Source organism: Monodon monoceros, unplaced genomic scaffold (assembly GCF_005190385.1).
Source record: "Monodon monoceros isolate NGI ecotype Baffin Bay Population unplaced genomic scaffold, NGI_Narwhal_1 Super_Scaffold_16, whole genome shotgun sequence".
NCBI classification, from domain to species: Eukaryota; Metazoa; Chordata; class Mammalia; order Artiodactyla; family Monodontidae; genus Monodon; species Monodon monoceros.
In genome coordinates, this window is record NW_021703772.1 from 20,815,158 (window position 1) to 20,958,609 (window position 143,452).

The 143,452-nt window shown below is 48.7% G+C and overlaps 2 protein-coding genes across 4 annotated transcripts; one reads left to right on the plus strand and one right to left on the minus strand.

The window, feature by feature from the left end:
• The first annotated feature begins 50,856 nt into the window (after positions 1 to 50,856).
• IGFBP5 (insulin like growth factor binding protein 5) lies at positions 50,857 to 72,392 on the plus strand. 3 transcript variants are annotated; one of them, XM_029224954.1, is made up of 5 exons: positions 50,857 to 51,992; positions 65,966 to 66,195; positions 66,498 to 66,617; positions 67,799 to 67,921; positions 68,041 to 72,392. In XM_029224954.1, the coding sequence occupies exons 1-5, from the start codon at positions 51,659 to 51,661 to the stop codon at positions 68,068 to 68,070; spliced, it is 837 nt and encodes a 278-aa protein (XP_029080787.1). In that variant the 5' UTR covers positions 50,857 to 51,658; the 3' UTR covers positions 68,071 to 72,392. The 3 variants fall into 3 exon arrangements, with proteins under 3 accessions (XP_029080787.1, XP_029080789.1, XP_029080790.1); XM_029224957.1 differs by lacking the exon at positions 50,857 to 51,992 and adding an exon at positions 59,764 to 60,208; XM_029224956.1 differs by having other exon boundaries at positions 67,799 to 72,390.
• A 6,582-nt stretch (positions 72,393 to 78,974) lies between these two features.
• Positions 78,975 to 105,397, minus strand: IGFBP2 (insulin like growth factor binding protein 2). Its single transcript, XM_029225282.1, has 4 exons — positions 104,858 to 105,397; positions 82,580 to 82,809; positions 81,701 to 81,841; positions 78,975 to 79,508 (listed from the first exon to the last, which is right to left on the minus strand). The coding sequence occupies exons 1-4, from the start codon at positions 105,282 to 105,284 to the stop codon at positions 79,344 to 79,346; spliced, it is 963 nt and encodes a 320-aa protein (XP_029081115.1). The 5' UTR covers positions 105,285 to 105,397; the 3' UTR covers positions 78,975 to 79,343.
• Positions 105,398 to 143,452: the final 38,055 nt, after the last annotated feature.

Below are 143,452 nucleotides of genomic sequence, written 5' to 3' on the forward strand. Positions count from 1 at the left end.
AGGGCAAAAAGAAACCCAGATGCAATAAGAAACGTTGTTTAAAGCCATGTGACCAGCTTTCAAGGTCCCCATGCAGCTCACCAAATTCATCCACCAACACAGACCTTCCACATTTCCACTCAGCCCAGCCCTCAAGAGCATGGCCTCTCTTAAGGGTTTCAAGAGAACTTTTCACAATCCAGATTAGGGATGTTTTTTTACACCCCCTTCCCATCGTTTCAGGGTACAACAGCTTCCTCTTTGGGTTCAGAGAGGGCAAGCAACTTGCAAAAAACGCACCCAGGCCTAATGGGCCCCCGGCCTCGGTCCCAGGGTCTCGGAGTCTCCCCAAGCTCCTGCTCGAGAGGTATCCAGAGAGCATCTTGGGGAAAGCTGCCTCCTTGGGGTCAGGGAGGAAGTAGAGGCAGCCGTCGGGTGGGAGCAAGAAAGTATCCAGAACAATCAGAAGAGAGGACGATGAATGTGTGCGTGGAAGGTGGGCAGGAAGGGGTAGATATTAGAGAAGAATAAGAAAAACGGCAAACCGAATACCTCATGTTCTGCTTCATCCATAAAGGTTTCTTTTGTGCAGCATGTATTAGACACATCTGCTCCTGTTCCTACAGGAGTGTAAAGTGCACCGCCCCTGACTCAGGGGCAAGCCATTCATTCAGTTGAACCTAATGAGCTTACTATGTGTCTGGCACCATGGTGGTAACTGGGGACACACAAATGAAAGATGTGGCCTTTGCAAGGCAGTACCTGTGTATGTCTGTGTGGCCAGCAAGCCCCTTTCCTCCGTGTCGTATGTGATGACTGCTTTCTGGGTGTCAGGGTTGGGTCCCCCTGGGGCATCCACGCTCCCTCGTCAGGGTGGCAGTAGGCCTAATAGCACAGGTGTAAGCGTGGACTCTGGGGCTGCACTGCTCACGTTCAGGAAGAGCCTCTGCTGCTTTCGAGCTGGGGGATCCCAGGCAAGTTCTTTATCTCCGTGCCCTAGCTTCCTCACCTGCAATAGAGCCGAGAGGAGGGCTGAATGAGTGAACATGTATAATGCTCTCCACAGAGTGTCAAGCACTCGATAAACATTAGCTGTTGTTATCATTGCAGCTGGCCGCACAAATTAACAAAAGTCACTGCCAAGCTTCAGGGAGCAGCGGCCAAGGCCACAGACCTGAGCAAAGCTAAATGTTTTTTACAAGAAACTAAACCATGAATCTGTCTTCCTTTTCTCGGGGCTCTAACCAGGTAAGTACAGGAAAATAAGCACTTATCACGTGTATAGGCCATGGGATAAATTGATTACGGGAATGGTGATTGGCTAGGAAGTGAGAATTTCAGATCTAAACATTCATATGAAAGGCCTGCACCTGCTCCCTGGCTCTCAGCCACCGCACGGCTGTGGGGTAGATGGCAGGTGAAGCAGGAAGGAAGTCACAGAGAAACTTCTGAGACTGTGCTGGGGCCCAGACCCAGGAAAGGCAGGGGTCCTAACACGAGGTCAGGGTAACTCCAGCCCCTTGAGAAAGGTGATGGGGGCCGGGGGGGTGGGTGGAGGACTGCTGAATATTTCACGACCTTGACACCACCCTCTCCTTTGTGTCTTTCCACCTGCCCTCCCCCATCCCAAGCCTCAGGGTGGGGTCAAAGACAGAGGGATTTGGAGAGCTGAACTCCAAGTCCCAGGAAAACTCCTTTCTCTATTCCCCAGGATTAGAAGATTAGGAGGAGAACAAAGGAGCAATTCACCAGTGGTTTCTGCAATTCTCCCACGTCCGACTCAGCAGCGCTGAGTTCCCACCATCTCAAGTGGCTGGAGAGAAGCTGGAGGCCAGCTGGCCGGCCTGAAACAGTGTCTGTACAGACGCCTCTCCCAGAGACACTCAATGCCTTCTGTGCACGTAGCCTGGGGTAGAAGGGAGTAAGTGTGTGTGTGTGCAGGTTGCTTAGGGAAAAATCAGAGGGGAGGGAGATAGGTACTGAACCAGAAAAGCTTCTATAGATCTTCTATTTGGAAAAATGCCTGGTTCCCACCCAGTTTTTTTAAAATCCAAAGACAGACAATGGCCAAGAAAGATGACACCTGAATGACTGATACACTCAACCCCACCTCCAACAGGTACATGCTCTGCAAAAGATACATTTTGAAACTTTTGGAAACTGAGAAAGAAAAAACTTCTCATAATTTCATCATGGATAGTATTGGGGGTATATTTCTTTCTGTTCTTTCCACTATATATCTTTTAAAATACATAACTATCATTCAATTCACATTTTCTTGTGTCCTGTGATGTCTTCGTGTTTCTAACATTATACCATAAGCAGTTTTCCATGTTGCAACACATTCTTTCCATCCAGCCTTCTTACAGCCCAATTTGAGGACTGGTTGTCGAAGGGGTCCAAGGTGGTTCACAAGGGGTCAGAGAAGACAGAAGGAGACCCTGGGGCTTGCATGTTTAAGCTCATGCAAGGCTACTTCCAAATACAATATGGAAGGCTCAGTCTTCTCAGTTGCTTTACAGCCCAAATAAAATAAGAGGAAAGCAATGAAAATTGAAGCTGTGAAGGAAATCATGCTAACTATTAAGATAATTATAGTCTAAAGTGGATTGAAATTCCCTGGATCTTTTTGTCCAGGGTGAATGGTGGTCACTCCTTTCTAGGCGCCAACAGAGGTACAAAATATGGCTCCTCTTACCAAAAGGTTTAGTATTTGGACGTTCTTAATGGATCCTTTCTTCAATTCCTATTTTCCTCTGTAAAAATAAATTCACATGCATTCTCACTTCCTAGAACCAAACCTTCCCACCTCCTAAACACCCACACCTTCTCCTCCTCATTTTCTCCAGACCGGGTATGCTCCACATAGGCGGCACTGAGGGAGTCCTAAAAACACTGCTTTTCCTCAGGAACTGGGGGTTTGTTGGCAAACATAACTTTCATGTTTAGCGAGGGCGACCATATCCTGTTTCACAAGTACTTAGCTTCTACCTTCTTATTCCTTAGTCAGAGATGCCAGAAAGGGGCTTGATTCAGGATCAGAGCAGGAGAAGTGTCTTGGTTAAACAAAAAAAGAGGTGTTTCTGGGCTTCCCTGGTGGTGCAGTGGTTGAGAGTCCGCCTGCCGATGCAAGGGACGCGGGTTCATGCCCTGGTCCGGGAAGATCTCACATGCCGCGGAGCAGCTGGGCCCGTGAGCCATGGCCGCTGAGCCTGTGCGTCCGGAGCCTGTGCTCCGCAGCGGGAGAGGCCACAACAGTGAGAGGCCCGCGTACCGCAAAAAAAAAAAAAAGAGGTGTTTCTTAGATGGGGCAGATGTTGCTTTGCGGAGGGGATAGCCATCAGAGAGATGAAGATCCTTGTGGAAGCAGGAGCAGGACAGAGCAGACAAACTCCCAGCCTTAGCTTGTAGGGTTAACACATCCTGCCACTCGACTCCCTGCTCTGGTCCATAGAGCAGGGAGGGGACACTAAGACCAAGATCTTCCTTACTCTCCAGTCCCCAGCGAGGTGTCAGCTGTCATCATCTGGGTCCAAAAAGACAAAAGACCCCAGTTCTGTGAGGTGCTCACGGAGCAAGCCACCAGTTGCTCTGGCACGGTTTTGCCATGATCCGCAGAGCTCAAGGAAGAATAAAAATAGGAGTGGTCACAGTCTGGAAGAAAAGAGGTTCTTCCTTCCGAGGCTAGTTGCCTAAAGGCCTGGGATGGGAAAAAGGAGAAGAATATTTTCATGCTTATGCAATTATCATCGGAGGTTTGGGAACCCACTGGTACCATTCACAATTTGTGCCCTCCCCCTACCTTCTTTGGAAGACCCATTCCTAAATTGGCTTCAGCCTTCGGTATCTGAGTTCTCAGGCCCCTCACCCAGCTGCTCACGGGGAAGTGCCCTCCTGACTAAGGATGAGCCAGGGGTGGGGATTGGGGGGAGGGGGGCGGCGAAGCAGCATAGAATCAGTCTCATAAAACTCAAGGCAAAGTTAATGAGAAAAACCAATGTCATCGCCAGCTCGCAGAGCCACGAAGAGTCCCATTTGGAAAAACGCTGTTGCGAGCCCTAAGTGGTTGGTAAGTGGGACACAGACACTGTGGGGAGAAGGAATTGGTGATTCTGTCAACCAAAATTTTTCAAGTCATAACATACCAATAGTTGGGGAAAAGAAAAAAACCTCAAAGCTCATCTCAAAGATTCCTCCTTCTGCAGATGAAGGCGTCCAGGTCAAGTCAGCCTAAACGGCCTCCCCAAAGTTTAGGCCAGAGTCAAGGTTGCAACCACAGTGTTTTGAATCCAGCCCTAGCGTTCTTCGTGCTATTCCATGTTCACATTCACACCACCAGCATGTAAACCCTCCCACCCTCTCCGACAAACAGCACCAAGATGCATCCCACTTTGGCGTGAGGATTATTTCCCATCAGGGCTGCCTTTATATGTACCGTATAGTCTGATGCCATGCAGCAGGTGGCAAAGTGTGTTGAGGGGCAGGACATCAAGTCTCTAGAGAAATTTTCAGGAAAGGGACAACTGGCCAAGAAATAAGGAAAGAAGAAACACCTCAAAACATTTGGAATGGGAAAGATTAAAAGCTTATAGTGATATTGGAGAAAAAGCAAAGAACGCTTCTGCTCCAGGCAGAGCCAAAGATGCAAGCACTTGTGTTCCATGCTTCCAAGTTTCCTTTTCTCTGCCTTCCTCCCTCCCGGACATCGAGCTCCTCTTCCTCATAAGCAACACTTCCTCTCAGGAAAGATGCTAATGAGTGCATCCACACTGAAGCAGAACTGACTGAACATTCTCTCAGGCAGATTCCATAAGATGTCAGGGCTAGATGGGACCGAGACTAACATTGCCTAGTCTGGAAAAAAATGTTTTTAATCTAGAAGCTAAATAATAGGTATCATCATCACCTACATTGTGGACCAAGAATTTAAATCTAAGCACTTATCAGCCTGTCTGGCATATAGCGAGACCTCAGCAGAGGACCGTAACTCAGGGGTTACCCCAACTCTGCATCCCTTCTCAAGAGAGCTTGGCCTAGTAGGTATTTGCAGGATCAGACATTATTTTGTGTATATATCCTTTCAGGATGCCCTGCCACAGGCTTCGCCTCTGGTCACCCTAAAGATTTGGAACCATATCTCTTCCAAGATGTCATTATCCATTCTCTACTAGAACTCAGGGCAAGTCTAGATGGGACAATACATCCCTCTCCTTTTTCTTGTCCACCACAAGACTAACACTCCATGTTGCAGTTATATGCACATCGCTTTGTTGAAGTAGGGAAAACTAAAAAGGAAATGGTCAATTTAGACTGGTCAGACTTTGAGTGAACTGTGAACACGGAGTCTATCTTTCAGCTCCCAAGGGAAGGCATCTGACATTTAGGCTTTCACAAGGAAGAGGTCATCTGTGCAGGTCCACCATATTGCACAATTCCTGGGAGCACCATTCACATAACAGTCTATGTAATGGCTCCGTTGTGCAAGGCCTGGCCTACTCAGCTGGAAAGACAGCTTTGCCTCACCCCTAAGTTGACCCCGCTGCATTCAGATCATTCACATGGCCTTAAACACCCACTTCTTCAAGTCTCTGTGTCCTAAATGCTACTGTCCTTCAGGAACCCTCCTCTTCTTTCTGTACAAAGAAGTGTCAGCTCTCTAAATCACTCCTACATTTTACTTCCCATGTATAGCTAGAGAGGCAGCCACGTGGTCAACATCAGTGGGGCGGTCATCACTGAGTCTCAAAGACCATAGGAGAGTGGGCTCCAGTCCCATAAGCAAGAGTGACTATGGATCCTCCAATTCTCCTACCAGGGAGAGCTGTCCCAAAGACAAACATTAAATGGAGGAGAGGAGAAAAAAGGTACAATTCAAACCATAACGAGTAAAATCTCTAGCTCTACCCTTATGGTCAATAAGTACCCATTATTGTGTGACAAGCATTTGCTTTCTTTGGGACTCTCTCCTGTGGACAGCCGTGCCCACAAAGTGGCTACACTGGGGTTTATGTGTTTCTACATCTAATCAAAAGACTTTAATAATAACCTGTATGATTCCCCAGGCAGCAGAACCTCTCTCTGATACATGCATTCTCAACTAGGGAATATATCATTGTGAAAACTAGTTCTTAGGGGGATTAAAAATATCTTAGACATTACAATGATTTGCAGCCTCCAAAGGGTCAGAGTACATGAACAGATTTAGAGTATACAGCCGAGGAGAGGAAATGATAAGGAAAACAATGCCTAAAAAGGCTACTTAGGGGAGTACTAATGAAAAAAGTTGGGAAACAATGCTCTAATAGAGGAGAAAAATGGGGATGAGGAAAAGTTGCCAGTTCTAACTGGTAAGTTAGTTATCATCGTCACCATCATAATTAAAAACATTTTGTATGCATGCCCTAAATTAACCCTCCTAGCAATCTTAAGGAGTAAGAACGATTAGAGTCAGTTAAGATGATGAAATAGCTTTAGAGGTATTGTCCAAGGCCACACAGCTAGTAACTGGCAAAGGCATGATTCCAACCCAGTTCTGCCTGACTCCAAAGTCCAAGGTCTCAACCATCCTAGAAAGCTGACTGCATCGTCAGCCCAGTAGAAGGAAGGCTGGCAACAGAGCAGCCCATCTTTAGATTCTACCATCTACTCCACCAACCCAAGTCTACCTCTAATACCACGGAGGACAGTTAAGCTCTGAGAAAGGAGACAGACAAGTCTGGGAAAACACTGGGTTGGGTTGAAGATGAGGAGGGAGGGAGATGGCCCCACTCTCCCCTGAGTTTGCCTCCTCTTCCTCTTCTTGAGAAACAGAGCCACTGGGATCAGGATTCTGGAACCTAGGACAAAGAGAGAAGTGAAAAGGGGGAGGGTGGCCCCTGCTGTGTGCTCAGCTACTACTGCTGAAACCCCAGTGTGGGGTTGCAGCCAAGCCCAGGGATGGGGTGACCTCTTTGCAAACAGAAATTCCCCAGGCAGAGCTTCTGCAAATATAAACACGGACTCACCACGTGACGGGTTCAACCAGTTCATGTAAACACCAAAAGGAGAAAAAAAATTCAAGGGGAAAAGTATGCTCCAACCAGACGAAGCAGGATATGTAGTTCTGTGACTCACCGAGGGGAAGGTCAAGAGCTAAAGGGCTCAGGACCCACTGGGCCTGCAGTAGGGCCACAGGTACTCTTGCAACCTGGGCACAGGGAGCCTTGGTTCCCCACAGTGTGGGAAATTCTTTGTCAGGGGCAGCGAAAGCGGGTGGCTTTTCCTGACTATCTGAAGCGCATTGGGTTAGACTTCCATGGAAAACAGAGAAGGTAGTCCTGAAGCAGAAGGACCTATAGGTAGATATCAGAAGGACTTCCCCATTGCCAGGTGCCTTGGTAGAAAGAAGGTGTCTCAAGAGGTCTATCTAAGCTTGGGAACAGCTGTCTGCTTGGAAGCAGGGGATGGATGGATGGAATAAACTCTGAACAGCACACCCTTCCTCCCTACCCCCACTCCCACAACACTGTTGTTTATGCTGGCAAAGAGGATGCTCTCCCGCACGGCCCCATGTTATCTATAAGAATGCCAGCAGAGTATCTGGTTTTTCTGCAGATAATCCACACTGCCCCTGTAAAACAGCCAGCTCTCCACAGCATTTGCAAATACCATACTCTCCCGGGCCAGAAGAGTTTTGACAACACTCCATCTCAGTCTTTCCAAGGCACCCATTATCCTAAAATAAACCAGCCAATGAGGAGGTTGGCAGATGGACGCCATGGACAATGGGGGACAGGATGCTCTATGCTAGTGTTGTGGTCTCCCCAGCATTTCCAGAAGAAAGCACAGAGCTCTGGAATGCCACCGTAGTCAGGGCAGTCAGAAGTCTCTAACTCTGGACTCATCCAAGAGGACAGTGGGTTCCACGCCAGGCCCTACCACTGTGTTGGGATTCATTCAAGCAGGCATAGCCTCCTATCACTCAGCAGGGGACCCAAGGGCCCACTGACCCTCCTGGGAACTGAAATCACACTGAAACCCATCTCGGCAAGGAATGAGGCAAGGACAAGGGGAAGGAGACCTGAGCAGGCATGGCCTGGAGGAGACTGGAAGGGGCTGGGAGGCAGTATAAAGAGAAAATAAGGACAGGTGGATTTCAGTGTTTTAACAGCAACACACCCTATGTATGCACCTTATTGTAACCATTTACTTTCATATTATCACATGTAGGCATGTAGGACTGTATATAGAGGCCAAATCAATAACAGATTAGTCTTATAACAACAGAAGATATTTGGGGCAACCCAGTCCCTAGCCCCACCGCTTCTTATCTGTACAACCTTGGGTAAGAAACAGGACTTTTCTGTATCTAAGTTTTAAAATGGGATTAATAATAGTACATATCTCATAGAGTAGTTATGAGAATTAAATGAGTTAATATTTGTGAAGCACTTAGAACAGAGCCTGGCACATAGCAAGCATTATTAGCATTTGTTAAACACACATAGACTCAAATGAATTTGCTTAGTATTTTATGCCTAACCATTCCTCACCCTATTTTTTTTCTTTCATTTATTTACTCAGTAAATATTTATTGGGTGCCTACTACATGTCAGCTTCTATGCTGATACTACAGCTGTAAAAATGAGCAAAAGTAACCGTGGCCTGCCCACTCTTGGGGCTCAGAGTCTAAATGTTACTCTTTGGATGAGCCTTTCCCCGCAGGCACCTCCAAATCCATGTCACGTTAAACCATCCCAGCCCAGATCACATCTTGCCTAGGGCCATACAGCTCTGAATGCAGGACCTGAAAAGGAAAATTGCTTGTGGTTTTATAGCTGTCCCAGCCTTGTGTACAGAAGAGAAAAGTGCTGGAGTAACCGGAATGAGCCCCAAAATTTGGAATGCAGTTGGCAAAACCCAAGCTGAGCTGAGGTGCCAGGCTCGGTAGATTACCTTCCTCAGTTCCCATTCCAGCTTCTAGCTGACCTTCCTGCCCAAGCAGTTAAGGTTTGGGATGTGACTTGGGATTTATTAATCATATACACTCATTCAAGACTTTGATTTGGAATCAAATTATGAAGGAAGAGAGGACAAGTATGGGATGTATATTTAACTGGAGCAGACTGGAGCAAAGGCAGGGGAGCAAGAGCAGCCAGCTGTGGCTATGCTGGCTTTCTGACCGCAGAAGAGGCAACAGGTTCCATGGGGGTACAATTCTGCAGTGTGGTTTGGGGAGTCATTCCTGGAAGCTCAGCCTAGAATCTTTTTCTTCAGCCCCCCACTTGGTCCATGATATATCTATACTTCTTAATAAATCCTTTCCAGCCTGTACTAGCTGGAGTAGATTCCACTTTCGGCAACTAGAAGTGGGAGAACCTATTTAGAACTGACCATCCCTGACAATGTAATTATGGTTGAACGAAGGCCTAAACCTAGTGAGAAAACTATATTCCCTAAGCTGCTGAGAAGGAAGACACCAGTTTCCCTAGCCTTTGGCTAGCACCAGCAGTAGGACCTGGCATGAAATTCAACAAATCCCTCCCAGGCATTTGTCTTTATAGTAAGCTTTCCCACTTACCAGGTAGAGAACAGTTTGGAAGGTTTTAGCTGCATAGGCCATGATGAAGTAGTAAAGGAAGAGACGGTATAACACGGCTTTCTCCCCCAGCCCTCAGTCATGCAGGACTTCTTTCTCTCAAACACACCAAGTGTAACCCTGCCCCAGGGCCTTTGCACTTGCTGTCTTATCTGCTGGGAAGTGACTTTCTATCACATTTCCCTCTTCTGTCTTCTTTGTAACACTTATCAATTATTTTATTGCTTTACTTGTTTGTGTGTTTATATCTGTTTCCCCCCATTAGAGCATAAGCTTTTGGAGGTCAGGAGTTCTGACTTGTTCACACTGAATTGCCAGACTATAGAACATGCTTGGCACCCAGTAGGGGCTACAAACAAATTTCTTGACTGACTAACTTGTTCCCTGACTCTCATTCCTCAAACCTACTTCCTAAAGGTCAGAGGCATTTGAGTCAACTAAAAAGGCCCAGCCTTTGGGGTATGAATTAAATCCCAAGTACATCTTGAGAACAAAAGTGGTTCATGGGTTAAAACCTGGAGGTCAACAGCAGGGAATCCTTCTCCCCTGAGAAATTAATAAGTTAAATCAGATGGAAGTAAATTTAATCTTCTCCTTCTCCCCTTGTTATCTTAATTGGTTTAATTTTGTGGCAACTTTTCAGGATTCTCACAACAGAAAGCAACTCATGTTGCTTTGGTAGCCCAGAAAGTAATTATCCTGTGGTTTTACTCTAATTCACTAACAGACACTCTCTTTGGCTTTAAGGACCCCTGAGAGTAAAAAAGAGAAAACTGAAGATTAGGAAATGCTTTTTTTTAAAGTTAAGAGCTATGATAAAATGATTAGGCATGACGATTATCTTTTTTTTAGTTAAAAAAGGAAGGTGAGTGATTTAGAGTACAACGTAAGACATGAATAAATAGACGCAAGCATTTAAACGCAACTGGGCATCTCATTCGCTGACCTTTATCCGGTTTCAAATATTGCTGAATGCAACCTTGGTTTTATTCCAGAATTGAGTAAATTAAACTCTTTTTGATTATCCTAACTTGGACATAAAGTCTCCCCAGGGCTTATCCCAAGTCTAGTGTGCTTTGTGTCTTCGTAGCAGTTTTTTATAACAAAAAAGTGCAAGGAGCTTCTATCCAGCTTTGATCTCTTTCTAACTAGAAAGACCTTGAGAATCCTACTTGCAGTTTATTAGAGAAAAGTCCAATTTGTCCTTTTGAGCCAGCAAGCTCTTTTCCTGCTTTCTTTCCCACTTTGCTGCCCACCGAAAAGAAAATAAAAATCAGACAAATGTTTTCCAGCTTTTGTACGAACTCACTTTGAAGTACCTGTAAATTTGCATATAGTCATTCCCACACTCCCAGGAAATATCTTCTGTGGCTAGAGAGAGTCCTGTTAAGAAAGGCATCAATGATTGCCCCTTGACACCGAGCTAATTTTAAACAGGCAAGAATGCTCTTTTCAAAGGTATGGGAACTAATTTCTCTACCATGTTTTCATCCCACCCATTTCACCCAACCTTATCTGCAAGATCCTTTGAAAGTCCTGAATAAAGTGACAAAATAGAGGCTAGTACAACTGCCAACAGAAGGAGAAAGTACTGGGGACAGTCACCCAGGTGCCACAAATGCTTCAGGTGCCTCTTGCCCCATCCATCCTTCTTTGTTCTCAGTTTGGTGGTATGGATACCCAGGGTAGAAAACGCTCTTCTGTCCCAGGGCTGTGAAGTTTAATCTACCCCCCGTCAGGCAGTGGAGCAAACTTTCCCAGCTGTCACCATGAGTCAGTTCACCCAAGCAGATGTCGACAGTTCGGTTTACAAAGAAGAGAGCTAGAGGGAGGAGTGGGGGCTAGGGAATATGGAAGGGAAAGGGATGTAGCTTCAAGGAGTCTGGCCCTCAAAGGACACACCAGGTCTATGATTTCCATGGCAACCCTATTTCTAATGTCTCTCACTCTGAGCTAGAACATCTATATGTGGTGAACCTTCAATGTTGCACAGCTTCAGTTCTCTGCTACCCCATCTTTCTCAGCCCCATTCTGCCTTCTAGGTGGTTCCTCGGGCTCAGAGAAAGATCTGAGGATCATCTAATATGGTGGTTTATAGATTATACAGAACAGTAAAGTGTCCTCCAAAGTTTAGGGCCAACAGGGGGGATGCCAACTCCTCATTTTCGAACTGTGACCTTGTGATTTATAATAAGAAATATATATATTTGGTCTTTGTCCATGTTTCTGGCACAGAGCTCCTAAAACCCTTGAAATTTCCTAAGGGATAAGAGCCATAAAGATGTCTTTTGTTACGTTAATGATGTGACTTTTGGAAAGCACCAAGGATGGGGACCGGTTGCCTGGAGAACCAACCACATGATTAGAGGGTTGGAACTTTTAGCCCCACCCCCTTGGCCTCAGGGGAATTGAGAAAGGCTGGAAGCTGAATCAATCACCAAAGGACAATGATGTAATCAATCACGCCTACATAAAGAAGCCTCCATATAAACCCAAAAGGACAGAGTTCAAAGAGCTTTGAGGTTGGTGAAAACGTATTGCTGCAGGGAGAGGATCGCATAGAAAGGGCATGGAAGCTCCAAGACATTTCCCCATACCTTGCCTTGTGTACCTTTTCCATCTGTCTGCTCCTGATATCTTTTTATAATCAACCAGTGATTTAGTAAGTAAGATGTTTGCCTGAGTTCTGTGAGCTGCTCTAGCAAATTAGTTGAACCTAAGGAGGAGCCACTGGAACCTCCAATCCATAGCCCATCAGTCAGAAGCACAGGCTCACTGACATCTGAAGTGGGAGCAGGGAGTGGGCGAAGGCGGACGGTTTTGTGGGATTGAGCCCTTAACCTGTGGGATGTGATGCTATCTCCAGGTAGTATCAGAATTTGGTTAATTGGTGGCATTGGAAAACACACACACACACACCAGAACTGGGTGTAGAATGATATTGGTATTATTGGTAAGTGCTATATCAGTTACGGGGCTTTCAGAGGTGAATAATGAAGAATCCAACTCAAACTGGAGCCAGCAGTATAGAGATTTATCTTCTTATGTCACTGGAAGAGCAGAGAGTGGCTTCATACAAGGTCACATCAGCAGCATTGTGACATCCTACCAGTGGCAATGGAGACAAAAAGCTTTCACATCCAACAAGAGAGAGCAATCTCTGCCCCAGACATGAAATATACATCTCTCCATGATCTAACCTGATTGGGCTGATCTGGGTCACTTACATAAGCAATAGCTATCACCAGATTAGATCACTGGTTTTCAAATTTTTCTACTTGAGACCCCTTTAATCTTCTAAAAATGGACACCAGAGAGCTTTCATTTAGGTGGATTATAGCTATTGATGTGTATTGTGTTATAAATTAATACAGGGAATTTTTTTAAGTATCTATTTGTCAATGTATTTTAAAGTAACAATAATAAACACATTACATGTTAACATAATTGTTATAAAAAATAACCATTCTTGTTAAAGTTTAGTGAGAAGTGTGGCAGTGTTCCACATTTTTGCAAATCTTTTTAATTTCTAGTTTAATAGAAGACAGCTGGGTTCTCATATCTGCTTCTGCATTCAATCGTTGCAATATCACATGACAGCCTCTGGAAAAATCCAGTGTATACTCATAAAGGAATGAGAGTGAAAAAGGCAAATAATGGCTTAGAATAAAAATAGTTCTGACCTCCCAGACCCCCTGGAAGGGTCTCATGGACACACTGAGAATTGCTGCCTTAGGCTCATCCGAATTGCCCTCTGAAGCAGGGGATAGAGTGGAAATCTGAACAAAACTGGATGCTGTTGGGAAAAAGGAAGGAGTCTGGGTTTCAGTAGCAATCAACAGTATCTCCATCACTGATACTGAAAACATACGAACAGCCAAAAACCACTGCCACCTACCATCTCCTACATCTCATTTTTTTCTAAGCATTTTGATATCAAAGACATGGGATGAACACAATTTCGAAATAAAGGATAGTAGTTTCGATTGAATACATAAAATTTTATGAAATACTGACTAAAATGATTGGACGTGGAAGGAAAGGGGAAAGACAACATAGAGATGGGCTCCAGCTTGAGGAGTAGGTGAAGAGGATGCCATTGACTGACACAGAGGACCAGACGGGGAGCAAGCCTGGGGCAGAAATTATGAATTCCACTTTGAACATGTTGACTGGGGCCTGGGAGAAAGCCAAGCACAGAGGTCAGGACTCAACGCAGAGATCTGGGGCTGAGGGAAAAGATATTAGGTAAGTGAATGATGACTGAAGGCTCTGTAATGAGGGAGGTGCCTGTGGGACCATACAGACAGGAGATGAGAGATGACCCAGGGAAAACCCTGTGGAGCCCCCATCTTTAAGGGTGGGTAGAAGAGGTAAGACAGACAGAGGAGAAGGAAGAGGAGTTGCTAGAAAGCTACAAAAACATGTTCCAATCCATAGTCTTGAGAGCATTCAGGAAGGGAATGATGATGGCAAAGCAGGTGTGTATAAGCCAGGTTCTAGAGGGCTGTGAGCGTGGGCACGGAAGCTGCCTTGCTGTCAGCCTTCATGGTTAGCCTCTTATTACTTCCAGTGCCTGCAGCCTCCAGCCTCCTCCCTATTAAAAAACAAAAACAGAAAAACAAGAAACCTGCATAAAAGAACCTCTAAAAATATTTTTAATGATCATATAATATTTTGCCCCATGGACGTGCCATCACGTAATAGGAAGTGCTCACAATATATTAGCAAGTGAAAAAAAAAAGCAAGACACCAAACAGTGTAAGAAGAAAGATTCCTGGGCTTCCCTGGTGGCGCAGTGGCTGAGAGTCCGCCTGCCGATGCAGGGGACACGGGTTCGTGTCCCGGTCCGGGAAGATCCCACATGCCGCGGAGCGGCTGGGCCCGTGAGCCATGGCCGCTGAGCCTGCGCGTCCGGAGCCTGTGCTCCGCAAAGGGAGAGGACACAACAGTGAGAGGCCCACGTATCGAAAAAAAAAAAAAGAAGAAAGATTCCTGTTCAGGGGGTCTACCTAGGCACATTGCTCTGAGTGTGTCCATGTGTGTAAATTGACCCACCCATGGCTAGATAAAGTGAAGCCCCGGGGGTGTGCTTGGTCAGGATTTGGCTCTTTGGTTCTGCTGAGCGCAGCTGCTAGCTTTGTAAGCTGATGAGATTTTGAGGCGGTGGTGGGAGGATTTAAGTGCCAGGTGGCTGGAGAGGCTGAGGATGAGTTTCTTGGGAAAGACAGAGAAGAGAGGATGGGACAATTTCCACCAGGATTAAAACTTTGGAGAAAGCTCACAGATGTTTAAAGCGCATGGGGAGAGGGAGAATTTGCTGCATGGTGCAATATAAACCTCTCCAACATCTCCCAAGAAATTCTAGAAGAATCTACATCACTCAGTAATGATTTAGGAGTTGGAATTGGATGAGTCCAGGGACTACAGGGATTGGCCTCCAGATAGCACAGAACAAGAACCACGGAGGCAGCCCAGGGAGGCTTAGTTATGTGTGTGTTACAAAACAATAACAACAATCATAATAATAATACTAACAATGATCATTTCTTGAGCACTTACTATATACCAGGCAGTGCTCTAAGCACTTTACAAGTATCAACTCACTAAATCTTCACAACAGCCTTATAGAGTAGCCACCACAATTATCCCCATTTTACAGATGAGGCAACTGAGACGGAAAAAGCTTAGTCATTTGCTAAGCATTTGTGCTAAGAACACAAAGCTAATAACTGGCTTAGCCCCTTGCTCAGAGATTTTGCTTTTAGCCTCTCAGTAAACTAAGCAATATGCCTGCTAGAAACTAGAAAAAAATCTCAACCACAGTTGTCTCTGGGTTATAAGAACATGGGTGATTTTTGTTTCCTTATTTAAGCATTTTCTATATGTTTCCATTTCTCTTCAGTGATCAGGAATGACTTTTATAATTATATGAAAATAAGAAAAAGATCTTCTTTCATCACCAACTACATCAGCATAAGTGAGACCTCTCTTTAGAAGGGTTTACATTTCAATGAGCAGCAAATTCCTAAAAGGAAGAAGAGAGATCTCTCATCAGCAAGCCGGCTGGGAATTGCGAGGAGGGAGGGGAAAATCTCTCGGACTCTGAAGTCACCTCACTGCCCACCAGCACCTGGATGTAACTATGCTTCAAAGAACAATCCCCAGAGAAAAGGGAATTGGGGGGATGGTAATCCCCAGATGTAAGCAAACCCTGTCGGGGGCCATGGCTGTAACTGAATCCTGTATTTGGGTGTGAGAGGAGGGGGATGCCAAGGGCCCTGAATCAGAAACTTGGCATCCGGGCCTGGCAGCCTGTGGACAGTTGCAGCTGAAAGAACATGTGAGCTCTGACTTGTCCATCTCCATAACCCCTCAGTTTAGCACGGTGTTACACGGTAAGGCTCAGTAAATGTTTAACAAATTAATTAATATGATTTTCATTTTCACCAATGACCTACAAAGAAGGGAAGAATGAAAGCCGCCCCCAGGGAGAACATTTGGGAGGACTTCTTAACTCTTAAGCATGTGAAACCAAAACATGGGGTCCAGAGAAAACGAATTTACCTCCCTGGAAATATTTCTCATCATGATAGACTTCCGTCAGCTTTGCAGGGCCATCAAAGGATGGCCACTGTGAACTTTGATGGCCCTAATGGCCTAGGCAGAGGCAGCATGCCCTAACTGAAAAACAAATAAGCAAATAACAAAACACCTCCAGGCCTGGGTTTGAGTCCCAGCTTACAGAGTTTGTAGAATCTGGGTGTTCGTTGGGACTTCAGGGATTTTCTCATCCCCCTCCCCTGTCCAAGGGCAAATCCTTCCCACCCTCTCGGCATCTGGCAACCGTCCAACCTCCATCTGACCACATCTCCCTGGTTCCCCAAAGAGCCTCTTCTATTAACGGACCCTTGGAAAGATACTAAGCAAACGTCTCTGGAAATGTCCATCCCATGAGGGACAGATGTCCTGAATTATCCTAGGACACAAAGCCTGGTTGATAACCAAGCCGTAACATTCACGAGACTCCACTCTGCCGTTGCTCACGTCCATTGGGGCTGCAGCCTCTCAATGGAATAACCCAAACCCACCGGCCGATGCTCTCCAGGATACTCGGTTCATGTCTTCAGTTTTCAAAAAAGACAAATCACTGCTAACTCTGAACTTGACTAACTGTCTGATCTTTCTTAGGCCTCCAATTCCTCATCTGGAAAATGAGAAAATCAGATCAGACGATCTCTCACTGAAATCTGATCTAAGGCTAACACTACGATCCTGTGATTACTCTTGCTGGTAAAGTGGCAGGTGGGAGGAGAGAGGGGACTCAGGATTTATGTGAGAGTCACACCTGAGCTCCGGGTAGAAATGGCCTTGGCAATGAGCAAAGGCTGAAAACATGAAAAGTGAGTGTATTCACACTGGAGAGCTGGATGGCTGCCCAAGGCTCCAAGTACACAGAATGAGGTCAGGAGCTCAAGCCTCCTGGATGGAATGACCCCGGCTGCCCAACAGCTGACGGGCTAAGGGAAAGGGTACCCAGAGCTCCCACTCAAGCTGCACCTTCAGAAGGCACACCTACCTAGCACAGCTCTGGGCCCGCAAGGGGCTTGGGGAGGCAGGGTCTATTCCAGGTGAGGCTTCCAAGATTTCTTAGCAGGGCTTGGGAAAGCACTGGGCAGGTCATTACTGAGGGAGGAAGAATGAGGTATATAAAGAGTGAGACAGCAGAGAAAGCAGGCAAAAGTAAGAATTTATATATATCCAGAGTCACAGTCCAGAGAACGCTAACCCACTGTATGGGTAAGATGGGGGTGGCACAAAGATACCCCACCATATTCCTCAGCCGGGTCCTAGCACAGCGCCGGGGCAGACAGGGTAGAGCCGGGGTGAGCATGGGCTCTGGCTGAGAGCGCCTGGCCCCCGTCCCACCCCTGATTCACGACTGTACTTGGATCCCGTAAGTAACCTCTGTAAGCTCAGTTTCCTCACCTGCATGATGGGGATGATAATAATCTGTAAAATGGGGATACAAGTAACCCACCTCCTAAGGTTCTCATGCATATTAGGGGAGATGATTTTAGGAAGCATTCAGTAAAGTGTCCAGAACCTATGACACACCCAGTACTGTTAGTAGTATCAGCAGTCATTGTTATCTTGTCATTAGACCAACCCCATCCCGACAGCGGCGCTACTGCTCACTCCTGAAGTTCTTGAGTTTGGAGGAGGTGACGGAAGGGAGGAAGCAGGAAGGAAAAATCATCCCCAGTGATGAACCAGAAGAAAGGGCCCTTTTTAAATCTGCCCTCTGCACACAGCTGTGCCCCAGGGCTCCTGGCAGGGGGTCTGCAGAGAGGCAGTCCATGTCCCACAGGTGATGTGGACCCCTGTCCGGTTCTACCAAGTGGTCAAGAGGCTGACCTCACAGGTAGCAAGCAGTCTGGGGCCTGAGGGAGAGCAAGTGGGTCACAGGGCTCAGTGGAGAGATGGGAGAAGAAATGTCCTACAATGATGGGAACAGGGAGAAACAGGAAAATCAGTGGCCAAAACCCAGTTCGGAAAGTCTGGCTGCCAGATAAAGTACAGGACGCCCAGTGAAAGCTGAATTTCAGAAAAACAAGGAATAATTTTATAGTACAAGTATGTCCAAATACTATGTGGGGCATACTTATACTTAAAAAAAAAAAAAAAAAACTGTTGCTTATCTAAAATTCAAACTTAACTAGACAGCCTGTGTTTGTTTTTTGTTTGTTTGTTTTAGTGGTACACGGGCCTCTCACTGTTGTGGCCTCTCCCGTTGCGGAGCACAGGCTCCAGACGCGCAGGCTCAGCGGCCATGGCTCACGGGCCCAGCCACTCCGCGGCATGTGGGATCTTCCCGGACCGGGACACGAACCCGTGTCCCCTGCATCGGCAGGCAGACTGCGCCACCAGGGGAGCCCCTGTGTTTGTATTTGTTAAATCTAGCAGCCTTGGCAAGAAGCACCGTGACAGCAGGCTGGAGAGGGTCCTGTGGGGTCCGGGGAGGGGAGGTGGAAGAGTGGGGTCAGGACAAGGGTACAGGGGGAGGTGATAGAGAACCCCATGCTTGGCTGTGAAAGGACAGAGACCGGTCAGGCAGAGGAAGGACACCACTGCAGGCCTCATGTGCAAAGGCCCAGAGCCTGGAACAGCACAGCATGTTCTAACAACTGATGGCATCCAGTGTCCCCAAGTGTCCCCCGGTGTCACCCAGTGCAGCACGAGGTGAGGAAAGCAGGGCGCCGGCACCCACCTCAGGGGATGCCTCATATTCAGAACATGTTTATGTAGAACTATTTTAGCATCTACAATGTGCCAGGCTCTCTTCTTGGGATACAGGAAGTGAACCAACAGACGAGCTCACCACTCTCGTGGTGCTACTTACATTCCAGCAGGAAGTGAGCGCATTTCAGAGGATAAACAAGTAAACAAGGCCATGAGAACCAGTGGCAGATCTAACTCCCATTCCCATAGTTACCTGGCTAACTCCAATTCACCTTTAGATTCTACCTTGAGCAAGCCTTTCCTGAAGCCTTTAGCCGGCGTTAGGACCCTCCTTTGTTTCCTCTGCACAGCATTGAGCACACCATATGGAATGAAGTGTTTACTTCTCTAAGCCACACACTAAACCATGGGTCCTTAAGGAAACGGCCCGCTATTAAGTCCATAGTACTTAGCGTGGTGATTGGTATCTGGTACATGCAAAAAAAAAAAAAGAAAGAAAGAAAGGCTCTGTTGAAGAAACTTGTAGGTTTTGTATATGAGGCATGGCTATGTACACCCTGGTAGAGAAGCCTAGTCAAAGTGAATTTATCGATGTGGAAATGGGGAAAGGATCAGGGACTTAAAATCAGATTTTTAAATTCTAGTATATTGATTGTATATTGGAGCCATGAGTGTGAATATTCTTGCCCAGGGAAAGTATATGCATTATGAAGTTAGATAAGTTTCTTTGGTTAGGAGAAAACAGAATTCACACTGGCAGACTCAAAGAAAAAAACAAACAAAAAACAAGCTGAACAACACAAACAAAAACAACTCACCTGGGGATCGGGGATTACTTTGGGGGCCAACATAGGTGGCTCACAAGAGCAGAGGAAAAGCTGGTGGCCAGGTTTAGAAAGGCTGGGTCCAGAGTAAGTCAGGGCACGTGTGGGGTAGGAAAGAAGCCCAGCCTGCCAGGAGCTCCTCTGGAATGGGCTCCACCAGTGTGGCTCATCCTACTTGCTCATCTCAACTAAGTCCCGGGAGAGAAAATCCCCTGCATAGCTTGGGGCATGGACCCACCTCTTGGTTAGACCAGGACAGGACTTTACTGAGATGAAGACTGCACCCATGGGTAATTCCACCATTTGAAATTAGGGTGGCGTTTACAGAAAAAAAAAAAAAAAAAAGAAAGAGAAAATGGATGCCGAGCAGCCAATACATACGTCCTCATCATCACTAAGCTTTACCAAACTGTCAGAATGCAAAGCACTGGAATGGGACGACATATGACGTCTCCTTCTATGGTAATTTCAAAAGAAAATCATATACAAACCTGTTCCTGAGATTATTTGAATGGAACATTGACTAGAAATAGGAGAATGAGCAAAGTAACATCTTTAGTTGTTCCCACATCTACAAGAATCAAAGTTTCAGGACAACCAAGGGAACGTGGAAGGGTTGGTATTGTCCATTAGTGTATTTTTTTTAAGTGAGAAAGTATGAAATCATACTTTCAATGGGGTGAGCTGTTGGAATAACCAACTTTAGGTTGGATGGGTAACGTCTAATTTATGTGCAGATGTGCCTTCAGTGTTGCAGGTGTTTACGTCAAGATAGACATCTAGATGTGTTGATAGGCTGCAGGCAAGTTGCCCTCCCTGTTGGAGCACCTGGGATTTACAGATTTGGAAGAGGCCTCCCCGTGCAAGCAACTGTCAAGAATGATGGATGCTGAAATCTCAGGCTGGAGGAAGGCATGAACCAGAGGCCTGGGCCCTGGGAACCTGTTGGAACTTAATTCCATTCTCTTTACCCTCAACTATCAAGGACTGATGACCCATGATTGGTGATCCCTTCCAAGTTGCCTAGAAGATATCGGAGCCAAGGCACCAGAAGAGTGATTGGAGAGGTAGTAGGAACAGCTTAAGAATTATTTGTGGGGAGCGGGGGCTAGAGGGTAAGGAGAGCAGAATGGTAATGGGAGGGGGAGATGATGGGGTAGAGACCCAGGGGAGGAGACCAAGAGGTGATTTTCCATATCAGTAAGAAATTAGTATGATTTGCCTCTGAAATTATTGTTTTGGACAAGAAATTCTATTCTCTAGCTCTAATACCAATCACCCTTCTCCTAATTTTTAAAGCTCAAGAGTCTTTTCATGACCTTCCCAAATTGCCCTGCCCAATTTATCTTTCTTTCTACTAGCCATTCTTCTGTTTCCTATTTAAAATCTGGAAGAGACTTGCATGTTAAGCCTTCAAGATGTTAAAGCCCGCAGACTTTAGAATAAATAGCAGCAATCCTTTTCATACATATCAGCCTGAGCAGATTGAAAAGCATTTTCTCTTACGCGCTCTCATTCAGTTGTCACATCAGCCCTCTGAAGCAGGTAAGGCTGGCATTATTTTTCTTCAAAGCCAAGAAAATAGTGATAGTGGGACTTCCCTGGAAGTCCAGCGGCTAAGACTCCACGCCTCCACTGAAGGGCTGTGGGTTCGATCCCTGGTCGGGGAACTAAGATTCCATATGCTGTCCGGTGTGGGAAAAAAAAAAAAAAAAACAGTGATAGTGAAATAAGGTTATGGGTTCAAGATGACGTACCTAGTAAGGAATCAAGTGGAGAGGTTAATCCCTATCTTTTTTTTCTTAGTTTTAGAAACAGCTTTCATACATGTATGTTTAAATACTATTTACAATTTTCACAGTGTGGTGGTCACATTCATTCACTGAAATAACACTGATCTTAAATCTGCGTGCAAGTAGCTCACATAGAATCATCATTTTTCCCCCAATTTTACTGAGGTATGATTAACAAAAAAGTTTAAGGTATACAATGTGGTGTTTTGATATAAGTAGACATTGTGTAATGATTACCACAATCAAGCTATTTAACATATCCATCCCTTCACATGTTAGCATTTGTGCATGTGTGTGTGTGTGTGTGTGTGTGTGGTGAGAATACTTAAGATCTATTCTGTTAGCAAATTTCAAATATACAATGCAATATTATTAACTATAGTCACCATGCTGTACATTAGATCCCCAGAACTTATTCATAACTGAAAGTTCATGCCCCTTGACCAATATCTCCCCCTTTCCCCTACCCCCAGCCCCTGGAAACCACCATTCTACTCTCTATCTCTCTAGGTCTACATTTTTAGATTCCACATATGAGTGATAATATGCACTCTTTGTCTTTCTGTGTCTGGCTTATTTCATTTAGCATAATGTTCTCTAAGTTCATCCACATTATTGCAAATGGCAGAAGTTCCTTCTTTTTTAAAGCTGAATAATATTCCATTGTAACTATACTCATTTTCTTTATCCATTCATCTCTTGACAGACACTTGTTGTTGTTTCCATACCTTGGCTATTGTGAACAACACCGCAGTGAACGTGGGAGTGCAGATATCCCTTCAAGATACTGATTTCATTCCTTTAGGTAGAAACCTAGAAGTGCGAATTCAGAGTTCTTTCCCTAATTCCACACTGCCTGAAATCTATGTTCTTCTCCACTCACCAGAGGGATGGATAATTTGCTCTGGACAAGAGGGAGAGAGGAGGAAACAGCAAGGCTACTTCTTGAGATGGGAGCTCATTTCGGATGCTTGTCTGGTGGGAAGATACTATGTGATCCACCCATTCTGAAACCATGCACAGAACCACTGATACATAACTGTGTTGATTTGTGGCTGCCTCTCCTTTGTTTTGGTAGCACTTGTAGTTTGGGTGGAGCATGACCCAACCTGAACTCCAAAATTGAGCCCTGATTGGTCTGAGCCAATCAGATAATTCCATCCAACTTATCATAAGAATTGGTCCACATTGCACAGCAAAGGAAATGATAAACAAAAGGAAAAGACAACCTACAGAATGGGAGAAAACATTTGTAAACAAAGGGACCAACAAGGGATTAATTTCCAAAATATACAAGCAGTTCATGCAGCTGAATATCAAAAAACAAACAACCCAATCAAAAAATGGGCAAAAGATCTAAATAGACGTTTCTCCAAATAAGACAAACAGATGGCCATAAAGCACATGAAAATATACACAACATTGTTAATCATTAGAGAAATGCAAATCACAACTACAATGAGGTTAAAAACTAACCATGCCATATTTTGGGCCTGCCTTCTGAGATGACCCACACTCTGTCTGTGGAGTGTGTTTCTCTCTAAAAAATCTACTTCTTACCTAAAAAATTAAATTAAATTTAGTTTAATTTAAAAAACAACACTGCAATGGGGTATGACCTCACACCAGTCAGAATGGCCATCATCAAAAAGTCTACAAACAATAATTGCTGGAGAGGGTGTGGAGAAAAGGGAACCCTCTTGCACTGTTGGTGGGAGTGTAAATTGGTACAACCAGTGTGGAGAACAGTATGGAGTTTCCTTAAAAAGCTAAAAATAGAGTTACCATATGATCCAGCAATCCCACTCCTGGGCATATATCTGGAGAAAAACCTGTAATTTGAAAAGATACATGCACCCCAATGTTCATTGCAGCACTATTTACAATAGTCAAGACATGGAAGCAACCTAAATGTTCATCGACAGATGAATGGATAAAGAAGATGTGGTACATATATACAAAGGAATATTACTCGGTCATAAAAAAGAGTGAAATAATGCCATTTGCAGCAACATGGATGGATAATCTAGAGATTATCATACTAAGTGAAGTAAGTCAGATAGAGAAAGAAAATACCATATGATATCACTTTCATGTGGAATCTAAACTATGACATAAATGAACTTATTTACAAAAGAGAAATAGACCCACAGACATAGCAAACAAAGTTATGGTTACCAAAGGGGAAAAAGGGGAGGGATAAATTCAGAGTTCGGGATTAGCAGATACACACTACAACATGTAAAATAGATAATCAACAAGGACCTACTGTATAGCACAGGAAGCTCCACTCAATATTCTGTAATAACCTATATAGAAAAAGAATCTGAAAAAGAATGGATATATGTATATGTATGGCTGAATCACTTTGCTGTACACCTGAAACTAACACAATATTGTAAATCCACTATACTCCAATATAAAACAAAAATTAAATTAAAAGAGAAAGAATTGGTCCATGAATGAGCAATAACCCAAATAAGCCAATCGGCTCATGGGATCCTTCTGGGAATCATAGTGATTAGTTCAAGTTGGCCCAATAAGACTAAGCACAGGGCCAAGACCAACCTCATGTGCATGTGACCTATACAGTCACACAGTGCTCTGCACCTACTAAGGTTCCATAATTGGTTTAATATTCTGGTTTTGCCTTCTTGAAATTCTCAATAATTGTTGAGCAAGATGCCCACATTTTCCTTCACACTGGGCCCCACAAATGATGTCACCAGTCCTGCACAGGACTCTACTTTATTGGTTGAGGGTGGACAAGAACAAGGAGTATGTAGCCACGGCTACTGTACACTGCCATCTTGCAACCATGAGAAAAGTAACCTGAAGACAAAGCCAACACTTAGAGGGCAGAACTGAGAGAACCACAGAGAGCTAGCACCCTGATTGAGTCATGCCTGAAGTCCACCACTCAGTTAGGCTTTTTGATTATGCAAGCTAAAACATCCCCTTCATGGTGAAGCAGATTTCAGGGAAATTCTCTGTTATTTGCAACTGAGCACATCGTATCTGATGCAATGATTAAAGACATTTGTCAATGCAATAACTTAGACACATAGAGCCACATCTCTAGGGCAGGAAAGGGTGACCTCAGCTACCTCCCGCACGTATTCTGCACCCCAGTTCCATCTTCTCTGTGACATCTGTCTTGCCCATTTGCTCCAGCCCCAAGGGGTGCCCCCCCAACACTCCCAAAGAAACTCAATCAAATTGACACCCATTTCTTGAACACTTGGCATAAGAGGTACCCAGCGCTGGGTTGGGCTGAACCATTTATGTTCTGTATAGTATCTGTTTCTATAAGAAGCATAACAACTAGCATTTAGAGCTGGACAGGGCCTAAGAGACTGAATCCAACACCCTTTCGTTTTCCAGATGGAAACAAAGCCCACAGGGAAAGTGACTTGTCCAAGGACACATAACAAGTCAGGCTGATCCAGGCCTCTGCCTCTGTCCCCTGACTCCCAGCTCTCTCCACCTACTCTGCCTCGGGAACCATCCAGGTGTCACTACGATACATTGACAATTGAATCTTTGGTCCTACTAGAGTTGGAGAAAGCACAGTAGCTCTGCCAGTCACAGAGAGTTTGATGTGCAAAACCCCTTCCACCTTCTCCATAGACTCCCTCAGGCATGTATCAGAATCTGCCCAGTGTCTCATCGTGATAAAAATTGTATTTTCTCCCTGTTGGAACTTAATCATTCATACTCTGCTATTAAATAATCTGGGTTCACAATGTGGATTCTTCCATTTACTAATTCTGTGATCTTAGGCAAGTCTTTCAATATTTCTATGATTCAGTTTTGTCCTTTCTAAAACAAGGTAATTGTTCTTACCTCAGAAGGGAGTAGTAAGGATGAAATCAGTTAATGAATACAAGACGCTCAGGACAGGCCTTGCACATAACAAGCGGTCAATAAATATTAGCTATTATTATTTGAATTAATATAATAATACTCTCCCTCACGATACTGTCCATGTTTATCTTGTATTGACATTATCCTGTATTGTATTAACTCTCAAGTTGATGTTTAGTTTTTTGTGGATACATGCTTTATCCTCTCCCAAAAGCTCCTTCATGACAGAGAGCTGTCATAATTGATTGCTATCTTCTGTGATACCCAGGACAGGCTCTGCATTCAGCGAGTACTCACCAAAGAATTGTTGACTCAGTGGATCCACCTCCACCAGCAGATGGGATGCAAGAATTTCTCTTCTGTCAGCTTTAGAAAAGTCTAGCTTTCTCTTTTGCAAGATGGAGGATCTAACAAATTAACTTTAAAAATTGGCCAGTTAAGGGAAGGTTCCGGGGTTCTTTGACGTGATGGAGACAAAATAGCTGTTCTTTGTGCCAGCTGGAAACAAGACCCAAAAGAATGGGGCTCACTACAGCGGAAGAGATTTGAGTTGGGTATCAAGCACTTCCTCACTCTACTGGGGCTTAGATACACTTTCAAAGAAGGTCGTGATATTTTCCTTTCTGAAGATTTTTAGAGAAGGTGGATACTGTTTGATTTCTAGGATGGCTGGGTGAGGTCCCACTGGGGTTAAGTAGACAGATATCTAAGTGTTCTTTTGAAGGCTTTGGGTGGACAGAGCAAAGACAGCAGAGCCTTGGGACCCAAGTCCTAGAAGTCAAGGCCTGCACATCCCGGCAGATCCCACTGGAGCATCATGCCAGTCACAGAGGCTGTGCCAGGGCTACCTCTTTCTCTCCAGGTTGTGCCGGGGGAATAGTTTGGGGGCAAAAGAGGTGGGAATGAGCTGAGGAATTAATGATGTAATTTCCCTCCAGCAACCTGAGCTCCTTGGGAGAAAGGTGTGGTATTATTATTATGAATCAAAATTTCTTCTCTTTAAATCCCTTCTTCACTTAATACTCTAAACAAAATGAACCATTTCTAGGAAAAGGGAGTAGGAGCCTTGAGAAATGGTTTTCCAATAGAGTGGAGTGTTTCAGACCCTTTCAACCAGTTTTCCCAGACTTCTTTTTTTTTCCTCTCAGGATCAAATGTCGCCAACTGACCAGACACTATTCTGTCTAAACAGGAAATTCCCTATCCCTGAGCTCAATCTTCTCCTCCCTTCTCCCCTTATTATATTTACCCTTTGACCTGAACATAATATAAATATTTAATCTCATTTATTACCTGAAAATTATCTGTATTTATTCTGTTTATTTAGTGACAGTTACTTGAAAACAAAACAAAAACTATCAGATTTGTTCAAACAAACAGTGTGTCTGATTTTTCCACTAAGGTAATCTCTTTTGGTGTTTAATTTAGATAATTGACTAGTCACTCCCCAAACACACCATGGATTTTCCCAGCCTCCTTGCTTTTGGCCTTTCCTCACGTTCTCCCACATACATCTTTTCTCTGTCTGGCAAAATCCGATTCATCTTTCAAACCCTATTTCAAACACCCGCTTCTCTGTGAAGACTTCCCTGATCGCCCCGCCCCCATCTGCTGCTGGACCAGCGCTCCCTTCCCTGTCTTCCAAGAGTGCCTTGGGTGTACCTGCATCCTTGGTCTTACCACAACATGGGATTCCCTGGGACCTACTAGGAGGTTTTAGAGGATTCCAGAATCATACTCCCTGACTTCAAGTACAGACTCTACAACTTTCTAGTTTTGAGACCTAAGGCAAGTGTCTTAGCTTTTTGATGGGCCAGGGAGCCCATCTTATTAGGTTTTACTTGATAAGCCCTCGGCTTCTAGGAGATGCTATTCAGTCCTTGGGGGGTGGTTACAGATAAAGAAGAAAAGGGAACTGACTGGAAGAATAAACATGGAGATGGGGGAAACTAGAGGGAAGAAGGGGGAAAAGAGGAAGGATTTTTCTAGAGGGAAGAACGTCATTTGGGAGTGGTTGAGACCCCAAACATCTAATCCTTGAGTTGGTATCCCACACCCCAACCCAGCAGCCGCCATGGCCTATGGTTTGGGGTGCAGGTTCCTCTGTGTTCCTGTACACCAGCGAGGCCTGGGCTGCAGCTGGAGAGCAAGAAAAGGACGAGGCATGGGCAGGCAGGTTCCCTCGGTCTGTCCTGGCACAGCTCATGAAGCCTGCCTCTCAGGCAGGACCTCAGTTTGCGTCTATCCTTCCTCCTCCCGTACCAAGCCACATCCACTTAGCCTGGGACTGGGAGTAGCCCGAGGTCGGATAACTTGGGATCAACTTATTATTTTAACACCCACGTCAGAGCATGCCAGTCCCTTGCTCCCAGGGCCCCATGGCTGCCCCAGTCACTCAGGAGACAATCCAAGGTCCTTAACATGTGGCTTGGCCCCTGCCTACTTCTTTGCACTCTGCCCCCATCTGTCCTTGCTTCTTCTTAAATACACCAAACAGGTTCCCTCCAAAGGTCTCTGCACTTGCTGTTCCTTTTCTGAGGATCCACTCCTTGAGAGACATGCCTGGCCTTTCCCCTCCTTTCTTCATGTCTCTGCTCAAATGTCACCTCTTAGGAAACGCCTCCCATGACCACCTTACCTAAGGCAGGCCCCCATCAGTCACCTCCCACTCGCCCCGCTGCACTTACCTTCCCCACCCCCATCTATCTGACATTACATCTGCTCCCCAGTCACTCACTGCTTCCTTTGGCTTTTGTCTGACTCCCCCTGTGTATATGCTCCATGACTGCAGAAACCGTACTGTGTTTACCACCATGTCATCAAAGTCTGGCATGTAATAGGTGCTCAGGAAACAGCTGTTGAGTGGATGACAGAATGAAGTATTCCAACCACCTTATTCGCAGTGAGGAACCCAGGGCCCAGAGCTGGAAGAACTTGTTCAAGGTCATATGTGCTGGCTCGTGTGTGGCAGATCCTGAGTCAGCCGTGTCTCCTGGCCCCCAGATGGAGGCCACTGTGATCTGGGGAATGGCCCCCTCACTCACACACACCCCCAGAGTGGACTCTGAAAGGGAGACTTAGCCCCAGACAGCCCGGTGCTCAAGGTTGCTTTCTGGCTGCACTTGAGTCTCTTCACATCTCTTACACCAAGTAAGTTCTGACTCCAAACAAAAAGGTGCTTAAAAAAAACAGGTCGGGCTTCCCTGGTGGCGCAGTGGTTGAGAGTCCGCCTGCCGATGCAGGGGACACGGTTCATGCCCCGGTCCAGGAGGATCCCACATGCCACGGAGCGGCTGGGCGCATGAGCCATGTGCTGAGCCTGTGCGTCCGGAGCCTGTGCTCCTCAACGGGAGAGGCCACAGCAGTGAGAGGCCCGCGTACCACAAAAAAAAAAAAAAAAAATGTCAAGGGACTTCCCTGGTGGTCCACCAGGTAAGACTAAGTGCTCCCAATGCCCAGGTTCGATCCCTGGTCAGGGAACTAGATCCCACATGCATGCCACAACTAAGAAGTCCACGTGCTGCAACTAAAAGATCCCACATGCCGCAACGAAGATCCCATGTGCCACAACTAAGACCCGGTGCAGCCAAACTAAATAAATAAATATTATAAGAAAAGAAAAGAAAAGAAAAGAAAGAAAAATGACTCTACTATTAAAAAAATACAAAACCAAACCAGGTCCTGGTGATTACAGGCTGGGGGTGACCAGTCCTGGATTATGTCCACAGAAGCCAAGACAAGAGTCCACTGGGTTTGGTTAGAGTGTGGTTAGAGGGCAGAATGAAGCCAGAAGAAGAACAGTTGGAACCGGAATGGGTGCCCAGGACAGGGTGAAACATTGTGAGAACCCTGGAGAGACAGGAGAAAGCCACAGCTATCCATTTATCCATTTATGTGACATTCAGGCAATCATTCAGCAGACACTCGCTGAGTGCCCACTGGAGTATCTCAGGATATCTAAGGACTCTGCATGGGTGGGACAACCTGTGAGTCCTCACAGGCCCACGGAACCTAACCCTGTATGAGTTGTCCTCAAAGAGTCTCTTTGTAGAACAGCTCAGGGGATGAGAAGTCCCCAACAAAGAACTTGACACCATCTTCCACCTCTTTGCTCTGGCTCAGTGACTCAGATGACAATGACATCCACACCAGATTCATGGATGCTGGACCATCTGGACCCTCCGTGGCTCATTTCGTCCATCCCCCTGCCCCTAAAAATAAACAGTACTTTCTTAGACCCAGGCAAGGATAGGTCACTCTTAGAGATTCCCCAGCAGAATTAATCCCACACCTCCTTTGCTCAGCATTGTGTAAGTACTCCCAGCCTTTCCATCATAAAGCTTCTGGAATCTGCCCTCATACCTTTCTGCCAGAGCTTTCCAAGTTCTAGTTTTAAAGTCAGTCTCAGTCATCACAGATGATTCTCCAGACACCAGACCCCTTTTTGCACCATTTACTAAAGAATACATTACAAAATTAATCAGTCAGCCAACAAATATGTGTTGAGTAGCAATGATACGCAAAAATCTCTGGTAGGTTTAGGGAAAGGCAGAGGAAAGAGCAGTGGGTCTGGAGACAGAGATTAAATTGGAATCACAGCTCTGATACTTGTCCCCACGAGGACAAATCCTCTTCCCCCTGTGGAGTTTATCATCTGTGAAATGGGGTGAGCAGTTTCTGCTCTCTCTATCACCCTGGGTTGTTGTGGGACTCAATAAAGATTATCATAGGCAGGGGCTTTATAAACTGTAAAATTCCATAGACACGTGAGTCAGATGCAATACTGTGTAGTGGAAAAACACTGAACTTACAGCCACAGGGCTGAGTGGGCCCGACTCTGTCAGTACCGATTCCATCACTTACTTCCCCTGGGACTTTGGGCAGTTCATTTCACCTCAGTTTCCTTCTCTGTAAAAATGGCTTGTTGCGCAAATAGAGACACTGCACGTAAAGAGCATCCCTCATTGGCTCCTAGTATCTCACAGATCCTCAGTCTGGATTTGTTCATTCCTTTGCAACTGATGCGGGGAGAGCAGTACAAGCCAGTAACCAAGAAGAGATTGTAGAAGTGAACACCTTGGTCCAAGCAGGCCTGAAGGGGCAGCCTGAGGATCAATGAAAAATGAGACCAGAAGGGCTGTGATATAAGGGAGATGGGGAGGCGAAATGCCAGACTAAGGAGTTTAGGCTTGAGACAACCGTTTATGGGCATGAGGGAGCCATGGGTGGTTTTAGAGCAGTAGGATAATAGATGAACACTCTTTCTGCTCTTTTTGGGAAGTGGCTCAGGAATGGGGAATACCCTGGAATTGTTGGGTTCTTCACTCCAGGGTTAGGCGCTAACCAGCTGGAAAGGAACACAGGCTTCAGAGGATCAAGGTCTGACCAGCACCTCCTTTGCATAGCTAGAGCTCAGAGCAAAACCTGCCCACCTTTCTAGAACTTGGGCCTTGTATTAGTCATAAATAGCTGTGTAACAAATTTCTTCAAGAACTAGTGGCTAAAAAAAAAAGTTTATTTTCTCATAGTTTCTGAGAATATCCTAGCTGGGAGGTTTGAACTCTGGGTCTCTCATGAAGTTGCAGTCAAGATGTCAGCTGGGGCTGTGGTCATCTGAGGGCCTGATAGGGGCTGGGGTTTCCACTTCCAAGGTGGCTCAGGAATGTGGCAGCCAACTTGGTGCAGGCTGGTGGCGGGGGGCTTCAGTTACTCACCATATGGACCTCTTCACGGGGCTGCTTGAGAGCACTCGTGGCATGATGTCTAGTTCCCCAGCGCGAGTGTCCAAGAGAGAGCATGGCTACAATGACTTTGATGCCCTAACCTCAGAAGACACACACTCTCACTTTCATGGGGGTCTCTTTCATCCTGGTACAATGTGGGAGGGGTCTACATAAGGGAACGAGCAAGGACCAATGGGGGCTTTCTTAGGGAGCTGGCTCCGATACCCAGGAGAGTGGGATGTGGAAGAGAATGATCTTGGAACCAAACGGACCTGAGTTCAAATCTCAGGTCCTTGACTTACTCCCTGTGTGACCTCGTGCAAGTCACTGAAATCTCAGGCTTTAGTTTCATCACTGTAAAATGAGAATAAAAATAATAGCACCAGCATCAGAAAGGGTTATGAGGAGTTAGCAAGGTGCTCCTCACAGAGCTTCTGGTCCAGCTCCAAGCCCAGAGTCCGTGTTGTGTAAGTGGGAGTTTTGTTTACTGGTATAATGCACAGGCAGGTAGGAGGACTGTTCTAGAAGCACAAACCATCCGTGCAGTAGACTGAATAATGCCCCACCCCCCCCAGGGATGTCCATGTCCTTATCCCTGCATCTTGTGAATACATTCCCTTATATGGCAAAGGGGATTTTATAGATAGAAGCCAATAAACTTGAGATGCGGAGATTGTCCTGACTTATCTGAGAGGACTCAAAATGCAATCACAAGGGTCCTGAAAAGAGGCAGACTTCACTTGCCCCTCTTGGACCCTGGCCACCCTCCCTCCTCCTCCACTGCTCCCCCTCAAGACCTTTGCAAAGTCAGCCCCCAAATCACTGTGGAGAGAAACCTGCTTCAACCAAGTTCTTGCCAGCATCTCCAGGCCAGCGCTGAGGAAAAGGCTTCTTGGCCATGACACTAGAAAGTTTCCAACCCTTCACAAACCCCCTCCAGGCAGGGAATTAAAAGAAGAAGAGAAGAAGGAGGACAGAGAAGAAGGAGGAACCATCTGAGAATTAAGCTTTCCCCAAACACTTGAGCAAGTCTTAAACAAAGAGAGTGGCGTGGACATATATACACTCCCAAACGTAAAATAGACAGCTAGTGGGAATCAGCCGCATAGCACGGGGAGATCAGCTCGGTGCTTTGTGACCACCTAGAGGGGTGGGATAGGGAGGGTGGGAGGGAGATGCAAGAGGGAGGAGATATGGGAACATACGTATATGTATAACTGATTCACTTTGTTATAAAGCAGAAACTAACACACCATTGTAAAGCAATTATACTCCAATAAAGATGTAAAAAAATTAAATTAAATTAAATTAAAAACGTCCTGAGGACGGGAGCCCAACAAGTTCTAACTCACCGAGAGCTCTTCCCCTCCAGCTGCACCAACTAATTACAAGAGAAAGGGTTAAAGGGAAGTTTTGAGCTTTTCGTGACAGCAGTTTTCTCTTTCTACTCTCCTGTCTTTCTCCTCCACATCTCCCTTCTCCATTCTGTCTCCCTTGCTTCCTCTGTCTCTCATTCCTGGCAGCAGGTTCCTGCAGGTAGGTAGGAGCTGGCTGGGCCCACTAAGCACAGACTCAGGTGTTGGAAGGAACTACCAGAGGTCACAGAATCAGATCCCAGCGTCTACACAAAATCACTGCTCCCCCATCAGCATCTTCCAGAAAAAGGTTAGCAAACAGCCTGGACTTCTCCTGCTCAAGACAGCATTTAAAGGTAATAATTTCTCCTTGTACAAGTAATGCATACTCACACAAAAGGTACAAAGAAGACACTTGAGATCATCCATTATCCCAACAACCAGAGATAACACACTATCAATATTCTGATGTACAGTAAATCCTTGACATTCCCAAGGATTGTATCTCAAGATGTTCATGAATCTCCAGAGTTAAGAAAGTGGAAATGTTAGGGGCAACCAACCTCTAGGGGCTTTACAAAGAGATTATAACTCCATGGAAGCAACCTAAGTGTCCATTAACAGATGACTGAATAAAGAAGATGTGGTATATATATAGGAATACTACTCAGCCATAAAAAAGAATGAAATTTTGCCATTCGCAACAATATGGATGGACTTGGAGGGTATTATGCTTATTGAAATACGTCAGAAAAAGACAAATACCATATAATATCATTTATATGTGGAATCGAAAAAACACAACAAACTAGTGAATATAACAAAAGAGAAGCAAACTCACAGATAGAGAGAACAAACTAGTAGTTACCAGTGGGGAGAGGGAAGAGGGGAGGGGCAGAATAGGGGTAGGGATTAAGAGGTACAAATTATTATGTATAAAATTAGCTACAAGGATATATTGTACAACACAGGGAATATAGCCAATATTTTCTAAAACTATAAATGGAGTACAAGCTTTAAAAATTGTGAATCACTAGGTTGTACACCTGTAACTTACATAGTATTCTACATTAACTATACTTCAATTTTAGAAAAAAGGAAAAGAGAAAAAAATGTATTTACAATAAAGATCTAACAATATTTCTAAAAAAGAGAGGGACTTCCCTGGTGGTGCAGTGGTTAAGAATCCACCTGCCAATGCAGGGAACACGAGTCCGAGCCCTGGTCCGGGAAGATCCCACATGCTGCGGAGCAACTAAGCCCGTGCGCCACAACTACTAAAGCCCCCGCGCCTAGAGCCTGTGCTCCACAACAAGAGAAGTCACTGCAATAAGAAGCCCACACACCGCAACAAAGAGTAGCCCCCGCTCGCCGCAACTAGAGAGAGCCCGCACGCAACAACGAAGACCCAACACAGCCAAAAAATAGATAAATAAACAAACAAATACATAAATAACATCAAAATAAAGAGAGAGATTCTAACTCCGTATCTAATCTATAGCATCATAAGCTTAAGGAAGGGATGTCCTGGTTTGAAGCTGAGGGATGGATGAAGTGCCACCTACTTTACAGACGAGGAAATTGAAGCCAAAGGGATATATCAGTTTGTCTGTGACCCTCAGCTAAATGGGAGTCAAAGATGCAGCACAGAAGGGAAATGCTTTGGCAGTGTCTACAGAGAACGGGCTGGTGCACACGTTGGCCAGGAACGTGAAGGCGCAGGGAAGCCAGTAGGAATCCTGATTTCCCACTTGCACAAACAGGTTGAGTCTCCAGCTTGATCAAACCCAAGTTTTCCAGGATTTGCAGCCGGGCATATTGTCTGGATCTGGAGAATGAGAAACCAGCGAGGCTGAACATCCTCCTAATTGGCCGATGGCCACTCACTGAGACAAGGTGTGTGTGTGCTCCCAGGTATCAGACCTGGGACTGGTGTATCCCCACAGAAGGTCGCCAAGAAGGAGAGGAGCTCACCTGGATGTCACAGGAACACTTGGTTCGAAAGTGTGTGTCCTACCCAGGCAAGCAGGGAGAGCTTGCCAGAGCTGGAAAGTTAGGACCAGCCTGCCTCCCACCCCTGCCCTGCACTTAACACTGCTTAACCCTGGTCAAGTCCTCTGACAACTAGCATCAAGTAGTGTCAAATCTGCCTTGAACAGAAAGATCCAGACACCCCAGACTGGCAGTTGAGCTTACACCTCCATTCCAGGGCAACCAGAGAACTCTGGGCAAGGCTTTGGAGTTTGTTGCAACCTGTAAATCTGCCTGTCCCTCCCGTCCTCCTCCAGGATTTAGCCTGGGGCTAAAAGCCCTCACTTGCCACTCCCTTTGCACCACCAGGAGCCAGCTGTGTAGAGTCTTCCATTCCTAGACCTGCCGGGACTGATTCATCTGCTGCCAGATTTCCCTGAGCCCCGGCCCAGAACCTGTTCTCCCCGCACCCACAAAGCCCTCTCTGGATGCCCCTCTCTCTTGCGCAGGAACCTCTAAGAGTCGATTTATTTTTCCCCAACCACGCCTAAACTCCTACAGCTTCTGTCTTCATATTTTATCTCCTCAGTGGTCATCAAAGAGAAGAAAGAGGAGTGTAATGAGAAAAATCCTAAATAATAATTTAAAAAACTAATAATAAAAAGAAGGGGGAAAGTTCTACATTATACTCTTAGAATTTTAGCTAGCTCATTCTTCCAAATGACTTAATGGGACTATTTAATTTAGGAAGGTCAATCGCTCAAATTTTAGGAGGGCCTTTGGAATTCTCCAAGGATCTCTAAGGTCTTGGGAAATGTTTGCAAATAAAAAATAATTTTGGAATCAATATCTCTGACCTAGATATTTTTTCCTCCTAAGATACAGACACACTTTTACACATACACCGTTCCTATTTGCTTTGGTACCCATGCCTCCTACATGCAAACATATGCACATATTACCTTCTCACAAACTTGGAGTCACCAGGGACTGTGCTCACCCCAGGCAGAGTTGTCAGATAAATATAAAAATATAGGGCACCCAGTTAAATTTGAATTTTAGATAAACAACGGATAAATTTTAACTATGTCTCAAATATTGCATGGAATATACTTATACTGAATGTGTTCACTGTTATTTAAATTCCAATTTAACTGGCCATTCTATACTCTGTCTGGCATCCCTAACCCTAAGGCATCTAGCACTAGATGCCCCACAGAAGTACTCTCACCTAGCCCCACATAGACACTCTACCATGAACATGAACCTTGATCCATTGTGAATTTTCAGACAGTCATGGAAAATAACCAGGGCTGAGGCTCTAGAGAGAAGCAGGCTATTTTCAAGCCCTTCACCCATTTGCCTTACTCCTGATCTCACTCAGGAATCTGGCCAGTAATTAAAGGTGGGGGGGTAGGGGTGCACAAACTCACCAAACGTCAAAGACCTTTGGTATCCCAAAAGGTTATTAGCTCACTCATTCTAATTTTTCCCTCCACGACAGTGCTGGTTTGGACTAAGAAAAGGCTGAAAGTATTAGCTCATATGAAGAGTTTAATTCCCAGGTACTAGAGAAAATCAAAGAAGCAGCTTAGCTGGTTTCTAAGGTAACATCCCAGAGACATCCATGACAGCGATGGTGCTGTCTTAGCAGATCTGGTGTCAAAGGACTAGAGGTGTGCTTTGTGCCTGTTACGCACGTCCCCCAACCCTGTGCTCCATGAGACTACCACGGCCATGGAGACGGAGTCTCGGGACATCTCTAAGTCCCTTCCCCGCTCATTCCCTGGAGAGCTGTGTATCCTCCAAGTTGGTGAGCTCTCTCCAAGTGGATAAAAGCAAAGATCTCCCAAGTCCCTGGTAGGGTTCCTTGAAACATCTCTGTTGGAGATAAGTCTCCCTTATTGGGCACATGTAGACAGAATCCCTCATGTTTTTGATTCCCCCTAAAATGAGCTCTGCCCGAGGCTCAGGATTGTAGCTGGAAGTTTGGCAGTGAGCCTGAGATAGTGGGAAAGGAGGCATTCTACCCAGGTTTCCAAAGCTGATGTGCTTCAAAGACCCCTACTGTCAACCAGACTTCCTCTGAGCTTCTATGTCCAGGTTGGTAGAATGGGTTCACTTAACCAGCCAGGTATTGTCAGGAGGATCAAAGAAATGCTGTCTGTGAATATATGATGAATTTTCAGAGGCACAGCATCAAGATCTGAAATAGCAAGCATCTTTCAAGGGTAATATATGGTTTAAGACTTTCAAAACAGGTTTTGTATCTCCAGGATCTCTCTGCTGAGAAACTCCAACACTTTTGGATGCAGAAAAGAAGATCTCCAGTGTCCCGGAACCCAAACAATTTGGGGAAAAATAGGTAGCGCTACAAGGATCCCAGAGGGAATAAAAAGAATTATGAAAGAAGAGTCCAAACTTCAGCAAAAGGACCAATGTTTAGCACAACAAGAGTTTCCTAAGAGTGAAAATTTTCTATGTATGAAAATTGACAGGATGATGAACTCTTATCACACAAACTCTTGTAGAGTCAACATTCCATAAAGACACACAATCCCAACAGTCTTCAAGGTTGGAGAAGAAGAGGACTTCCGTGACAGCCCAGCACCACCCCAAATCAGAAAATCCATGAAGATGTTTTAATAAAAGCTCTTTGGGGATATATATACACTCCCAGATGTAAAACCAATAGCTAGTGGGAAGCAGCCGCATAGCACAGGGAGATCAGCTCAGTGCTTTGTGACCACCTAGAGGGGTGGGATAGGGAGGGTGGGAGGGAGACGCAAGAGGGAGGGGGTATGGGGATATATGTATAAGTATGGCTGATTCACTCTGTTATAAAGCAGAAACTAACACACCATTGTAAAGCAATTATACTCCAATAAAGATGTTTAAAAAAATAAAACTAAAAATAAATTAAAATTTTAAAAAAAGCTCTTTTGGTTGCAAAAAGCCAAAACCCTCTCCAACTAGTCAAGGGAAGAAAGTGGTTGTTGAAAGGGTAGAAGGAATGTCATGGGATTGTGAGGACAATCATAAGACCGTGGAACAAGAAAACCGAAAGCCTTTGTGAATCAGGGCCATTTGCCGCCGAGTATGTGTTCATTCATCTTGTCGTCCTATTACCTCAGTCTCCTAAGGCTTCTCAGCTCCCATGACCACCACCAACTGGTCCTTCCTTCTGTGCTTTTCATTCACATTTATGAAAGGGAGAATCTAATTGGCCCAGCCTCACCCATGGGTGAGCCATGACAGGGTCAGGTATCTTCCCTGGAGCCAGTCACTCTGATTGGCAGAGAGGGTTCAAGGCATTGAGCTTGGCTATGAGCAGGGGCAGGGCAATCATCATTAAGCCTAATAAAAAGGGAAAGAGGAATACATTGAGAAGGGAAGGCATCTTTAAAAGATGTGTGCACTAGTGTGTGTCCACCACCCACAATGAGTATGAAGGTCAAAGCCCATCCATTTAGTGAACAGAGTACTAAGAATTTTACATATGTTTTCCTGTTTAGTATTCCCATCCTGCACAGTGGGCTTATTTCCATTTTATAGGTTAGGAAAGCTAAAGCAGAGCTACAGAAAGGTAACTCACCAGGGTCACTCAGCTGAATGCTTCAACTCAGGTCTGTATGACTCCTAACCAGTATGCTTTCAGGTGCAGCAGCCACCGAATAAGGTTCTCCCTCTCTAAATGGAGTCAAATTAAATGCACACAGTAAAAGGCAATCTACTCCCCAAAGCACCCTAAATGAAGAAGAATGAGAAGGGAGGAAGGCCAGAGGAAGGAGAAATGGATTTGCTTTTCCTGAGTAAATGGGAAGGATGAAATGGTAGAAATGTGGAAGAAGTCTGGCCCATCTGAGGACTCTGGGCAGGGGTTGGGGGCAGAGAAAATGAAATCCAAGGTCATAGAAAAGTGTTCACTTTAAAGGAGTGATTTTTTTCTGTTTTTGTTTTTCTTTGTCCCTGTACCAGAAGTGCCTATTAAAAAAAAAAAAAAATCCCTGCCGTTGCTCCAGCAACAGACAGAACCAGGGCCCTGCAAGGCCTTTGCCAGGTCAAGAGCTTTTTCTACTACCCCGATCCTCAACATTTCCATTGTCAAGATGAGGGGTAGAGGCTTGCCGAGACATGCCACTCAGAAGATGCAGCAGAAACGCAGACCTCCCTTGAGTCAGAAAGTAAGCTAAAGAGAGGCGTGGGGGGTGAGGGGCACTGTGGCTCGGCCCAGTCATACTTGAAGACAGTGACAGAAGTGGAGCCCAAAATCACATCCTGAAGCTGGTCCACAGAGAAAGTAAGAGGACAGGGAACAGAGAGAAATGATCACAGCTAAAACACACACACACACACACACACACACACACACACACACACCCCTAAAGACCCAGAAATAGACACAATCACACACTCACACAGCAACAGAGACCAGAGAGGGAGAAACACTGCCTTGTTTATTCTTGTGAAAGGCCTCTGGATTTCTCAGTGAAATCCCGACTTGGGTCTTTTCCTCATTTTCCAGCTGGACTGAATGGTGAAATGCCTGGCATGAGAGGTGGTGTGAGCCAGCCGCAGATCCAAGCTCCATCCCTCTGCCCCTTGCTCTGCTCTTTGCCAGACCACACAGCCTCCCTCCCCCTCCTGCCAAGCATGGCTTAGCTCACTGTCCAGGTAACACACTTCAAAGACTTGGGGGTGAGATGGGCCAGACTCAGGAAGGGAGCAGATTCCACTCCCAGCCCAAACACTCCTCGTCAGTTTTCTTGAATGTCTTCCCTTCCTCTCATATCCCTGACACTTTGAATAACCCCTGCAAGTTAGAACTGGAAAACCCAATTTTTCACCAGGGCTGTCATCCTCTTTTGCACTGAGGGGCTGTGCAGCTTTATTATTGTGGGGTTGACCAGACGTCAGCCAATGCTGAAGCACAGCCTGGCAATAACAGTCTGTATGTTCTTCCCTGGAGTTGATGCTCCCTATGGCAATCAGAAATAAAAGGAGGTACTTAAGTGACCAGAAGCCATAGGACATCTATCAAGGTGTGTGTACTATAGGGATACCCCTGAGTATGGGTCTTATGGCTCCCAGGCTGGCTGCCTACATTTCATAAGATATTTCCTTTAGGCTACTTTGTATTCAGTATATGTGTCTGATCTCACAGAAAACTGTAAAGATTTCTGCAATCAAGAAACACACTCATCTTTGTGTCCCTGATAACACAAAATGAAAGACAGTGCCTGGTGCTAAAGTGCTCTCATTAAACGTCTGTTGACTTGAGTTCATATGCTGGTATCCTCCTCGGACTTTTTTGAAACACTACAGAACTTGAGAAGCTTGAAGACAACTGAATATTTCTTCCTCTCTTAAGTCCATTCTCTCTTGACAATTAGATCTATACATGAGATTTAGCACTGCTCCAAGGACTCAGAGTCCTATTATTGTACTGGTGGGGAACCTGAGGACAAAAATGGCATTGACCTGTCAAGCACTGGGGTAGGCAGTATTCTAAAATGACCCCCAGTGACCCACACTCTTCTATAATCCCTTTCCCTTGGATGTTGGTGGGACATGTAACTTGCTTTTAACCACTAGAACATCATGATAGAATATCAAATCCTGTGATTATGTTACCTTATATGGCAAAGATGAAGAGACTTTGCAGATTCAATTAATTTGCAGTTGACTTCGAGTCAATCAAAAGGTAGATTTTCCTGGGTAGGCCAGACCTAATGATGTGGCTTTTAAAAGAGGCTCTAGATGTTCCCTGAAATTTGAAACTCAAACCAGCAGAGGTTCTCTCTCTCTCTCTCTCTCTCTCTCTCTCTCTCTCTCTCTCTCTCGCTCTCGCTCTCGCTCTCGCTCTCTCTCTCCTGGAACAGATAACTTTTGGTGTGGGTAGAGAGGTTTCCCTTCTGGGTAAGCAGGCAGTCACTTCCTCCTATGAGTTTCCCAGGAGTCCTCTCTCCCACCCAGTCCATCGCAGCTGTTTCAAACGCTCACGTCTCTCCACATGTCCCAATCTCCTCCCACCTTCACATGATGACCAGTTCTTGATTTCCTTCACCAAGTTCAAGTCAAACAGGTGCCCTCCATCACTTCCTCCCAGCACCATCTCTCTGCCTTCCTGGGAAACAGTAATAACTAGGTTCCTGGCAATAACTTGAGTTCTCCTCCTAAGCTAGCTCAGAACGAGGTGCTCTTCTCTGCCCAGTGCTTTCCCTTCTGGGCATTCATGTTCATACTGCCACATTTTTGTGGATGACCCCCAGATCTCTCTCACCAGCTCTGCTCTTTCCGGATCTGCTCTCTTCTCTGTGCTCAGGGCAGCTTCACTGGAGGTACCCTCTCCACCTCATTCTCCACCTTTATTCAGTGCTTCCTCTGCCCAGATCATCTGTTTCCCCCACCATCCTCTCAGATGTCCAAACTCTGGAAGCTCAAAGTCAGTTATCCTCCACTGACCCACTTTCCTCAAACATTATTTTATTGGGCATCAATTTCCTCCTCTATAATTTAGAAGGAAATCATCTATCTCCCTACTTATTATTTGAAAATGTTTGGGTGAATTTTCAGGGTTCAAGAAGAAAGAAGCTCCAGGACTTTCCTGGTGGTGTAGTGGTTAAGAATCCTCCTGCCAGTGCAGGGGACAGGGGTCCAGGAAGATCCCACATGCCGTGAAGCAACTAAGCCTGAGCGCCACAACTACTGAGCCTGAGCTCTAGAGCTCGCGAGCCACAACTACTGATCCCACGCGCCACAACTACTGAATCCTGCATGCCTAGAGCCCGTGCTCCACAACAAAGAGAAGCCACCACAATGGGAAGCCCACGCACCACAACAAAGAGTAGCCCCGCTCACCACAACTAGAGAAAGCCTGCGCACAGCAACGAAGACCCAATGCAGCCAAAAATAAATAAATAAATAAATTTATTTTAAAAAAGAAAAGAAAGAGGCTCCATAAACAGAATTGTGAACCTGAAGCTGAAGGGTTATGTTTTCCATATGTTTTAAAATTCAGTCAGTGGAAATGGACGAAGTGAAGAGAGCTGTGTATAGGGGGCAGGATGGCCACAGAATAATGGTTGTTTCCGGCTGAAGGATGGACTCGTGAGGATTTGTTATACTATTCTGTCTAGTTTTATGTATGCTTGTCTCCACAATAAAAATAAAAAGGGTTTTGTAATAAAGTTAAATATCCAATTAAATCTTTGAGGAAAAAAAAAAAAAGGTCAGAGTAGGGTGGGGCAATGCTGTTTTCATAGTCCCAAATGGTAACAATAGTCTGAAAGTGAATTGTAACATCCCCTCTTGAACCCATGTTTCTCCCCAGTCCCCACCCAGCCTGCATCCTGTGACTTACCAGGGCTATGTACATTTGTGACATCTGTTCTACAGCTGTGAGAAAATAGCTAAGTAGATGGATAGATACGTATACGCATAGATGGTGCCAGTCGATCAGTAAATTATTAGTGTGTTTTTAGTTTTCAGACACTTCTTTTTAGCCCATGACAACTCACCTCTGGGTCTATAGAATACAGAGCATTGTCTCCCCATACTTGACACACCAGCTCCTGCCTGAGTTCAAGATTTATAGAACTCCTGGTTTTCATACCAGGGAACCATCTGACACGGGTGGTCACATCTTTGGGGCCTGCGCTGGTGGTTTGTGGAACAGGGAGTCATTGCACCAGACAAATGAAGCATGCATCTTTCTGAAGACCAAGTAAAGCCCCTGTACCTTTCTGGCCTGTGGCTCCTGGTGTAGACATTGACTTTCAACCTCTAGAGCCAATATTGACCTCACTGGCTCCTTCCCAGACTCTCAGGGTAGAGTTGGGTCTCCTTCATTCCCAAGTCTTAGACCTGGCCAACATCAAGTCCCAGGAAGTGCTCCGAGTGGACTCTAGCTGGCTCCAACACAGGCACCTGCACCCCCCCTCCCCCACCAGCACCCCAACTGCCCTTTGCCATCTGGCTGGGTTTCTAACTGGCTGCAGAGAGCAAGTGATTAGGGAGGATTTAATAACTACCAACAAAAAGGAAATTAAATTTTGTTTGGTTCCATTTCTTTTGCCTTTAATACTTTGGCAATCGAGAAAAGATAACTAGAGAGAGAGTCTGGGCTAACTGAGAAATCCAAAAAAGAAAAAAAATGGGAAAGAAACAGACATTATTTATTTATCCACAAACCTTCACTGAGTGTCTGCTATGCACCCATCGCTGTTCTAGGCACCCGGCAACACGATGGTGAACACAACAGCCCAATCGCCTGTTCTTGGGGTACTTTCTAGACAGAAACAGGCCAGGAAAGACAATGAGAATAAAAATGAAGATCTGAAAATTCTGACTATAAAACTACACCATGAAAAGGTGATTGAAGAAGGCATTGTGAATAGTAATAACTACCACTGGAGTGTTTACTCTGTGTTGTAGATGGAATTGTGTCCCCACAAAATTCACATGTTGAAGTCCTCACCCCCAGAATGTGCCCTTATTTGGAAGTAGGGTCTCTGCAGACATAATTAGTTAAGATGAGGTCATACTGCAGTAGAATGGGCCCCTAATCGACTATGACTGGTGTCCTTATAAAAAGGGAAGTTTTGAACACAGACACACACTCAGGGAAACAGCACGTGAAGATCAGAGTTATGCCGCCATAAACCGAGGAACTCCCAGAAGCTAAGAGAGAGGCTTGGAACAGATCCTTCCCTAGAGTTTTCCAGATAGCATGGCCCTGCCAACACCTTGATCTCAGACTTCTCTCCAAACTTGAGACATGAAATTTCTGTTGTTTAAGCCTCTCTGTTTGTGGTACTTTGTTACAGCAGCCCTAGCAAATTAATACACAGTGTAATAGGTGCTGTGCCAAGCGATTTACATAGATTGTCTCATGTAACCCTCACAACAACCACTGATAGGTACTATAGCCCATTTTACAGAATAAATGGAACCACAGTAAGGTCAAGTAACTTGCCCAAGGTTGAGCTGCTTTAATGTAAAAGGACAGAAGTATTCAAAGCTTGGGGCTCAGGGAAACCTGCCCTCCACACCCGTAATCTACCCTAATTCGGTAAATCCTACCTCTCCACTCGGCCTTTCAATCCTTGCTCCAAACAGATGTTGTCTCTTCGGTTGGCTTATGGTTAAGATGCCCCCACTTCATGTTTGGTGGTCGAATTGGTGCCTTTACCTGTTCTAAGGCTATACAAGCAGAATGACCTAGTGAGTCGTGATGTTTACGCTGTATGTAGTGACTCATTTACCAACAAACTGGTAGTCAACCCCCCTCACTTCAGGCCCTCTCTGTGTGTGACCTCCAATATATACCACACACACACACACTCACACACACACACACACACACACACACACACTCAGACCAGCCATAATAGTACAGGTTGTTCATGTTGTTTTTTTAAATTTGTTTTTCTCCAAAGCTCATCACCCAGTTGTGTAAGTTCCTTACCTCAGCCTTGCATCCAGCACTACAAGACATTTTCCATTTTCAAAGGTATAGGATTCATGTAATTTCATTGTGATTGTCATTTGCTAATGAGCTAAAAAGCAGTTGTGGATTTGATCCTGAGACAATGCATAGGAGCTGAGTGAAGGCTGGGTGTCCTGATGCTATGTTATAAAAGTGAAGGTTTTGCAGTACTGTTTTGTTTTGCAAGTGACTTAAGGGGTTTTCATGGGTAATTTTGATTATCCTTAGTTTTTGTACGTCAAGCTGACTTTAACCACTATATAGGCCATGACTCCACTGTAGCTTAAAAACAAAAATAGTGAGAGAGTTAAATCATCAAATAGGACATTGAGCCTGTGTATGCCAAGCTCAAAAACCCTGCACCGTAACAGTTAAACCATAATCACAACGTGAGTAGTGATTTATTTCCAGCAAAACATCAACCAAACATCAAACAACACACTAAATTAATGTTGTCATTTTGGATTTTGTTGGGTTTGTAGTTTTGACTGAGTTTACTTACATATTTGTTGGATTTTACAGTGAGATAAGCGTATAGAGCTTATACCTTTATATGTTTGTACATGTTTAGGTTACACTACAATTAACATATTTTAAGTCCAACAATAGGAGTATACTGGAATTTACTGGAATTTTTAAAGAGTTCATAAATTACTCAATTTGAGACACAAAGCGTTGACCAGACTAGAATATAAAGGTACAAAGTAGAAACACATCAACATGGATAGTAAAACAATCAGAATGATGAAGAGATAAAACTCATTGTTTAGGAAGATGTTGGAATAATTAGGGGGTGGTAAATGTTTTTCATTCAAAAATAATTTATTCAGTGCCCTCTCTGCTAGGAACTGTACTAGGGGCTTATGGCTAAGAGGTAGGGAAGGAAGAAGGAAAAGCAGAAATAAGATATCAAGATGAGGGACTTCCCTGGTGGCGCAGTGGTTAAGAATCCACCTGCCATTGCAGGGAACATGGGTTCGATCCCTGGTCCAAGAAGATCCCACATGCCTCAGAGCCACTAAGCCCATGCGCCACAACTGCTGAGACCGTGCACCACAACTACTGAAGCCCACGTGCGTAGAGCCCGTGCACCGCAACAAAGAGTATCCCCCACTCGCCACAACTAGAGAAAGCCCACATGCAGCAATGAAGACCCTGCGCAGCCAAAAATAAACTAAATAAATTTATTTATAAATTATTCAAAAGATGTCAAGATGAGTAAGACCTCAGGTCCTCCAAGACATTCAGTCTAATGGGACGATAGGGGTACAACAGGTAATATTAATTAAGCACTAGTGAGGTTCACATAGACTGTCTCACTGAAGGCTCACGACAACCCTAGGGGATGAGCAATATTATTCCTCCATTTTACTGATGACACAGAGGACCTCATGGGATAAATGGTGCTACTCAGCTAGATGCCCTTAGGAAATTACACATGGGAGTCAGGGAAACCTTCCAAATGAGGTGTGATTTCATCCGTGTCTTTAATGATGACTGGGATTTCACCAGTCAGCACAGAGGGGGAAAGGCATTCTTGTCAGAATAGACAGTTTGGGGACTTCCCTAGTGGCGCAGTGGTTAAGAATCTGCCTGCCAATGCAGGGTACATGGGTTCAATCCCTGGTCTGGGAAGATCCCACATGCCGTGGAGCAGCTAAGCCCATGCACCACAACTACTGAGCCCACATACCACAGCTACTGAGCCCATGTGCCACAACTACTGAAGCCCACACACGTAGAGCCCGTGCTCTGCAACAAGAGAAGCCACTGCAATGAGAAGTCTGCGCACCATGACGAAGAGTAGCCTCTGCTCACCATAACTAGAGAAAACCTGCGTGCAGCAATGAAGACCCAACGCAGCCAAAATTTAATTAATTTTTTTTTTTTTAAAAAGAACAGACAATTTGTGCAAAGCCATGGGGACATGGAAAAGCATGATTTCTCTAAGTAACGGAACAAAGGTGTAGATTGGCCCAGCTGAGAACACGGCCAGAGTTAGCTGCCCTGAAGGGGTTCACGCCCATCCTTCAACCCTGGTAATGGATCAAGCCATGTCACTGGACCGATCCTTCCCACGCTAGTAGAAATGCAGTGCTTCCCGGTGGTTTGGTAACCAGGCTCAACTCTTCCAAACAGGGCCACCGCATACAGCTGTGCACATCGTGCACTGCATGATAAGAGCCCCATCTCAGTGGCACAAGCCACACAGCAGACATCACAGATATATACACTCATGACGGTTTCCTGGAAGGGGTAGTAAAGTTTCTTTTTTCTAATAAAATCTGTATGTTATAACAATTTTCTGACAAATAGAAGTAAGGTATCTTAGGGAGGGGCATCTCTTCCTAATTCATATAAATGTGTCCTATGAGCTAATGGTGGTAAGCTAGCTCTTACTGCTTTTCCCTCTTGCACTGTGTTGAAACCTATTCCAACTGCACACCATGATCTTATTTGGCCTTTTCATGACTCAAGTGCATTACAACAAACCTGCTTCAAGCAGGTAACGCTTTCTATTTCCTCTTATCCCATGTGATTCCAGCTTCCCTACCTGGTCCATCGCTATCCCTCCTAGATTTGGATCTATCCACACTGTCTTCTGACTCACAACAGATCACTTTTCCTGGTTAATCTCATTTTTTCCAGAACTCAAACACAGCCCTGGGCCTGCCTGTTGTCGGAACATAAGAGGTCCCATGACCCAAAAAGACAGGAGGCCTCCAACCAGAAACTGTATTCATGGAGCCCTCCCTATTCTGCCATATATTTCTGGAATGGCTCCAGAAGCCTCCTAAACATGAATTCTTAAAACTATCAATTTATATATTGCTCACATAGAAATATAAATCATTCTGAGCTGTAGTTGGCTCCAACTCCTTCAAAAGTCAGCCTTGGGTCTATTTAGACGCTAGTTAAAGGGCCACCATAGCAAGCCCTGCTACAAAATGAGCTCTAAAGGGGCACATGGGTTCACCCTCAAAATCGTTCTAACTCTGTTCTATAAGAAACTTCCTAAAAAGCCTAGAAAAACATTGTGCAGAAAGGATACAAAGCTATTTCAGGAGGATGGCTACCTCTGCAGAGGGAAGACAGGCATGGGCTGCAGCGGGAGGTGGGCTGTTCTCTGTAACATTGTTATTTCTTTTTAACAAAACCTCAAACAAGATGGTGAAATCTTAGTGTGGTAAATGTGTGTGGTGGGTAGAGGATATCTGTTGCATTATCTCCTGCTTTTAATGTTTGAAATATACCATAATTAACATTTTAAAATGTAAAAAAAAAAAAAAAGGACATTTTTATGCACTTTGGCTGAAGACCATATTATAATTATTCACCAGAGAAGCTTTAGGGCATCCTTTGATGAACCCCAAGTAATCAAGTTCTGACCTGGCCCTTCCTAGGCTCCGAGGGAAAGGATCATGCATATAGCCGCAGGGGGGACTTGGAGGGTCTCCCATCTCCAGCTGGACTGGTGCTGTCACAGCAAAGGGCAGTGCCAAGGCCGGGACGGTGCACAGTGCACCCAGTGGGCGTCGAAGTGGCCGGCCGTCCGTGCTTTTGCTTCCCACGTCCCCCCACCCCCACTGTCAGACTTTCACCAGTCTTCTTTTCCCTTCTCTAAAGGAGGCGTGTTTTAAATGATGTATCTATTCTGCCACCTAGCCTTCAGCCGCGTCACTACAACAAAGCTGCCTTAAAAGGCTCTTCTGCACAGACCTCAATCTTGCTGGATTTCCCTAATCTTGGCTGGGGGACCTGAGCGATTGGGTACTTTATTTCTTAAGGGTCACCGTTCCTTAGATTTGGGCCAGGGTGAGATGGTAGCATTAGAATGCTCAATGTGAAAGGGCATTTTCCTTTGGGAAAGGGATTGGTCAATCTCAAAAGGGCTTTATAATGGAATAATAACTCACTGTGGGGAACAGTTTAGGCAAATCTGTCTAGAACAGTGGGGATAGCCATTCATAGGAGTGAATGAAGGCAAGACCCTTAGCTGACATTCTTCCTCTCTAACCAGAGGAATCCATGATATCTTATGTCTCAATAAAAGCCTCGCTTTCTCACATCAGGCATCATCCTGGCCTCAAAAACCACTTAGAAACTCATGGAAAATGACCAGAGGAAAGGACTCACGCTTTATAAAACACAAATGCTATGTACCCTTGGAAAAGTTGTCCATATAAAAGCACAAATCTTTTACTGGGTTGCATTTCTTGAAATATGTAGTTAATCTGTTAAAGGAATGGAAAAGGGTGATCTCTGGGGAATTGGACACAAGTGGGTGATATTTAACTTCTTACTCCTCCAAGAAAGATGTGGTTGAAAGGCATCAAAGCCGGAATATGCCAGAGTTAGGAAGCAGAGTTGGGAAACTTGTGGCAGAGAAAGAGGGAAGGGACCCCGGCCTCTGACGTTTGAATGTGGCAGGCATAAGTGAGCCACCCCCCAGCCCCCAAACTAAATTCACTGATGCAAACTACTTTTTTTCCGGAAGCAACCTTCTAAAGGTGACTGTGAACAGATCTGGGGCTTCAGAACAGAGGGAAGGGGGAAATGGAATAAAGAAAGGCTCCTAGGCATCCTCCATAATCCAACATCCTGAAACAGACCTTCCCACTCTGCTGTCAGACGTTAATTATGGGCTCTTAGGGGCAAACCCATCTAGCCAGGAGCCCATCTTTGGACCGAATTACCATAGACAATCCCAGGCTACTGAGCGTTCTTCCTCTCTTAAGCCCTCGCAGGGAGCCTACCTGAGCTCCCATCAGCCAACTCTCAACCCCTTATGACATAAGTCCGTCTCTAAGTGGAAATACAGACGGTCACTTAATGTCTACAGACTTACAGAGTACCCCCTCTCCCCGGCTCCCTGCCGCCAGACCCCATGGACCAGCTCTGGCTTCCTTTCTCTCTACCCTTTTCGTCTTCTCTATGAATCATCCCCCTCTCCCTTTTACCCGTCTTCACACATTTTATTTTCCAGCCACTGGAAGTCGGCTAGACAAAAAGACGTGTCACTGAGGCCGTCTCCCTCAGAATAGAGGGTGGCTGGAACTAGGCAACTCATGTTTCTCTGGAAGGAGCGCCACAATCTCCCCATTCATCTGAAATGTTACCACTGTGCCTTAGCCGGCTCTGCTGCGGAGTGGCTGCAGAAATAGGATCAGGGGCCGGAACACACACGCCACGCTGTCCGCACTTGACACAAAGGGGAAAGTAATACGTGATCTCCCTCACTCTTCAAATATTCCAAGCAGAGTTTTGAATATTAATTTTGTGCCTACCTTACCGAGCCTCAGACACAGAGGAGAAGCAATGTTAACGAGCCTTGCTTTTTTTTTTTTTTTATCATTACACACAGCTCCTCGTCTCTCAGCCAACACCTAAAGCCCCTCTGGCAATACGAACAAAAGCACAACTTTAAACTTTTGCCTTGGCTTTTAAACGTGCCTTTCGGCAAGTAGATAAGTGGGAAGAGAGATCAGGATCTGGGGGTGTTAACAGCATAGAGCGAGATGCTTCTGAACCAAACTGGCAAGAGAAATATTTTCTTCAAAGCAGCCCTACAGAAGGAATTCTTATCATAGATGAGGGTGCAGTCTAGTGGCAAACTTCATGAAATGCAGCCCCTTCTCCAAAGGGAAGTTAGAGCACTTCCAGAGAGACGAAGAGAAATGTAAAGGGGTGACAGTCCCACCGCAAGTTCCCCCAAGTGGGGCAGCAAGTGCTGCCCAGCTCTCTCTGATCTGGCTCTGAAGTCTACAACCCACCCATGCCAAGTGCAGGAGGAAACGACAAGCCCCACCTTCATTCTTTGAAGACTTCAGCTCTCTTTCATTTTACTTAGGAAAGAAGGGTCCTTAGGGTCCCCATAGATCACATGAGGTTCCAAAAGGGATAACAGTGTTCCTGGTCGGGATCGGCAAGTCCTGTGGTGATGTCAGCTCCGATTCCTGGGCTGTGCCTGCTGGCACCAGTGTCCCTCATAACAGGGGGTCCCTATGGTTTGTCACCCAGTCCCTCCAGGGATGCGGCCCTGACCAATGGAAATACCCCTTTCAAAGAACCTGGAGGGGAAGGATGACTCCGCTCTGCCTACCTTCCCTCTGACAACCCCACACCAGGACACTTCAGGCCTCCAGGCAAGATTTTCAGACCTAGCTTTCCTCCACAGTGCCAGTCTCTGTAACTCACTGCTGCCTACAATGCTGCTGCTATGAACGTCCCTTCGAGCAAGTACACACACACACACACACACACACACACACAGCTTCCCTGGGCTAACAGTGTAACTGAAGGAAAGTGGCCACTTCTTCACCCTATGACCAAAGACAGTCACTCCACCAGCAACAGAAACACTACATTAAATCCCCTTCCCCAGATTTTTAGGGGGGAAATTCAGTTTTTCTTTTCTTTCTTTTTCTTTTCAGTCACCACCCATCACTGGCCACCCTACACTAACGCCCACCCCAATACATACATGCGAGAGAGAGACAGACAGAGACAGAGACAGAGACAGAGCGCGCGCGCGCGCGCGCACACACACACACACACACACACACACACACACACACACACCTTACTTGGTCACTCAAAAACCAGCAGACAGCCATTTCCCAAAGCTAAGGAAGGATTTCTTGGGCACTGTATATATCCAGTTGGCTAATAAGAAAATACTTCTCCCTCCAGCCTGGGCCTTGGCTAGTTAAGGGGTGGGAGGGACCGGGAGACGGGTTACTCCGTATTGTATCCACCGTGCTGCGAAGAACTCTCCTTCACTCGCCCCCCGCCTCCTGCCCGCTCTGGGCAGCCGGAGCCCCGTCCCCCGCGGCCCTTTCTCCACTCCGGGAGAGGAGGGCGCTGTTCGGGCGGCGAAGGGGAGCCCCCGTGTGTCTAGAAGGCCTCTCCCCACCCCCACCCCGTGTGAGTTTGTACTCCTTGGCATCCTTGCCTGGGTTGGGTGTTGGGGAGCTCAAATTGCAGCTACAAACTGGCTGGCAGCCAGGGGCCGTCTATTTAAAAGCGCCTGCTCGGCCGGAGCCCGTAGTCTCTTTGGAAACTTCTGCCGGGGAAAAAGAGCTAGGAAAGAGCTGCAAAGCGGTGTGGGTTTTTTCCTTTTTTTTTTGTTTCTTTTCTTTTTTTTCCTCCTTTTCATCACCCCCTCCTCCGTTTGCACCCTGCTTCGGGCTTCACGCAGAACCTGCGAATTTCGAAGAGGTGCTGGCAGAGTGGGAGAAAAGAGGTGTTAGGGGCTTGGATTTGGTCTTTTTTTTTTTTCTCTCTCTCTATTTCCACATTTTCCCCCCACCCTCGCGGCTGCAGCCTCCGCCTTTTACCTGTTCCGAGGCAGCCGCGCGCCGCTGGCAGCTGAGGGTTAGAAAGGAGCCGGGTGTACTTTGAGATTTTAAACAAAAATTTTGAAGACGAATCTATTTTTCTCCCCCCGCACCCCCTCCTCCACAGCCTCCGATCTCATTATTCCGGTGGTGATTTTGGGGTGAATAATTTTTGGCCCCCGCCCCGCAATTCTGACCAGGTCAGGCTTGGGGAGGGGTTGTTCCTCCCGCCTCCGATCCCTCTGCGTGCACCTGGCGCTGCTCTTTTTTCCCCTACCTGTTGCAAGTCCGTAATCTTTGCAACTGAGACTTGCTTGCAGGCACCCCAGCACTCCATCGCTCCCTACATTTTGCAGTTGTCTGGCGGAGGCCACCTGCTCTACCTACTAGAAATTTTCAAAAGAAAAAACAATTCTCCGCGCGCCCTCTTGGCCCCCTTCTCCCTTCATTCTCGCGCTCCTGCCCTGCCCCAGGTAAAGGGGGAGACTCGGAGAAGATGGTGCTCACCGCGGTCCTCCTGCTTCTGGCCGCCTGTGCGGGACCGGCCCAGGGCCTGGGCTCCTTCGTGCACTGTGAGCCCTGCGACGAGAAAGCCCTCTCCATGTGCCCCCCCAGCCCCCTGGGCTGTGAGCTGGTCAAGGAGCCGGGCTGCGGCTGCTGCATGACCTGCGCCCTGGCCGAGGGGCAGTCGTGCGGCGTCTATACTGAGCGCTGCGCCCAGGGGCTGCGCTGCCTCCCCCGGCAGGACGAGGAGAAGCCGCTGCATGCCCTGCTGCACGGCCGCGGGGTTTGCCTCAACGAAAAGAGCTACCGCGAGCAAGCCAAGATCGGTGAGCACGCTCAGTGTGCCAGGCAGCTATGCGGCGCACGGGCGGGGGACACGGCACAGGCTGGCCCGGCGCGCCCTGCCCAGCAAGTGGCTTAGAGCCTGGGTGCAGCCCGGGAGGAGGGCGGGGAGGGTCCTTGCCCCTCGGGATTGGAACCCTGGCCGATCCTGCTACCCGGGTTACTGTCTAGCCGAGGCTCTCCCTGTTTTCGCTTCTTTTCCTCGCTCCTGCCCACACCTCCTCCACCCCACCCCTCCCCCCTCGACTAAACACTGACTCTAAGATCCTATTCAGTCTCCAGGTCCAAATCCCCAGGTACTCAATCTCCAGTCCGAAAATGTACACCTTACATTATTAACTCCCTCTCCACCACCCCCATCTACCCAATATGTTGTGGGGTGGGTTTGTTGGGGTTTTTTTTTTTCCTGAACTTGAAAAAAAATAATGTCTTTTGTCAAAATATTGCTTTAACTGGGGACCTGGAGAGAGAGAGGCGTCACCGGTCTTCTGTGGTAATTCCACCTTTGTCCTTCCCAGCTCCCTACCCACCCCCCCAGTCCCTCCTTGACGTTTCTATTCTCCTACCCCACCAGACACACACGCACACTCACATGCTCACATAACACACGCACGCACGCACCCTTGGTAGCTAATGCCTTTTGGGTGGGGACTTCGATGCCCCTCCCACGTGCACACCCATTGCTCTTGACTCGATCGGATTGACCGTGGTCAATTATACAACATACTGAAATGCAAAATACCGTTTTTCCTCCCTGGAAGGGAAAGATTACTTTAGCCAAGCTCAGAGGCGGCGGGAAGGTGGTGAGGCGGTAAGTGGGGGAGGGCGGGAGTGATGGAAAGGGATAAGAAGGAAGGGTTTGGTGTTCCAGGGCTGGTGTTTGTCCCCGAATCTAACTCCTTTTCCCGTGCCCCAATTCAGATTTTACCTAGGAAGAAAGGTGGATACAGGGTTGGGAAGCCAGAAGAGGCATGAAATTCAGACATCACAGCTTCCCCGCCAGTGCTAATCGCCCACTCTCCCGCGTTGCCCCTCAAGCTCTCAAACCAGATCACAAGTGGGCGTGGTGTAAATGGAAGAGGGGCCCTGGAAACGCAGAATGCAAAATCAAGGAGGCGGAGACGGAAAAGCCAGGCTCCCGGAGCCTCCCCTCCGCCTCCAAGTAGCCCCGCCTTCGGGTTGCCCCGCCCCCAAAGTCTCAGTGCCAGGAGTCTCGGGTTTAAAAGGTTGACAGAGCTCTACTTTTCAATCAGAACAGTTCTGCGCCCCTTAGACTGGGTTTCCTTTTGGAAAGTTACTTGATCTTAAATTTTTAGCAAAAGTTTAATGAACTCTACACAAGAGTCTGGGTTCTGAGACGTCGTTATCGGTCCTCTCCCAAAGGGGTTCAGACTTAGCTAAATAATGTTTATTCTGTGTAGTATTTTATTACTGGGACAATGCTCTTCTTACCTCCTATCCCCTTCCATTACGAGCACCCCAACGTGAGTTTTCTTAACTGCACACTACAGACACTGTCATGTAAGAAAGGAGTGCGTTGGCGCTTAAGAAGAGGCAGGAGACCTTTCCTCGGTTCGACCCGGATGCCCACAAACCCTGCAGGTTTTGCCTGTCGCAGGAGGCCGTCCCTCCAGCTTTGCAAGAGGTAGTCTTTCTCCAGACTGCAGCCTGCAAAAAGGGAGAGAGAGCAACGTGCAGGCCCCGGAGGCCCCAGAGGCCGGTTTGTGAAGTTATTTTTATTAAGAGCCACTTTTCAAAGGCGGTCCCCCTCGCCTTCATCTTGTGGGATGTGGATTTGGAAAAGCTTAGCACGGGGTGGGGGGTGGGGTATGAATCGATTTCCTGGCTTGGAAGCGAGCGCTCTGGGTAACAATCCGGTCACATCGAAAGCATGCAAGCTATCGCTCAGCCGCATTCTGGCCCCATTTTTATTTGCCCAACCGTATGGTTGGTGTGATGTGGTTGGTGTGGAGGGTTCCCGCGCGCGCAGCTGCTGGGAGAGCAAATGGGCGCATCCAACTTTCCAGTTCAACCCAACACACGCTCACACACACACACACACACACACACACACACACATGCTTTTGTCCCAAGCAAGATGCCTTTTAGACTTCTCTGCAGCCCCTTCCTCAGCCCCCACCTTCAAGGTGCCTCTGGACCAACAAGGAGCAGCCTTCCTCCCCGTCCCGCATCCCCATTCCCATCCCTCTAGAAGACTCCACCCGCCTAAAGCAGGTGCCTAACCCACTGTAGTCGCTGGATGGCTGCCCTTGACCGGTGGCCGGAGTTGACGCCTTCCTCCCGGATGGATGGGATGGGAGTGGGCTCTCCTGGCTAGAGCTTTTCAGCCCGAAAAACACTGGGTGGGTCCCCCAAAAGTTGGAGATGGTGCAGCGACGGTACTTAAAGAGAGCTCAACGAACAGAGAGAGCGAGGAGAGTGTCAGCTCCTTTAGGCAAAATTACTGCCCCCCGACACTCCACCACCACTCCTCCCTACCGATACCAGCAGTGCGAACTTGGATTTGCCCCAGATTTAGATACAGACATAGATGATAATATACATATGCACATACATCAAAAATATATGGAGAGAGAGAGATTTAGGGGGTTTTTCCAACCAAAAAAAAAGTGCATTTCTAGTATCAGAAATGGGGAGCTGAGGAGAGCGAGATGGCAGGCAGCCAAAGCTTCTGGGAGGAAGAGCGGAGGGCGGGAGGGGACTGGTGTTTTGCTAGGCGCGTTGCTTAGCAACTGGAGAGGGCGTCCGCCCGCGAGCCTGGTGCCGGGAGCGCTCCGGGCCCTGCATTTTATTCTGGCCAGTTCAGGGGCAAAGATAGATATAGAAACAGAGGGCAATGTGAGGGAGGGCTAGAGGGAGGCGGGAGACAGGAGTTATTTATTGGACCGAGCTCAATAAATATGGGTGAGCTGGGTCGAGTCAAGGAAGGACCGAGCTTTGCTCTGAGCATTGTTTGGAGAAGGAGCCTTGCGGCTTTACTGGCGCACATACTTGCCCGGGTCTGGAAGATCTCTCTTGTGCCTGTGAGATATTAAGTTTGGGATACAGGGAGAAGTGGGTTCTGGGTTTCAGTTCTGTCATTTAGAAATAAGAGAGGAAGAACAGAAAATATGTTTCTGGGAAAGAAAGAAAAATCACCTAAATAAAAATGAATTCCGCCTTTGCTTTTTTGAGGGGTTTGGCCCTCCATCACCCTGGCTTCCACTCCCAGCCTGGTCCAAATGCCATGTTGAAATCAAGTTCCAGAGTTAGGTTTATTGGCCAAATTTTTGTCTGGGTTGAACAAGATCACGGAAAACTGAAGGAGACAGATTCCTTTCCCACCCGTATCCCCTCCCTTTGAAACAAGTCTTTAAGAGGCTGGCTGTGCCCTGAGCCAACCAAAATGGGAGCTGGGAAGACGAGAGAGGGTGCTTTTAACTTGATTTTTCTTGCCTTCCCCCTCCCCTCCCTTCCCCCTCTTTCTGCTTTGTCAGTTCAGACTGGAAGAGCAAGCACAGTTGGCCACAGTGAGAGCTCATTTTCTTTCCACTTCTCCCCCACCCTCCCCACCTCCACCCTGACCCCTTTCTTATCCCTCCCTCCCATCCCACCCCCTTCTCCATCCCCCAACTCCAAGGCCTTCCCCTGAGGGCTTCAGTTTTAACTTGGAGCAGCTGTGCGTTAGTCCTGGGGCTTGGATTGGATTTGAGCAGGCAGGTGGGCTTGCAGCTGCAGAGGGGGGGACCAGCCTGACCTAGGAGCCAGAGGTCACCATGAGGGTTACAGCAAAGGGCATGGGAGCAGGAATCCCAGCAGAAACCCTGGTCCCCTTAATGGGGAAGGGGGGGTGGTGGGGTAAGGGGGAAGGTGCTAACAGGAAAAGAAAGTGATTTTTGTTATCTAAAGTTTTTACTTTGTACCTGAGCAGTGTCTTTGAAACTCAGTTATTTAATGTATGGAAAATAAAATTTTGGAGAAGGGCCACCACACTCCAGGTCTATTGCCTCCAGAAATTGGAAGAACACCGTAAACAGACCAGGTACCAATGAGGTCCCACCGGAAGCAGCAGTGAAGAGGGAGGAGGCTGTTTGGTGAGGTTTTGTTTGAGATTTTGTTTTGCATTTTTACTATGGTAGGTCCAAAAGTTGCAACCCCCAGAGACCATCCTTCAAGTGTAATCTGGACATATGTTTTCCAAAACAATAAGATTTATTACATATCTGCAGGAAGAAATAAGCAAATTAAAAAAGCCAGTTCTAAGCTTCTGGTCCCCTCTCCCCATATCCACAGAGTCCCCCATTCTTGTTTCAAGCTCCAATTCTTGCCATGATATCTGTTATGATGTCTTTTTTTTTTTTCCCCCTTCTTAAATATAAATCCAGAGAAGTGACTGGAAATCTCTATGAGAGGCAAAGTAGCCTTTCCTGCCTGGCCACTCAGCTTAGCTAGGTCCGAGAGCCTCTCCGGGAATTGTCTGGGTGTTGGCCAAAGAATGCTACAGCTGGAAGGAACCCGCAGTCATCATGGCATCATGGCAGTCAAGGCCCTCATTTTACAGATGAGGACTCTGAGGCCCTAAGTGCAAGTCACTAGCCCAGAATTAGGCGCAGGGTTAGAGGCAGAGCCAGGGCTAGAACTCAGCCTTAGAATCGTGTTGAGCCTAGGCCTCCGTTCCGCTCTCCCTGGCTTTCTTCCTTAAGTCACTAGGTCTCTGGCCTCAGTCTGGTCTAACCTGCAATGAGGTCTTTGGCAAATATCACCCGAGGCTGTCATCCCATAGCTTTGGGGGGGGGGGGGGGGGTTGTGAGGATGAAATAAGAACTCAGAACTGGGAGTGCTCCATTTGAGGGGAAGAAGTGAAGTGGCCCCAAAGTGGAGAAGGCAGTACCCCTTTATTTTCAATCCCTCCCCGCTCTGTCCCTTTTTCTGCACGGTCTTGCAAGCAAGGCTGGCTTAAGCCAGTGGTTTGGGATGGCGGCAAGGAGGGTAGTGTGTTCAGTCAAGACTTCAGGTCCATGTGCCAAACCTCATTTCCTGAATGACAGGGAGCTGTCCTGATGCGGCCAGGCAGGCAGGCAGGCCCTCGCTGCTCCTTGGCTAGGCAGCGGCCCACAGTCTCTAAGGAGCCCACGGCACAGAAGTGGCCGGCTTCCCATGGCAACCAGCCTCCACCAGCACGGGCTTCCATGGAGCCGTGCAGCAAGATGATGAGATCTGAGCTCGGGTGGGGAAGGTCACCAGGTTTTTGAACGTAGTCAGGTATGTGGGAGCTCTTTCAGAAAGAGAGGAGAGGAAACCCTCCAGATTACAGCTGGGGACCTCACGTTGATCTGAGGAATTGCTGAGAGCCATCCTCATACATCCTGGATGCTGGTGCAGCTCCTCCTTTGGGGGTTTCTTAAGAAGGAGGCAGATAAGGCGGTCTTCCCAATAGGTTAGACCAGCTGTCCCCAACCTTTTTGGCACCAGGGACCGGTTTCATGGAAGACAATTTTTCTACGGACCGGAAGCAGGGGTGAGGGGGAATGGTCCAGGCGGTAATGCCAGCGATGCGGAGCGGCAGGTGAAGCTTTGCTTCCTCCCTGCTCACCTCCTGCTGTGCGACCCGGTTCCTAACAGGCCACGGACCAATATCGGTCTGCGGCCTGGGGGCTGGGGACCCCTGGCTTAGACCATCAGGTGAGCCCTGGGGGGTGTTTTAAAGTAAATAGGTTATCTTATTTTTGATCCCTCACCTAAACCATCAGAGATCAGCCCTTCTCTTACCAAATCCTGAAGCAAAACCCAGATCGAATTTTCACTCAGAACCTAGCCTCATATGACCTCTGCTGGTTTGCAGAGATGTTTTACATGGGCCCCTATTATTCTGAACTGGGTAGATTGTACCATTACAGCTGTACTGGAGAGCTGCTCCCCAGTCTCCCTGTCACCTCAGCGAAGATGGCTCTCCTTCCAGACCCTTTAGAACAGCACTGTCCGATTGAAATATAATACAAGCCACATACATATGTAATTTCAAACTTTCTAAGAGTCACTTTTTTTAAAAAAAAAAAGGTAAAAAGAAACAGGTGGAATTAATTTTAACTGTATGTTTTAACTCAACATACCCAAAATATTATAATTTCCATATATACTCAAAATAAGCAATTATAATGAGATATTTTACATTCTTTCATGTTAAGTCTTTGAAATCTGAGGTGTGTTTTACATTTACAGCACATCTCAATTCAAACACCAAATTTTCATTGGAAATACTTGATCTGTATTTTTAGTTTTCATAAGATTTACAGTTGAAAAAGTAGATTCGTATACCTGAGTTGCCCTAAATATACTCAAAAGTTTTCCAATAACCAAGGATATTTTTTTAATTTAAATGAAATAAATCTTAAAATTCAGTCCCACTAGCCACATTTCAAGTGCCAAAAGCCACATATAGCTAGTGGCCACCGAACTGGACAGGGCAGAGGCCACCAGCAAGCCCCTCCCATACCTGAGAAGGGAACTACTGTCTCTACTCTCCTCCTGCCCCAAAGAAGTCAAAAAGGAAAAGAGTCTGAGCTTTAATTGCCAAACAGGACAGACTCCCTTGTTTGAACCCTAGCAAGTCTCTCTTCTTAGGGGAACCAGGGTTGGGAGGGAAAAAAAAAAAAAGTGTTCGACCATCCGCTCCCTGCCGCCCCCTTCTGGTCATACAGGACTTTTCAGGGAATTTGGCTACTTAATTGTGCTGCTCTGAATGGGCCGTGACGAGTCACCAGTGGGAGTGTGGCCAGGTCGGAGAAATGGTCCCTCACTTCCTGCCTCTCCTCATCTCCTCTTCCCCCATTCAAAGGCTGCCCCCCACCTCACCCCTCCATTACCTTCTGGTTTGGGGTGTATATAGGAAAGAGATAGAGACGTTTCTACTGAGCATGTACCTTCCCCAAGTCTAGAGAGATGCTGGATGGCTGGATATACTCATCTTAGGAGTTGCGCATAAGTGTGTATCTCTTATGGGTAAATTTATCACCAGCTGCCGCCCAGGGATCAAGAAATGTGTGCCAGAGTCATGGCCCTGAATCCTAGTTTGTCCCCAGGGAGAAAAAATAAGGAGGATCCTTCCTTTACAGTGGAGGATGTGTGAGTGGGACCCCAGCCTTTCATTCTGGGGAAGTGCCGCCAACTTGACACCTGCCATATCTACACTGTGGAAAGGTGACGGGTCACCTTTTCTCTCTCCATCTTTAGGTAAGAAGACCTAGTGCCTTAATGCAGCATGAAGGAATGGGATTAGACAAAGGACAGACTCCCAGGCTGAGTTCTCTAAGTGGGAACCAGTTCTCAGAAGCTCTTGGGCAAAGCCCCTCTCACCTGAGGTTGGCAATCAGACTCCCCAGAGATGAAGGTAGAGCCATCACTTCCCAGCAGACCTTTCTTCAGTCCAAGGCGCCTGAGGTCTTGTGATCTACAAGTAGACACCTGTCAGCCACATATCACAGCAACCAGATTTTTAGTTGATGATGGGAACAAGGGAGGTGGGAGGCAACAGAGACCTACCAAGGCAAAGACCTACGCTGAGAGTTCATTAGCACGTAGCAGCTCATAGAATCCTCACAACCCTATGGAGGAGGGGCTGTTGTCATCCTCCCCATAACTCAGATGAGAAAACTAAGGCAAGGAGAGGAGAGGAAGCAACTAAGAGAGGTCAAAGTACACCTGCACCAGGATTTATTGAACCACGGTTAGCAGCCCCATCTTCCTCCCAAGAAGGATGACTGAAGGTCAAGGGCTGGTAGTCTGGCTCCTGACTCTGTTTCTCTGCTTTGCTCTATGGTGTCTTTATTTCTGTGCTTAGGATAGGGATGTCACATACCCACGTTTGTTTTCCTGGCCTGAAATGGCAGGGGGCTGTAAAGGAGCTCAGGGGGCTAAGCCTGTTGCTCTCTCTGTCCAGTCACTAACACTCTGAATCTGCTCCCTGCCTCTGCCATGTACCCCAGGTCAGCAAGACTCCCCTCCAGAGTCTTTTTGCAACTCCTCCCTTCTTGCAACTGGTTCCTTAGGGTAACAGTCGTTTGGGTTTCTTTTCCTCTTGGGAAGTCAGTGTTCCTTCCCTTCTCAGCCCATAATTCAGGTGAAGAAGAGCCCAGAACATGCATGTCTGTTACTAACCACAGAGGACAAGAAAACAGAGTCTTCCAAGAGAGACTGGGGCAAGGTAGGCACTGGTCAGTGATGTTACGGGTAGGAGCGGGGACGGTGCAGCTCCCCTGGAAGGCTCTGCGGCCCTCCCTACTGCCCCATCCCCTTTTTCTTTATGCAAAGGCACGCACAGTGTAATTGAGTCTCTTGGCATCTGCAGCTGGGAAATGGTCAAACTTCAGGAGACTGAGACATGTCTCACATCTTTTTAAACAGTGAGCAGCTGATCTAGCATTTTCGCAGAAGCCTTACGTGTAGCAAAGAGCAGGAGACTGCAGGTTGGCTAGGAAACAAGGCCAAGTGGAGCGGAGGCACGGAGAATCCAGCCATACCCAGGCATGGATCAGTGCCCTCGGACGAGCTGCCCAGGGGAATTTTCGGCAGTGATGGAAGTGTCGTCGATCTGCGCTGTCCAACACAGTAGCCACTGGCCACATGTGGCTATTGAGCCTCAGAAATGTGGTTGGAGCAACTGAGAAGCTGAGTTTGTAATCTGACTTAATATTTATTCATTCCAACTGTATTGGACAGCACAGTCTTAGATCAAAGAAGCCCAGTAAATCCAGGGGACCCTACTTCTTCCCGCTCCTGTGAGGCTCACCTCCCTGCCGCCTTGTTCTCTCTGCAGCAGCTCCTGTGTTTAAAGGCAGGTGCATGGGTGACATGACCCCTCAGGGTATCCACTGAGCTCGAACATGCCGCAGCTGGCATTACAGAACGGCTCCTAGACCTCCTGCGCTCTGTCTCGTGAGCAGATTCACGCATCTCTCCATTTAAAGATTATTTATTGAAGACCATAGGCTGGAGAGACCAAGATAAATGACAAAGTTCTCCCCTTAAGAAGCTTACTGTTGAATTCCACAGAGGGAGCTAGAATGAGAGGCAGTGGAAACCCAGCTCCCCTTTTCATTCCTTGTGGAGAGATTCTGGGTGAACCCCTCTTGTCTTCTGGCTAGGAAAAGAGACTACTCCCAGGTCCAAGTGGCCTGGCAAAGCCCCACATCCTTCCTGAGCTGCGAGTTCCAAGTACATCTCAGCTTCTTCAATTTCCGTAGGCGAAGTCACAATATCTGGTCCACCCATTTTCTCTAAGTTTGATTATGAGGTCAAGATAGTGTGGGAAACAAACACCAGGCTGGGCCCAGGCTGTTAATGGTGCCAAGGTAGGACTAACAGCCCCAGGGTGGAAGGTTCGATTGCAGGAAGCAGAAGCTCCCCAACCGGACCCGCCCCATCGCTGGGCTCGGGGAGCAGGTGGGATGAGAAGGCTTCCTAAGAGCAAGTGCCTGGTCCTGCTGCTAAAGCACCCTGCGCCTGCAGGAGAACTACAGCGAGAGGGCGGGTCGGAGACCGAGGTGGGGCTTGGGGAGGGAGCATGCATTGGCACTTGTGCTGTGAGGAGCAGTGCCCGCCCTGGGATGCCTCTGGGTCCACACTGGCTGGGCCTGCACCCAGACACACTCAAGGTTCACTGGGGGAATTCCCTGGCGGTCCAGTGGTTAAGACTCGGCACTTTCACTGCCGGGGCCCTGGTTCAATCCCTGGTTGGGGAACTAAGATCCCACAAGCTTCATGGCATGGCCAAAAAAAAAAAAAGGTTCACTGGGGCATGAGGATGGCACAGTCCTCAGGCAGGTTTTCGTGTTGCCCTGGGGAGTGCCTCAGTGGATGTTGCTGCATCAGGGTGAATGCACAGCGCCTTATGAAGGAAGGAGAAACTGAGCTGCCCACCCTAACACGGCAGGGGCTGGGAGCATCAGAGAGCCCGGGTGGCAGGACTGGGGGCAGAACAGAGCAGAGAATCAGATAGTTATCCAAAGGTAAATATCGGGACAATGTGAGAACCCTCGCTTCCTTAGTTGTTGGATAGATCATGGAGCTAAAGGGCCCTGCCTCAACAGCTTCCCAGAGGAGGGAACAATAGTGAACATTCCCTTGCCCACTCTCTGCAGAATCCTTTCAAAATAACATCTAGAGATAGGAAGGGAGGTCCTAGATCTGTTTCCCTTCTTTCCCTGACCGTGTTTCAGGTGCAGATTAAAGAAACAGCAGGGGGTTACACACTGATAGCATTGCCCCTGCCCCACACCTGCCTTCTCCAACCCTGACCCCCCGTGGGTCCTTCCCAGTCCGTGCATGTCCATCTCCCTGACTCTTTCCATGCATGCCGCAGACACACAAAGAGGGGAGGATTGGGGTGGTTGTCAGAGAAGTAGGAGAGGGAGGCACACAAATTCCAGATTTTAAAATTGTTTACAGTCCCTACAAGGAAGCGCCACGGACGTGTTCTGCGGCCATCGGTCTCCTCCGCCACCTACTGGCCGTATGGAGGTATTGACACGCTGGTCGGCTGGGTTCCAGAACCTACTGCATTGCTAAGTTCCCTAGATTGCTATTCACGTGCAGGGCAACTCCACCAGGAAGGCCTCCCTTATATCCCACCTAAATCCCTTCTGCAACCTTGCTCCATTTTCTTTGGATGAAACAGCTCAGGAGCTGCCAGTCTACTTGTGCCTTCTTGTTTTATCTAAAACTTAAACCCTTCCAAAATTGCAAGCCTATTTAGGACTCAGCTACAAAGCAGCTGAGTAGGGCTAGTTGGCTCTGACATCCCAGCTCCAGTCTTACTTTCCAGCCCTTTAATCTTCATGGCTCTGCCCTGGCTCCGCTCCAAGTTTCCGCTGTCTCTCTGGAGCCTACAGGTGACCACAAGACCCTGATTAGTATCTTTGATACTCGACTCTCCCGCTGCCTAAGTAATAGGTCCCATGGGGTTAAGTGGCACCGAAACCCGGGAGGCACATCAAAACTTTAAGTCTGCCCTTCAGAAACAGCCAAAGAGACTGCAAACTGGGGAGGGTATGCCCTCAGGAACCCGGCCTTGGTGAGGCCAGGGGAAGGACAGAGGGTTTGCAAAAGTACTTTGAGTTCCTTAAAGAAGGCACTTCGTTCTCCAGTATCATCCTTGCTTAGCCTCAAAGCTAACACTATTGGACAAAAGACCAAGAGAGGTCAAAGTAAATTACCCCAAAGTTTCTTGAACCATTGTTAACAGCCCTATCCTCCTCCCAGGAAGGGTGAGTCAAGGTTAAGGGCAGCCACAGCACTTCTCAAAGATCCTAAAATATGAAGAGTCTTGAGAAGGGCTGCTGACATTGGGGGAGGGTGGGCATTAGCCAATGTACTTCCACGACCACCAAAGCCAGAGAGAGAAGCTCCGTGAGAGAAGGTGAAACGGCATCTGGAGGATCACACCCTCTGACCAAAGGGACAGAGGGCCCCCAAAACAGGTGACCAGAAGAAGGTGGGTGGCACTCCCACCCCAGATATCTTTAAGAGCCAGAAATAGTACCGCTGGGATGGGTGCATGTACTTGTGGACACAGGGATGGACTATTGGAGGGATTCGGGGAGCTGGAACAGCCAGCCACTGGGAGTAAGCAGCCCCGGGGACCTCTCCCGGTGAAGAGCCCAGATCCACAGGTGCCCCTGAGGACAGTCTGCTTTCCCTCTGGGCCAGGCCAGAGCAGCCCCCAAAGGAGATGCTCATCCTTCCTCCATGCGTCCCACACCCAGCCCTCTCGCCCTCCTCCCCTCCCTTCACCTGGTTACAATCTTGACTGGGGAAGGCGTGTGGTCATGCACACCCAGAATGCTCCCAGCCTTTCAATGGCAACCATCTCTTGCCCTCTCCCCCGCCCCCCCACTGCTCAAGCGAGGGTCAGAGTGCTTGGGGATGCCCAGAGAGTCTGAGTGAAGTGTCAAGTCACTCAGTAAGATGTGACTAGGCAATGGTTCGCTTTTCCTCTCCTCACCCCCTCCCTCAAGACCTGGGCCTCAGGTTTGGGCCTGAATTACTAGATAACAGAGCCCTAATCTTTCACTTTGCACAGAGTCCCCCAAATCAGCTTGCTCCACCCTGCATCCCACCCCCATCCTAGCTAATCCCACAACCAGGAAAAGTTGGTTTACGCCAAAAACATCACTCTGTTAGCTAATCTCCGGAAGGCTCCATCCCACCTGCCAGGTGCATCACCTTGTTGATTTATCATCCCGGTGGGTTTTGATAGAGTCAGAGCACAGGGCAGGACATGGTGGGAAGAGGGAGTGAAAGGCCAGAAGGGGACAGGGATCCTGCTACTGAATTTTGTTCAGGGAGAGCCTGCCCACTGCTTTGTCATTTGCTTTCTCACACCTTCTTCTCCAGAAACTACTTCCCTTCCTCTCCTGTGGATAAATACCCGAATCAGCCGCCACCCAGGACACTGCAAACCTCTGGAGGCTTCTCTAGGGTGGGGAACTTCCCTGCCAGGGCCTTAAGGACTGGATTACCTACTTGATTAAATCTGACAAATCCCGAGCCAAGAGACAAACAGGTGCTTGGGTGCTTCCTGCCACCTGCCATCCTGACCAGGTTAGGCCAGGCCTCCAAATACCTCTCTTAACACACACCTGGAACTTCCCCTGGGCTGAAATCTCCTGCCCCGGGGACACCAAACAGTGTCCTCTCACAGAACTGCTCCCTCCCTGTACCTCTCCTCGACACCACCTCCTCAGAGTCCTCTCCTTCTATTTCCCAACCCATGCCTTGCCATCTCAGCTCCTGGGCAGCCCGGTGAGAGCAGCGAGGGTGGACAACAGGATTCTTCTTCAGTCTATTTGAGTTATTCAGGGTCACCCCCCAAAGCCCTATTTTCTTTTTCTAGAATTTGAAAAGAAAAGAGGGCAGTGAAGACAGGGTTCCCTGCCCGCACCCCCCCTGCCCTACACCTGCTCTCACCCTGGGCATCCTGCCCACGCTCTACCCACCTGGGAAGAGCAATCGAAGACCTCCTGCCCTGGGTCTGCCTAGGCTGGTGGGATCAGGGCGCTGAGAGGAGGGACCCAGAGAAGGGCGCCTGTGAGATGAGAATTTCATGGAAATCTGTGAACCAAGAAAAGGCCGGAGGCTGGAATGAACAGATCGACAAATAAATGAACAAAGTCCTAGTTCTTTAAAGGTCATAAGTCAGCTAAATATAGACTGTCACCAAGTCACTGCTATATATAACCGCTCCACCCGCAGCCAGCAGTCTGCCTCTCTTGGCCTGGAGCTGAGTTATGTCCCAGCCTCCCAGGGCACAGAGCACAGAGCCAGCTCTGAGAAGGAAGCAAGGCCCCGGGCTTCCACGTCCCCCCCAGCCGCGGGCACTGATCCCCTCCAGACCCCACATTTCTGGCTTTCCCGGCTCCCCTCTTCCTGTTCTGCCTGATGGTCCCCAACCCCTGCCCGTCCAGACACCCCAGGACGCTGCTGCCCTTGGTTTCCCGGCTCCAGATATATCGCAACTCCAGCAGTTCCGAAAACACCAAAAGGATGGACTTGGCCTCTTGTCCACGTTCTGGCCGTCGCCTATTTCCCCCGACAGCCTAGGTCTCCAGATTGTGTTCTTACATCGCAGCCCCGCCTCCGGCCACCACCCCATCTACTTAGCCAGCCCCCCAACAAGCAAGCCCCTTCCCACAGCCCTCGCCCTCCCCGTCCCCAGAATATCCTCTCCCTCCTGTCCGACGTCCCCTCCTGTATCAGCCTGACTTTTCCAACACTCTCCTACCCCATGAAGTCGCCCTGGATTTCCCACCACTTACACGAGTGTCGACTCGTGCCCTGGTTCTCAGTTCCCTGCTTTCCCCAGTTTGGACGAGTCCAGGAATGAAGAGAGCCCATGCCCTCACCCCAATCCTTCGAGCCTCGGGCTCTGCACGGCTGGGCCTCAGCCCCCTTCTCCCTGCAGAAAGAGACTCCCGCGAGCACGAGGAACCGACCACCTCCGAGATGGCGGAGGAGACCTACTCGCCCAAGATTTTCCGACCCAAGCACACCCGCATCTCCGAGCTGAAGGCCGAGGCCGTGAAGAAGGACCGCAGAAAGAAGCTGACCCAGTCCAAGTTCGTGGGGGGAGCTGAGGACACCGCCCACCCCCGGGTCATCTCTGCACCTGAGATGAGACAGGAGTCTGAGCAGGTGAGTCTCAAGGATTCTCTCCCCATCCCCCTCTGCATCCACACCCCGCAGCCTGCGCCACCGCCCCAGCTTTCCACCTTAGCCCGCGTCTAAATGAGCGCGCGTGGTAGCACTTTATACGCCCAGGGGGCGCGGCAGGCGAGGCGGAGGGAGACCTTGGGTGGCAGGTATTGGAGACAGAAGGCGGTGACTCTCCGTACAGACCCTTTACCACGCCCCCCATACCCCAGCCACGCTTTCTGCACGTCCTGGTGGTTCCCGCGGGTCCTGGCACACCTCTCACCCCTCCTGTCCGCACACAGGGTCCCTGCCGCAGGCACATGGAGGCTTCCCTTCAGGAGCTCAAAGCCAGCCCGCGCATGGTGCCCCGCGCCGTGTACCTGCCCAACTGTGACCGCAAAGGATTCTACAAGAGAAAGCAGGTACGCCCCGTGCCAAGCCCCAAGTTCAGGGCACTTGCCAGAAACCTCCACCTCTAAATGCCTGGATTTCTGTCATTAACAACACTTTGTCCCAAACCTCCAAAATCCTTGCACCCGTCACAATCGTGATTGTCCCCATTCCCTCCTACACTATAATCTACTGACGTTTTAATGATTCACCTTACATACATGAATTCATCTAAAAAGGAAACTTTCTATCACTGCGTCACGTCACACGTTGGATGTGTTATTTTCTGATAGGCACACATAAATATATACATATACATGACTCTAAAACATGTTTTAACCACATACCACTTGAAATCGTTTAGTGTCCCATTCACAGCCAGGCTACCCTTTGGGCAACTGCTGGTTAAGCAGTCATCTGAGCCCGTTAAGGAGTACGCATGACCTTAGGGTAGTGATCTCAGACTTCCTAGGGCATCAGTATCACCCCGAGGTCTTGTTAAAACACTGATTGCTGGTCCCACCCCAGAGTTTCTGAGGGTAGGTCTCGGGCAGACTCTGAGAATTCGCATTTCTAACAAATGCCCTCCCAGATGACTCTGATGAGGGCATCCCTCCTCTAGGTTAGGAGTCAAGAACCAGACAGCGTTGCGTGAGTGCTTGGCTCTCCTGTTTACTAGCTGTGTCCTCTTACCCCAGTTAGTCAATGTCTCTGCCTCCAGTTTCTCATGTAAGATGGAGAATAATTGTACCTATTATTCTCACATGATTATGAGGAATAATGGACTAATCTTTATAAAGTACTTAGAACAGTACCTACAATATAGTAAGTGTTAGGCGGTGCCTTGTATGTGATACAGCTATACAAGTGATGCCTCCTATTATTACTATTATTTAACAATTTAATTTATCATCATTTTCATCATCATGATCAGGTTATATCATTCTCTGGAAAATACCAAGTTGGAGGACCCTGAATGGGTGACATAAAACGAAGTCGTAGGAGCTAGCCTAGGGAAGACTGCCTAAATCAGCACTTCCCCCCCACTCCGTCCGCCCATGCAGTGTGGACACCAGAACCCCCAGGGTTGGGTACAGCTCCCTCAACTCTCCGGGGGTGAGGATCTGTCTTGAGGCAGGGAGGATGAAGGGCCAGGCAGGAGCAGAGCCTCGGGGTACAGCCACCCTCACTGCCTGTCACTCTCCCACCCCAGTGCAAGCCTTCCCGTGGCCGCAAACGTGGCATCTGCTGGTGCGTGGACAAGTACGGGATGAAGCTGCCAGGCATGGAATATGTGGACGGGGACTTTCAGTGCCACACCTTCGACAGCAGCAATGTTGAGTGACGCGTCCCCTCCCCATCTTTCCCTCACCCCATCCCACCCCCCCCCCCAGCCCTGACTCCAGCCAGTGCCTCCCTCCACCCCAGGACGCCACTCATTTCATCTCATTTAAGGGAAGAAAATACATATATCTATCTATTTGAAGAAACTGAGGACCTCGGAATCTCTGGCAAGGTCTCAACTTTGAAAACGGCAACAACGGAGATGCACAAAGCTAAGGAGACACCCCCCCCCCTTTAAAAAAGTTTTTCTTTTTGAGGCAAGTTGAATGAACAGGGAGGGCAAGAGAGGAAGAACAAGAGAAAGAAAAGGGAGGGAAGCAGATGTGTGTGAGAGAGGGGAGGACGAGTAGTCACGAGAAGGAAAAGCAGAGCGTGGGCCGGAAGCAGCCGCCTTTACGTCCAGCTCCGGCCCGAGGTGGGGAGCCGCTTGGGCAGGAGCGGGTGCAGCCCCAGGTGTGGCCTTCGATGACACCCTTGGAATTTGCCCAGTTTGGATGGGTCACAGGGGGAGAAAGGAAAAGACAGCAGGCATCAGTGCCTCTCCTGGATCAATCTCCCCCTGCAGCCAGCAGCTTGCACGGCTCGACAGGTCCTTCCTCTCCTCCCACCCTGACACTGTGTTCTCTCTCCCTCAAATTTACAAAACCTAAAATGCATTCCATTCCTCTCAACACAAAGCAAATTCATAACTGAGTGATATTAGATAGGTAGGTGTCCCTAAGTGGATCCATGAATATGAAGTATGTGTGCATATTTCACTCCCCCTGCAGACTTTGAGAAATCAATCCACACCCCCAATAGTGGGCAGATGGGTTCTTCCAGGGCAGCTAAAACTCTGCGCTGAATGAAGCCTGTAGTTTCAGCCCTTCATTGCATCCAGTTCGCAGCTAGCACAGCCTTTGTGGGGGAGGATAGGCTGGAAAAACAAAAAGTGGGCTTGTATTTATCTACAAGGCTCCATATAGTATTATATAGGCATATAAATCTATTTTCTTGATTTTTTTCTTTCTTCCTTCCTTTCTGTCAAAGGTTTGCATTAACTTCTCCAAGTAGTTCCTCTGGGGGCATTGAAGAGCGTCCTTATTCTGGGAAAACCAAGAAAACCCATCTTCTTGTAATACAACCCATAATGCCTGCTTCCCATGAGCAGCGGCAAACTCAACCCTTCGTGGGACACAGTGTTGGATTTTTTTCGTGATTTCCCGTGTGTGTGTGTTCATGTACCACCAAGCCAGGTGGATGAGCACACCCAGTGGTGCACCCACCAAGCTCCCCAGGACATCCCATTCACCTTTAGACCCTTGGGAAGTCACTGTCTCTGGACTCCCACACCCAGTGAACCCAACAGGTCCAAGTTTGACCCCCTGGTCCTGCCCAGCCTTTTTGTTTCATCTGGACAGAGCCTGCCTTTGGAAAGCCTCTTTCAGCCTTCATGCTGGCAGAGCAGGAGAGAGACTGAAATGAGAGACGGCAAAGAGGGAGATGGAGGTGAAAGGTTTAAATATGGGGAAACAGTAAAAGTGATTGTTCAGGCCAGAGTAGATGAAGCGAGGGGCAGAGAGCTGGAGAGATAGGGGGCTGACTGTCCCACTCTAGCTTTGGAGCGAAGCGACAGAAAAGAGAACAAAGCCAAGAGACACTTCCCTGGGTCCCCACCTGATAATGCCTCTGGAATTTAAGGGGAAGGAGAGAGGAAGATGGGGGAACAGGTTGTAAGAGAGAAATGTGCTTAATCCAGGCCTTGGATCCAGGGAAGGTGGGTTAACTTTCGATGGGTTCTAGACTGTAGCGGCTGGACAGAAACAGGATCAGTAGAGACCAGCCGTAGTTTGGAAGGGACAAGCCTATGTGCTCACCTGCCCACCTTCACCCTGCAATAAGGGACTGAGGCCAGAGAGGGTTTCAAGCTCTTCATCCACTCTGGCCAGTTCTGGCTTCCGTCCTGGGGTGGAGGATGGCAGAAAGACCCAGGACAAGCGGGGAATGTGTGTTTTGGGGGTGCTGTCATTTGGCAGCCAGACTTTGAACCAAAAAAAATCCCATCCTCCACGGACTCCCCCCAACAAATGGGCGGCCCTGGGGCTGCCCTCTGAGGATGGAGATCGCCGGCCAGGAGAAGGGTCTTGGACATGGCAAAGGAGACCCTTTCTCGCTGTGAACGCAGCTTTCTCCACTCTTTCCTGATGACATGACGCCATGGAGACCACACCAGCATCTAACTTGGGGACGATGAAGAGGGATAGCTAAGGAGCAAACACACTTCAGCTAGTGGAAAGCCTGCAGCTCTGGAACTTGGGGGGATTTCTCCTGCTTCCCCAGCCAGGACGGTTGGCTGGGATGGAAGAGGCAGTCGATCTTCGCAGGACAAAGGGCCTGATGGGTTTGGCAGCCGTAAGGACTTCCCTGACCTGCTGTGTCACCATGCCCCATCTCTCTGCGCAACTGTCCCCAAGCCCCCGATTCACATTTCAACGTCTTAGGCCAGTATCGTCAGCCTTTCCCACTTCACTGTTCTTTCCGCCCATTCTTTCTTTGCATCTTGATCAGTCGTCTACCTGGGATCTACCGAGTGGATACTGGGGGGTCATTCCCCCTAAGAAAAGACTGAACCAGGGATTTGCAGAGCTCTCCCCACCCCCCCAAGGCCTGGACCTGGTTCCTGGTTACTGAGAGGGGCTGTCTTTTCCTCCCGCTGTTTACTGGACTTTGAAGGGGCCTGTGCTCCTTCCATGGGCTCTTTGCCCTCGGCCGTAAGGTGGGGGATTGGGACCTGCCACCCGTCTCTTCAGGCCTCCAAAGCTCACACTGACTAACCCAAACCTGTGAGTCTCTCTCTAGTGCTTGCAGGGAGGACGGAGCGGGGGGAGGATTCTGGTCAGCTGGCCACTCCCTAGAGGATGCTGGACCTTCAGACAGAGGGAGGTCTGGCCTGAGCCCAGGGTGGGAGCCCATGGGGAGGGAGACATTGAGGAAGGTGAGCCCTCCCCTGTGCGAGGTGGCGGGAAGGCAGGTGTGGTGAGCTGCCAGCCGTGAAGTCCCGGAGCAGGGACCTTCTTGACCCCAGGCTGCCTGTTGGCCACTGTCTGCTCACCCAGAGGCCTTAGGCTCTGGGTTTTCTGTGGCCTCAAGTCTAAACGTTGGCCCACTGCGCCAACAGGAGGTCTCTCCCCATCCCCCTTTGACTCATGCCTCGCTCTGGCAGTGAAGACCTGTGTCCGCCTCTACTGCCAGGTCACTTAGGGAGGCCTAGCCAGGACTGATTCCCCCTGCCCCTGGAGCTGCCCCACGCACAGGGGCAAAGCAGGGCATCTGGGACGGAAGAGACTCGAAAGTTTCTCAGACAGCCAGGCCTGCACATACAGGCCTGGAGACATTTAGCCCCCACACGGGGGGCGAGGATGGGAGGCCCTGTGTGGTCCCATCCCTTGTCCCCTCGCCCATTTCCCTATCACCACCTCTGTGGTCTCCATGGTAACCCAGCAGGGCCAACCTCCTCCGGGGAGGCGGGCGTGGACCACCACTCTCCCACTGCCCAGCTCGTCAGCAGCCACAGGGCTACCAAGCAACTGGCAAGCCCCCCTCCAACTGGGGCAGTGCCCCCCCCATCCACTTAGCCCCCAAGAGGGATCCAGCTCAGATGACATTGCAGAGAGGAGTGGGCCAAGGAGAAGCAACCCTCCGGTCTCAGAGAGGACAGATTTGGCTTCCAAGAGAAAGGAGGCTCTATTTTGAGAGGTAGTGGGCCAAGGGAACAGAGGTTACCGGCCAGCAACCTGGGCGTTGTACTGTCTTTATTTTTAAAACCACTAAAGTGCAAGACTTATTTTGCACTATTCTCCACTTTTTTTTTTTCTCATAGGCTTTTGGTGTCTTTTTATAAACATACTTTCTTGGTTTTCTAATGGAGTATATAGTTTAGCCATTTCCACAGACTCTGGCCTCCTCTCTTTAACTTTTTTTGGATGGGAGAAAGGGGAGGTGAGGGGGGTCAGCCGCCCTGCACCCGTTCACCCCGCCTCTCTGGTCCTCGGCCACCAGCCTGAGTCCCGGACCGTCCACCACCAGCATCACACAGTAGCCCACACGGATAGACAGTTGTCAGACAAGATTCCCTCAGATTCCGAGTTGCCTACTGGTTTGTTTGTTTTTTAGACAGCAATAACCACAGCACATATTACTGTAGTTCTTTATAATTTGACATACATACATACCATAGCGCTATTCTCTCCTCTTTATTTGTTTTCAACTTTTTTTTTGTTAATAAATGCTCATAATCTTTACTGGTGAAAAGGATGAAAAAAAAAAAAACCAACAAACAAAACCTGTTTGTGGAAAAAAAAAGAAAAAGAAAAAGCGGGGGGAAAAATCACCTGAATGTGGAAGAGCTCGCCTCCTGTTTAGTGTTTTGTACGTAAGGAAATAAAAAACGAGAAAAACAAAAAAAAACAAAACAAAAAACCTGAGGATCTCACGTTTTATTAAAAAAGTGAAGATTGCTGTATACTATTTATTCAACTTATAATTTATGTTACTCCTTGATCTTTGTCTTTTGTCGCGACAAAGCATTTATTTAATAAAGTTATGCATTCAGTTAGCCTGCGTCACCTTCCTCCGAGGGTCCAGGGAAGGTAGGCGAAGGGAGAGAGAGGACAGAGGGAAGGAGAGAGGACCAGGTGGAGGCAAAATCAGGGCCTGCTCCCTCCAGAGGGGCCCCCAGACCCAAACCCAGGCACCCCCTTCTCCATCTCCCCGAAACCCTTTCAGTGAGTTCACTACACAAGGCGCTTAGGCGGGAGGGTGGTCCTGCAGCTTCAGCAGCGTTATCACTAGGACTGTTATCATTTTTACCATCTAATCTCAGCTCCCGCTGCTAAAGAAAGCGATCTTAATCAACTCCTAAGCAAATGATGGGTCTCTTTTCCTCAGAGAGGACTTTAAGGAAGGCAATGCTAGAATGTTCCTCTCAAGCTCTCAACTCCTGGGAACCTCTGGCAGAGGTGAATCCTACCTCCTGCTCTTGCCCAGCACCCCGTTGCCATTTCCACCCGCTGAAGAGGAAAGTTATGAAATGGCTAGTAACTGATTTCAACCCTCCAGCGGCGTAAGGACCACAATTCCTACACTGTTCTACCATCCGCCCTTCCTTCCTCCGGCCGCTTCTCCTCATCTCCATGTCCCCTCTTTATCTGCGAGCCCACAGCAGGGCACTGCCCTTCATGCATCCCCCTGACCACCCCCAACAAGGGCCTCCATCCATGCGCACAGCAGGGGGACAGAGTTGGGGGCATCTCCACTCTGCCCGACCCGGACCCCCCCCCCCCCCCGGTGCCCTGCCCCGTCCGAGTCACATGGCAAAGCAGAGACATTGGGAGTGTCCCTGCCTGGCAAGGGGCTGGCCTGTCATTGGGCATGTGTCCTTCGGAAGCATCACTGAAGCTCTCTTCCCTGAGACCACTGGGCCCGTACACAGCTTTGCAGATGTGCAGCTGTTCAGCCAGCGCCCGGCAGTGACGGCAGAGATTGGAGGGTGTGACAGCTGCGCTGGGAGGCCAGAGACGGACCGGCCTTCCTCACTTTACCGGGCAGGAGAGCTGATGAGTTGTGCTGGGCGGGGACGGGAAGAGTGGCACGCAGGAAGGCCGTGTGGTCCAGGTCAGGCCACGTGGCATCACCTGCCCCGGGACTGTCTCCTGGCCTCTCGGTTGGCAGCTGCTCATCCACGTACTGCCTGGGGTGGGTGGGGGGCAGGAGTGGGCCAGGATTCTTCTCAGACTTGCTCCCGCTTCAGGGCCCATGCCACCCCCAGGCCCACTCCACCATGCTCCCTACTCCTACAACCCTCACCTCTGGACATCCCGCTCAGGTACCCACGTCATTTGGGACCTGGCTCCGGGCTGTTGTGCACCTGGTTCCATCCCCTCCCTATACAGTTCATCATTGGGACCCATAGCACGTTGCTGACCACATGTTCACCCGGGGGGGGCCTTGTGAGCCGGTAGGACTGGGCTGGGGCCTGGGGTCTGCTGTGTCCCAACCTCACCCCCAGGTTTGGCAGCTGGTCCAAGGCCACACTCTTAGAAACACTCTCAACTCCACGGTCTCACCTCCATCCACTGAAGCCCCTCTCCGAGCCTGGGTGCCCTCAAGTGTTCCGCATGGAAAATCTGAAGATCCCCCTCTCCCATTCCAAGCACGGTCAGCTATTCCAGTGAGAGAAATGGAGTGAGGGCGCTGCAATGTCAGCGTTTTACTCAGTGGAGAACGAGAGCCTTTGGTCTCCCCTATTCTGCTGTTCGATTCATCAACCCTCCCCGGCTCTTCCCCGGGGATCCTGGAGCCCATGGCTCCACTGTTAGCATCTACTTGTCTGGGTGCCACCTGCCCTGCAGCCCCTCCGCCCTGGATAAACCTCCCCTTGTCACTCCTGCACAGGCCCACTGTGCCCTGCTGGAGAAAGTCCCAGCATCGTGTGGGCTGACGCCACCACAGAATCCCCAACCTCCAGATCCTGCCTGCGGAACCTCCCAGGTTCCCCAACACGCTCTCACGTTCCTCCTCATACTGCCTTCTCGCTATCAGAGAAAACCAAGACCCGCCTCTGAGAACGTCCTATCTTCTCATCCCAACCCCTATGGAGTCAACCTCTGTCATGTTCTCTCCCACCTCCCCCATCAGTCCTCCTGTTTCCAAGGGACAGTCCCCTTCCTTCTCTCTCCCTGCCCGCTGCTTCCCCATCTCCTCCATCAACCATGCCCTCTCCTGCAGTTTAGGCAACAGAGGAGAGGGAGAGAAGGGGATGGGTAGGAAAAGTATCTTTTTTTGTTTCTTTTTCACACACACACACTGTTTTTTTTTTTTTTGCGGTACGCGGGCCTCTCACTGTTGTGGCCTCTCCGGTTGCGGAGCACAGGCTCCGGACGTGCAGGCTCAGCGGCCATGGCTCACGGGCCCAGCCGCTCCGCGGCATGTGGGATCTTCCCGGACCGGGGCACGAACCCGTGTCCCCTGCATCTGCAGGCGGACTCTCAACCACTGCGCCACCAGGGAAGCCCTGTATTTTATTTTCATAAGAGATAAGTGAACTGACACCAAGCATTGTAAATGGATGACCACAACAGAAGCAACAATGATAGCAATTACCAAACACGAAACACACTCATACTATGTCGTGATATTGACATTCAGTCCAGGAATCCTCCACTGTAACAGCTCCTTTACTTTGCAGTGAAAATTGATTTGTATATTTTTTGCCTCCGAGTCCTTGTGGGCTTTCTTTCTTTATTCAAACAGAAAGTCACAAAAATTATAATCACCCTCAGCAGGTCGCTCAGTCCCACGTCATTAATTTTTTTTCATCGTGATCTTTTGTTAGCAGTTTTATGAAGTCATCAGTTTTCCATTCGAGTCAGTTACCAGAAACCTGTACTTGTCAGAGTGTGGAAGAGTATTTTGCGTTTAGAGCCGATGGGACTTGTTCATGAACTGGATGTCGGGATGAGGGGAAAGTCGAGGATATCTTCTCCACTCAAAGTCCCCCAGACAACTCAAGTTTAACGTGTCCAAAACTGAACTCGTACTGAAGCTCAGATACTTCACCTGTCTTATTTCACTTTATACCTTAAAAGCACCAGTTCAAAACCACGAACAAAATTTGAACTCATCTTCCCTCTTAAACTCTCCCCTCTCCATCTCTCTCCTCCCTTTGCTCTCTCAGAGAATGGCATCTACCCAATTGCCAAACCCAGCCCTCCTTTACCCCCAATGTCTAACAAGTCCCCAGATCTCAGGAATAAGTTACCTCGTTGACAGCTCTCCGATCTGACTGTTCTCAGCACCTGCCCGGTTCAGACCACGCTCACTTCTCACCTGGATCACTAGTTTCTTCCTGCCGGGACCTTCCATCCCCACCCGTGTCCTCCATGCCAGACATCGCAGTCAGAGTTCACTTTCTAAAACACAGATCCAGTCGTGTCCTCCTCTGCCTAAATTCCTTCCTTGACTCTTGAGAGCATTCGGTCTTAAAACCCTTCATCAAGACACCCAAGGTCCTTCCTGGTGGGCCCTCCTCGCCCCGCACCTCCCATACCATAGGCAACCTCAGCCATCGGCAGGTCTCCACATTTATTGTGTAGCTCATGCTGGCCCCTCTGTCTGAACCCCACCACACATGCGCGCGCGCGCGCGCGCACACACACACACACACACACACACACACACAACACGCCTTTCCCCAAATTCCTATTTCCTCTTACAGTTCTGTCCTTACATGCCTCCTGAGACAATTGTTCTCCTAATTGCACCAGGCATACCTCCGTTATATGGCTGCTTCCCTTTACTAGAACGTCAGCCCCTTCAGGACAGGGACCATAATCTTTTTCACCTTCACATCCTAAAACCCTAACACTGAGCCCAGGATACAGTGCTAACTGCCCGTAGGCAGCACTTATCATACGACAGACATGAGTTCATATTCTCAAAGCAATTCTTTGAGAGAGAAATTATCTCAACATTTAAGGATGAAAACAAATGAGGTTCGGAGGTGAGAAATGTGTCCAGAGTCACATGTCATAAGCAGCAGCCTCCAAATTCTGTTCCAAGACTGCCTTACCTCCAAGCCCATGCGCTCAACTATCCCATCACATGTAGCTAGTATTCCAGACACATCTGACACATGCGGTCGCTACAGCGGTGATTCTCCACATTCGGAGGGCATAAGAACAGGCAACCTAGGCTAGGTCCCGTGGTTCGCAAGTTCAACAAGCATCCCCAGTTGACGCATTCTGGGCTCCTGGGACCACCTCTTAAGCAAATGACGCTTTGAGACAGTGTAAACTCAGTTTCCCATGCTGCCACACAGTGGCAGTAGAGCCGCAGTGTTTGTCAACGGCCCGTCCTAAACTAAAATTTAAACAGTTCCAGAAGGCGAGCAATCAGCTTGACATCTTCAAGATCCCTGCCCAGCCAACCATTATCCCACATGGATGCAATTAAGCTTTGCCTCAGAAAAGGTTTCTAGGTCATAGTATACATCAGTCAGTGCGGTTCCTGTAGCTAGAGCCACAGCAGAAGTACTGCTCACATACCCGTAAAATCCACCTCTTCAGAGGGCTTAGAGTACAAGAAGGCTGCAGGCGAGTGACATGGAAATGGGCACGGAGACTGTGGCATCCTCAGGAGTACGCTGCAAAAATATTACAGAAAGGACTCAAGTGAGTTAGCAACCTTGAGGCATGGGGGTTGACGTGAGGGCTGACCCCAGCAGTGGCCCCGTGATAATAACCCCTTTCATTTGGTACACTCCTGTAGTTCTCAAAGCACATTCACATCTATTGTCTCACATTAATAACCACCCTGTTATCAATTGGGTGATATTAGATATCAACCCTGTTGAGGCTGAAATCATCCCCATTAAACAGATGAGGAAAACTGAGGCTCAGCGGCGAGTAACGTACCTCCAGGGCAATGGAATAGTAAGGGACAGAATTCAAGCCCAGGTGTTCCGACTCCAGTATTCATTGCCTTACTCCTTGGCTTTGCACTAGAACTTTAATCAATCAATTAATGTTAGAAAAAAAAAGAAAGAAAAAACGCCTGCAGTCCACTCCAGACCAATCAGATCAGAATTCCTGATGGTGGGGCATCAGCATCAGCATGAAAATTTTTTTTATTGCCCCAGTCAATTCAAATGTTAGCCAAGTTGAAAATCACTGCCCTTGCTGGGAAAGCCAGCACAGCTGCCCCACCCAGGACAGCAGCCTCCGGCTGCCGACTACAGCTGAGGGCATGGGAGAGGGATGGTGGGAATATCCATCAGTAGACAAAAGGAAATTCGTGTAGGGACTGGTGACCCACAGGCTGCAGATCCAACCAGCGCCCAAAGCCCTCCAGGCTCTCCCGGAGCATCCGCCCTGCTTCCGCCCACAGGGGGCAGTGTAACTCAGGGCTGAGCAGCATCCCCTCTCTGGAGTTAGGGGCCCCAGCCCTGGGCGGTGGAGGTGGGGCACTTCCAGGGACCATTTCCTCATCTGTGAAGTGGAGCTAATAATAGCACCTCATTTGTGGATTCATGATTATTAACTGAATTAATGCACTTCCGGAGCGGCCAGCCACTAGCTACTGGCCCAGCCTGGATACTCTGAAAGGGGATGTTTGCTTTGGGGGACCTGCTTTTCTTCTTCAAGGAGTGAAACTCATCTCACCCCTGGTCCGGGCCCCAGGTATCCCTCTGCCTCTCCTGAGATGCTTTTTTTTGAGGTACGCGGGCCTCTCACTGTCGCGGCCTCTCCCGTTGCGGAAGAGGGGTGGCACCGTGAAACATGGGGCCAATGGGGCCGTGTGTGGACAGTGGGTCTGAAAGCACTGCGCACTCCTTCCCCCATGGCCCCCCCGCAAAGTGAGGAGCCCCCTGGAATTGGCCGGGGCTGAAGAGGCCAACAGAACCAAGCGGGCAGAGCTCTCACACAGAACTGTGCTTCAGACCCACATCTGTGCTTCGTTCCCTAGTCCCTCCGCATTGGTCAACACGTGCTATTCTGGGGCCAGACAGCTCCCCGGGCCCATCGGCGAGCAGGCCTGGATTCTCAGAGGTCACAACAGCCCCACTCCTTTTCCTTGGGGGCCGAGTAGATGTCTCCCCCTGGGCAAGGGAGCTCCCCTTGACTTCAGGGGCCAGAGGACCCCAATTCCACTGTTTCCCTGCTCCCTTTCTTCCTCTGCAGTGTCATCTGAATGTGAGAGAAAGAGACACGGGCTCCACCCTTCCTCCCCCAGGGCCCACCGAAGGGCGGGAAGGTTGCTAGAGCCTCAGCTGGGAGTCCAGACTCCTAGGGCTGCAGTGGAGGCTTCCACCTGGATTCAGGACTTTTGAGTTTCCATAGCCCCTCTTCCTGCCCCATCCATCTCGTTGCTGTGTTATGAATGGAAAACCGAGACCGTGCCTGTCCCACTTTCCCGCAAGTCCAGCCAAGGCTGGAGGGAAGGAGGCTGGTGAGCCTCGAGATCTCTTTCCCACGGGGGCCCCAAAGACTCAGGCAAAAGACACGTGCTTTATTTTTCCTTCCTTTAATCTTGAGCAAAAGAGACACAGGGGTTCAAAAATAAAAATTTCTTTTTTCCCTCTCCCAAACCTTTACCCCAGCTCCGCACTGCAACCACCCGCTTCCTGCCCAGCAGGGACTCGAGGAGGGAGGGTGCAGGCATCTCCAGCTGGGGAGGGGGAAGGCGGGGAGTGGGGGGGGTAGGGGGGGGCGGGGGGGGTGTGCTGAGCTCGGTGCTGGTCTCTTTCCAAATATAAATACACGTGTCAGAACTCCTGGAAAATCCTCCCTCCACCCACCACACAAGCGCTCTCCTTGCTCTGCCAGCTTTGGAGAGGGGTGGGGGGCGGTGCCAGGCACCGGCGGCTGGCTGTAGGTTTACTGCATCCGCTGGGTGTGTAGCCCGTGAGCCCCCTGCTGCTCGTTGTAGAAGAGATGACACTCGGGGTCCCCCCGGATGGTTGGGGCCCCCTGGATCAGCTTCCCGGTGTTGGGGTTCACACACCAGCACTCCCCACGCTGCCCGTTCAGAGACATCTTGCACTGAGGAGAGAGAAGAGGAGGACAGAGGACACCCCGATAAAACGGAGGTCCCACCAAAATGCAGGCTCCATTCATGAGGTCTGGGTGTGCCTGCAATTCTGCACGGCTAATAAGCTCCAACGTGACTCACGCTGGTGCTGCTGGCCCAGGGACGTGCTCTGGCTATCAGCAAGGCTGCTGGGGATGCCTCGCGATGGAAAGACTCAGCCCCCATCCACGGGGAGGTCCCATCCAGCCAGCGACCCAGTGTACAGGAGTTCACTCGTAGTGTGAGGTGGAAAATGCACATAAAAGTCAGCGTTAGCTCGGGTCCTATTATGTGCTGGGCGTGGCATAAGCAGTCATATACACTGCTCATTTACAGTTCATATCTAACGTACGCTCTTTTTTTTTTTTTTTTTTGAGGTACGCGGGCCTCTCACTGTCGCGGCCTCTCCCGTTGCGGAGCACAGGCTCCGGACGCGCAGGCTCAGCGGCCATGGCTCACGGACCCAGCCGCTCCGCGGCATGCGGGATCTTCCTGGCCCGGGGCACGAACCCGTGTCCCCTGCATCGGCAGGCGAAATCTCAACCACTGCGCCACCAGGGAAGCCCCTAACATACACTCATTTAATCCTCTCAACCACCTTGTGGAGTAGGTACCATTACTTTACCATTTTAAGGACGATCGGAAGGAAGCCCAGATGGGTTCAGTAACTTGCCCAATGTCACAGAGCTAGTAAGAGCCACAGCTGAAATGCCAACCCAGGCATTCCCCTCCCAGGATCCCTGATCTTACCCATGAGCCTATTCCTCTTGCAAATCCCCGTTTACCCATAAGCTTCAGTAGAAAAGAAGATCACTATTTCTTTTGAACTCCAAACGAAGTAGCTGGCTTACATTTAGAGGGCAGGTGTACGAACCAATAGCTTTTAACGCTAGACTGCTATTTCAAAGGGCAAGATGCCTGGGCTGTGAAGGAGATGGGGAAGTGAGACCCCCACCCTCACCCCGGGGGATCAGCAGAGCCCCGTACCCCATCTCCTGGCTCTGCACACCCACCCTTTAAAAGTCAGTTCTGACTTCCCACTAGGACCACCAGGGGAGCCTTTGAAAAATCTGGTGCCCAGAAAGCACCCCAGACTCACAAAATCTGGATCTCTGGGGGTGAGGCCCAGGCATCTGTATTCTTTAAAGCTCCCTAGAGAAGCCCAGTGTGCAGCTGGGCTCAGACCCTCTGCTGGAGAACAGAATGGCCAGTGGAGTCCACACCATCTCAATCCTTCTCTCTGCCTTACATGAAATGCACACAGACTTTTTCTCCCTATACCAGGGATGAGCTGGAGGAAGTGAGCAGTGCACTAGGTGACAGGACAACTGACCGTGTTAAACAGCCACTAACAATCATCACTACAAACGCTATGTGGTTAGGTAAACAATATTAATAATGGTAAGGGGAAATACACATACACACACAGTTCATTAGAAGGCATATGAACAGAATGGAAAGGGGAGGAAAAAGGGCTCCTGGGTGTCTTACTTACACTTTCTCCATTTTCTCTAATGTACTGATAACACTGTTCTGTTAACCGTTTCTAGAAATATTTCAAGTGGCGTTTCTCCACCCCTGATTCTCCATTCCCTGAGATACTTGAAAACCAGAGTCTACTTGGTCAACAATGGTTCAAATCAGTGATTCTGGAAATGCCGTCCACGGATCACCTGCGTCCTCTGAGAGCTGGTTAGAAACGCAAACTCTCAGATCCCGCTCGACCGTCTGAATGACAGTCTCTGGGGACGAGGCCCCAGAATCACCTGCAGGTGATTCTAACGCTCAATAAAATCAAGAAGCACTGGTGTGAGGCACTATCTGTCCTCCAAGAATCACCTGCAGGTGATTCACGCTCAATAAAATCAAGAAGCACTGGTGTGAGGCGCTATCTGTCCTCCAAGAGGCTCCCTCCTATCCTGGACACCAAGCGATGCTGGCAGGTAAGCTGGGTACATGGAGTCAGGCTCTGACAAGCCTGAAGCCAAGAAGAGAAGCCCCGCCCCCGCCTTCCCTGGCCTGGCAGCCGGCATCCCCTCCCCTCTTGGCTGGCATCCCCACCCGCCTTCTCACAGAAGACTAGGTCTCCCGCTCAGAGGCTTACAGGTGATGGGGCAAGAACAAGACACACCCAGGGTCCGGGGCCAAGGAGGTCCTCGCTCACCTGTTTGAGGTTGTACAGGCCATGCTTGTCACAGTTGGGGATGTGCAAGGAGTAGAGGTGCTCCAGGGGCCCCCGCTCGTCGGGAAGGCGCATGGTGGAGATCCGCTCCAGCACCTGGTCCAGTTCCTGCTGGCAGGGGGTCTGTGGGCACAGGCACGCAGAGAGGATGCTTAGAGTAGGGACAGGCCCGTGATTCTTCTGCAGGGACTTTCCCAAGGCCACACAGCTAGCTGGCGGCACCAGGAACTTCTGACACCCAGCCCAGCAATCTACCTACCACATGATTATGCTCCACCGCACCCCTGAAGAAAGTCACCTGCATACAAGTATTCCCTCCTCCCCTCCATCTGCGTCAACGGCTTTCAGGGGTCAAAATGGGAGCTACTTGCAAATACTGAATTCAAGTGGCTGCCTCTAGAGTATCTCTACACCCACCCAGTGGCCCAACCTCCATTCCCTTCCATCAACCCAACCAGGGCCTAGACAGCAAAGCTGAGCTGGAAAGAAGAAGTGGGGTAGCTGAGTGAGGGAAGCTGCAACAAGAGTGGGCAAGCTCGAGTGGATCCATCTATATCTCTAGCATCCATTGCTTTGCCTGTGTCCCAAAGCCAAGCAGAAACGTGGAGATTTTAGAAAGGACTTCAAGAACCCGTACGCAGAGCCCATTTCACAGCCAAAGATACTGAGCTCCCCACCTCCAAAGAGAAACTGACCAACCTGAAGGTCACTGAATATGTCAGTGGCAGAATCAGAAAGGAAAGTGCTTTGCCCGCAGGCACACAGGACATGGATCTCATCGGGGGGCCCACATCCCCGCTTGCTGGGACACTCCCTTTACATGTCCTCCCACCCCTCCAACCAGACCCGACCCGTTCTGACCCTGGCAGGTGGCGGCCGCAGCTTCTTGGGCTCCTCCAGGCCGAGGTGATGTTTGCCACCCTTGCCCATCTGCCGGTGCTGTTCCGTGACCTTCTCCCGGAACACGGCCAGCTCCTTCATGCCCGACTTGAGGGGCTTCCGGCCAGCACCACCTCCACCTCCCAACAAGTTCATGTTCCCGTCCACGTGGTTCTCGACCAGGGCTCCCTCAGAGTGGTCCTCGCCATTGTCTGCAGAGAGAGGGAGGGAGGAAGAGCTGCAGGTCCAGTTTCCAGAGAGGTGGGCCCTCCGGGGACTATCTGGACCCCTGATAATGACAAGGAAGGCGATGACTAACATCTAAGCAGTGGTGCTAAGTGACTTATGTGGATGATCAATTTCGGTTTCACAGCAATGACGAGCACAACTAGTAACGTCCCCCAACTTCTAGACAGAGAAGCTGAGGCTCACGGAGGTCAATTTCTTGACCAAGATCACAATCCAGGATCTGAACGCAGGCTCTCTGACTCCAGAAAAATGCCTGGGTCGCCTACTCTGCTCTGCCTCCACCCCAGGAGGTCAAGGGGGAGGATGCGCGTGGGGGAGCAGAGGGGCACAAACGAAGGATGACCATGTAGGCAAGGCTCTCACTGGGGAACGGGTAATGTCCACCACTCTTCCTTGAAAGACCTCTGAGATTCACCCACCACTAACTCCCCCTGTTTAAAGTCTTCATGATGTCTGGTCGGAAAAGGCATGGATCGGATGAGCTTTTAAAACTCATGCCACAGAGATCACTGGGCCGTGCTGTGTCTGGCGGGGAAGTGAGGTGGAGAGCCGCGCTGCCACCAGAAGAACACAGCGTCCAGCCCCCTCCGCCATCACTCTTCATCTGCCCGTCTGCTTCCTCCTCTTGTTGCCCTGACGCTCCACTCCTATGGCTGCTACAGCACTATCCCGGGACCCTGATTTGTCTCCTGTCTATGCATGCTGCCCCACCCCCCATTACATCGAGAGCCCCCAGAACAGGAACGATGACCACGCTGTAGTTTCATCTTATCGTAGGGCGCGTAGCCTCATCCAGATGTCTGTCCAAGGACCATCCACTGAGTCTTTCGACTTTCTTAAACCTCCAGCCAGCCGGCAATAGGGAACGGCTCCTACGGTGCACACAGCTCAGGTGGAGGGGCCCTGAGAGCACTCCTCCCCTCCCACGGTCTCATGCAGGCTTAGGCACATCCAGCCAGGGAACAGAGTCAATGGTATGGAAGGGTCCTAACCAGGGAGACAATTTCCGGCAAGCTCTAGGTGGGCCGGGGTGCAAACAGCCCCCCGCAGACACGGCAGGGCCAACAGGGTCTCCGACCACACTGCCTGGAGCGGCCCCCTGCAGGGCTCAGGGAGCAGGCAGTGGGAGTTTCCAAACAAATCTTGCACATTTTCTCTTCCCCTCTAATGCACCTCCGAAAACTTACAGCCTGGATAACATACCCGAATGGCTTTTACAATATTTCTACACAAGGGTTTCAGGCGAGGCGCCTAGTACTTGGCAGTCCTTTCAGAATTCAGGCACACTGTGGTGGGCTCAGGGGGTCGCTGTCCTGGGCATGCTATACGGTGGAAAGAGCTGGCCCTTACCTGTAAAAGGGGGGCCATGACACCCCCTCTGGATTGTGAGTTTCGGCGTTCACTCCCTTACCAGCTAAGGTGTGGGACCCTCTTCCGTGCCTTGGGGAGCCAGCGCCTGCATCCTCGGAGCATGCTCCAGCAGACTCTGGGGGACCGGGCACCAACAGGGTCCCTGGAAACGGAGGAGTTCAATAGAGGTTTACTCCCATCCCTTCCCTTTGCACTAGGCCCGATGCCTGGTCGGTTCTCACTAGCTGGAGCATCCTTTAGAACCAGGCACATAATCTCCAGCCTGGCAAGTGCTGGATAGGAGGGCGGACTCGAACTGAATTCCAGCTCTGCCACTTTTTATACCAGCTGTATTTCTCCTGCATATATATCCGCACCGTGCCTCTGTTTTTCTTAACCGTAAACTACTGGATAATAATAGTTCCTACTTTACAGAACTGCTGAGAGTATGTTATAGGTAAAGCCGTTAAGATACAGTGTGGGACGCAGAAACCCTATGTCCTGCTGGTGGTGATTGCTTTGACGACGACGATGATGGCGACAGCTGCCTCAGTGACCTGCTACCCCTGCCGTGTGGAACCCAATCAAGAAGCAGGAAGCAGAGGAGGATAAGCTTCTGAGCATCAGAACAGCAGTCACCACATCCGTGCATTGTAAAGCCATGATGCTTTCCTCACAAGTCAAGGGAAGTCAGTGCATGAAGAACCTCAACGGTTCGCAGTAGCACTGGTCAGATAAGCCTGGTTTCTGCATGTCTGGCTTCCAAGGCCACCACAGAATAAAATCAACAAAATTAAAAGGAGAAAAAGGAAGGCACGTGGTCAGTGGCGAGAAGTATCAAATGGCAGAGAGGAAAGAGAACAGTAAAAAAACCAAACATAAGAACTCCGGGGACATTTGGTGCACAGCAAACAACTCCACAGCCATTGATGACCCCTGAAAACTTCCACGTTGTATGGCCTGAAACAAGACTAGTGTTGATAATAGGACTTTGGGGCATCCAAAGTGGAAAGGGGTAAACATGACAAGCATTCAGTATTAAGAAAGATATCTATCCAAAATTGCTAAACTTTAGAAAAATAATGGAAATATTTAAATGAGTAAGCCCTTTGAAACCCAGAAAATTTTTCTCTAGAATGGCTACTTCTCCAGGGGCTCCGGGTAGCCCAGATTTTATCGTAAATAAACCAAGCGCAGATTAGATCCTGTTCCAGAAGCCCCAGCACCACCTGCAGGGGAAGGCTGATTTGAAGCGTCTGCCACCAAGTTGGGTGGGAGTCCTGATCTACCACGTTCTACATTCACCCGCCCCAAACTTCCCTCACCCACCCTGCCCTCCCCTTTCTGTCCCTGAAGCTGAAACAGCAGAAACCCAGAGGCCCCAAGAGAAGCAGTCCTGGTTCCCTGGCTCAGCTACCGGCCCGGTTCCCCTGAATGGGGACCAGCTGCAGCTTTCCCCTGGGACTGGTCAGGCAGCTGAGGCCAACCACGAAGATGATCCCACCGTCCCTGTTCAGATACCAGAGGTAGAGGGCAGAAGGCTGAAGGAGAGGCTTGCGAGAGTCTGAGACAGACCTGGCAAATAAATAGGATGGGCTGGGCTTCCCTGGTGGCGCACTGGTTGAGAGTCCGCCTGCCGATGCCGGGGACAAGGGTTCGTGCCCCGCTCCGGGAAGATCCCACATGCCGCGGAGCGGCTGGGCCCGCGAGCCATGGCCGTTGAGCCTTCGCGTCCGGAGCATGTGCTCCGCAACAGGAGAGGCCATGGCAGTGAGAGGCCCGCGTACCACAAAAAAAAAAAAAAAAAAAAAAAAAAATTAAATAGGATGGGCTGATTCAGGTAACCCTCCATTCTGCTTAACATTAACCTTGAAGCATAAGGCAGATGTTGGCACAAATGGGGGGCGTGGGGGGGACTCATCTCCATCCTCAACATCAGTTCTGCCATTTCCATTTCTACAGGCTTCTCTGCTTCTCTGCACCTGGACCTGGTGACACAATTTCAGGCTCCCTGTCTTCATCCCTGCAGGTGCTGGCCCGGGGAACACAGGAGGAAGAGAGCAAGACGCCTAGAAAAGTCCTGCTTCCCCGGCTGCACTGGGAGCCATGCAGGATCAAAGGGGGGAAACAATGGGGACCTCTGGGTTGCCCTCGCCCAGCCCCTCGTACCTGAGTTCACCCTGGGCACAACAAACCCATCCTCATCGTGCCCTGTCCAGCCTGCTTCCTGCCCACAGGGACAGAGAGCATCTATGGAGACCTCAACACCACTTCTGCACCCGACGCCCTGAGTTCTGCTCACAAAGTAATTAGACAAGGGCTCTGGGAATTTCCCACCATTTCTGGAACCATCCGCTCTGCTGTCACGAAGCCTGTGACTCTCAGAAGTTCACCGGCTTCCTCTCTTTTGGGGGCAGGTTTGCCCGCCTGCCCCGAGGCTTTAATTAAGACAGCCCGTCTCCACTGTGGCTGCAATTCCGCGTTCTCAGGTTGAAACACAGCAGGATGGCCCACATTTAGTCCTCTTCAGGAACGTCTGGGAAGGCTCCACTCACCAGAACCCAATGCCTGGAACATTCTCGGGATCAGGGTCTCCCAACCCCAGCACTACTGTCTTTGGGATCCAGAATTGATCAATTAGGATTGATCCAGAGGCCTGAAGTTCCCGGCCCAGTGCTGAAGACTCCCAGCCTCACATAAAGCAGATCTGAGCTTTACTGTATCCCCTCCCTCGGCTAAGACCCCTCCACCACTGTTCCATCACAAGGAACACTTCCGGCCTATGAGCCTTCCTTCTTGGTGGTGGTGGTGGGGACCCCAGAGGACTCTTAGCCTGCTGACCCCTCTTCCCTAACTCTCCCGGGCACTCGTACCACTGACAGGGGCCAAAGAAGCATCCTTTGGCTGAGCCCTAGAGGCCAGCCCACAGTTAACGCTCAGAACCAGGCCCTCTGCAAGCTCTGGAAACACTGGATGGAAGAGAGGAGCACACAGATTAATGCACGTTCAGGACGGCAGGCTCCAGGCAGGGCTGGTCTGTTCATCACGCACAGAGGGCACAGTGCCCAGGGCCCTAGGAAATGTTTTCATTTCTTTTAAAATCAGAAGAAAAAAATAAACTTTTAGGTCAAAGCAAACGTCTTCATATAACACTGATACGTTTGCAGTTATAAAATACGATTTTCTAATTCTTCTGTGTTTGCCCACAAAGGCAAACATGTCTGGTGCCCCCAAAAGTCATAATGCAGCCCCACTCCAGGTCCCAGAAGACAGGGCTCAAGTGGGCAGTCCTATCCCAGAAGGACAGAGGTGGCTTCCTGTCCTGAGATGTCCCTGACGGCTCTGAGCGGAAGGTCAGTTCGTCCACCCTCACGGAAGCCACCTGGGTTCAAGGGTATGTTTCATTCCATTCCTTTATCGATCTCATCATTGCCAACGAAAGTGCCAATAAGATGAGGAAATCCATGGGCCTGGTCTGCTGACGCAGGTGCTGACACCCCACATCTTGAAGTGGAAGCCCAGGACAGGGAAATGCAATTGTTGACTGGGTGGAGATCAGAAAGGACTGTAGGCTGAGAAGAGCCTTGATTCCTTGACTGATCCTATCCCCAGCCAAAGAGGTTCAGGCATTCAGCCTCCAAAGTCTGATTGCCTGGCTGAATCCTAGCTTTACCACTGAGCTGTGCAGCCCTGGACAAGTTACTTAAGCTCTCTGTGCCTTCACTGCTCATCCGTAAAACACGCACAAACAGGATCCACCTCCAATGGGTGGCAGAGAGGATTCCGAGGGCTGCTGCATGCATACGCAGTGCCGGCACAAGGGGCTCGCCCTCAGCTGCTTCCTCTGCGTCCCACACTCAGGGAAGCACCCACACGGCACCGCACCCGCACACTCTGCTGGACAAGGACATTATCACACGTTACCAAGCTCTGCCCATATGTTCCCTTATAGGTGTGACAGCGCAGTCCGCAGGAAAACATTCCACATGGAGAACTCCAGCTAGAGATGGAATTTGCCCTCAGAACAAAAATACCAAGTTGCATTTTTTTTTCTGCCTAGGAGAGTTCGGTTCAGAATAATATTTATTAAGCAACCACTTATGTATGCAGCTCCATGGGCTACAGTGCAAAGGTCACTCTAAGAGATGGTTCTTAGCAACCCAAATCACATAACTAGAAAAGCCTGCGGGCTTAGAGATGACTGACGGGGACCTCCAAGATTCCTGAAGAGATGTCCCTGTAAGGATTAGTAAGCAGTAGCTATTCTCTGCCTAGTGACCCAGGAAATGGGTCAACGCTGAAGAAGGGAGTTTCCCAATTATGTACAGAAGGTCAAGCTTTTCCAAAGACAAGTGGGGGAGGTGATAGAGGGAGAGTAGAGTCTCCCTTGTGGGAGGCTTGAAGGGCGGGGAGAAGGCCCGTCCTGCCGTAGGGGCACTGCCACACCTTCCCACCTTAACACACCTGGAGGAGAGCTGAATGCGAGACAGATGGACCCAGAGGACACGGACGAGGTGTCCTATTTTACAGACAGCAAACCCAAGGCCCAGAAGGACCAGCACCTGGGTCCAAGAGGAGCACGCACAACCTCTCTGCTGTCACCAGAGGTGCTCCACGACTGGCCTGGGGTCCCCGCACCGCCCTGTGACCCGGCCTTACTAAGCTAGCCGAGCAGGGCAGCTGGAGGGGGACAGTCCAGGAGCAAAAAGATGCCTACTTCTGTGCACTGACACTCTGGCTTTAAAACTTAAGTTTGGCACAGTCCTTTCCCCCGCAGTGTCATGTGGCTTGACTGTAGCACTGACAACCTTACTCAACGGATGAAGACCCTTTCTCTCATGAAACTTCACTTTCTCCTATTGCGATGCTCCGACCTCTGCTCCATTTGACAGTTGGCAACTCCTGATCTACCGGAGACCTTAGAGCACTCTGAGGAAAACAAGCCTTAAGAATCTAACAGCAACCCCCTACCCCTTCCTGCTTACGGTGTGAGGCATCTGTCCTCATGCAGGCCTGGTGAGAAAAGGAGACCTCTTCCCAAAAGCATCACACATCTTCATAAGAGGTTAATACATCTCCTTTCTTTCTTCTTTTCTTTTCTTTATTCTGAAGAAAGCCTAGCCATTTTCCAACCTTCTCCTCAGTCTATCTCATGATTATTTGGAAACCTAAGAGCTGAGGGCAACACAGAGATGATCTAACCCAACCCTAAATCCATCACTCCCTCCAGTGAACTCACCTCCTTCAACAGGTAATAGCATTCCAGGCCCTTTGAGAATGGATTCCAAGTAACAGGCCAGGGGAATGCTGGCTGCTTTCCTGGTTCCACCCTGGCTGGGCACAGAACTCACATGGCTCCTTCTCTGTTGATTTCTCCCAAAATGCACTTAACCTTGACATATGTTGGGCAAAAGAATAAATACTAACTACCATCTTCCTCCTCCCTCCAGGACGACTTCTCCACTAATATCCATGGCAGTGGACAATTCATTCACAAACTCGAATGGGCAAAGAACCCCAGGAGTCAAGAGCCTTGAATTCCAATCCTGGCTTTGCCACCGACAATTCACCCGTGATTTTGGCCAGACCCTTTAACCTTTCTGAGCTCTAATGTCTTATGTCTGAAAAATGAGAATCATCACCCAACTGAAGTGAAGGCTGCTACATAAATAGGCTACAGCATCAGCACCACTCAAGCCCCCAATGTGGGCAGAATCAGGCTTTGGAAGAAATGTGTAGATGATCTAGTTCTTGAAAGAGTAAATGAAAGGTGCATCTGTTTGGTAGAGGGGAAGGGTGGGTGATACCTGGTCTGCAGAACGGCCAATGCATGGGGGGAAAAATGAGTTATAAAAGAGTTCTGCATCTACATCTTTCTACTAAAGCTTGATTCTGTTGATTGTATAAATTCCATATGTTGCTAAACATCAAAGCTCTCTGCCATCTGATGAAGTCCTTGGGCAAGGGTGGATTTGCCAAAATTACTTTAACTTTGCTTACAGAATTTAGGCAAAGGAAAGATGGGAGGAAGGAAGGCAAGAAAGAAGGGGGAGAGGGAAGGAGGAGAGAGGGAGGAAAGATAGGTAGAGTCTCATAACCACCGTGCATGCATAGGTGAGGCAGGGTTCACAGGTAAACGCACCAACACACAGGGGAAGCAGATTTTGTTGGAGAGGCTCTGAAGCCAGTCCCTTTGTATGGCTGACTGCTCACTTAACTTCACCTAGCATACGGCCACTTTGGTCAACAGCACAACCCACCCAGAAGCCAGGGTGGGTGATTCAGGCCTTGCTGGGAGGTGGGGGAGTGGGAGGACGTCGTCAGGGGCAGAAGTTAGAAACGGGTGGGGTAGGAAGGGGGCCTATTGGTTAATTTTCAGCTAAGGTTAAACCTGAAGTCCTTATGAGAGACATCATGTGCCTTCCTCCACCTTTTCTCAGCCTGTCACAGGCGGGCAGGCAGGCAGTGGCGGCCTCTTACACTGGAATCCTGAGTAGTACGTGCGTGGATGTCTCACGTGGTGGCATTCCAGCCCAGCTAACGGCGTTCCTGCACGGGCCGTCTACGCCCTGCCGACACCCAGCTTCACTCCAAACTCCCTTCCCATTCTCTGAGCCCCTGCTCCCTGCTACGGAGCCAGCTAAGCAAACCTGACATCTCTCAGATGCCACCTCGTTCTGGGAAAAACCCCTTCGGCAACAGGCCAGTACCTCCTCAGTATGGTTTCTGAACAAAAGGTCTCCTCTCTGATGACACCCGCCGCCCACCCGTACGTAAGGAAATGGCTGCAAACAAGCAGCCTCCTCTGATGTTCTAGACCCATAGGTCCCACAGGTGATCACATCACACAAGGGCGGGAACTGGCCTTTCTCACCTTGAGACCATCTCCCTGCACCGACAGCTACCACGAGCCCATCACCTAGCTAAGGGCTGCAGAGCTGGGTGAAGTCTGTGGAGTGGGATGGCCAGTAGGCACCCAGCCCCATCCTCATACAGGGAAGGAACCGCTACTGGAGATAACGGCGACGGTGGACAACAGGAGGGCAGACAGGGCCAACTACCTGCCGCGCCACTCTGAGCCCTTTTTGGATTTCCTTTGGAACACAGGCTCTGGAGCTCGAAGCTTTGGCCAACCGGTTCTAGTGTGGCAAGAAGGGCATCACTGGCCGGAAAGCCAGAGGCCCAAGGTTCTGATCCTGACGTTACCGCCAGGCCTGGGATTCTGAATGATGCCAGGCTGGGTGTTTCAGATGTGCAGGCCCCGGTGTGCTCAGCTGTAAATTCAGAGAGTTAGACCAGGCAAACAGTTCCCAATTGTAGCTGTTCATCAGAAATCATCTGAAGAGCCTACGAAAAATAAAGTCCTACACTCCAGCCCCAGAGCTTCGGAGACAGCAAGCCTTGGGGCAGGGCGGGCAGGAGGGGTCGAGGACTCTGTACTTTTAACAACCACCTTCCAGCTCAGGGCCCCATTCCTCTGTGATTCCTGCCTCGGTTTCCTGAAGAATTTCTTGGTGATGAGAGAAAAGGCTTCTATTCAAGAGATACGGCTTCACGTGTACACTTTGCAAAGACGAAGCCTCGTAAGCTCCTTGCACCCACTGACGTGCGGGTTCAGAAACAGACACATGTATATGCTTAGATGCACATACAGGGGCCCTCCTCGGCCAAGCATCATGGAGGTTTTCTAGAGCATCTCTCATCGCGGGCTCCCCCTCGAGTGGCCAGAAAGCGCAGGGCCTCCCTACCTCTGCGCTCTCCAAAGGAGTGCTTCATAAAACACCAGGGTCATTCCTGGAATCGCCAAGACCTGGGGAGGGTCAGGGCTGAGGCAGACAGTTTGAGAAAACAAAAACATGCTCAAATTCAGCCATGGTCCTCTGGGGTTCTGCGAGCCAGTCTGTCCTTGAAGAGCCAGAGAAATTGATATCAAGATGGTCAACAGTACTATCAGCTTTTCCCTCCTTCCCGTGAGTCCCCAGCGTTTCTCGTCTGGTTCAGCTAAAGCCATCTGAGAACCTGGCAAGGGGACCTACCTGCTGAAGGCCCAAGTGAGCGGAGAGTGTGCTTTGGTGCAAACGTGGACCAAAGGCTTATGGGAAGAGTGTGCCTGACCCAGTAATTCTACTTCTCTCTGACATGTGCACAAAAACGTTCAATACAGGGCTTCCCTGGTGGCGCAGTGGTTGAGAGTCCGCCTGCCGATGCAAGGGACACGGGTTCGTGCCCCGGTCCAGGAAGATCCCACATGCCGCGGAGCGGCTGGGCCCGTGAGCCATGGGCACTGAGCCTGCGTGTCCCGAGCCTGTGCTCCGCAACGGGAGGGGCCGCAAAAAAGATAGAGCAAGAAACCAAAAAAAAAAAAAAAAAAAAAAAAAAAGGTATAGCTCTGACCTGTGTCTATCAACATGGGTAGATCTCAAAACCTAAAGTGGACGGGGGAAAAAGTTGCAGAATGAAACCTTTTATGTACATTTTCCATTATCTCAGAGAATGACTCTGAAATATTGGTCATTCATTAGCAAACCTGTTTAGCTAAGAAAGAGAAACACTAAATAATGCTAGTGGTTGTTTCTGGGGAGGAGGGACAGGGAACAGGTGGCTGGTGGGGAGGGCCATCAGCGGAAGCTTAAAAAAAAGACTTGAAGTAAATATGACGACGAAATATCAACGTTCCCAGCTGTGGGCGGTAGATTGGCATTATTATGTCATTCTTAGTATTTCTCCGCATTTTTAAAGTTTTCTTTTAAAAGAAACTCACTCCATCCACCTCTCACCCTCCTTGTCAGGGGTATCAGTAAATACGGGTGCCCCTTGAACCCCACTGGCTGGAGGAGGACCAAATCACAGTGACATGGCCAACTTCAGTGCCACTCTCAGAGGCCAGTGTCACAAGAGCCACCTGCCTGCCAGTCGGAGACTGACCACGGGCTCCCGGCCAGGTCTGTGAAGCATGAAGAACTGGGAAATGAGTCAGAGGAAAGACTCGAAGAGAGTGGAAGCGGGTCACAGGGTCAAGGAGGAGAAGATGCAGGAATCAATACTCAAGGGCCACTCATGCCCAAAGGAAGGGAAACAGCTGTTCTGGCTTCCTAAGGAGCAGGGAGATGGCAGCCTTAAACCGAAATAGGAGAGATCCACGTTAGAAGCCACCCGAGTTTCAGAGGAAGAACTAAAATGAGTACCAAATTGCAGGTGGAAAAAAATTACACATCTTCCTCTGGTATCGTTCGGGAGGAAGGAGGATGGACAATATGGCCTCCAAGTATCCAAAGGCCACTTGATTGAGTGGATGACGGGCATCCCTGGGCCAAGCACTCTTGTCATTGGACTCAGCTTCCTTCACAGCCCTGTAGCCTGAGTGCACTGGCACAAAGCCATGGGTCCATGCTTTTCCTTCCTCCTCCAAAGGAGGGAGCTTCTTGAAGACACAAACTTGTACTTAGCTTCCATAGAGTGTAAAACAAAGTACACATCATGAAAGGAGGGCAGGAAGGGAGACATTTTGTGTGCTCAATTTGCCTTTTTGGAAGAAGGAGATTGCGCTTTCGTCTTCCAAGACTGGAGATTCTTTTCCTTCTGTAACTTTATCCACCAGAGAGGGGTCCCATGATTTCACATCAAGGTCTTCCCAAGAGCCTTGGTCAAAAGGCTAAAACAGCACCCGTTTACTTACATGAAATGTATATACATCTCTACTGACTTGGTTTCTTCTTAGATAATATCCAACTTTTTCAAATGCTTTTCTTGCTCCCCTCCAGGATCAAACAGCATGTGCTGTGGGAGAGGGATAGCTTGGGAGTTTGGGACTGACATGTACACACTGATCTATTTAAAATAGATAACCAGGACTTCCCCGGTGACTCAGTGGTCAAGAATCCACCTGCTTATGCAGGGGACACAGGTTCAATCCCTGGTCGGGGAAGATCCCACATGCCACGGAGCAACTAAGCCCGTGCGCCACAACTACTGAGCCTGTGCTCTAGAGCCCGCGAGCCACAACTACTGAACCCACATGCCACAACTACTGAAGCTCGCGTGCCTAGAGCACGTGCTCCGCAACAAGAGAAGCCACCGCAATGAGAAGTCCGCGCACCGCAACGAAGAGCAGCCCCCGCTCGCCGCAACTAGAGAAAGTCCGCTCGCAGCAACGAAGACCCAACACAGCCAAAAATTAATTAATTAATTTTTGAAAAGGCTATCTGTATAAAAAAAAAAAAATAGATAACCAGATTTCCCTGGCGGTCCAGTGGTTAAGACTCCATGTTTTCAATGCAGGGGGCGCGGGTTAGATCCCTGGTCGGGGAACTAAGCTCCCACATGCTGCATGGCACAGCCAAAAAATAAAACAGATAACCAACAAGGACCTACTGTATATGTATAGCACAGGGAACTCTGCTCAATACTGTAATAACCTACATGGGAAAAGAATTTGGAAAAGAATAGATACATGTATATGTATAACTGAATCACTTTGCTGTACACCTGAAACTAACACAACATTGTGAATCAACTGTACTCCAATATAAAATAAAAATTTTAAAAAAAAAGCATGTGCTACAGGTGGTATGATAACTGCATCTGCATAGAGTCAGTCTCATAGCTTGTACCTGTGCTCAATCAGTGTTTAAACATTAGGAAAGTTGACTATCCAAAGAGCATTCTACCGCGCTCTGGCCTAGAGTATCCTGTTATATTACTTCTTTTTTTTCATGTTTCTGGTCTCTCCCTCACCATCTAAGCCCCAGAGCAGCAAGAGTGGTTAGGAGAGAAGAAAGGCACTGAGCGAACAGAAGAATGAATTGGAGAGGAAGGCTACTTCCCTCTACCAGGACCCACATTCAAACAACTGTCCCTGCACTCAGCTCTGATGTCACCACACAGACCAGCTCCCATGGACCATAAACACAGGGTCCCACTCACCTCTCTCCTTCCACCCTCTCCTTCTGCCAATTCTTCTCCATCCCCAGACGTCTCCCAGCTATCCCAGGCCTGACAAATTGAACCCAAAGGATGCAAAAAGAAACTGAAAACCTGCAAAGATGTCCAGGATTGCCGGCCACACTCTCAAACCAGCACAAGAAGTGTCTTGAATATAAATAAGTGTCTTTAAATAGGTCACCATGCTTTCTTTTCCTTCCACTAAAAGTTCACTAATTTTGTATGATATAAACCTGCAGCACATCAGTTGTCTTCCTTGGTTATGCTCTCTTGGTTTAGAGGCAGCAAAGGAACCAGAGCTAACTAGCAGGGCCTCAAGTAAGAATCCTCCCCTCAAGGGGCATGCATGGACCTTGGTCCAAGGTCAGCCATGGCAGAACCACAATGAGGTCATGACTGCCCTCTGGAAATCCCTCCACCACTGACTCCATTCTGGACTTTCCAAAGCAAAGGGCAGCTGTCCAGGTAAGCCACACCCTGTGGAAGCAGCCACACTTCCTTGCAGGATTCTTAAGTGCCCCTTCTTAATAAACCTGGCCAATCAGCAAACAGCTAAAAAACAAGCATTTGCCTTCTTCTGTTCTGTGTGTTGACATCAGAGGGAGAAGAGAGGGGAGAAGTATCACCATCAGTACGACTCACCTGATTCTCTGAGTTTCTAACCCTGTGCTAAGTGGCTTGTGTACAGAACTTTGTTTTATCATCAAGCAATCACACGAGGTTGATAATTTCTTATGTCCTCTCATGCTTGGCTAAGAAGCCATAGGGTATGAGGCCAGTGGCACAAAATCAAGCAGCAACAGCAGAGCCAAAACCAAATCCCAGGTGGTTTAACTCCATAGCTCTTAACCAACCAGAATGGCATTTGGGCACTGGTATCCTGGTAAACTCCTGACCAAGACCTTGTAACCCCAGGGCTTCCTTTCTACTGTTCCCCATCACCTTGTCTCTCTTCCCATCTCCACAGGACCCTCCCTCATCTTCCCAGGGAAGGAAGCCATCAGTCATAAGCCAGCGGCCCCCACCCAACCCCAAAAGCCCTTACGATCCAGTAAACCCATTCCTCCCCCACCCCCCTTTATCTTGCCTGACACACCTCCTGCCAGTGTCTCTATAGAAACCACCCAGCCTTATCAGGCAATTGCAAGGGCAGGGCCCAGGGGAACTGTCATTTTCATTTTGTCTTGGCCTCAGGCACTTTAGAAAGTAAGTTCCCAAAAAAAAAAAGAAAAGAAAGAAAGTAAGTTCCCCATCCACAGGCAACTTGGCACCTCCATCCAGAAGTCGAGACAATAGACCTAAAAGAGACTTCCCGGGGAGTTGCATAAAGGAATATTTTTGAGAAGTTATGCCTTAATTACTACCTCCCAGGGAAAAGGAGCTTTTCCAAGCAGCAGTATATAATTCACTGCTTCTCTGCATGTTTGAGTCTGATGGAATGGAGCTCTGGAACGAGAATCTGGAGACCCAGACTCCGTTCTGGTCCGTCCATTCTGGTCTGCACTTGCCTTGGCATTTGAACCTGAATACGGCCTTGATTTCTTCACCTGTCAAGTGGGGAGAATCTTTGTTTTAACAGCTAGAAAAAGCAAAAAACCTACAGTCAGACTTCCCTGGCGGGCCAATGGTGAAGACTCCATGCTTCCAATGCAGGGGGCGCGGGTTAGATCCATGCTCAGGGAACTAAGATCCCACATGCCGCTCGGTGTGGCCAAAATATTTTAAAACAAAACAAAAAACTACAGGCATTTGGGTAGAAGTAGACAATATCTAGAAAAAAAGCAATTTTAATTATGCTTATGTATTTTGTCATTTACCCTTCGAGGCAGACCCTTTGCTCACTGCACCCCTACAATCCAACTCAGATCACTCCAGCTAGAAGGTCCCCATCTCCTCAACCCCTATCAGGAAGGAACCCCTGAGCCTCCCCCCTCCTCCCCAACTTACCAAGGCCTCCCCAGGCCAGTGCCCCTCCCCTCAGGGCTTCCTCACCCGCAGAGCTCAGTTCCTTGAATGAACACAGGCTGACACACCTACACCCGTCCACTAATTAGAAACCTCCCCAGGCTCTGCTCGGGGCCAACTTAACCAGGGCCTGTGGGCCAATTCCCCAGGCCGGCAGCTGGAGGTTTGCCAGGCCCTGCTCCCTTCTCCCCAAACTTCACTCCTGCCCTGCCTCCCAAGAGCCAGGAAGAGATGTGGGGCTGGCGGCCAGAAGGGGCCCCAAGGGCTGCCAAATGCCCCCCTCCCCCCCTACAAAAAAAAGGGGGAAAGGAAACAATTCCTCACTACAGTCGACTCTGTATTTCTTTCCGGGGGAGCCGGCTTTCTGAGCAAGGTCTCCCTCTGCGTCCTGACTGACACCCAGGAGCTGAGCCAGCCCAGATCTTCCTTGGCTTTGTTAAGGAACAGGAGTGGCCCCAGAGGGGGAGGGGAGGGTCGAGGATCAGAAGCCAAGCAGGGGGAGGGACAGAGGGAGATGGTCCATCTTCCAGTAGGAAAAAAAATCTCCTAGAGTCCATCCACTCTATTCGGAGTCGGGGAGAGGGTAAGGGAGGGGGCAGTTACTCTGGAACCTGAAAGCCAACACATTTCTCTGGACCCACCAACCCCTCTGTAAGGAGAGCTTTGCCTCTCCTCCCCCCTCCTCCCCCCACCACCAAGGTCCTCGGAGTTTACTGTCCACCCCAGATGCCCAGTGGCAAACGCTGTGCTTTGTCCCTATTGTCCCTGGTTTCACCACAAGCATCCGCTGACCCCTGAAGACTCAAGCATCCAGCTTCTCTGCTCCTGGGGCCGCAACTCCCTCAGATGCTTGACAACAGACAGTGTCATTCAGAGGGCTTTCCGGGACCACAGGCGGAATCAGACATCAGGAAGAACCCCAGGGCCCAGAAGACACTTCCCCATGCCTGTTGAGAACCCCTCAGGCCCCACCCCACTGGGGAGTGAGGTCAACGCTGGACACGGCGTAGTGAGAAAACATCGCTCTTTTGGATAGAACATCCAGTTTCTTTGCCAGGATCATGTTCAACTTTCTGGCACCCTAGGCCCAGACAGGATGGACCCGAAAGCCCACTTTCCTGGGGCAGGAAACGGGCACCATGGGGTCTTCACTGGCTGCACTGACAATACGACACAGCTCACCCGGCACACGCCGTGTACCAAACGTGTTAGTACACACTGGTTCTGACCCTCTTCTGCTAAAGCCTGGGTCCTAGCAGGTGTCCTGTGGAGGCCATCGGTGGAGGAAGGCGCTGCCCACCCCTGAAATGTGGCCTCAAGGATTCCCCAGTCCTCTGAACTCCAGCAACTGGAGAGCTGGGTCCTAGAGGTCGGCTGGCAGGTGAAGGCACGACTCAGCTTCTGGGTGCCGGTGTTCCTCCTAATGTCCAATTCAACCTGTCCCATTTCTCAGTAGCAAGGCCAGCAAGAGTACCCAGGGTCAAACTCTGGGGCCCCCTCTGCCCCCTACAGTCCCTCCACCCCCATTCGGGCACTACAGTGAAGCTGCCAGAAGAATCTTGGTCAGCTCCAGATCCTAGCGCACGAGCCCTAAAGAGCATCACCTAACTTATCCATAAAACGTGCAAGCCCTGGACCTCAGGCCATCTGTTTGTCAATTGGGTTTATTCTGCATTGAAAATAGTTTCATTACCTTTTCCACAAACAGCTCCACTACAGTCTGTCTGTGAAAATGGGTCAGAGGTATGGATGCTTCCATTTTATAAGTGGAGAGATGGAAATCAAGTGGCTTGTTACAGAAAAAAAAAACACCCAACACCCAAGTAGAGTTTTTATGTATTATCTACCTGTACACACACCACACGCACGCACACACACACACAGATGTGACCCTATTGGTGCTATCAATTCCTCATTTACAGATAAGGAAACTGAGGCTCAGAGAGAATATATCTCTTGCCTCGAGTGGCAAGTACGTGGTAGGAAACTGGGTTTTGAACCAAAGCCACTTCACACCAGGATGAGGCCCCTTAGCGCCTGGTACAACCTTCAGAGACAGGTGGCCCGCCTGACACAGCCAGTTCGGCCTTTGTTTTAAAGGCCGCCTAAGTGTCAGAGAGGAGACGTCGCTGGTCAAGATTAAGGCAGCTAAGAGAACCTACTACGTGCCAGGCAGGCATTTTGCATTATCATAGCTGACCTCACATGTACCCCATTTGAGAAATACCATCATCCCCATTTCACCAAAAGATAAGACCCTGGCCCATCATCACTCAGGTTCTCAGAGACGGGCCTGCATTGGAACCCAGGTCAATCTTCCAGCAAAGGCCAGGCTGCTTCCACATTCATCCACTGCCCACCAGCTCTTCTCTCTAGAGGCCTGTCCCGGAACCCTTCTGCCCCTCCTGACTACTGCACACTGGCCACTTCCATTTCTGAATTCCCCAAGTTCTAGGACTTGGGCCTCTCCAAAGAGTCAAGGGAATGCAAATAACTGAACGATGGCCCAAGCATCACCTGCACGTGGCAGGTGTCCAGGAACAAACCTTCTGGCTGACGGGGGTCAAAGGTTTTTTCTGCCAACAGCCCGCACTCACTTGCTTGGTCACAGAGGCAGAGGGGTACAGAGGAAAGGCGGCCAGGTTAGCCTCTCACCTCACTACTTAGCTGCTCAGGTGGCCCCTCCATTGAGCCCCAGGGTCCACACCCGAGGAATGGAGGTAAATAGCCTCCCTTGCAGGGATGCTGTAAGACAGGAGACAAAGCAGGCAAAGAAGCAGTTCATACCAGGATGAGGACAGGCGGGAGGCTGCCTGCCATCTCAGCGAAATGCTGGCCAGAGACAGCAAGGAGAAGCAGAGGGGCTCCAAACATCTGCCAACCAGATCGCCAGCACCCTGGCGCACTAGAAGTATAACCTCGCTCCCCTGTGCCTTGGTTTTGGCAGAAGCAGCCCTAGCAGGCACCTCTGCCCACGAAGCCCAGCCCCTGCACTGCCAGTCAACTGCCCTCCTCATTTAAGGGTCAGATTTGGTTCAAATCCCCAATCATCTACGTGGTCTCCATCTACTTGGATCCCTGAGGAAGGCCGGGCCAATCTGTTTCCCATGTCACTTTCTTGAGCCCTGTCCACCTGCTTGCTTAGCAACCAGCCAGGTGTGCTAGAATTATAGTGGGAGAAGCATGGGAAAGAAAGAACGGTCCAGAGTGGGTTGTGAAGACAGGATGGAGAAAGCAGAGAAGGAAAAGGGGAGCTGGGAACACAGAGAAGAGAGAGACTAAAACTAAATGCAGTGCCTGGATATGCAGTCTCTTTAAAAAATAATGATAATGATAACCAAGCCTTGTTTTTTTTGGTACGGTTTTGTAGTATGTGAGGAGGACCAATAACAAAACCAAACATGGGCACAGCCTGTTCATTTTCTACTTCTCCCTCATTCCCTTTAGCAGCCCCTGCCCTGCCCACCCCTCCCTGCCTTGGGTACTCCTGTCCTGCATTTCATTAGAACCACGAATTTTTGGAACATGCTCATATCAGAACTTAGCAATTGTGTGTCCCATTTTCTACAGCAGAGAATAGCTAATCTAAGAACCGAGAAGCTAACCTGATAAATGGGCTAGAGAACAGTGATGCTCTCAAAGTCACCCTCAGTGTCTGACAGCTGGTGATTGAACACATCCCGACTCTCAGGCACCTTGCAGGCATTTCTGTAGAAATTCTTTCCCCCAAAGGAATGATGTGCCTGAAAAGTTTATTTTAAAGCTCACTGCTAAGGTAAGCTAATAATGAGAACCATCTAACCCTCCCTTTTCCCTTTGCCTGCCAGGAAACTCAAGGGTCCAATTAGGCCAAGAACCACTGCATAGATAGACCCTCATGTCCACAATAGATGGGTTTTTCTTTCCCCCTCTCCTCCACCACCTATTCTAATTCAGAGACTTCTTACCTCTGGTTTTGTTTTTGTAAGATCTTTTGACACTGTTAATAGGATTTTTTTTTTTTCTCAAAGCTTCCTCAAATATCTCATCAAAGGAACAGATGGGGTCAGTATCACTACACATTGGGAACGATCTCCGTGAACACTCTGGATGGGAGTGGAAGGTGAGCAGGGAGACTGCGGGCAAAGACTCCAACACTGCCTGCCTCTGCCTAGTTGGTTCGGGACCTGTGGAGTCACACCCTCCAGACCAGCCCTGCTTCCAAGGCCACAGCGCACAGAGCCACACCCTGCTTAATCCCTGTAGTCAAGGAACTACAGATCTCCGGTCTCCCCAGAGGGACCCAGAAGCAGCAGCCCTCCAGTCCCCCATCTCCCCTTCCAACACACTGAGGCAGAGCAGCTTAGCAGAGCTAGTTCTGGGTATTCTGTCTAGGGTGGGGGGTGGGGGAAGGTAGTGACGCTAGCAATCAGTGACAGTAGGTCCCACTCATTCCCCAAGACTATTTTACGACTTTGAACTCAGTATGCAAATTTATGCAAGACAAGATGCAAAGCAGCGCTCTGAGCCAGAAGTCCCGTTGCTTTTTCTCCCCCTTCTTTGAAGCTGCACTGAACCACTGTAAATCAGCCCTCGCCTCTGCCCCCCTTTATGCTCCCCCAGCAACTGCAGATGCAAAGCCTCCCCAGGCCCGCCCGCCCGCCCGCCCGCCGGCCGGCCCTGGGACTTTGAATGACTGCACATTTCTATAGCACCTTTATAAGTGCAGCGGGCCAGACGGCCACTTGGGCAGCTCCGCCCCTCGGCATAATCCCCGGCATTGTACACGGAAGGGAAGGAGGCAGGGGAGATGCTTGAGGGAGCCAGTCCGGCCCGGCCGAGGCCCTGAATTCTGAAAGGGCCCGGACTGGCCCAGGCCTGCTTCCTTTCCTTTCCCTAACATTTCTAGGCACTTCTGCTCACGCCACCACCAAACACACCCACGCATTTCTCAGGTCCAGACTTCACGCAGATCTCAGGGTCCCCCTCCTGTTTTTCTTCCAGGCCCACCCACTCTAAGCCCCCACCCCACAATCCGCGCCTCCGTCTGACTTCTGGGTTTCTTTGAACCACCAAGTCCCAGCCCATCACCCCCATGGGATGCAGGCTCAGCACCCGCTGATGTGCCCACCCCCACCCCCTGCATCCCAGCCATCCCCAGGAAGCCAGCAACACAGCCCCTGAGTCCAGGGAACAAAGACAAAAGAGCTAACAGCAAAGCCGGAACTGCTGGGGTTTGCTGCCTCGAAATAAGAGGGTATGTTTAAAATTCTCAAAAGCAACCTGCTCAAAGAGGAATGCAGGCTGGGATGGGGCTGGGGGGGGGGGTCATTCTTCAGAGGGGGGAGGAGAAATGGGAGACGGAGAGGAGGCGGCAGCATTCAGCGCTAAGGTTTCATCGGGGCCACGTTCTTGTCGGCACACCCCACCCAACTCGGACCCCCGCAGTCCCCACGCAGCACCCCGATCCCCGCCCTGGCTCAAGACCCTCTCCTGCACAGGAGCCTCAAAACCCGCCCCTCTCTCTCCCCTGCACCCCAGCAAGCACAGGCTTCTCTCCTCTTCACAGTGCCCCCTTCCCCTCAGCCCTCTTCACGCCTCCAACACCCCGCTCTTAGCACTTCTTTCCAGGGCACCCGCTCAGCTTCCGCCCACCCCCAACCTTGGTGTCCCCTCTTCCCAGTCTGGAGCACAGGAGAAAAATGCGGAAGGCGGCTGTCTGGCCGCTGGGAGCAGGCTGTGGAGGCAGCTGGGGCTGGCTGGCGGAAAGGAGTCCCATAACCAGGCAGAAAATCCAGTGACATTCTTCCCATGAACTCACCCCATTGTCCCCGAGCTCCCCTGGCGACTCCAGGGAGGAGTGAATGGGAGAATTCCCAGCATCTGTTCCCTTCTGAAGACCCTAACCTGCCTCTGGGGGCTGGGAGTCAGGACAGCTGGTTTTCAGGCAGAGAGCGAGAGGAATGAAGAATGACAAAATGCCCCCAAACAAGTTTTTTGAGGGACACAGCCAGGCTAGGAAGGTTAGGAAGGACATGTGCTACGCACTTGGTTAAAACAGTCAGAATCCAAACGCTTCTATGAACGTGGAGGCCTTTTGAACAAAAGTTCACCCTGCTGAGGGAGATGTTTAGTTTGTCAGAGTTCAGCTCAGAAACCACAGTACCTCCCCGGTGGACCACGGGGTGCTGGGGGGCGAAGGAGGAGGAACGCGGGACTGGGGGGATGGGCACCCACAGTGAAAGGACCTTTGCTGAGTCTTTTCCCTTTTACTATTACTTTCTAAGAGAAGCTGGAGGAAAGGGTTAACTTCGAGGCAGGCTAGGGAGGGAAGCAAGCCGGAGTGAGAAGAAAGGGACTTCAGGGGTTCCGCTCAGAGGAAGCCCTAACTTGCTGTGCACTCAAGGTCAAAATGCGACAAAGAAAAGATTTCAACTCTGACCCCTAATTGTATTCCCAAGGAGAACAGGGGAAAAAAACAATAGCAGGCTGAAGGAAGGGGGGGCGGGGGGTGTCCGGGGCGGGAGGGGGCCAATGACCGCAGAAGCTGACAAGCAAGCACGAATTTCTCACTTTTTCTTTTCTTTCTTTCCTTCTTTTTTTTTTTCCCTCTAAGTTTGAGAAACTTGCTTTTTAATCAACAGCAGCAGGCAGTGGACACATTTCACCACTGTCTCCAAGAGGAAAGAAAATAATTACAGCTTCCTCCAGACCACTGGGGCAGGAGGCTTTTGTAATTTAAAAAACAAAAGCGACAACAAAACAACAACAACAAAAAAAACCAACACGTGAGAGATCTTTATAGCCTGGTTGTGTCCCCAAAAAAACTTGTTTGGGGGTATGCGAGCTCCGTACAAAGAACCTCAGGGCCCCGTTCTATGGGACAGGAAGAGCTCCCTCAATTAGGATGGGGGGCGGGGGGAGGGCAACACCTCGCTCCGGTAAGAGTAGTTGCGCCCCGGCCCAGGCATCCTCCTGCCAGACGCCCGGGGGCCCAGATGCTAAACTGAGCGGCCTGGCTGCCCCCGCCCCGGACCGCAGCCGGCGACCCGGCTTAAGTTACAGTGACTCAACGAATGGGGTCTCTTCCTCGCCTCCCAAACGTCCCTCTCTTATCGTTCCACCCGACATAAAAGCAAGAGCCTTCTTCGTCCTCTCTGAAATAGCAGCGTTCCTTTTTAATTTTCCCCCTAGGCAGCCCACCCTACAAAGTACCAACAAGTCCTTTCTTCTCACCTCACAATCCCAGAAAGAAGGGACCTCAAGGCGCCGCTGCCTTCTCCTAGCGCCCCCTTCTCACTAGAGGTCCCTGGTGTCACCGGTACCCGCCAGCCTCAGCCCCCGGCGGCGTCCTCCACCAGGACCTCTCCAGGAACCTTCGGTCGGCGGTCACCAGCTCAAGCTCCTACTCACACCGATCTGACCGACACCCTCCTCCCCAGGAAATCCCCCCTCCAAAAAAAGAAGTCAGTAGAAGTACATTCCACCGGGCAAGCCTATGGTAACAGGGATGCCTTCTCTCTCCCCATTTTTCCCCACCAAATTAGTAGCCAGGGATCTTCCGCACGCTCGAACTCCAGTTCCCCCCTTCCCGGGCCTGACTTTCGGGTCCCCCCTCCCAACAATCGCCCAGAGCCGGTCCAGGACTCCGCTCTTCCTCCGCTAAAACGGTCTCTGAGGTTCCGCCACACATTCCTTCCCTCCAGAAGGGCCGCCAGCCAGGCTCCCCCGCTGCCCTCCAAGTTTCTCCGAACTAGTTGTCCCAACCAGCGTTACCTGCAACCTGCTCGGGGCTGGCGCTGTACTCGGCATCCCCGTGCTTTTCGCAAGTGCCCTCGCCGTGGACCAGCGCCCGCAGGGGCAGCTCGGAGCCCGGGTGGGGATAGCAGCGCAGCCCCTGGCCGCAGCGCGGGGTGTACACGCCGCACCGCTCGCCCTCCAGCCGGGCGCACACGGAGCAGCAGCCGCAGCCCGGCTCCCGGACCAGCTCGCAGGGCACGCGGGCGTCGCCGGCCGGCCCGGCCTCGGCGGCGGGCTGCGCGGCGGGCGGGGGCTTGCAGGCGGCCAGGCTCTCAGACGTGCAGGGCGGGCAGCGGAACAGCACCTCGGCGCGCGCCCCGCGGCCGCCGCCGCCCGCGCCCAGCAGCAGCAGCAGCAGCGGCGGCAGCAACGGCAGCGCGGGGCCGCCCAGTCTCGGCAGCATGTTGGCGGCGGTGAGCGCGACGGCGGCGAGCGAGCGGGCAGGTGGCACGGCCCAGCGAGCGCGGGAGCCGCCTCCTCCGCTTCTTTCTCCTCCCCCGCCGCCGCAGCCGGGTCCTAAAGGGCCCTGCTTCTCCCCGCCCCCTGCCTTCTCCCCTCCCCCTTTTGGAGACCACCCCCTTCCCCCGACACTCCCGCGCGCGGGCCTCTGCGTGCGCGCACGCCCACTCGCCCATCTCCACTTCCTTGCATGCTGCGTGGGTCCCCTACACCCCCTGGCCTCTCTCCCTCCACACCCTTCTACCCCGGGCTCCCTGACTCCTGGAGGATGAGAATAACTTGGGGGTTTGGGTAAGATTGGCGCGGGAGTGGACAAGAGTGGGTGCTTTTGTCTCCTGTTTTCGGTTCAATTCGGAAAGGCTTCGTTTGCGCGCCTCACATGTGGCCGGCGCTGCGCTCACTGCTGGAGGGAATGCAAAGGACGGCAGACATGACCTTCAAGTAGATTTCAGTCCCCTCCCAGCAATTCCCTCCATCCTCGGGTCCCACTGCTGTCGTGTTGCTTGGGACAGTGACTTAGGAATCAGAAGGCTGTTCACATCCCCTAGATCAGCCTACCCCGAACAGCCCCTCTTAGGGACCATTTCAGTTTCCCAACCCTTCAAGCATTTGGTAACATATAAGTACCTGAAACGCAGTTTCTGGACACTAAGAAGCCTCCCTTCCTCTCCGCCTGCTCTGCTCCACCTCCCCCCACAAATAGTCCCTTGGGGACCTGGGCCTCCACCCACAGATCTCGAGGCATTTGCTGCAGGACAGAACGCCCTGCTTCAGGGGGTCTTACGTCAGATCAGCTTTCCAGGTGTAGGAGAATGTCCTGGGGTAAGGTCATTTAGAGCTCTCTCCAATAAATGCAGATGGACAAGAATGGCCTCCCTTCATTGTTCAGATTGATTCTTTGATCCAAGCTGTCCCCAACCCCAGGAAATTCCAGGCTGGACCCCACTTTAATCATCACCCACCTCCTGTGACCCTAACAAAGCTCCTTGTCAAAGAGACTCTCTTGGTGGGGGTTGGACCATGAATCTACCTCCAGCCCAAGTATAATTTCTCAACACCTCCGTGCCACCCTTCCCCCACCAGGGCCCTCCACTCCAGCTCTTTCTAACTTTAAAACTGAGAGCCATTTGATTCTACTGAACAGCAACTTACCAAGTGGCCACCTGGCCCTGAAGGTGAGCTAGATGCCCCAGGAAGGCAAGTTCCTGATCTTAAGGAACTAACAATGTTATGGGTGAGAGTTTGGTGAAATGAACAAATAACTGGTTGTCAGAGGCTTTGAGGAGGAGAAATATTTAGATAGTAAGGTGATGGGCATTGCACGGGTAGGTCAGAATTGAAATTGAAGCTTGGAATTCTACCAGGGGAAATGCAGGCATAGCAAGGGCATCCTGAGCAGAGGGACCAGCTAAGTCAAGGACCTGGAAATGGGAAAGCGAGGTTGGAGAGAGGAAGTCCACTTTGGCCAGCAGAGGCTTGGGGGCAGGGGGAGGACCGGCAGGAAATCCAGTTGACTTGTGTGGAGATTTGGCTTCATTTAATTGAGCAGGGGGGTGCAGCATCCATATTTGGGCAGAGGAGTGAAAGAGACAGAGCTGGACTTCTGGAAATCACTAGAGCTGTGTCTAGTGCAGATCTGACAGAACTAAGAGACAGGCATGAGGAGGCAGCCGGTCACTCCTCCTCTGTGTGCCCTGGCATACTGGGCCAGCTCAGTAACATTTGTTTCTGTTGGTCTCACCCACTAGAGTCTGAGCGTCCAGAGTAGAGATACTCTAGCGTGATGCTGTCCAATAAAAATCTATTGCAAACCACAAACGTGAGCACATGGGAAATTTTCAGTTTTCTAGTAGTCACTTTAAAATATAGTAAAAAGAAATAGATGAAACCCATTTTAATATATACTTTATTTAACTTAATTTGTTCATGTATACTTTATTTAACTTAATTTGTTCAAAGTATCATTTCAAGGTGTAGTCAACATTAAAAATTATTAGTGAGAGATTTAACACTCCTTTTTTTCGTACTAAATCCTCGAGCTCTGAGGTGTATTTTATGCTTACAGCACATTTCAGTTTGAACTAGCCAAAATTCAAATACTCAATAGCCGTATGTGGCAAGTAGCTGCCAGATTGGACAGGAAACAGGTCTAAAATATAGTGCCTGGCACCTAGTAGGCACTCAATAAATGTGTTGAATGAATGAATTAGTGAATGAATGAAAAGTACTATCTCTAGAAATACCCCTCACAGGGCACCGATCTCAGTCACCATTGCAATGCCCAGCAGCTGGGGATGAAAGGTAGGGATGAATCATGAATCTACTGAGAGGATAGGAGAGGCATTCATTCATTCACTCATTCATTCATTCACTCGTTCATTCATTCGTTCAGCTCCTCACTTACCTTTTGAGATGCATTCTCCTTCCATCTCTTTTAAGGTTCTTGATCCTAAGGTTCTCCTAAGCCAAGAGCCAAGGAGATGAGCAGGCAAAGTAAGGCTAACTTGACAAATGCCAAGTGCTCGATGAGATTTTTCTTTCTAATGAGTCTGAAGACCCTACACCAATTCTTTTCTCTTCATTCCCTGGTTAAGAGTAACCCTCCTCCCTGTGTACACACATCCACTCACCACCAACAGCCCCATCTTTTTCGAGTCCTTTCCTAACCACTCTGAGGTTCATCGTTCTGCTCCAGAAAGGCCAGAGCAGTTGCTGAGGCTTCAATCAGAGAACATCCTCAACGGATTGAAGTCTCGGGAAGAGGAGGGGCTTGACCAAGACCACACGCGGGTTACCGGCTGGCCTGAGACTCCACCGTTTTGTTCATCACTGCAGGCCCAGGGCCTAGAACAGTGCCTGGTACAGAGAGGCTGGATAAATCTTGAATGAACCCAGGTTCTCAGCTTTTAGCCCCCTGCTTTGCCCACCATTCCTGGAGCATACCTTCCTTTACGTTTCTCATGAATTCTTCTGTGATGTCCTTTGGCCTGAGAGCCCTGTCTGTGCTGGGCACTAAGCAGTAAGGACTCGTTGAGAGATGGGGACAGGTTGAAACTGGTTTTCTCCCCTCCCCCTAATCCCTGCTTTTTCCATTTGAAAAGTGTTTCACAGACTCCACCCTCACAAGGTTTACCATAACTAAGTACCACATGTACTATCATTTACATAATATTTTTTTAATGTAAGTCAATTTGCTTTTTTTTCCTTTTTTACTTAAAGCTATTTTTTTAAATTTTATATCACTACCATGAATGGAAAGGCAGTATTGATGGCCATGTATAGATAGCAACAATAAAAATAAACAAAATGAAAACAAAACAACGTTATTGGGCTTCCCTGGTGGCGCAGTGGTTGAGAGTCCGTCTGCCGATGCAGGGGACACGGGTTCGTGCCCCGGTCTGGGAAGATCCCACATGCCGCGGAGCGGCTGGGCCCTCGAGCCATGGCCGCTGAGCCTGTGCGTCCGGAGCCTGTGCTCCGCAACGGGAGAGGCCACAAGGGTGAGAGACCCGCGTACCGCAAAAAAAAAAAAAAAAAAAATCCACCTGCCAATGCAGGGGACACGGGTTCGAGCCCCGGTCTGGGAAGATCCCACGTGCCACAGAGCAACTAAGCCCATGTGCCACAACTAGCGAGCCCACGTGCCACAACCACTGAAGCCCGCGCTCCTAGAGCCCATGCTTCACAAGAGAAGCCACAGCAGTGAGAAGCCTGCACACCGCAATTAAGACCCAACACAGCCAAAAATAAATAAATTAATTTAAAAAAAAAAAGAAAGAAACGTTATTCGGTTCAAGTTGGATACTGTTGCTTACTGCAGCCTCTGAAGCTGATATACTCTTCTGGTTAACAAAAGATGAGCCAGAGAAGTTTTGTTGTTGTTGTTTTTTAAATTTTTGTCTGCATTGGGTCTTCACTGCTGCGCGTGGGCTTTCACAAGTCGCAGCGAGCACGGGCTTCTCATTGCAGTGGCCTCTCTTTGCTGCGGAGCATGGGCTCTAGGCACGCGGGCCTCAGTAGTTGTGGCACGTAGGCTCAGTAGTTGTGGCACACGGGCTTAGTTCCTCTGCGGCACGTGGGATCTTCCCAGACCAGGGCTCAAACCTGTGTCCCCTGCATTGGCAGGTGGATTCTTAACCACTGTGCCACCAGGGAAGGCCCGAGCCAGAGAAGTATTAAATGCAAGCCAGACCCAAGCTGAAATTTTTCTCCATTAAGTCATCAGGAGATGGAGAAGAATATTTTTAAAACATTTTATGGAAATGTAACATACATGCAAAAAAGTACACATATCATAAATTTGAGGAATGTTCACAGATTGGCCAACCCCTGTAACCAGATGAAGAAAGAGAGCATTAACAGAACTCAGAAGACTCCCTTCTGGTTACCTCCCCACCAAGGGTCACCATTATCCTTACTTCTACTAACATGGATGAATTTTGCCCGTTTTTGCATTTCCCATGAATGAAAACATACAATACGTAGTCTTTTTGTCTCTGGCTTCTTTCGCTCAACATCAGGCTCGTGAAATTTGTCCATGATCTCGCATGTAGTTGTTCATTCCTTCTCCTGTTGAGGAGTGTGCCACGGTATGACTACACCACAGTTTATTTCTCCATTCTACTGGTGATGGGATTTGGCTAGTTTCCACTTTTTGACTCCTATGAACACAGCTGCTTCTAGTCTCCCAGAACATGTCATTTACTGAGTGTGGGCACACAGTTCTGTGGCATCCCTACCTAGACGTGGAATTTCTGGATCATGGAGTATCCCAGTGCTCAGCTTTAGTAGATCTAGCCAGAAAGTTGTGCCAAATAAATGTATGAACCTATACTCCTATCAAGAGTTTATGAGGGGATTTCCTTGTGCGCTCCAGAGCCCGCAAGCCACAACTACTGAAGACCACATGCCACAACTACTGAAGCCCATGTGCCGCAACTACTGAAGCCCACAAGTCACAGCTACTGAAGCCCGTGTGCCACAACTACTGAAGCCGACGAGCCACAGCTACTGAAGCCCACACACCTAGAGCCTGTGCTCCACAAGAGAAGCCACCGCAATGAGAAGCCCACGCGCCACAGTGAAGAGTAGCCCCCACTTGCCGCAACTAGAGAAAGCCCGCGCACAGCAACGAAGACCCAATGCACCCAAAAAATAAATAAATAAATTTTTTTATTAAAAAAAAAAAAACGGTTTATGAGGGCTCCACTTGCTCCCCATCGTCACCAACACTTGGCATTTTCCGTCATATCTCAACGTACCCGTTCTGGTGGTACGTAGTTGTATCTGATTGTGGTTTTATTTTGGAGTCCCCTGATGACTAAAGAAGCTGAGCATCGTTTTAATGATAGAATAGGAGGAATTTTCAAAAGGAATTGTGTCATATAATGTGATGTAATGTCATGCCCATGTATCATAATTAAACATCTTGAGTAGCACCTAAAATCATCTTGCGTGCATGGGTTGCCACTTTTTTTTATTAGGGAGGTTTTAGTTTTAGCTGCTGTTTCAGCAGGAAGGGAAGAGAGAAAAGGTAGGAGTACTCCTTGAGCAGAGGAAGTGTCCTCTACCCTCTATCCATACCCCTGGGAGTTGCCTCAGAGCAGCGTCAGCCACCTCCTCTCTGGTACGGCCTGAAACAAACTAAACAGGCAAGAGGACCTCTGGCTTTTTTGATCCAATGGCTGGAAACTCGACCAAGCAATATGAAAACTGAAGAACGTGCTCTAAGAGGCCAAGGCTGCATGCTTTATGATGATTTCCCAGATGAGCCTCAGGTACCAGGGCAACAACTTGATCGGATCACCATCATCATCTTTGTCTTCAGAATGTCTTTACCAAATCCCTCTCCCCAGATGCTGGCTTAGGCTTTTGTGTAGCCCTGTCCTTTAGAAGTTACTGTATCAGGTTGGATGACTCTAAAGTGACCGAATGGAGAGGACACAAAGGAAAAGAATCAGATGAGAACATGAGCATTGGAGGCTGGTGGAGGAATTCAGAGAAAGGATTCTGCAGCCAGGCTGTCTGCATTCGTGTCCAATTCCTCCCCTCCCTGGCTCCGTCATTTGGGGCAAGTTACTTCCCCTCTCTGAGCCTCAGTTTCCTCGTCTCTAATAAGGAGGTGATAATAATTGTACGTGTTTCAGAGAGCTGCTGCAAGGAGTGAATGAAATAATCAAGGTGAAGCCCTTAGCACTCTGCCTCTCATGCAGCCCTCGACAGCAGATGGTTGTGCTACTATTATTACCTGCCGCTCATGAGGCTGAGAGTTCCCCAGTATGAGGTCAGAAAAGTGCCAAGTCCTTTCCACTAACACAGCTGGGAAGATGGCTGCAGGGGGAGGAATTCACCGGGCTTAAGGGGAAGGGGTGGGGGGTGGTTCCCCGGTGTATAGTGAGGTGGGAGGGGTTAACCAGAGGCACAGAGCTTCCAGGAAGTGCACTGGAGAAAAACAAGGAAGAAAGAGAAGAAGACATCAGAGCATAGATGCCTTAGAGACCTGGAAGAAGGCATAGATCCAGAACCTTCTCCCTCTTGTAAGAAGGAGGCCCAGCAGATCTGCATGGCCAAAGCAACAGGTGATGACGTGCAATGACAAGAAGAAGAAAAGAACAAAACGAAGAGCAGTAAATCTGTGCAAATACTTTCCCAGGTGTTACTTCATTTCATTCTCATAAATGTCATAGGAAGCCTAGAGGGGTTGTGACCTATGTATGTTCACCCAAAGAGTATATAATAGAGCCAGATGTCAAACCCTTACCTCCCCACAACCCCAGGGGAGTCAAGAAACCAGAACTCAATTGAAGATCAGCTTCTGACTTCAAGGTGTGTGGCCCCAGTTGCCCCCTCTGCCCCTCATGGCCCATGATGCCTTTGTCCTGGACTGGTTACCTCTCACTGTGGAACAAACCATCCCAAAGCTTAAGTCTTAAAACAACTATGTGTATGATCAGCCATGGTTCTGTGGATTGGCCGGGCTCAGCTGGGTCATTGTCACATGGGCTCTTCCATGTGGATGTAGTAGACAGGGTCTGGGACTTGGGTCTGCCTGACTGAGCTGGGCATCCAACAGCGTTACTCACTGTCCTGGACAGTAGTTGAGCCGGCTGGTCAACACCCTTCCTATGTCTTCTCCACATGGTCTGGGCTTCTCAGAGCAAACTCAGAGTGGCTCAGTTTCAAGGGGGAGGGTCCCAAGGGCACGTGTTTCAAGAGGCCAGATGGAAGTTGCGAGGCATCGTAGCATCCAGCATTCCCACAGTATTACTTCCCCCGCCTTCTACTGGTCAAACAGTCACGGGGCCAGCCCTTCTTCAAGGAGGGTGAGAAGCGGCATGTGGGACAGAAGATGTTGTTCCGTCCCCCTCTGGAAAGCATGATGGACAGCCTCCGCCCCTTCTCACTGATGAGAACGTCTGTACGTAAGCCAGGCTGTTACTCCAGTATCCTCAGCTTCTCAGACTCTCGGTCATTCCCTGGGGAGTGAGGGGCACTTCTGCGCTCCAGAGACAGGCTGATAGGGATAAAATGAATCAATGTCTTTCCTTCCACTGGGTTACCCACTCTATCCCAGCCTCCCAGGCTCACAGTTTTACAAAGAGCACAGCAGAGCTCCAAGCCTAAGGTAGAGGTGCTACCCATTAAACCATTCACAATCTTTTCCTCCTTTTTTGGGAGGTCGTTGAGGTCAAGGTGTTGTGGCAATCCCTGATGGGTTCGGGACCTTGAGCCCATTGCGTATGAAGGAAGGGTGTTGAGCAGAGCATCCCTCAGCCTTCAAATCAGTGTTCAGGAAACTTTTTTAGTAAGAAAAAAACCCAACAACAACAACAAAACCCCTCGGTAAATATTTTAGGCGTTGCGGGCTTCATATGGTCTCTGTCACTACTACTCAACTCTGCTATCCCATCCCCAAAGCAGCCAAGGATGACATTCAAACAAACAGGTACGGCTGTGCTGTGTTCCAATTATGTTTTATTTACAAGAACAGATGGAGGCCAGAATGGGCCTGAGGTCTGCAAGATGCTGACCCCTGCACTAGGGCCTCCTTGATTCTAGAGAACAGGCTTTCAAAGGCTGTCAGGACCAGGAGATAATACAGACCCTAGAGTATTACTTCCCAATCTGCATCCAACTGACCGCCCATTGGAACGTGCCTACATGGGAGCAACAGGATGCCTGTTGGAAAGTCCCCTCTCCAGTGGTCCCCACTCCTTCCCAGAATCCCACAGTGAGGTGTCTGAGTCCCCAGCATCACCAGAAGACAATCTTAGCCCGGCACCTGGTCAGGCCCCGGCAGACCCGCCCTCCCCCCCACCGCCCCCACACCCCCCCACACACACACCCCCACACACGGTCATCTAGGACAAGCCTCAGAGCCGGACAGGGCACTCCCCGAGACTTCTTGGAGGAAGCAGGCGGGACAGGCGGCACCAGGAGGCAAGGCAGATGCCACGGACCCGATCGAGAGAGAACTGGCTTCCCTGAAAAGGTTTCAAGCAGGGTGCAGCATCTGTGAAAAATTTGAGCGGGGCTGCTGCCTCTATTAGATGGGCCTGCCCCCCTCCTATGGGCTGCAGCTTTTCTTTCGAGGAACAAGAATACATCTGTTTGGCGATACTCTATCTGGAATCGTTAAATAAACCTTTCAGGCCCTGGCAAACAACAGCCCATCTTATTCCGATGGGGGAGCTCCTGAAACACAGCAGACTTCTTAATCCTAAATCTGTCTGCAGGCCTCCCCTCTCCTCCCAGCAAATCCCTGCCGCCCCTACTTTCTGGCCCTCCGCTGGGAGAAAGATTGCTCACCCTTGCCTCCTTTGGCCCCTCTCAATGCGAACAGATTCTTGGCTTTGAGTCTTCACGTTTACTTTTAGTATTGTTGGACTTGCTTTTCCTCTCCCTCCCCGACTCTTCCCAGGGGGTCTCTCTCCCTCGCTCGCTCAGTGGATCGCAGTCACACAATCCTCTCTGAGCAAACTTGCTCAGGGCCTCACAATTATCTCATCTTCCCATTACCCCCACCCTCACCCCCTTGGGGCCACTGAGAACCAGGCAGAGCTAAACAAATAAAGGACGGGAGGGACCCAGCCAGCTTTTCCAAGGCCCTGGCCATGGGGAATTGCAGGCTCACAGGCTCAGGCTCAGCTTGCCTTCTGCTCCCCAAGGGCACCAGCCGTCCCCATCATCACACACACACAAACTGAGCCCCTCCTACAGCTGAAACCCAAGTCCACCGCAAAGGCGTGTTGCAATGCGGGCTAAGGGATCTGTGTGTCCAGCTGAGCACACAGAGCTCACCCCGCCCCCCAGTCCTCTCCAGCTTCTCACACTGTCGCACACACTTCGTTGCCCTAACTCCCCTTTCCAGGAAATCTGTTGCCTCCGCGGGGAGTGAGGGAAAGCATGAAGTTGCTGTGGGCGCGTTTGGGCTCTTACAAAATTGCGGCCGGGTGGTGGTGACACATGGGTTCGAACGTGCCCTTCTGCCCACCCTCCACCTTCCCGCCTGGGAGAGGACTGTACGGACCTGGTTTCTCCTTTGCTCTGTAATTAAAGCACAGCCTCTCCCCTCCAATCAGAAGCCGGCTGGTGAGAGGGCCACTGCTCAGCTGAGGTTGAGGGGGAAGGGAGGGAGATTTGAGTAGGGGAGGAAATGATGAAATCAGGCAGTCGGGAAACTAAGCCATTGAGGGGGTTGGAGGTAGCAAAGAATCATTCTCTAGGGGAAGAGGAGGACCCTCAATTCAGAGACTCTATACAGGCCAGCGTGAGGATGCGGAAAGTTTCCTGGGGGACAAAGCCTCTCTTCTAATATGACTCTTGCTAATATGATTCTCGCTTCACTCCTGGTAGAGCACCTTCTTGAAGGCAAGGCCAACCCCATCTGACCCCATCCATTGCGCCACCATTCAGGAGTGGAGCTCTGTCCCAGCTATCCTAAGATCTGTGTTTTTGTGTCTTGCATCTGTCTCCTCCATCTCCCCGTGACACTGAGAGCTCTGTGACAGCAGAGGCTGGCCTTCTCTGATTCCTGGGCGGCCCTCTCCTCCCACTACACACCCCTTCTATCTGGCTTTGCCCACAGTAGACAGGAGATCATCCCATCCTCTCTACATGCTGACATGTGGGCAGCCTCAGCGAGTCCTCTTTGCATAAATGGAAGAACTGCAGCCTGAAGAAACGGAGCTCCTCCTCATTCAGGGCCATGGGACCGATCCGTGGTTTCACTCCCCAAGCACTGGTCCCTTCACTTGGCACTCCTATCTCCTCATCCTGGCTGTGGACAGGCAGTAGAACCCCACTGACAGGACCACTGAGGACAAAACTGAGACTAAACAGTGTTTCCCAAACATCAGTCCTTTGGGAACCTGCTTCTCATTTTTGCCCCATCTTTGAACAACCCCAATTATTATGTCTTTAATATTTATCTTTAAATCAACTCACTTATTTTTACGTAAATAAAATACTGCAAGTAATAATATTTCTGAAAACACAGGTTTCATATGCTACTTTTCCTTTACACATGAAAACAAAACACAGAACTTAAAATATGTTCCTCGACATACACCTAAAACCAGCTTGTGTACCATACATTGGTACAAAATGTAGAAGGTATTTTAACCTTTGGGCCAGGTTAAGTATTTTAGGCAAGTCTCTGAGGTTCAGTTCCCTCCTCTATAAAATGGGAATGAAAATGCCTTACTCTGCCTTCACGAGGGCGTCAATACCTCACGAAGGACAGTGGGCAGTATAAAAAGCTATCGAGTAGGAAGGGAATTTTCAATAGAAGCCACAGGCAGGAGAATGTCCCAAAATTTAATAAACATGGGAATTTTTTAAAGTATAAGTTGCTAAAAGAAGATAGAGAGTGCTGTACAAACTCAGAAGAACAGGAGCCCTGCACCAGATCCTGTGAAGGATATACAACAGAAATAGTAGAGAAATGTACAGGCTATTAAAAGAAATAATACACTCCCACACGAAAAACACAAATAAAATAGCCTATTGAGAATTATAACCCTGATTAGAATCTGTTGAGCCACGAATGTGAAGCAAGGGGACGATGAGCCTCTGGATGGCTCGTGGTGAGCCCCACAGCCTAAACAGTGGGCTGGGAGGGCTTCCTGGAGGTGGTGTTAGAAATCAGGGCTCTGGCTCCTTGGTTGTGAGGGTGGAAGCCTTTTTCCCTCCCCCAACGTCTCAACTCCACATCCCCCTCGGCTTTCTGCTATGGACAGCAGGTGCGTGTTGGAAACTACTTTTCTGGGAGCTGGTGGTTGTTGGCAGGACATCAGGGCCATCAGAGGCAGCAGTGCTGTCTCCCAGTGCTCAGCACCCTCTGTGGCTGAGTCCCCTCCACAACCCCCCACGCACTCCCTCACCCACGGCCTCCCGAGTGCACCTGGGAGGAAATCTTTCTGGCTGCTGCCTCCAAGGAAACTTGTCTTCCTCACTTTCTGTAGTGTTTCTCTCTCCTCTATGCAACTGTCAGAGTGCAACTATTTCTATCTCCTCTGCTGTTGTTCCTCTCTGCTACCCTGTAGCTTATCTTGGCATTGGTCTCTTTCTGCATTCCCTGCCTCTTTACCCCATCCTCGTTATCTTCATTAACATCATTTTCAGCCCCACGTCCACCCCCAGCAAGAGGTCTCTTTTTATGGCCCAGCCCTTTCCTTCTATAGAAAAGAGGCCCCGGGACTTCCCTGGTGGTGCAGTGGTTAAGAATCCACCTGCCAATGCAGGGGACACAGGTTCGAGCCCTGGTCTGTGAAGATCCCACATGCTGCAGAGCAACTAAGCCCGTGCGCCACAACTACCGAGCCTGCACTCTGGAGCCCGCAAGCCACAACAACTGAGCCCACGTGCCACAACTACTGAAGCCCGCGTGCCTAGAGCCCGTGCTCTGCAACAAGAGAAGCCACTGCAATGAGAAGCCCGCGCACCTCAAGGAAGAGTAGCCCCCGCTCGCCGCATGTAGAGAAAGTCCACGCTCAGCAACGAAGACCCAATGCAGCCAAGAATAAATAAATTTTTAAGAAAAGAAAAGAAAAGAGGCCCCGGGGACGCTGCTCTATTGTAATGATTATCAGTGGCCGTGGGACTCTAAGGTATGGTAGTCTGGGATTTGGGCAGAAGGGACGGTTTAGAGTCACAGTTAATCCCCTACCACCATTACACACACACACACACACACACACACACACACAACGGAGCTGCAGTGTGGCATTGGGCATTTTGCCAATACTATCCAAACTGTGGCTCCTGCCCAAGAGCCGGAACGAAAAATCCATAGTTATTTCCATCCACATCTTTACAAAATAGTAAACAACCCGGAGGCTCAGCCAAATGACCTCAGTTCCTGCTTTTGGCCCAGAATTCTGGTCTCTGGACCCTCAGTGTATAAAGGGGCGTTTGAGTTGTAACACCAAGGACTTCATAGCTTGAAACAACCAGGACAAGCACACCTACTTTAGGGGCAGGTCTATGGGGTCCCAGTGCCAGTTCTGCCCTGTAACACACCTGATGACTACAAGTCACCAAACTGCTTGGAGCCTCAGTTTCCGCATCTGCAAAATGGAGTAAGCACACCTAGCTCACGGGGCTTCTGTAAGGACTGAGTGGAATCACTCATGACGGCCTCTGGCAGAATGTCTAGTCCAAAGAACAGGTCCAACCGAATGTCTGCTGAACCTGAGTGGGGTCTTAACTGTGGGTGTCTTGCTTCTTGGAACAATCCCCTGACCGTGAAAACTTTGATCCAGAACACAGGATGCCTGGTAACCTTCAAGGCCACCTGTGGGCACCTGAGCCCCCTCCCTCCTTCCCTGCTGGCTGTAACGATTCTGAAGGCTCCACCCGCCAGAGCAGCCCCCTCTGGAGACCTTCACCTTGCAGGTGTGCCGTCTGCTGCTGCCTGTCTACCCTGCCTGGTCCTAGCCATGTGGAACAGGACCTTCTCTCTGGCGGAAAATATTATTGTTTTTTTTGCCACTTGTTTGATCCTCCAGAGTCAATATTTGCAGAGATAAGCACAGTGTCCTGTAGCAGTGCAGTTGTTTATGACTCTGTCCCCATCCCATTAGATTCCAGTCCCTTCTGGGCCACAGTGGGAGGCGAGGGTACATTTCAACAGCAGTGGGTCCCAAACTGCCTTGGCCAGGACATGGAAGAGGGGCTGGGGTCAGGCCGACTCCGACTTTCTCCACTAGATTATGAGGTCCCGGACTGGTCTTTTCTATCAAAATGAGATTTTCTGTTTTCACTTCATATAAAAATGCCTGGTGAGATTTTCCACCCAGACTGGAGAGCTTATTTCAAAGGATTTGACTTAAAATATAGGCTGTGAGGGGTATGCAAAATTTCCTTTGAAGTGGCCTGGAGGGAAGAGCACCCCCGAGGGCTGGGTGGGCAGCCGTTGTCTTGCGCAGCTACACATGAGATGCCACGGAAGGCCCGGATGACATCTGATTAGGACAGACACGCTACACATATTAAGCCATTGGGGACACAGAAGGCAAGCATGGTTTCAAACAAAGCCCCAGAGCAAAAGGCATGAGGCCGTGCAAAGTTACAATTGAACTGTTTCTCAGGTGGACAACTCTATATAATTATAAGAGAGTAGAAGCAGGGATTGATTAACCATGGTTAATGGTTTTCTGGAGAGACATGAGGGAGGCTGGCTAGCTAATAATAGTAATAACAACAGCAGTAGGAGGGAGGAGAAAGGAGGGGGGAGGGGGAGGGGGAGGGGAGGCGTAGCTGGGTGGTCTGTTCTATACCAGTCTCTTAGCAAAGTGACTTACAAAAATAATCTCATTTAATTATCTTATTTAATTCTCACAACAACCCCACAAAGCTGTTCTTATCATCCCCACTTTTCACATAAGTAAAGTGAGACTCTGAGAGGTTAAAGTGATCTGTTCGAGGTCATACAGCTTGCAGAAAGCAGGTACCAAATGAGATTTTGTTGACCTTGATCAAGGAACCTCCCAAAGATCCATTTTTGATAAACTCATCATTTGTACTGAAGACAACTGGCCCTATTATCCTGCCTTAGCCATTTCCTTGATCATTCTTGTTTCTTCCCTTTGAGACAATGGGATCCTTTGAATCCTTGGCCTGAACCCATGCTAGGCTCCAGGACAAGTTGGTCAAATGAGTCAAGATGTCTTTCTTAGCTACCCAGGGATCTGAGATTGACTTAAACCTGCCCTAAAGCACTTGCAAAGTTTGGAGACATTCAGGAATTTGGGGGCACCCGCTATGTACCAGGCACGTTTTCGTTGTTTGGGATAAATCAGTGAACGAAGCAGACCACTCTTCCTGCCCTGGCAGAGCTCACCTGGGGAGGGAGCACAGGAGTTACTGGCAGACACAGTAGGGGATTTCTCCTTATGGCCTTCCTTTTAAGAAAGCTTGACTCAGCTCCAGTCTGCTCTCCACACTGCAGCCAGAGGGGATTCTGTTCCAAACACAATACGAGCAACTCAAATCCCTGCTCAAAAAGTGGTCTCATGGGGGCTTCCCTGGTGGCGCAGTGGTTGAGAGTCCGCCTGCCGATGCAGGGGACACGGGTTCGTGCCCCGGTCCGGGAAGATCCCACATGCCGCGGAGCGGCTGGGCCCGTGAGCCATGGCCACTGAGCCTGCGCGTCCGGAGCCTGTGCTCCACAACAGGAGAGGCCACTACAGTGAGGCCCGCGTACCGCAAAAAAAAAAAAAAAAGTGGTCTCCTTTCACTCTTAGGAGAAAGACCCAAAAAGCCTTAGATGGGCCGTCAAGGCCCTACATGGGGTCTCCACCCATCTCCTGCCTCACTGCCCACTGAGGACCCTCCTTCTCTAACTGGCGCTTCCAGGCCCTTCCCTTTTTACCAGCCAGCAACTCCTTCAACTGTCTCCTCAGTCACCTCAGCCTCGTGGAAGGCCTGCTCCTCCTGGTCAAACCCCTCCTTACAGAGTTCCTGAGTACCCTGGACCTCTCTGTGGTGCTTCCCAGCATTACAGCTTCACACTGAGTCCGACAAGTATCTGATGACTGTCTGTCCCCACACTGGACTGTAAGCTCCTTGCACACAGGACTGACCGTTGCACTCACCACCATGTGCCCGGAACCTAGCCAGGGCCTGGTCCAACACAGTCTGCTGAATGAACGACCATTCCCTGCACCCCACCCTCCTAATCGTCTTCTCATCTGATCGGTGCAAACCTCCCTTTCCTAAAATGTGAACAGGCAGGGAGTCAAGAGCTGAGGGCAGGGTGCCCATGACACTTCAACCTCTAATTGGGATCTAAGGTCTCAGAGTATAGGTGCATATATTAGGACAAAGACAGAATGTTTGACCTCAGACATTCCAGGTCATATGGTCATGGCACCTGTGATGGAAAACAGACGCCACTGTAGTGTGAAATCCTGGAGAAAGAACAGGGTGAAATGAGTCACCAGCCAAGCCTTATCTCTAGAAAAATGCTGAGCAGGAACCCTCCAACCTCACGAAGCTTGGAGTTACACACCCGAGAGCTCTGTTCCGTATCACTGACTCACCTTTCATTGGGAAAGGGCAGGCCTGGGCCGCAACAGTTGCCTTCTAACTGGAGAAATAAGAGGCATCCCTTCACTTATTCATTCAGTTATCACGCATTGATTAGGGATATAAAAATAGACTAGACCCATGCAGTTCTTGTCCTCAAAGTTCTGCCACACGAACAGAGCAGGCAAGCAGGCTTTGTGGCAGGACGGGTGAGGGCAATGGGGCAGGCACCCATCTTATCATGGGAAGGGCTTCATGGAGGGGTTGAGGCTCGGGAACTGAGTCTAGAGACAGATAAGAATTGGGTTAAAAAAAAAAAAGGGCTTCCCTGGTGGCGCAGTGGTTGGGAGTCCGCCTGCCGATGCAGGGGACGCGGGTTCGTGCCCCGGTCCGGGAAGATCCCACATGCCGCGGAACAGCTGGGCCTGCGCGTCCGGAGCCTGTACTCCACAACGGGAGAGGCCACAACAGTGAGAGGCCCGCGTACCGCAAAAAAAAAAAAAAAAAAAAAAGAATTGGGTTGGGCTGCAAAGGGCTTTCCAAGCCACTGGAATGGCACAGACAAAGGCATGGAGGTAGAGACAAAGGCTTGGGGTGTGGTGGAAACTGCTAGCGGTTTGGTATTGCTGGGAAGTCAAGGGTAAGACTGGAAATGGTGGGAACGGAACTGCTGCAGGAAGGACAGGCTGGGTCTTGGAGCAACTTTTAAGTCCTATGAAGAATCTTGAAACCTTTCGTGTCCAAATAAAGAAGCAGCATTGAGGGCTTTAAGCAGGAGAGTAAGATGGACAAAACTGCATTTTAGGTAGATCCCAATGTGGGGAGAAAGGGCTTAAAGGGGACCACAGAGTTAGAAAGCTGTGGCTGTGTCCATAGAGAAGAGACAAGAGCATAGTCTCTTTTAAATTGTACTCATTTATTTATTTAGGCTGTGCCGGATCTTAGTTGCGGCACTTGGGATCTTTTAGTTGTGACACACGGATGGACTTCTTAGTTGTGGCATGTGGACTCTTAGTTGCAGCATGCATGTGGGATCTAGTTCCCCGACCAGGGATCGAAAGCTGGCCCCCTGCATTGGGAGTGCGGAGTCTTACCCACTGGACCACCAGGGAAGCCCCAAGAGCATAGTCTTGAGTTGTAGGGGAGGCATGGGGGGAGGGGTTCAAGAAAGGTTTAGGAATCTATATTCAGAAGAACTAGGGTATAATAGAAACGATAACCACACTTTCCAGCTCCTGAGTTCTTTCTACATGTTCGCCACTCTTTTTTTTTTTTTGTAAGTTTTTTTACTTTTTGTACATTTTGTAAGTATTTTTTGTACATTTTGTAAGTTTTAATACTTATCCAAGTAGGTAGAGGACTCGGAATGAGTAAAGGCTTGGAGGCTCCTGGACCTGTGCAGACAGTAATGCCAGCTGAACTGAGATTAGAGGAGAGGAATGAAGTAGGAGTTGGAGTATAGAGTAGAAATGAAAAAGAGCGGGTCCCAATGATTAGTTAAGAGAAGAATTTTATTGGGGACTTTGGAAGAGAATAAGTTTGGACAAAAGTTTGCAAAGTCAAATGTTTCTGTGTACCAGAAAGCTAATGTAAGTAAGTTAAATAGGCAAAAGGCCAGACAGTCTGACGTGGTGAGGACCGCAGCAAAGGGAGAGCCCACGTGCTATCGAAAGAGGTCAACTGCTGCACAGCTCCAAATGATGGTGGCCTTGCAGGAAGGAAGGTTCAAGGTAGCCAAACTGGCTGATTATCAAAGTGAAACCAGTTCTCCAGACTTTTGTGTGAATTCTCCCAATCTGAAAATATTGGTAATTAATTTAAAATTTGGAAAGGAAAAAAAAAACATTGTACAAAGCACCCCAACCTGCCTATAAGCTGGACGTGAGTCTGGGGTTGGCGATGTGAGCGCTCTGGTGTTGACCACTTCATCTGGCAGTTCAGGGTCCCAGAGGCTTGCCAGCTTCCTGACAAAAGACCAAACGCCATTTGGAGAAGGAGAGATCAGATGTGGTAATGTCTCCTCCTCAACAAGTGCCGGGATCTGCACAGACATCCCTTCCTGGGGTGAGTAAGATCTGTTGCGCTGTGAACAGGGATTGTCGGACATCAAGGACATCTTCAAGCTTCTAGAAGCTCAAGCAGCAAAGGTACATGCTCAGCACTTGTCAGGTAGGTGTGAGTGGGCTGCACTGCCTGTTGGAAATACGCCACCGTCTCCCGTTCATGTTTCCTGGGTCCATCCTCTGCTGTCCTTGCAGAGTTCCCATTTCAGTTCCTATTCTGTGATTCAGGTCTTATGACCCTTCCCACTCCCCTCTTGATCCCTTCTCTTGGGACCCCAGTAGCTGTCCCTGGCTTCCTGCTCCACCCTGCCCTCCCTAACCATCCTCAGCTGTGAACCCACTGCTCTGGTCTGACCCGACAACCCAGGGGTCATTGTGTTGTCCTGTGATTTAAGACAGCGGGTCGGGCTGGAAACGTTTCCACGTCTAGGGAGAGAACTTGAATCAGTAATCACTTAACAGTAAACAAAGAGTGGGAATAGAGCTACGTCCTCAGAGAGCTCCAGAAAGAGGGTCGGTGGAGAGTGACCTTGGTGGTTAAATAAACTCTAGTCAAGAAGCCTCCAAGAATCGGGAACGGCCAGCACATGTGCCCCTCACTCTGTGCCAGGCAGTCTTGGGTGCTCCCATGCTGAACTCGGGGAATTTGATTTCTCCCAACTATCCCATGAGGTAGGAGCCATTTTTATCCCCACTTCACAGAGGAGAAACTGAGATCCTGGGAGAGAGGTTAAGTCACGTGCCTTAGGACGCGTCGCCTCTTTCCCATCCCAGACTCAGAGACAGAGTCTGTGCTCTTAAACAGCGCTTCTCAAATTACCTCTAAGGGAAGACCAGTTTGCCCCCCACCCCGCCCAATTCATCACAGACCTACTCCTGTAAAATACAATAATAAACGAATTACTAGAAAAACGATCATGCGCTTGGACGGTGCGGCAAGGCAAATTGCTCTAAGCTTCTGGACACTTCAGTTTCTACACCTACCACGTCGAGAGGCAGAGCAGTGCTGGGCCACGCGGGCTGAGGAACGCTGATCCACTTCCTATACCCTCGCTCATCCATTGAGGATGCGAAGGAATGAGTGGGGCGCAAAAAAAAGAAAAAAAAAGCACTCGTCTGGATTCCAAAGGCTGAGCTGTTAACCTCAGCGCTCACTCCAGCACTAGGGATGCAAGAGAGCCTCTCACCCCGTGTTCCTGGTTTGGGTGACTTAGGGCGGTGTGCCCCGCATTGTCCAGGGGTGAGGTTAGTTAGCTCCAAAGGGCCCTTCCAAAACCACAACGCTGGGATTCCGTCTCCTTCTGCAACAGGCCAGCTCAGCAGAAATGTTTGCAGGGCCAGCTGTTTTTGCTCCCGCATTCATTAATAAAAGTAGTGAATGCAGCCAGGGCCACCCTTTTCTTTCCTTTGTCATGTCCTGAAAGGGGGCAGGGAGGGAACAGGAGAGGCTGCAGACGCAGGGGACGTGCCAGACGTGCAACAGGAAGGGCTCGGAGATGAGGACTGAGAGGAAGGAAGGCAGGTGGGCGGATGGGGGACGGGCGGCGGGGCGGGGGGAGGGGCCGTGTGACAAAGGCGGAGAGACACGTGGAACCAGTTTCCCCAGGCAATGGGGTAGGGGTGCACCTGAGGACTGAAGAACACCTGGCAGTTTCTGGAACAGAGGAGGATTAAGAGCTGCTGAGAAAAATGGGGCTGGTGATAGAGCAGGGCTGGGTGGGATGGGGGGGGGCGTCCGAGGAACCGCTCATCTTTCTGGGGACCTTCTTTTGATCCCTTTAGTACTGGGGAGTGGATATTTCTCAGTCCATCAGTAGGCAGGGAGCGGGGGCAGGGCACACTCTGGGTATTTTATTCAGACTTTAAAGCAGGAAATTGGTTACAGAGGTGGTAGAAAACTTCCCTGGGCTAGCGGGAGCATCAGATGAAGGAGCAAGGATTCTCCAGCCAGAGCTCCCGCACGGAATACAAGACGCTGCTGAAGCTGAATCCCAGAGAAATAAATAACCTTTGGTATAAGAAGTTTAGTATATAATGTGTTAAATGCCACAGAATTGTACACGTTAAAATGGCAAATTCTATGTTATGTGTATTTTACCATAATAAAAATTGAATATAAAATGTTATTCCATTTATCTGAAACTCAAATTTCACCAGTGCCCTGCAGCTTATTAAATCTGGCCACCCTAGTCCCAGCAGGAGATAAGACAATGCCAGGGGGCTTCCCACATGGAGCTGGGGCCACAGAGGAGAAACAGCTACTGCCGCTGGTGGAAGAGAGAGACAGGAAGCAGAGGGAAAGGAGGAAAAATGATCCGGCCAGTGACCCCCAGTTCCTCCCTCCCAGCAGCCAAAGCGCCTTAGCAGCCCAAGGGCAAAGGAGTCTCAGAAATGCAAGAGCTGGGAAAGCTCTTAGCAAACTTGCAATTGTTTTAGATGACCCAGGAAGGCCACCCAGTGACCACAGTTTTATTTTATCTGTGTCAATCAAAATAATAACAATGACAATGACGATGATGCAAGAGGCTGCAAATAAGAAAAGAACTTATTTGTGGTTTTAAAAATTGCAATTTGGAAGACACAGACCTGGGTAATTGCAAAAGAGTTCCAGGAAGAAAAAGAGTCAGGGGCTTACAAAGACAAAAAGCCGCAAGGTCCTTACTTACGAGTTGCCTGGCGAGAACCGTGATCGACTCTGACTCGAGTCAGAAAATATTTGTCCTTAAGGACTCATGAGCTGTTTTAGGGTGAGGGTCCAATAACTAGACAGGCTGTAGTGAGTTTCTGGCGGATGTTTTGGATGACTTAACATCAGATCAAAAGGTCAGATTCCATCCAGGCTGAGACATGCATAAGTCACACTTCCTTAATGGCCTCCCAGATCCATTTTAGAGAGCTCTCTTAGCAATACTAACTCCATTTTGATTTTCCTTTCACATTTCTCCCTTTTGGTTGAGATCTTTCCCTAGAAAGCATCAATGATCAACCACTTGGGTTTTGGGCATCAGTATGAACTCTGTCAGCACTGGGAAGGCTCGTTCCCAGAGAGCTGTGTTCCAAGGAGTGGGGAGAGAGGGGGTTTGTGGGAGAGGTCTGCTTATAGAGAGTTTACAGCCATATTTGAGCAACGAGGAGCTATCCACGAAGAGAGTCTTAGGCGGTGTTCAAAATAGGCATGGATCTCCATCAGGAGGAATCTTATAGGAGGGAGCAGTCACCTCCACATGTCAAGCTATCCTTATTTCTCTGGCGGGTGTCATAGCACAGCGGTGAAACACACAAGGCCTAAACAGTTTAACAACAACAAAGAGAGAACGATTAGAACAATGATTAGTACAACTAATTGCAATTTGGACGGCACTAAGCCCGCAGACCAGAGGGGAACCAGCTGAAGGAGGTTTCTAGATGTCAAGGTTGAAGCATCTTTTGGCATTTGAGATGTCTCGGACGACGTCATCAGGTGTTCAGGTAAAGGGCAGTTTTAGTTCTCAGTGACTCCAAGTTAAAATGATGGGAGAAAAACTGGAAAGGTTAGTTTGGAGAGTCATAGATACCGGAAGAAATGAGAATTTAAGATCTAATCCAGTTTACAGGTAAATACCAAACCCCCAAAGAAAATGAAAAGCACTAGACCCTAATGTCCATGAAGGCATGACATTGAAACAATTTTTCTCTCTAAAAATCACCCTTATTTACATCAAATATAGTCAAATTAAGACTGATTTGTTTGCAAAATAATTATGGTTTCAATAAATGTGGCCTGATTATTTACATAAATGTAACAAGAATAGCAATTGATCTTATAGGCTCTTTTAAATTTACTTTGCTGGAGTTTTTCATAAAAATATCAGATTGAACTCTTAAAGGCCTCTTGGGGCCAGGAAAGCGAAATCAAAGGACTTAACACCAGATTTCATCTGCAATACCTATGGATTTATGTGAATTCCTCGCTTCTTGAGGTCCCCAACATATCTTGAGGTTCCTGCACGGGGCAGGAAGTGCCCTTCCTTACTCCCTGGTAAGGCTGCTGGGAACCTTGTAAGTAAGGTACCGGGCTGTTTTTCCATAGGTCTTCATTGGCTCCATAAAATCAATCTTAGCTCTTTAAAGCTTCTGGTGATATCTGAGCCTATGCATGTTTCTCTCAGACATTCCAGTCAAAATCTTGGTAACATAACCAAAGTTTCCAATTGTGTCTTGTTATAAGGAAAACAGATTCTAACTTTAATTTACACAAATTACTATAAGGAAAACAGATTCTAACTTTAATTTACACAAATTACTATATTGCCATCAAAATAAGAATACTCACTAAGAGTTTCCAAATTCTGGAGGACTCAGGTAGGGAGAAAAAGGTAAGTGTTTCATCTATATTTACAAAGGTACGGGGCTCCCCTGGTGGCGCAGTGGTTGGGAGTCCGCCTGCCGATGCAGGGCACATGGGTTCGTGCCCCGGTCCAGGAGGATCCCACATGCCGCTGGAGCGGTGAGCCATGGCCGCTGGGCCTGCGCGTCTGGAGCCTGTGCTCCCGGGCAGGGAGAGGCCGCGACCGCGAGAGGCCAGCGTACCGCAAAAAAAAAAAAAAAAAAACTCATTTACTTAATTAAATTAATTCCAATCTTAGCCAGTCCTGACCACAAATAAAATTCCTTTCCAAAGATTCCTTTCTTTTTTTTTCCATAAACCTTCTACAACTTTCTATATCCATTTTAGTTTGCCCCTTGTTCTCTTTCCCATTTAGAAATAGACAGATTTAGGACAAAATCACTTTCTATTCCCTTAACAAAATGCATTTTCATTTCTTATACCTTTTCTTAAAAATTTCCATATATACAAAGGTGTTTTCCTTATTAATTTTAATTACATATATTAATTAGAATTTCAACACTTAGAAACCTTAATTTCTATTGAAAAGAAGTAATCAATTATGAGCTATCTTTTATATTAGCGTTCGATTGGCAAACATAAATACATTTTATAGTCTCTAAAAACATATGCTTTTTTATAGAAAATTTCTCAGCATGGCAACAAGCGTATCTGCTAATAGTCCCAAATATCTTTAGTTTCCCTGTAAAAGGAAGTCTATGTTTAGTCAATGTTTCTGTATCTTATTTTATTTGGGAACGATCTAAGTATGTAATAAATTTCCATCATTTACCTTAATCTAGCAAAACTCTAAAGTTTCAAGTTACCAAAAAGATTTGAGGAAACTTTTTTTTTTTTTTTTTTTGCCCACGCCGTGTGGCGTGTGAGATCTTAGTTCCCCAACCAGGGATTGAACTCGTGGCCCCTGCAGTGCACGCACGGAGTCCTAACCACTGGACTGCCAGGGAATTCCTGAAGAAACTATTTTTAGACACATCATAAAACAATTATTCATAAAGAGTTCACCTAAAAGCTATCTCATTTACATTTACTTACTCTACTTATGAAAATATCATACCAGGTTATTTTTCTTGATGACAAATTCTGTAACAGAAATAATATGAACTTATTTGATTTTTAGTAAACCTAGGTACAATAAAAGTATTATACTTAATGTTGATAACTCTAAAGACATGTCTGTATTAAGACAAAAAGCTTAAACTAGCTTTAATAGTGAATATTAGTTTAATACTAAATATTTCCCAGATTATGTGAACCTGAAATTCATTTGGATTAGTTGCTATTATATTTCTGAGAATTTGTATAAGTGCTCATTTTCTTTAAGTCAATTCAATAGAGCTTCTTTACAAATTAATTTTGGCAATACTATCTAGAGGTAGAAACATGCTAAATATACAACGTACATACATAGACATACGTACCTACAGATAGACACAGACAGAGGCCTTATAGCTTTCATTTTAAAACTTTAGTCGTGAATTAGGTACGATACAAAACTTACTAGTTTATTTATTTGGAATGAATTAAGTCTACTCATTCAAATGGCCTAAGCCTTTCATCTTTTTTGTGGAGAAGACTTTTAAAATCTGTATTTGCCCTTGACAAGCAATTTTAAGGAGATTAGGCAAGAGAGTCCTTTTTGCAGTTTGAGTTTTAAAAAGGCCTCTTTTCCTTGTTTTTTTTTTTTTTTTTTGCTCAGTCATAAAAATTGGAGATGATCTAAAAGACCAGGTAGAATACTTACATCTCAAAGGCATGGGGAGAGAAATGCAAGCTCTTCTTAGAAGGACTTTTGTTCCTTTAAGGTCAAAACTTGGAAAAACAATCTTTTTTCAAAATGGCCATAATAATCATAGACATTTTTATCAGGCTATTGGTTGTATTGTTGCCTTCTGTAGGGGATGGCTCTCACTGTCATAAAAAGGAAGTTCAGAGAGAGATGGGTAATAAATTCACTCCCAACAGTCAACCTTCAGGTCATTGCTTTTCTTTTTTTCTCTTTTAAATTAATTATTTATTTATTTTGGCTGCGTGGGTCTTCATTGCTGCGCGTGGGCTTTCTCTAGTTGCAAAGATTGGGGGCTACTCTTCGTTGTGGTGCGTGGGGCTTCTTATTGTGGTGGTTTCTCTTGTGGAGCACGGGCTCTAGGTGCACGGGCTTCAGTAGTTGTGGCACGCAGGCTCAGTAGTTGTGGCTCATGGGCTTAGTTGCTCTGTGGCATGTGGGATCTTCCCGGACGAGGGATCGAACCCGTGTCCCCTGCATTGGCAGGTGGAATCCTAACCACTGCGCCACCAGGGAAGTCCCCAGGTCATTGCTTTTCAATCTACGGGTTACGAACCACTAGTAGGCTGTTAAATCACTTTAATAGGTATAATAGTACACATTTAACATAAATATTTATTATAATTACACAACAAAAGACAGGTATGTAGGAAAAAAGGATGAAAATATTAGTGTCTCACATGTAATAGTAAGGGTAAGTATTGCTCTGTGAAACTAGGGTTTCAGTTGTGTGTGTGTGTGCACATGTGTACACTGTTGCAATGTAAAATGTATCTCTTATTGTGGGTCATGGTCAAAACACTTTGAAACCACTGTTTTTGGTTAAATCACCATTCCTCATAATTCTACCCTTCCTAATTGTCAACACCCTTGCTCCTTCAGACCTCCAAACAAACACCACTTACTGTCTTCCTCACATACTCACCACTTCCTTTCCCTTCCTTTCCTCCTCGGGATCCCAGAGATACGGCCTTTCTCTGTCCCTGATCCCCAAGAGGCCCCGTTCCTCCCCTCCCAGCCCTGTTCCACTGTAGGACACCAGAAAAGTGCTTTGGGTATCAAACAAGTGGAAGACAGCAGAGTTGTCCCCAAATATCAGCGGTCCCGGGACCAGGAGAAGAGGAGGGTTAGTGAGGGGAGCTTTGGCTTTAGATAATCAGAGCCCCGAGAAGAAACGGCAGGAAGCAGGCTTTGGGTTCAGTTATAGAGGGGAGTATAGGTCAGGGTCTGCGTCACTTCGGAGGGAAAGACATTCCTGACGGGGTAGTCAGGTTAACCTGGAGGGAGGAGGAAGAGGAAAGAATCTGGAAAGAATACCTGGAAGGGGAGTCAGTGAGACAGTGAAGAGTCAAAGAGGTGCTCGAGAAGGGAAGTGATACACGGAGCAGGTAGAGGAAAGACTGTCTCAGGGGGAGCAGGGCTCAGCCCGCAAGGCCGGCCAGGGTCTGCAGGAAGGGGTTTCCCTGGAGGCCTGGAGACCACCTCTGCCCTTGCAGGGCCCTCCTTCTCCTCTTGCTCCCCTCCCTCCTCCATCTCCCTTTCCCCTTCCCCCTCTGCTAAGTGAAATAAATAACCCAGGTTGTTCAGGATTAAGCAGATTTAGCTTCAGCCATCATTACTTTAGCCACTGGCCCCTTGGCTTTGTTCATTCCAGCTTCCCGTCTGATAGCACTGAGGGATGCCCACTTTGCATGATAAAGACTGATGTGCAGGCTGGACCCCTGCAGATGTCCAGGACCCTCTTTAGCACAGCCCCCTCCCCCATCCCTCTTTTCCACCTAGTGTATTTGTCAGGTTGAGAGCAGAGAAAATTAACAGACCCTCTCCACCAGCTTGCCCAAACGCCAAGGCAAAGGCAGATGGTCTGTATCATCTAGAGTTTCATCCTTGAAAGCGTCCCAGTGGCTTAACTTTGGAGTCCCTGGCTGGGCTGGCAGGACGAGGGGCTCCAGGAGGTGCTAATTCAATCAGCTGATCCCTTTGCCTCAGTTCCCCCAAGAGAAAAGGTCTGAGAGTCCTATCACCTTGTACTCGGTTTGAACCTGGCCCTACGGCCACCCATGTCACCTCCCCTCCATGAGTTCTGCTTCCTCATCTGTGCAAGTTGGGGCTCCTATTGAATGATATCTAACACCCTTTATCGAGAAACACTTCTGTTACAGGTGTTTCACAGGGTCGAGACAGGTAAAGGGAATGAGCAAAGCTTGCCACCCTGCCACAGGGAGTAGGATTGGATGAGGCAAATGGGAGAACACTTGCTCTGTTTCAAGGGGCAGCTACTACTCCACTCTACTATTCTACTGCCAACAGAGAAGCTGAGAATCTGAGATTTTATGTGAAATCTCCAAAATTTTAAACGTTGACACCTAGTTTCAAAATTTTTAACCATCATTGCGGGCCAAGCATGAACATCGGCGAGCCTGACTCAGCCTGTCCGTACCAGTTGTCTGCCACGTCCAAATGGCTCTCGAACTTAAGCATGCTTCATAATCACCCCCAAGGGCTTGTTAAAACACGGATCGTCGGTCCCCACCCAGAGTTTCCATAAGTCTGGACTGGGGCCTGAGGAGCTACATTTCTAACAAGCTCCCAGGTGACGTTGCTGCAGCTGATCCAGGGAACATACTTGGAGAACAGCAGCTCTACTTATAGGAATAGTGACAGTATCCCGTGTAATTCTTTATGTGATGCCAAAGCAGCTCTCATGAGGTGCTGTCAATATCTGAGGCCCCTAATTTGACAAGTAGAGCGAGGATGATCATGATGAAGAAGATAGCAGCTAACTTCTTAAAATGCATCCTGCAAGTGGTAAGTATTTTACACGCATTATGGCCGTTGGTCTTCACAAAGGCCTCAGAGATCGGCATTATAAATAGCCCCTAATTACAGGTGAAAATAGCTAATATGTGGTGGATTTGAAGCCAGACAGTGAAACATCAGAGACCGCCTTCCCCCAGTGAGGATTCACAGCCTTCTTACACACTCCATTACATATTCAGATCCTCTAGATCATACTTTTTATAGGTAGATCTCCATAAGTCAAAGCAAATTGTGTGTCAGTTAATCATTCATTCACTCAATGAATGTTTGAGCTTAACATATAACTGCAAGTCACGCTATATGAAGCGAACGTAACAAGCAAGGGAAAAGGATAGGGAGTGATGGGGGGAGGTGGGCAGGGCTATTTTAAGGTAAGCATTCAGGGAAGGCCTCTCCAAGTTGGTGACATTTGAACAGAGACTAAATGAAAGGAGGAAAAGGGAGTAGCAAGTACAAAGGCCCTGGGGTGGAAACAAGTGTGGCACATTCTAGGACCAGCAAGAAGACCAGCGAGGCTGAGAAGAGTGAACAGAGAAGAGGTTGGAGAACTGAGCAGGTACCCTAAAGGCCACATCAGGAGTCTGCCTGTTATTCCAAGTGTGATGGGGGAGCCGTGGGAGGGTTTTGAGTCAGACTGACCAGTTCTGATTAGGTTTGGACCAGGATCCCTCTGTTCACAGGGTGAAGACCAGACTGTGGGCAAGCAGGGGTGGAAGAAACGGAGCTGGCGTCTAAACGACAAGATGCTCAGAGATGCCTGAGCCATGAGCTGCTGCAGCTTTTCTCAGCCTCGGTGGGTAGGGGAGAGAAATGGTGAGGGAAGGAAGGAAATGGATACCAGATGCATCATTAAAACTATCTGATAGGGGTGTTCCCTGGTGGTCCAGTGGTTAGGACTTGGTGCTTTCACTGCCATGGCCTGGGTTGAATCCCTGGTCAGGGAACAAAGATCCCACAAGCCGTGTGGCCAGGCCAAAAAGAAAACTATCCGATAAATCATGGCATGGGAAGTTCTGCCTCCCTGATGGGGACCCAGGCAGAAAGGTGATGGGACCACTTCTAAGGACACCAGCAACTCAGGTTTCCTGACTCCTGATCTCAGTACCTACAGCGTGACCTTGTTGGGGAGAAGAGGTGTCTGTGTGGGGTTTGGATCTATAGAAAGATGATTCCGGTCCTCAGACCCATCTCCTCTTAAGCCTGTCTAAAGTGATCAGAATTTCCCATTATGGGAGATGGAAATATTTAAAAACTGGATTGTGATGATGGTTGCACAATTGTATAAATTTACTAAAAGTCATGGAACTTACTAGGGGGTGAACATAGTGGTATATAAATCCTACTTCAATAAGGTTGTTTTAAAAAGAAAAAACATTGGCCCACAAGGGAATCATCCTTTGAACCTCGAACTTTTGAGAGTTTGTCTATCACTAAGTAGCCCACAGCACTTTAAAAATATACATGGTAACATCCACCTAATGGAATAACAACCATGGTGATTCATACTTTTGAAGAACATTTGAAAATATAGATATAAAACTGTGCATGTAATTTCAATTTTATTATATGTGTTTGTGTGTGTGTGTGTGTGAGAGAGAGAGAGAGAGAGAGAGAGAGAGAGAGAGAACCCAGACCTTAATTCTAGGCTCTGGGATTGTTTTATTTCTGTTTTTTGTTCCCAGCTTTTTATTTTCCAAATTTTCTACAATGAATATTACTAGTAAAGATGTCCTATTAAACAGGTGAATGAAAATAAAACCCATATAAAATTGAGTTAGAAAAAAAGGCCAGGGAATTCCCTGGTGGTCTAGTGGTTAGGACTCGACCCTTTCACTGCCATGGCCTGGGTTCAATCCCTCCCTGGGAACTAAGATCCCCCAAGCCCCACGGCACCGCCAAAAAAAAAAAAAAAAGGAAAAGAAGCCAGAAAATAGGTCATATGCAGTTATCATTGCCACACACTGTCTGTATGTGAGATCAGCAGGGGCAGAGACAAAGCAGAAAGGAGAAGGGGAAGAAAACAAGTTAAAATGTTAATCATGGAATCATAGGCGATTTCAACATTTTTCTCTTTGCCTGTCTCTGTTGTTTCATTTTTCCACCACGAACATGTATTATTTGCCTAATGAAAAGGAGACATAAAATCTTCTAAATTATTGGCACTATGATCTTACAGATTACTTTCTGCTTTTTCATGGACTATTTCGTTCTTCTTTTTCCACTGTGAAGATTTAATTTAGTTCAAAAATTTCACAACTATTTATGGAATGCTTATTCCGTGCCAAGCACTGTCCTAGGCACGGCAGGAAATGGAAAGATTATTAAGGAATGATCAGGTCTCTTTTCCCAAGTAGGTCATCGGACGAGTCAGGAAGACAGATACGGATGCAAAGAGCTATACCACTGCTCAGCACGGTCATGGGCGCAGAGATGGAAATATAAGGTGCAAGGAGAGTTCAGCTAATCAGTCAGCAAAACTGCTTTTTTTTTTTTCTTAATTCTATTATTATTGCAAACACTTCTGTCAAAAGTGATCTCTCTTGCCTTACTAGCTTGCCAAGTACAGATCTCTGATGGCCTGAGCTATGTGAGTAGGTGGGACTTTTGTTAGGAGCTAATGGTGATTGGCTGTGGGCAGGGCTGTTTTTCATCCTCACAACTGCCTGAGCACAACGTGGGGGCACAGAAAGAACAGTACAGTTGCTAGAAGACCAGGCTCTATAGTTAAGCTGCTTGGATTCTAATTCTGCTTCTTCTGCTCCATAGTTACAGAACCTCCAACAAGTACTTCAGTCTTTTCTTCTGTAAAATGGACATAATAACAGTACACACCTCACCGGGTCCGTGGCAAGCACTGAAAAACTCATCACGCACTCAGAACAGAGCCTGACACACAGAACACACTCTAGGATTTTATTTTATTTTATTTTATTTTATTTTATGCCATGTCATGCCATGCCATGCCATGCCATGCCATGCCACGCACGGCATGTGGGATCCTAGCTCCCCATGCAGGGATCAAACCCGTGTCCCCTGCATTGGAAGCATGGAGTCTCAACCACTGGACCACCAGGGAAGTCCCTAGTATTTTATGATGTTATATTTATGTTCCACCAAGTAAATATTCATACTATTTGGTATTACCTTTTTCATGCACTGCTTCAAATGTACCTAAAGACCCAATTTATGACAATGATTCAGCACTTTTTTTTTTTTTTTTTTTTGCTGTACGCGGGCCTCTCACTGTTGTGGCCTCTCCCGTTGCGGAGCACAGGCTCCGGACGCGCAGGCTCAGTGGCCATGGCTCACGGGCCCAGCCGCTCCGCGGCACGTGGGATCCTCCCGGACCGGGGCACGAACCCGTGTCCCCTGCATCGGCAGGCGGACCCTCAACCACTGCGCCACCAGGGAAGCCCGATTCAGCACTTTTGATCACCTACTGTGTACCCAATACTGTTCCCCCATGCGGGAAAAGCAAAGAGGAACAGACAGGACCCCACTCTGGGGCTGCTCACAGATCAGTGCGGGGGACAGACCCAAATACAAATAACAGAACAGGGCTGGTAATTAGGACAGTAGTTGCCTAAAATGTCCTAAAGTCCCAGAAAACGTTTTTGTCTCTCTGTCTCTAATAGTTAAAATGTGGTTCCCATTACCATGTTTATAGCATTTGCTTGTGAAGGGAAGAAGGAAACGAACGTTCCTTGAATGTCTGGTGAGCGCCAGACGCGGTGGGACTGTCTATAACTGTGGGAGGCTCACCGTGTACCAGACACCGTGCTGAGGGCCACATAGGCTTATTCCCCTTTAATCCTATGAAGCAAGTATGATGATTATCCTCCTTTACACTAGGGAAATCCAGGCCTTTATCTCTGAGGTCAAGTAACTACCCTAGGTTATATTGCCAAGAAATGGCAGAGTCAGGATTCAAAATCAAGCCTGCACCCTCAACGATATGCTGTATCTCCTCCCAATGTGTTATTGTGCACGGCATCTAATTCTCGTAGTAACTCTTGGAGGCAGATGCTATAATACCTACTTTTATACATGAGGAAACTGATGTTCCAAAAAATTAAATGCTTTGCCTAAGGTCAAAGAGTTAGTGACAGACCCAGGTGCCTCCAAAGCTGTGGTCTTTTCAAAGTTACTGTGCAGCCTCTCATTTCGCCCCGTGTGGATTAAAGTTGAATTTTCACCCAAGCCTGCAGGAGCACATCCTGGATTGGGATGTAGGAAACATGACTTCTCATCATGACTCTGCCTATTACCAGCACTGTGGCCTGGGACAAGTTGCCTTCCCTCTTGAGGCCTTCATGCCCTCATCTATCAAAAGATAATATAGGGTTCATACTTCCCAGGAGTTCCCAGAGGAATGTTATAGAAAGTAAGCTAATACCAGGCTCTACTGGTATAAACCTAGGGTAGGAGGCTGGGGTGATGCCCAAGGAGTGAAGAGGGGAGAGTCTCTGAAGATAAACACTTCCGCACTGTGTGCAGGAAAGGGGTCTCCATCCTGCCATCGCCAGAGAGGGAAGTGCAGCCTGGCAAGTATATGACTTCATCAGGACGAACAGATGTTCTATTTCATCTTTGTCAACATCAGCAAACACACATGAATGCCATACATCAGAGTCTAGGGTTATACACAGTCCCTGCCTCATTGGAGAGGCAAGGCATAAGAAAGAAAGGAAAGAAAGAAAGAAAGAAAAAGAAAGAAAGAAAGAAAGAAAGAAAGAAAGAAAGAAAGAAAGAAAGAAAGAAAGAAAGAAAGAAAGAAAGAAAGAAAGAGAAAAAGAAAGAAAAAGAAAGGAAGGAAGGAAGGAAGACCAATGCCCATGGGAGTTTAGAGGAGGCAACAGGGATGGAAGAAAATGAGAAAGACTTTATAATGAGGATGGAATGGACCTGGATGAGGACTCGAGGAATGGCTCACATGACAAAGAAGAGGAAATGAGGGCATCTTGGACTGAGGGAATTCTGGAAGGCAGGAATGGATAAAAATGGACATATTTTGAAGCTAATTAGTAGACCAGTTGCCTGTAGTGGTTAATTTGCAAGATGAGATGGAAAGCTAGAGGCCAGTTGTGGAGGACTTGAAATGCAAGGATTAGAAAACTGTTTTTATCCATTATCCTCAAAGAATGTTTAGCAGGAGAGTAATGTGATCACAATAGGGCTTTACGACATTATGTGGAGCCCAGTACGACAAACAGGTTAAAGTCCAGAAAAGATGAGCAGTTGAGAAAAATATGATAAGGCCAAGCAAAGATCAATGGATTTGGAAAATAAGGCACAATTGATGACCCTGGCATGGTGCTCCCAGAGTGACCTAGGTGGAAGCCAGGTCACAAAGGAGGGAGGACGGGGTAGCTAGCGCCGAAATGAAGATTAAGAGTATTACAATTCTACTGAGAAGCTTCCGAGTGAAGGGAAGGTCAGTAGCTTATGGGACAGGTTTGAGGAAATTTGGGGGGGGGTTCCCCAACAGGTTAAAGACAGAGAGGAAGGAGTTAGCAGAGAAAAAGAAGAAAGGTGCTAGAAGAAGGAGCAGAGTGGGGGAAAGGACCACAAGGTGGAAAGGACTCCCAAGAAAAGGTAGACAGGAGTTGCCAGCTTTTCCCTCACCCTTCCCTCTCAAAGTTAAGATATATGGATACATTTGGAAGTTTTAAGGATACAGAGGTGAGTGGATGAGGTTATAGAGCTCTTCACATAAGCTCAGCTGTCCTCAATGTTCTACACACAATAGGAGATGTTATCAGCCATGAGGGAGAGAGATGAAGAGAGATGGTGTTTTGGTTTGGGTAACCCCAGAAGCAAACTCTGAGACAAGGATATGAGACAAGTAGTTTATTTGGGAGTTGATTCCGTGAAGCAGCAGGAAGGGAGCAGGTAAGTGAGACAGGGAAGGGAAAGTAGCCCGTAATGGATGTGTATGCTCAGGCTGGTGACTGCTGTGGGCGCTTCATCCAGTGGAGAAGTCTGGGAATCAGCAGAGAACAGAGTTATCCTTCAGGAGAGGTGAGGGAGCCAGGGAATTTATCTCCCAGCTCCCATCTGTCAGTGGTTTAGGGCTGCCTCCAAGGGCTACACCCTGCAGACACATTAGTGGACTGTAGCATGCACACTGGCAGAGAGGGTGCCGGCAATTGGAAGCATGCCTGAAAAGGATACTAGCTGAGAAGATGTGGACCCAACACCAAGAAAGTCTGCTAGATGTAAACTATTATATATCGGATGGATAAACAACAAGGTCCTACTGGATAGCACAGGGAACTATATTCAATATCCTGTGATAAACCATAATGGAAAAGAATAGGAACAAAAAGCATGTCTCTATGTGTATAAGTGAGTCACTCTGCTGTACAGCAGAGACTGGCACAGCATAGTAAGTCAACTGTACTTCAATTAAAAAATAAAGAACATCTACTAAAAACGGGGGTAAGGAAAAACGTTCAAAATCGACAAAGTGAGGTGTGTAATAATGATTCTTCGGAGATACCTAAAGGGAGTTCTCAGCGACAGTAAGAGTCAGCTCAGATTAAAGGGTGTGAATCTGGTAATGATCTAACAAAGCACAACTTGGGACCCAATCAGATTCCAGAAACACTTCACCATCTGAGGGATGTTGTCAGGGAATGCAGATGTTCAGGATGAGCTACGGCCAAGCATAGGCAGCAAAGGGCACAAAGTCAGGGGACAAAACCATTCCTAGTGCTGAAGACCCAGAAATGGGCCGGTTGCTCAGCATCTAGACATGATTTAGGGATGCAAAAGTAAATGCCACCGTGGACTTGAAGAACCGGAAATGGGAAATTATTGGTTGTGCTGCCCTCATTCAGCTGATGGAGGAGCTGAGAGGAACAGAGAGGGGAAGTGACTTGGACGATGTGGCACAGCTGGTGACTTTCAGTGCCAGGATCACAGCCCACATGCCCCACCATTGCCTTGGGCTGCTTTCCCTTGGGACAGATCCCAGTGATTATGAAAAGCTGAATCAGCAGATGGAGGGAAGCAATAAGCTAAAGAGAGCGTAATCAGAGCATGGTTGGAGCTGGAGCAGCTGCCTGGTCGATGACAGTGGATCAAAGTTATGGCCTTAAGGAGAAGGAGATGGTGTGGCTTTGCCATCAGGGCAGCCCTGGCCCCAGAGCTCTCATACAGGAGGGTGGGGGCAGTCTGATGGGAAGGAGATTTTCTGGATATGTCTTGCAGCTGTGTTTGCAAAGAAAGCAATGTTTTTTCTTAGATTTTGGGGAGGTATTGGTGAAGATTACAGAGAATGAGCTAAAGCCCACTCCCTGCTTTCAACAAACCACCCCTTGGTGCTGTCATAGATCAAAATAATAGATGGATCATCGACACGGATGTCACAGAGATGTTGTGTGGAGGAAATGTTTGCTTTTGGCAATTTAGCTCTAGGGAATGAGCAATTTGTTTGGCTAGACACAGTGAAGATAAAGGTCATACTTTTGAGAATAAGCCTAAGGCCCATAAATCTTAAAAGCTGACCTGCTCGGTTTCACAGGACCCCAGAAGCCCACGTGTCTTTTCTACAACTTTCTGTGCTGTTAAGACATGCCAAGAAGATGCAAGTCTTACTCTCTGATAGGTTTGCCTCTTGCTCAGGATCTGGGGGAGGGTTCAGGGATGGGGCAGAGTGAGAAATTACCCAGGTGGGATCATGTGACAGTCATGCTTAGAAACAGTACATCCACTCAGTCTGTGGGCTGGGGGCTGAGAGCCCTGGTGCCACTCTGTTGGTCTCCTCCCTATGGCCTTTGTGACATTTAGGGGTGAGAGCAAGCTGCTAACCCAAGTTGAAAGGCTGCTGAAACCTTGTCTGGGATCTGCAGGGGCCACATTTCATACTGGAAGACACTGCTGGAGGTGATTCGGAGTTGTCTGCATCAGGAATGGCCTCGGAAGTGAACAGCAGCAAAACAGGAAGAGTCTCCTAACAGAAGTGGGACCCTGAGGTGTTGCACTGAATTGATGCTAGTGATGTGACAAGGGTTCCAAGGTGGAAAAAGTGGATGAGACAAGACTTCAAGGGAAGAGGTATTTAACATGGACAATTGGTTTTCAACAAGGGTTCTAAGACCATTCAATGGGGAAAGGACAGTCTTTTCAACAAATGGTGCTGAGGAAACTGGACATCCACATGTAAAACAATGAAGTTGGACCCTGACTTTACACCATATACAAAAATTAACTCAAGGGCTTCCCTGGTGGCGCACTGGTTGAGAGTCCACCTGCCGATGCAGGGGACACAGTTTCGTGCCCCAGTCTAGGAAGATCCCAGGAAGATCCCACATGCCGTGGAGCGGCTGGGCCTGTGAGCCATGGCCGCTGAGCCTGCACGTCCAGAGCCTGTGCTCTGCAACGGGAGAGGCCGCAGCAGTGAGAGGCCCAAGTACCGCAAAAAAATAAAAATAAAAAAAAAAAGTGGGCGGTGGCCCAATTCCTGGAAATCCCCGCCCCTCCTTGAAATAGCTGGAATACTCCTCCCACTCATTAGCCTATGAAATTGACATTACCCTATAAAAACTGACAACCCCATACCCTGGGGTCACTCTTGCCTTCTGAGATGGCCCACACTCTGTCTATGGAGTGTGTTTCTTTCTAAATAAATCCACTTCTTACCTAAAAAAAAAACCAAAAACCTCAAGGTGGCACAGAATTGGAGAATGAACTTATGATTACCAGGGGTAAAGGGTGGGGGGAAGGGATAGTCAGGGAGTTTGGGATTGACATGTACACACTGCTGTATTTAAAATAGGTAACCAACAAGGACCTGCTGTTCAGCACAGGGAACTCTGCTCAATATTATGTAACAACCTAAATGGGAAAATGTATAAATGAGTCACTTTGCTGTACACCTGAAACTATCACAACATTGTTAATCAACTAGACTCCAAAATATTAAACAAACAAAAAAAAAACACTTCAAGGTGGTGTAATGGAAGGAATTAGAGCAGGGGGAAGGACCACGTCAGGGAGCAGTGGGGGGCTGAGTGGGTTGAGGTTGGCATCGGGCAGGAGCTGGCTGGGGGATATTACCAATAGATTCTTCTCTTTAAGCAAATAGTCCCCAGGCTGGAAGGGGGCATCAGGACCACAGTTAAGTGTTGTCTCCACCGTGCTCCTCAGAGCGTGGCTGAAAGAAGCCTGTGGCACCTCCCATGGGACGGTACCCATGTCTCACAGGGACAGATGCTCTCCTTCTACTTCTTTGCGGGACTTCCTGTGGCCCCGGGTAAACCTCCCCATCCTTCCCCATCTGCCTGTGATCAACCTCCAAAGGACACGACCGTGGTTCTAACTTGGCTTTTCATGTTCTCAGCTCTGGCTTTGGAAGTCGCCCAGAGGAAGGAGCGGGATTAAGGAGAAATGTTGATATGCACTGTGTTCCCCCAGAGCCATAATCAACTCCAGTGGCCAGCACTTCAACATATTTTGAGCTGTGGGATTTAGAGTAGAAGTTAATTTGGGAGATAGGAGCTTTTGTCCTTAAGGACTTTGCAGCTCCAGGGGAGAGTGTCGTATTTTACCGCCGTGACAAATTGGAACAACAACAAAAAAGTGGTCTTTCCAAAGATGGGGTTAATTTACACACTAAGCAAAAAACTGAGATGAGTGTCAGGAAAATGAAAAAAACTGAGGAAAGCCAGCCGGGGCCCAGGCAGAAGTCAAGGTAATCTCTAGAACCTGCTTTGGCTTGTCAAAAATTCTACTTCCATGTGCCCCACGTCAATTGAGGTAAAAGGAGGTGGGGAAAATTCTTTCTCCTGCCATTGTGGGGACATAAAAGTCCTGCTACCCAGTGAGCTTCCCCCAGGCAGAAAACGTCGTGTTCCACCCTCTGGGGACCCCCAAGCTATCTGGCCTTCAGCAGGGTATCACCCACTATGAGTAGAATGAATGATGGAGCCAATAAAAGAATAAGCTGAAAGAATGACTGGAGAAGCCACATTCCAGCCCACGCTTCACTGATAACGGTCATAAAATGAGGGACAAAGTGGCCTGGATTGTTATAGTATTTTGACTTTGTTTAACTTTGTGCAAACACTTTCTGTTTAGCTGGGATAATGGGAGTACTTGGACTGGTAATAAATAAATGAGCAAAGAAATGATGTCTTACATTTGAAGTGATTTACAGTGTACAAGGCTATTAACGCACACGTTTTTCCCATAGAGCCTGTTAACCACCTTGGGCACACGCATGACAAAGAATACTTTCTCCTTTGACGAAACTGCAATTTAAGCAACCTCAGTGACTGCAGTCACAGAGCTGACAGTGGGAGTACAGACGTAATCCCAGAGCTCTGACCCTCAGTGCTCCTTCTGACCTGGGGTCCTCGCTCTCAGGGGACCTGCGTTCTGGAAAAATCATTCCACCATGTGTTCAGCCTGGTCACCTCCTCAGAGAGCCTTCTTTTGCGATCCAGGTGTCCACGGGTAACATTTGGTTTTGTTTTGGGCAGGTTGTTAATTTCTTACAAATTGTGCAATTAAATGATGAACTGTGTAACTCAAGCATTTAGGTCTTCTCCCACACACAAAACCATCCATTTATCACCCCTTCCCGTGGTTGCCCTCTCCCCCACCGCATGCGTCACTTCTCTGCGCGTTTCCCCTGACGCTGGTCTTCCATTCCGAATTGAAACATTTTGCCATGTCCTTTGCTGCCTCGCTCACTTCAAATGTCTGCCCTCCTCCCTCTTTACTATTCCCCAAGGCCCTGGAGTTGCCTACCCATTCTTTCTTTCCACAGCTTTGGCCAGCTGGCCCCAGAAATCAGTCAGTGGCCCTTCAGAGACCAGGCTAGCAGCTGTCACTCCCACCACGGAATTTAGGTAAGTTCCCCAGAGGCCGGTTAGTGCAAACATTTCGTGAGTCAGCTGTGCTGCACGGAATGCTCCCGTTTCCTGCAGTCTCCGGAAGCCTGGTCCATGTCTTTATCTGCTAAGCCATCGATTGCTACTCCATGAGTATGAATGCTCTTTTTTCCTTTCCTTTTTTTTTTTTTTCATTTAAAAAACTCACTGCGTGGTTTCCCAGGAAGCTTTTATAGCCTCCAAACACTCTGCCACCTTCTTCACCCTGCCCTTTCACAGATGTCTTTTGCCCATTTTTTTTGTTTTGTTTTGTTTGTTTGTTTGCAGTACGCGGGCCTCTCACTGTTGTGGCCTCTCCCGTTGCGGAGCACAGGCTCCGGACGCGCAGGCTCAGCGGCCATGGCTCACAGGCCCAGCTGCTCCGCGGCATGTGGGCTCTTCCCGGACCCGGGCACGAACCCGCGTCCCCTGCATCGGCAGGCAGACTCTCAACCACTGCGCCACCAGGGAAGCCCCTTTTTCCCATTTTTAATGTTTTCCTTCTCACTGTCATTTAGAGCTTTAACATTTCGGCCAGCTGCCCACGCCCTTAGCCTTCTTAGGTGATGTGCCCCTTACTGCCTAGTTTGGAGGCTGAAGGGAGCTTCAGAGAACTTTCAGTCCAGAAATTCCTAACCCAGTGTC

Coding starts and splice junctions, on each gene's coding strand:
- IGFBP5 (XM_029224954.1), top strand. CDS start 51,659: ATGGTGCTCACCGCGGTCCTCCTGCTTCTGGCCGCCTGTGCGGGACCG. Junction 51,993..65,965: donor CCGCGAGCAAGCCAAGATCG/GTGAGCACGCTC, acceptor TTCTCCCTGCAG/AAAGAGACTCCCGCGAGCAC. Junction 67,922..68,040: donor ACACCTTCGACAGCAGCAAT/GTTGAGTGACGC, acceptor ATCTCATTTAAG/GGAAGAAAATACATATATCT.
- IGFBP2 (XM_029225282.1), bottom strand. CDS start 105,284: ATGCTGCCGAGACTGGGCGGCCCCGCGCTGCCGTTGCTGCCGCCGCTG. Junction 82,810..104,857: donor CAGCCCCGAGCAGGTTGCAG/GTAACGCTGGTT, acceptor CTCTCTCTGCAG/ACAATGGCGAGGACCACTCT. Junction 79,509..81,700: donor GCCTGTACAACCTCAAACAG/GTGAGCGAGGAC, acceptor CTCTCTCCTCAG/TGCAAGATGTCTCTGAACGG.